At 32.0% G+C, this 144,179-nt stretch overlaps 1 long non-coding RNA gene across 1 annotated transcript; it reads right to left on the bottom strand.

Annotated features, from left to right (window-relative positions):
- Positions 1 to 43,290: 43,290 nt before the first annotated feature.
- Positions 43,291 to 120,331, bottom strand: LOC115882588. The gene is made up of 3 exons (XR_004050211.1): positions 120,196 to 120,331; positions 43,696 to 43,859; positions 43,291 to 43,469 (listed from the first exon to the last, which is right to left on the bottom strand). It is a non-coding gene; the product is annotated as an uncharacterized LOC115882588 (long non-coding RNA).
- Between the last annotated feature and the right edge of the window lie 23,848 nt (positions 120,332 to 144,179).

Raw genomic sequence — 144,179 nt, 5'->3', positions numbered from 1 at the left:
TTCCGATAGTTCCTATCTAAGATAAGTTGTACGCATCTCTCGATAGCGTAGATTTCTGCCTGTAGGATACTAGAGTAAGTGCCCATTGGTTCGGAGTAATTAGCTCTCGGCCCAAACACTCCGATCCCTGTTCCCGTATTGGTTTTGGAAGCATCAGTATACCAAGTTATGGTATGGTCTTTTAACTGCTAGGCAAGCGTTTCGCTCTTTCAATCTTTCTTATTGCTCAATACTACATTGACATGTTTGTCAAAGTTGTACGTTCTTGGCATATCGTCCACTGGGAGTTGCAGGAGTGGTATTTCCTTTTTGAGGGTGTTCCAAGCCCCTGATCTGACAATTCTCCCAGTACTAATTCCGTTGGTGACCATTCTAATCATTGTCGCATTGGCATATCTACCAATGACAATGTGCAGTGGTGTTAGATCTAGAATGACCTCCATTGCTGCTGTTGGACAGGTTCTCATGGCTCCTGTGATGCAAACACATGCTAGTCTCTGGACTTTGCATAGGTTTAGCCTTGCCGTCCGTTGCTCTAGTTTTGTGTACCAGGCAACTGCTCCATAAGTAATCATGGATCTTACTATCATGGTATACATCCAGCGCAAAATGTTAAGGGAGCAGGCCCATCTATTTCCGGCCAGTCTTCTGCATATCATGAGAGCCTTTATGGCTTTGCTGGTAGTGTTCTTAATATGCCTGTTCCACAGGAGTTTACTGTCCAGGGTTATTCCCAGGTATTTAACTTCCTGTGTTGGCAGTATTTCCTTTCCATCTAGTTGGATTCTTTTCAAGTTTTTCAGACTTCGCCTTCTGGTGAATGGCGCTACTTGGGTTAGTTTTACTTTAACCTCTACTTCTTTCCGTACTTTTTTATTTAACGATACTGTTTAATTTTCTAACTCCACAAAGCTCTTCTTCATGTCACATTTACTAACTTTATAGTCTTTCTAGCTCGTATAATCTCCAGTCTTTATTATCCAACACGGTCGCCCCCATCTTGGTCGCCTCCTAGTCGCCATCTTCTATAAGTTGTCTTAAGGAAAATACACGATCCCCCGAACTTAATATAAGATATTTGCATTTATATAGAGTTATAGAGCAGTTAGAGGCCCCATGTATACGCTTAATATTAGTTTATCTCGCAAGGTTTACTCTGGCCGTGTATATATATGGCCCGAAGTTTGTTTATTTATTGGAACTTGGGGAAAGCTTGCTTGGTCGAAGGAGATAAGAAACTTTCGGGAACGAGGACGATCTTTAGTTATGTACGGGTCGTCTCCTACCTCCGATTAATGTTTATTAATGTTCGGGAAGTTGCGGAGATCCGGTTCTGCACGTATAAACGACGCCATCGAGTTCATTTCGTTAATTGAACACTTTAGAGAGAAATGGATCTTGAAGTAAAACTCGCTTTAAGCGTTTTATTGGAATTGTCAATGACTAAAGAATACAGGAACATGTAACGCCCATATACGAGCTGTAGCAGAATTTATGAGCGTATACGTCATTTCTTTGAAAGCAACAAATGACTCATCAGCTGGTCATCAGCGACAATTTTAGCATTTTTTAATAGTTGGTTGTGTTGCCAGTTGTTGGCTGGCGCACGAGCACGGTTCTGCAATGTGATTGGGCGTATTTTTCATACGTCATCAATTGGCGCTTTAAAATTATTTCAAATTAAAGCAATTTTGAGGGCCTATAAAAAAATTATTCAATGTCATGGAACTAATTTTTTTGGATAAATATACTGAAAATAGTCTTCTATTTCAGATTTTGTCCTTGAATTAGGTATTTTATTTTTTGTGAAAGAGCCCATTGTTATAAAGATGACCTGTTATCTTCTTTCCTTTTTTTTAATTACTTCAATAACGCCAAAAATAGTCAAGTATTCTCATGAAATTTGTCTATTTTTACTAATTAAAAGGCGTAGAATACAAAAATGTATATGACTTGTAGGTGATTTGGTTGGGGATTTTTTGATTTCTTACAAAACCAAAACACTTAAGCTATTACATATTCGAAATCTACATAAAATTTCCTACAAACCCTGAAATTTTCATAATTTTACGACTATGTTTATTATGCTTCTAAGAGCCTTGAAAACCTGTAAAAAATACCCAAAAATAGACAATTATATTACTTTTTTTTTACATATAAATGCGAAAAACTTCAGGGGGTGATTCCTTGTTCAAAATAAAGGGTAGTTTGCTTCATAAACGTTGGGTCAAAAGTCAACCATTAGGGAGATATCGCGGTACAAAGATGGCGGAAAAATAATGTTCTTATTTTTTATCTTGAAAACGAAAAGAGATAGACTAATGAAATTTTATGGAAGCATTACTGTTATGAAAACACACTTTCTGGTAATTTTTTCACTTTTTTTAAAATGAGTGGAAGGGGTTGAAATAAACTATCCCTATCATTCTTGTTAACGAAATTTAAAGAAAAATCTTATCAAACACATGCAAAAAAATTAATTTGGATAGTTTAGTTTGTTTAGAAACTTTTTTTATCTCTTGTATTTTTTTATAAAACTCACCGATTTGAAATTAAAAAATAAAATGTAAAGCATTACATGTCAGGACTAAAAATATTTTTAGATTAAGAATCTAGTGATAATAATGATAATAATAATAATCTAGATAATAACGTATTGCAGTAGGGTAATGTCAAATAAAATAATATTAGAAACATCCTAAAAAGTGACAGCGGCCGACTAGATTTTTTCCTAAAAAAATTACAGCTGCCCACTAGATTCTTTATCTAAAAATGTTTTTTGTCCTGACATGTAATGCTTTACATTTTATTTTTTAATTTCAAATCGGTGAGTTTTATCAAAAAAACACAAGAGATAAAAAAGTTTCTAAATAAACTAAACTATCAAAATTATTATTTTTTTATTTTTTCATTAACAAGAATGATAGGGGTAGTTTATTTCAACCCCTTCCACTCATTTTAAAAAAGTGAAAAAATTACCAGAAAGTGTGTTTTCATAACAGTAATACTTCCGTAAAATTTCATTAGTCTATCTCTTTTCGTTTTCAAGATAAAAAATAAAAACATTATTTTTCCGCCATCTTTGTACCGCGATATCTCCCTAATGGTTGACTTTTGACCCAACGTTTATAAAGCAAACTACCCTTTATTTTGAACAAGGAATCACCCCCTGAAGTTTTTCGCATTTGTTTTGAAACACCCTGTATATATATAATATACTCATGAAATTTGTTAGTTTTGAACAAGTCACCGATTTTGATGAATCTACAGAGTAATTAAAATACCTAGGTAGACGAAAATATAGGCTATTTTAATATAAGGAGTTCCTTCCAGTACAACCTGTAAGTAACATTTTAGCTATATTAAAAAGTCGTTCAAAAACAAGGGTTCGAAAAATCCTGTTTCTTACAAAAACAAAACACTTTGAAAATAACAAAACAAACATTTACTGATCTGGATAAAATTGATAGTTAAATAGTAAAACTCACCCGGGGGTACTCCGCCCCCTTGCCAGTGACATCACTGACATTCTATTTAATATATCCCATTCTATATCTTCCATCTAATTCAAATATTATTCGGATTTATTGGTTAATAATCTTCAACAAGTAGCTAGTGTCACCTGAAATAGTATAGGGGCTTCCCCCGGACGCAAATCTGTCGCTAAACAAATTCGCATCCCAATCGAATAGGCTAATTGGGGTACCTCACTACCCCAACGCCGTATCGTGTCAATCGAGAAGACAAGGGAGACCTCAAACTCTCAAGCCCAACGTCGAAGGCAAGACGTCACAAGAGGTTTTCTTCTCATGGTCCAATGACCCGTTGCCTTACAGTACATGCAACGTTTATAGTCAAAAGACTCGCAACCCCCAAATGTCATTATTAATTATTTTAAGGTAATAACTAGAAGTATTTAGCTTCGTAAAAAATGGTTGACAGCTATTAAAAGAGATAATTTCATTCCTACTAGTAGTTCTCGCGGGTAAGAAGTGCATTAAATATGCATCAAAAAGGCCAAAGGCCAAAGCCTCTGTTACCCTAGTGAGGATGTAGTTATGGCTACTGCTTACTATAAGTAAAATATCGAAAGAAAAATCAAGCTTTTTACATCAAAAAGATCACAGAAAGATATTGAGAACATTCACATTTGAAAATATAAATGGCCTGCCTGGATCTTTTTTTAAGTCACAATTGCCCCTCACATATGTCAGAATTTATTATTGAATCCATCTTGTTCAGAATATCCAATATTTTATTGAAGAACTATGCAAAAAAAAGGAATGACGTTATAAAAAGGTATTTAGTTTTTTTTCTATATAAAACCTTGAAAGACATATTATATTTTTTAGTTATCCTCACTTATTATATTTTAAATTTATTCCCATTTGTGTAATGCTGCTAAACATAGGAAAAATATTCCATATTTTTTTACCCAAGCCAGTGTATTTTATAATTCCAAGGGCATTTACCAAGGCTTTTACTAAGACAAGTAACTTCCTATACTGTCCATAATAGTATATATTTATCAAAGGTGCAGTAAATTCTAAACTATGGTAGGTAAGTGTTTTGAAAGTCAATTGAATATTTAGTTTATATTGCTATTTTCTGTCATATATTTCTGGTTATTTCTTTTTCCGATGATTTTAAACACCTTATATATGCTACCTCAAGTTTGAATATTTTAACACTACCTATTTTCTGAGAAAGCAGACCTTTTTATAAAAAGTAACTAACTGATGTTTTCATAAAAGTAATAATACAAAAAATTCCATACTTATGTGGAGAACATTAGACTCCCTGTATATTAAAAAATTAGTGAAATATTACTTAATCTAACCCGACATTTATGTGAAAAATGTCTATTTGGAAATAAAACAGGTTTTAAAATACGCGCCAAATAAAGCACTTCTATCTCCGCCATATTGGAAAAGGTTGAATAGCCTTGTGTGGAGGTGGTGGTGGGTCAGCATGGTGGCCCGGCCGTGTTGCCGCTTTTCAACATGCCAGGTGTGACGTATTAAAAATAAAGAGCAGATTTTTATTCTGGGCTTTTTTTATTTATTTTCTTAAGAACGACTTCAACTTTTTCGAAAGTGAGATAGCAGAAAATTCTAGAATTAATTGCTTTACTCAATTATACTAATTCCAAAATATAGTGAAAGAGCCCATTCAATTAGCAATCGATACGAGAGAATTAAAAAATATTGACTCAAAACTGACAACTAAAGAGACAGCTTTATTTATTTCTTAAATTACATAGAAACCAACGCCAACCCAGCACAATATTTTTTCTACTCGTAATAAATTCCTTGAAATAATAATTTCTGAATATTTTTTATTCTAAGTTAGACCTCTAAGTTGAGATGTTTTAGATGTCTTTCAGTTCCTATTAATAAAAATATCCCAACCTTCCTAATATCATTCTGGAGACAAAAGCAACGCAAACCGACACAAGAAAAGCCTCAGTGTCAGTTCGGCGGGAAAATGGGAGGAGGAAAGAGATGAGATACGGCAGCGCCGCGCGGGAAAGTGGCAAGAAGACGTACCAACAAAGCGTCGCGCCTTAACGAGACACCGTTTCTCATTGGCTGTCGGTAATAACCTGCAAGACGACGCAAGACGCGGGTGGGGAGAGGGGGGAAGGGGGGGACGACGAAGGAAGACGTCGGAATTAATGAGTTGTGCATGTAGAAACTTAAAGCCGGCTGCTGGTATTGTAGTGTGACAGGTCGAGGGGTTGGGGGGGCCGCCAGCTATAATGGGAGGTGAAGGAGGAACCCCCAATGAGCGCCCTCTGCCTTTGTGCGCCGATAGAGCAGCCTGGAAGCCTCTTTTCCATTAATTTCTTCGGTTTCAATTAGTGAAGCTTGAGGAGGTTGCTTCTTGCTGAAATATTAAGAGCGGTTTGGAGAAAGAGGGTATTCTAGTTGAAGCAATTTTTGTTTAAGTTTCGATTAACTATAAACTGAGGGTATTTTTATATATACAAATGCTAGTTACTTAAAATAACTTTGTCTATGATCTTCCAATAATTAAATTATAGCAGAAAGTTGTAAAGTTTGAAAAGATTAAGTTAACGTAACTTAGATTTTTCATAATACTTCAGAGAATATCTTGGTGAAGAGCACAAAATTCTCGAAAACTTGACTATGTATTGGAATAGAGTTTTTTATGGAAAACAGTAAAAAATTGCCCATTTTTGGCTATAAAGCTTTCAAGGCTCTTAAAAGAATAGTAACCATTGTCGTAAAATTTCTGTATTTGTAGGAAATTTTATGTAGATTTAGAATATATAATGTTGTAATAGCATCAGTGTATTGGTTTAGTACGAATTTGAATTTTACAAACCCTTGTGTGTTTTTGAACGATTGTTCATGGTGCTAAAATGTTACCTACGGATCATACTGAACTCGAACGACCAAAACGGACTATATTTTTGTGTTTCGCGCTTAAAAAACAGTAGTTTTATCAAATCAGTGATTTGACCAAAATCGATAAATTTCATGAGTATCTATGTATGAAAAAAAGTCCAAAAATTGCTCAATTTTTGACTATTTTCGAAGCTTTCAAAAAAATAGTAAACATGGTCGTAAAATTATGACAATTTCAGTATTTATAGGAAATTTTATGTAGATTTAGAATCTATAATGATTTAATACTTTAAGAGCTTTCGTTTTGTAAGAAACTGGATTTTTCGAACCCTTGTTTTCGAACGATTTTTCCTGGTAGCTAAAATGTTACCTACAGGTCATATTGAAATCGTCACAACAAAATGGCCTAGATTTTCGTGTCCTACGCCCTTTTGTTATTAATTTTATGGAAAAAAGTCGAAAATTGTCCAATTTTTTCTATTTTTCTTACAAGTTTTCAAGTGTCTTAAAATCATTATAGTAAACATGTAAACATAGTAGTAAAATTATGAAAATTTCAGCATTTGTAGAAAATTTTATGTAGATTTAAATTACATAATGATTTAACACATTAAGTATTTTGTTTTTGTAATAAGCTGGATTTTTTAAACCCCTGTTTCAAACATTGAACGATTTTTCATGTCAATTTCAAGTCATACTGAACTAGTAATTTCAAAACTTGCAAAAAAAAATTAATAGCTAAGAAATATTCATGAAATTTAACATAAAATAAAAGTTAACAAAAGTTCCCCCAAATATTTCTGAATAAGAAAATCGTTTTTGAAAGGATTCAGTTAAAGAAATCCCACCCCTTTACAGAGGGTTGGCGATATTGATCTTTATTATTCTAAAATAAGTTTCTCCATTGCTCGATAGAGGGCACAACTATATACGTTATTATTTTTTTTTTGCTATATAGAGAAAAGTCCTGTTATAATAAAAACACAATCGAACAATCGAAAATATATGTATGAAATAAATTTTACAATATTCTGATAATTATTGTAATAACAAAGTAATATTCCCAAGTATGAAAAAATTGTTAATTTATTTAAAGTAAAGATTTTAAATCTTGTAATAATAAAAAGAAAAGATTGTTTATATATTTCTAATATTAAACAGAATATAATAGCTAAATACAGAATCCTAAAACCGTAGTGAAGAAAATATATAATATTCTTAATATGGAATGGATATATTTTTCTTTCATTAAAAATACCTTCACCATTTTATCAAGAAAACTTAAAAAATAAGACTAAAAAAAGTATTGTTTTAGATAATAGTATATTTACTATGAAATCAATTCATTAAAAACTTAATAATATACAGGGTGTATAGAAACTAGTGTAGCATATACAAATAGAATTATGTTCTTTTACCTGTAGTATCACTCAGCACCGGAGTTTAAATGTAAAGGCATTGTAAAAAGGCAATTGTAAAATAGAAATATATAATCTTCTTAATATGGAATGGATATATTTTTCTTTTATTAAAAATACCTTTACCACATACATACCTTTTATCAAGAAAACCTAAAAAATAATACTAAAAAAAGTATTGTTTTAGATAATAGTATATTTACTATGAAATCAATTCATTAAAAATTTAATAATATACAGGGTGTATGGAAACTAGTGCATTTTACATATATTAATAACGTTTATACTTACATAAATATTTTAATAGCGTTATGTTCTTTTATCTGTAGTAATTCTAGGTATATTCTAGGTTATTCCCAGAATATTTCGTTCCATTGAATTTTGGCCGATCTGCAGTTTCCTTATGATGTCCGTTTTAAGTGTCGTGTTCGCGTAGTTTTCTTCTTTAGATAGAGTTGCATTCTAAATTTGAATATGATTGAGTTTCTATGAGAAGTACTCCATGCTAATTTCTTCTATTCTTCTATTGATTTCTGCTAGTAGAGATCCCGAACTGTGTTGGTTAGTATTAGTTGGTTAGTATTAGTTGTCCCAAATAAATATATTTCCACTATTTGCAGTGTTGTAAGTTGTATATTAGGATGTCTTTTCTTTCCACTAGTTCGTTGTATATTATTTTAGTTTTTACTAAATTCATTTTGAGACCCACTTTATTGCTGTGTGTATTAAGTTCATTAATTTATGCTTGTAATTCTTCAGGACTATTGACAATTCCCAGGTAGCATTTGGACGTTATCTAACGTCGGGTATATGTCGCGTTCAATAAACCCGACGTCGGGTACCAACGTCGGTTCGACCGCCTGACGACCCTTATTTGCACCTAAATGGGGAATACAGATTCGGGTCGGTTCTGACGTCGGTATCTGACCTAATATATGGAATGTTATTCTACCAATTACCAACGTCATATTACGTTGGATTTTAGTTACTTGGGGTAAAATTCGTCGCTAAGCACTTACGTTACGTTTGGTTTCATATTCGCTACCAAGAATACATCAAAACCTAACCAAACTACCTAATTACAAATGGATTCATAATCACCTCGTATATAACTATAAGTGCCTATCTAATTTCATATTTATAATAATTCCTGAATCATTAATCCAGACATCAGTTTCGTCAACGGAAGTCACTTTCTTGATATATCTGATTAAAATACTCTGAAAACAACGAGCGCCTTCAAAATTAGGGTAGATTTATGAAATAAAATATCTATAAAAAGTAACTCGCAAAATACTTTTTTAATTTTCTAGCTGGTTTAATCATAAACTGTACTGTGGTTCCCCCTCAAACTCAACCTTATCAATATTATTCTACTAGAAATCGAAATGTGAATATAAATTTTAAAAACAAAAACGATTTTAAAATGGCTGACAATCGGATACGTGTTAAGAATAGCGGATTTCTGTGTCCGACTTAATATGAACTACCAATATACCAATTCCGACCGGGTCTCCAACATTAGTCGTCTCACACGACCGAAGTCATCAAACCGACGACCGGCAATCGTATTATGACGTATATAATTCCAACGTACGCCACGTAACCTCACTTTGCGTTTTTATGTATCAGTGATTTGTGGATTTGCAGCAACTATATTTTAGTTTTTGTTTTCTTGTTAAAAAATGGGCAGCCACTTTTTTAAGCCTTAACCTCACATATTGGAGGAGGATGGGGTCTGCTGGTATCCTAAGCTAAAAAATGAAATTAAGATGCACCAGTGTAATGCAGCATCTCTTCCGGATAAAAAAGCATTTACGGGTGGGAGGCAAGACATCACTACTACTATTATTATTATTTTGCAAAGCCTCGACCTCTTTCTGTAAAATTTAGATGAATGTCTAAATGCCTTTTAGCGTTTTTTTAGGCATAATAAAAAATTTAAGTTTGTTTACAAAAACTTTTTATTAGGTTATGTTCATGATGTTCATTAGGTCGCAAATGCTACTTAATGGGTTGTATTTACGGACATAAATAGAGATACGTAAATTAGGTTATAAAATATGGAACATAAAATACAACAAAACATAATTGGACGTTACTTTAGGATTATCAGGAGACGTATCCTATTCGGACAACGGTAGACGTCGGACTAGTCTAAGCATATGTATCAAACAAAAGCAAGCCAACGTGGGAACGACGTTGGGAAATTAATAAAATGATACGTTGTTATTTTGTACGTCGGCAGATCGTTGATTTACCGACTCGGATCCAACGACGTCGCTTTTAATAGGAAAGCGACGTCACAGGTCGTATCACGAGCAATCTGACCTAAATTTGCACAAAGTTTGACGTCGCTTCAGGTCAGATTTAGTTCGAAGTCAGATAGATGCTACTTGGGTTAAGACTATGTCATCAGCAAATCTTAGATTGTTAAGACATTCTCCATCTATTTTTAATCCTTTGTTGGTCCAGTCTAGTTGACGGAAGATTTCTTCTAATGTTGCTGTAAACAGCTTTGGGGATATCGCGTTCCCCTGTCGTACTCCTTTGCCAGTTGTGACACCCTGTATATTGTTATTTAATCATGAGACCGCATATATTAAAAAAATATAACTTAATTAATTAATTTTACCTAACGAAATAATTAATTAACTACATAATATATCAAAAACTATCACAAAAAAAAAACAAATAATTTATAACAGTAAACTAAACCGAATTCCAGGCCAACCAAATATTTTCGCAAATTGCAAAGCGCTAAATTTGCAGACACCGCTCAGTTTATATACGTATATACATCACTCTAATTAAAACGCTAATTAATTTAGTTGCAATTAAACAAATTAATCTATATTTATGTAGCGCTCGTTAGTGAGTAGGGTAATAATTTTAAGTGTCTTTAAATAATAGGATTTCAGCTCCAGGTAGCGCTGCGTCTTATTTTGACGTAGGTCTTAGCTGGTATCGTGTCGGTTTATTGCTGGTTAGTAAACGTTAATTTTAAATCGGAGTAAAGTCGAATGTCTGTCTTAAATTGTCTAGATTTTATAATAAATATGTCTTGTTAATGAGGGGTGTAAATAAAATGAAAATTTGTGTGCATATTGTGAAGTGAAACTTCTCACTAACAGCTATTAAATTGAAGGATTTGAAGGATATGTTTGAAAAAGTGTGATTTGAAATGTTGAAAAAGTAATAAATTAAAAATTAAAAAATAATTGATTCGCTTTCGCAAAATTTGCATTAAAATATCAATTTCTTTGATAAACACGTGGACTGCTCACAAATACGTGTCACTAAACTCGTCAATACGTGTTTCTAAACCGTAGGCTTTCTTTACCACTTTTCGTCTCGCTAGCTTGTGTGTCACGGCCCTGAATTTTTACTCCCAGCGCGCGTAAAGAAGTTTAACTTCAGAAATCAATAAAAATCGCTAACTAAAAGAAGAAAATGGAATAAAACCAAAAATCAGAAAATCAAGATATAAAATACCGAGTCCAGTTGGCTGAGAAATGACGATCGATGACATTTTCCATAAATTTACATATAAAATGACCGTACCATACCGTATATAAACCATATAGATTTTTTAAGAAGTAGAATTGACTTGAAGGCTTTAATTTTCAATTTGTAGAACGTACAATACTAAATAAAAACTTGTTTTAAACACTGAAATATCTTGAGGCAATCCAGTTCATATAATATCTAACCCTTTGATAGATACTTGTATGAGAGAGAGAGAGAGAGAGAGAGAGAGAGAGAGAGAGAGAGAGAGACTATACTTTTTATATAGTATTTACCTACTACACAGTTAGCCTGTGCCAAGATGTCAAGAAAAAAATATATAATTCCTTTGAGTACTTTATTTTTTAAATGCCTATACCACTGGCTTCAAAAATATAAAAATTAAAATCGCCGACGTACAATTGGGGTCTTTACACAAATTTAAAAAAACTTTTTCAACCAAAGTAAAAAAAAGTTTTGTTAATAATAAATAACGACCATCATCACCAAAAAGGTATGCATTACTTTGCTCCCCTCCCTGTTTCTAAATCCAGAGGTTGGCCCTTGGCACAAATTCTAAATAAAATAGACTTTAATCTAATAGAAAAAGCAAAAAAATATATTTTTTTTCTAATATTTTAGTGATAAAATTTTACTTTTTGTATTAGCACCGGTATTAGTAAACAAGTAAAACTACAAACTAACAATTAAGGAAGTACAATTAATAACTTTAACACACACTGAATTTAGACTAAAAAGGAAGAAAACAATTAGGTACTAGCTATAAGTAAATAACAAATATTAAACATGGTTACTGTTGCAGGAAGCAACACTCCTAAGGAGATTTTTTTGATAGTTTTTGTGATCTCGGATTTGAATTAAAGTTTTTGAGAACAACTTAAAAGAATGATGCATCTGCTCTTGAGGCTTGCTCAGAGTAAAAGCCCAATACTTTCTGTGAAATACTAACAAAATCCAGTATATAGTGAACAACAGCGTGAATTTTTGAGTAAAACTGATTTTCGTATCTCTTATTTTTTTAAACAGCTGGCTACTACATCATTGAAGGCACAAAATACCTCTATGTATTTGTTGTTCAAAAAAGCAAAGGGCTTAGTGTCCAAATAACAATAATAAAATAAAGTTTTGTTACAAAGTAAGTACTCAGGATCTAGCGCTTTAAGGACGTCAACATTTTAAGCAAGTGTCTGGCATTATTTCCATTAAATCTGCTGTAATGGTCTAATTGTATCCCAGAACTTCTAGCCAGCTTTCAGCAATTTCAATTTTTTTCAATTTTTTTGTACAACTCCCATCTAAATAAAATATATAGTTGATAATTGGAAGATTGTCATCACCAGTTATTAAAGGAATGTTGACGCAATTCTCTAAAAATTTTAATTCAAATTTGCAAAAAAAATAACTATTAAAAAGTCAATAAAGTAAACTTTTTTAAATTTCCACCTGTCTCCTCGTTCTATGATGTACTCCATTTGGGAATATCTTTTATGGATCTTAGTTCTCCCTTTGACTGTAAATTTTTTGAGTTCACATCACACCAGGCACATGGATGACATGATGATAAAGATTGAAGGCCCAATATAATCATTAACTTTAGATCTGCGGAAAATGTGTAAGAACTGACTCCACAAATAGTATGGAGTTGCAAAAATTCAAACATTGCTCTGATATTTTTGTGTAGGTTTCTATTATTTTTGGGAGCCAATCCTATTATAATGCGTTTGTTTATTCCGGTACCTTTTATGTTTTTTCTTGTTTTATTTCGATTTTCGCAACAACATAAAGACAGACAAATTTTTAAAGATCCACTTCCACTATCTATGCTCAGTTTTAAATGGAAATCATCAGTAAGTTCACGCTTTTAAACAAATGGTATTTCCACCTGGCCAGGCAGACAAATTGTCAAAAAAATCTCCTTAGGAGTGTTAAGCCTGCTACAACAGTAACCATGTTTCTTAAAATTTATTTATTTACTTATAGCTAGTACCAAATTGTTTTCTTCCTTTTAGACTAAATTCAGTGTGTGTTAAAGTATTAATTGTACTTCCTTAATTGTTAGTTTGTAGTTTTACTTGTTTAATAATACTTATGATCATAAAGTAAAATTTTATCACTAAAATCTTAGAAATTTTTTTTTTGTTTATTTTTATTTAAATTTGCGCAGAGACCCAACCTCCTGGATTTAGAAACAGGGAGGGGGCAAAAGTAAGCATACCTTTTGGTGATATGGTCGTTATTTATTATTAACAAAACTTTTTGCGCGGTTTTTACTTTGGTTGGAATTTTTTTTTTTAAATTTGTGTAGAGATTTTTTTAAATTTTTATATTTTTTTGAAGCCAGTGGTATCGGCATTTAAAAAATAAAGTACTCAAAGTTTATATATTTTTTTTCTTGACATCTTGGCCCAGGCTAACTGTGACTATACTAATTTGTATATTAACTATTATTATCTATTATATTATTACTATTTTATTATTAATTAAGAGTTTTAAGACCTTTGATAGCATTCTATGCATAATTAGTAAATTTATGAGACACATTTCTTTATCATTTTCTAATGCAGTAGTGAAATAGACCAAAAACATATAATATTATAAATATCATCATCACAATTTCTTAATTTCAGGTTATTCAAACATGGTGTAGCCTCCCTCACATGTTTAGATATTCTGTAGTTCATTGTTGGTTATACGGATACAAGTTTTTTCTGCTAATTTCCTATCATGGTCCTATCTTAGGTTTGGTCTTCTTCTTCTTCTTAAGGTGCCTATTCGTTTCGAATATTGGCAATCATCCTGGCTATTATTATTTTGTTTGCCGCTGCTCTGAATAGATTTTTCGTTGTTGTAGTGAACCAAGTTCTGAGATTTTTCAGCCATGAGATTCTTCGTCTTCCGGGTCCTCTTTTGCCAAAGACTTTCCCTTGAAGGATGGAGATTAGGAGGTGGTATTTTCCTTCATTCCTCATTATATGGCCTAGATATTCAAGCTTTCTTCTTTTTATTGTGTTCATTATTTCTTTTTGTTTCTCTATTCTTTCTAGTACCGCTCTGTTTGATACTTTATCAACCCATGGTATTTTCAAGATGCGTCGGTATAGCCACATTTCGAACGCTTCTAGTCGTTTTTCGGTCGCTTTTGTTAATGTCCACGACTCTACCCCATAGTATAGTATGGACAGAATGTAGCATCGGAGGAGTCTGATTTTTATTTCTAGGTTTAGATTGTGGCTCTTAAAGAGTTTGTCCATACTTTTGAATGCACTTCTTGCCTTTTCGATTCTAACTTTAATTTCCTGTGAGTGGTCCCACTGTTCATTGACTACTGTGCCTAGGTATGTGAATTCTGATACCCGTTGTATTGGTATGTTTCTAATGAAAAGTTGGCCTCGCGTGTTCGTATTCTTGCTTATTATCATAAATTTGGTTTTATTGATGTTTACTTTCAGCCCATATCTTTCACTCGCTTCACTTATTTTGTCTATGAGCCGCTGCATGCTGATGATGTTGTCAGCAAATACGACCGTGTCATCTGCATATCTGATATTATTCAGGCGTTCTCCGTTTACCAGGATTCCATGTTCTTCTCCTTCTAGTGCTTCATTAAAGATTTCCTCTGAATATAAGTTGAAAATGAGTGGTGACAGGATGCAACCCTGTCGTACTCCCCTCCGGATATTTACTTCGTCTGTGCATTCTTCCGAGTTCAATCTAATGGATGCTGACTGGTTCCAGTATAGGTTTCTAATTATTCTGAGATTTTTGCCATCTATTCCAGTGTCTTTCAGTATTTGCATCATTTTTTCGTGTTGAATTTTGTCGAATGCCTTCTCGTAATCTATAAAACAGGCAAATATATCACAGTTCACGTCTCGGCACCTCTGAAACAGGACTTGTATACTAAATAGCGCATCTCTCGTTCCGACTCCTTTCATGAAACCAAACTGCGTGTCTGATATCCGTTCTTCGCATATTTTGTATATTCTTTTGTGGATGATCTTTAGGAAGATTTTTAGTAGATGGCTCATGAGGCTTATGCCTCTATAGTCTTCGCATTTTTTGGCACCTTGTTTCTTTGGAAGCATGACGAACTCCGACAACAGCCATTCTCTTGGTATATTTCCAGTGTTGTATATGTTGTTGAAGATTTTACATAAGAATTTTATTGAGTCTTCGTCGAGTAGTTTGAGAAATTCCGATTGGATCCCGTCTGGTCCCGCGGCTTTTCCATCTCGTGTTTCAAATATTGCCGCTTTTACTTCTACCGGTATTATTTCTGGTCCAGTTTCTGTTTCTACGCTTGGTGGATCTACTCTTTCGTCATAGAACAGGTCTTCAATATATTTTTTCCACGTTTCTTGGATTTTCCTTCGGTCAATAATTAATTCTCCTTTATCGTTGAGAAGCTTGCCCACTACTTTTTTCTTATGTTTTCCTGTTATCTCTCGCACTTTTTTGTGTACGTTGAACTCGTCATATTTTCTTTGTAGGTCTTCGATTTCTTGGCATTTTTCTTCTAGTTCTTTTTGTTTGGCCTCCCTGATTTTCCTCTGCAGTTCTCGTTGTATCTGCTTGTATACTGGGTTATTATTTTTGTGCTTTCTTCTCTCTTCCATTAATTTTAGAATTTCATTGGTCATCCATGTTTTGTTCTTGGCGTCGCTTGGTTTCAGGAGTTCTTCTTTGATGTTTTCTACTGTCCTATTGATGGTTTGTATTGTTTCTTCAGTGTTGCTGTCCTTCTCTATCAACAGGTTGATCTGGTCGTTTATTATTTTCTTGGCTTTTTCTTTGATTTCCTTGTCTTTGAGTATTCTCAGTTTGTATCTTCTCGTGTTTTTTCTTCTGATTTTCTTTAGTTTTATTCTGTATTCTCCAACTACTGGGTTGTGATCTGAATGAATATCTGCCCCTGGGTATGTTTTCACACTAGTAAAACTGTTTCTGTATCTGTGGTTGACAAGGATGAAGTCTATTTGGTTCCTTGTGTTACTTTCTTCATCTCCTGGTGATTTCCAAGTATACAGTCGTCTAGCCGGTAGTTTGTAGAATGTGTTTAGGATCACTAGATTTTGTTCAAGAGCAAATAGGCTTAACAGGTCACCTCGTTCATTTCTGTCGCCCAGTCCATACGGTCCAATATGACTTCCTTCTTTTCCTCTTCCTATTTTAGCGTTGAAGTCTCCTAGTAGAATTAGCATCTCGTGTTTTGGTAAGTTCTTAATAACGTTGTTTATTTCAGAATAAAACTCTATTATTTCTTCGTCGCTGTGATCTGTAGTCGGCGCGTAGACCTGTACGATATTCATGTTCACTGGTGTTGCTGATATTTGTAACAGAATGATACGTTCGTTCACTGGCACAAAGTTAGTTACACTTCTGCTCACATTCTGATGCACGATTATCCCCACTCCATTTTCATATCGATTATTTGTTGATCCAGAGTAGTACACTCGATATTCATCAATGTCACAGTAGCTTGCATTAGGCCATCTCATTTCAGACACTCCCATAATCTCTATGTGCATTCTGTCCATTTCTTGTAAAGCACATTGTATTTTGCCAGCTTGGGCCATAGTTCTCACATTCCATGTGCCTATTCTTTTTATCTTTTTCGTCTTAAGTTTGAAATTGCTCATGTTTCTGTTCAACATCGCTCCTCCCGGAGATCCGAATGAGGAGCTTTTAGCTCCGGAATAATTTGATCTGAACATAGTCATGATGATCTACTAGGAATATCACTGGGATCTTTAATGTGACGGGTTTCCGTTGCCGTCCCATCCTTATGCCGTTGACTAAATTTATATTTAGTTCATCCGCCTTTTTGAGTCGATTTCCTCTACTTAAGGACAAAAAGAGTGCCCATTTTCCCCCCATATCTGGGTACTCACTTGGTTTAGCCTGTAGGTCAATACGGTTTACCGGGGTGTGGCGCTTGGAGCCAACAAGTGAGAGTTGGGGTGTCTCGTGAGGCCCAGTTGCAAGAACTCCGCCCGACTATGTCGCTTGGTCTTCTTCTAGGTCTCTAAATTTTTGCTGAATTTTTGTAGTTCATTTGTTGTCCGTCCTTCTTGTCAGGTGCCCTGCCCATTGCCACTTGAGGGATTTGATTCTGTGAACGACATCTATTACCTAAGAACCTAGAAACCCTTGACGATATATACAAAGAAGCCAAAGCAAGAATAATGATATATGAAACAAACCCAGAATATCCAACTGGCAAAAGAGTACGACAGGGACTCAGGAACACTATAACATTTTTTACAGCAACACTCGAAGAAATCTTCTGTCAATTAGACTGGACCAACAAATGTTTGTAAATAGATGGAGAATATCTTAACAGTGTAAGATTTGCTGACGGCATAGTTTTAATTGCAATTGCCACAAATGAACAAACTAAGACAGTAATAAAGTAGGTTTCAAAATGAATTTAGCAAAAACTAAAGTAATGTACAACAAACTAATAGACATAAAAGACATTTTAATAAATAAGAGAACACTGGAAACAGTAGAAGAATATATATATATTTGGAACACCTAATACACAGCTCAGGATACTACTCAAGCAGTAGGACTCCCATTCCAGGTTACGAATGGAGTCTTCCAGTTTCTTGAATTTCGCTTTAAGTTAGTTTCCACTTGGGGAGCAGAATAGTTCTGGTCCAATCAGTGGAGTATTCGCTCCTTTTCTAGCTAGATCGTTCGTTTTTCATTACCTTCTATCCCTTGGTGGGCTGGCACCCAGAGTAGACGGGTTTTGTCTTCTTTGCCTAATTTGTTCAGCTTCTCAAGGTAATATTATAAAATCTCTCTTCTCGACCGTTAACTCTCGAAAGAGTTTGGTAACATCATATCTCAATTGCTCGGATCGTTGTTCTCCATCCCTCTCTTATCTGAGCAGCTATAGAAGCCTCTTGCAGGCTGTGACCAATAATTATTTTTGGTTTGGCCCACCCAGCGTATCGGAGATCTTCCTCTTAGTCGTTTGCCATTAATCTTCCCTTCGATTATGATTTTTTCCAGTCCATCTGTTCTTCTCGAAATATGCCCGAAGTATCTAAGGTATGACTGGTTTATTTTGGTTGAAAATCTTGTATTAACTTTCAACTGCCTTAGAACTGATACATTGGTCCGATGTTCTGTGTTCTGTGTATGAAATTCGCAGCATTCTTCTGTAGGCCCACATTTCGAAAACATCTATTTTTCGTTTGTTTGTAGTTTTTAGAGCCCAGGTCTCTGATGCATAAGTAGCGATAGGAAAAATCAACGTGTTTACTAATTTTAATTTGTTGTGCTGTGATATTGCAGAGTCTTTCTATACTCGTGTTAGTCTTATAGTCAACGCGAGTTACGAGCTATTGCTAGTCTGCGTTTGACTTCCTCGTCACAGCCTCCCTTGTTTGTTATGAGGATCCGAGGTAATTGAACTTTTCAACCACCTCAAACCATCAATTTTCCTTGATGTTAGTAGGATTTCGGTCTATTATTACGACTTGCGTTTTCCTTTGTTTAGCATAAGGCCATGTTCCGCACTAATCTTACTCAACCTTTCTCATTATTTGAACAAGTTCTTTCCTCGTGAACATGCAAGAATTAAGGTGTCATCAGCATACCTAAGGTTTGTGATCTTTTTTCCACCTATCGTTAATCCGCCTCGCCAGCCCTGTAAGACTTTTCTCATTATGTACTCTTCATGGATGTTGAACAGTTGTCCCACACCACGTTTCGGACTAAAAGTCTTAGAGAGAGCTTTGTTGAGAGAGCGTTGCAGATTCATTAAAATTGTTCTTATGTATTATAAAATACATAAGAACAATTTCATTTCTTTCAGCTATTTGGATTTCTCATTCCTTAAGCTAACTTCACCCCCCGTCCGTCTAATTCCTCGCTTAATGTGATAATTAAGAAGGGTGACGTTTAAGCGATGACTGACATTAGTGCCTCGCCTTAACGCCTAAACTATTATATTTAATCTTATGTTAAAGTTTCGGCGGAGCGTTAAATGGGACGTTAAGTGAAACTCTAATTTCTAATAGATTGTAGTTTTCTTAGGCGTCATTTAGTCTTCGATTTAAATGCCCGCGTTCTGGAGAATTAAGATCCGTTTCGATCGGCAGTGGCGTAACTGGTTAATTGGAACTAAAACATATTTGTTTAAAATCCATAATTTTTTTTTGGAAAACTAGATGATATCTGCCCGCTAACAATATATTTTTTGCCATAGCAACTGTGAAAATTGCCTTATATCTATCAAAAATAGTAGAAATAGTACTAGTACAAGCACCGAGGATAGGTTAAACATTTTATTTCTTCTCGCACGTTTTTTAATTGCTTCCATTTTTGAAAATTTTTGTATTCCTTTTCATAAGTTATTCGGGATTTAGATGGAAGTAGTTTGGATATGGCGCTTGTCGCCTCGTCCTGAATATCTGTTGGTAATTTACTTATTTCGTTTTGAGCTATTTCTGGCTCCAATTCAATCAGCAATCGACACGAAAGAGAATTAAAAAATATTGACTCAAAACTGACAACTAAAGAGACAGCTTTATTTATTTGTGAAATTACATAGAAACCAACGCCAACCCAGCACAATATTTTTTCTACTCGTAATAAATTCCTTGAAATAATAATTTCTGAATATTTTTTAAAACGTAACTCGCTATAAAAAAAATATTTAGCGATTTCATCGCTCGTGAAGTAATTCCTTCGGTCGACCGACGGTAAAATACCATTTTATCGTCTTGTATAAAAAATAACTATTTGTCTCATATAAATAATTATCTTTTTAGGGTTCTGTCTTAAATAGCATTTTTAGGTACAAAATCGAAACAAAATCTCTGCTGAGAGACATTGCAAAACAGTTTTGCCACATTTTAGATACATATGTTTAGTAACATAAATTGCTTTTTGTTTCGAAACATTTTACCAAAATATGGTTTCGCTACATAAGCTATACATAGGATTATATCAAATGACTTAATCACCATTAAATCTTGGTGCGATTCGAACCTCCTCAGTCTCAACATTTCTAAAACTAAAGCTTGGTCGTATAAAAACTCGTTGCAGCTTTTTGTACTTAACAACACCAGCATTGACGTCGTAAAATCTGTAAAATTCTTAGGGCTTGTTGTGGACAATTCTCTGAAATGGGACATACATATCGAAGCTTTGTCGAAAAAATTGAGCTCTGTCTGTTTTGCATTAAGGTCTCTTTCTAAGGAGCTTAACTTTTCAGTGGCTAGAACTGTTTATTATGCACTTTTTGAGTCGCACCTCAGGTATTCCCTTCCATTCTGGGGTACGTGTTGTGCGACTCAATTTGACCGCATTTTCAAGCTCCAGAAGAGAGCTGTTCGATATTCACTGGGACTAAACAGCAGAACTCATTGCCGGGACTTTTTTAAAGAATTAAAAATATTGACTCTTCCTTCCTTATTTATATTTGAATCCGTTTGCTTAATACGTAAACATGTATCAGCTTCTCAAGGAAGGCCATCTCACACTTATCCACTCAGGAATGCGGAGCAAGATCTTTATCTACCTACCCCACGCTCAGAGTTAGTTAAAAGTTCAATATTATAAAACTCGAAAAAAATGCACACCTTGAAATCAAATCCGTAACATCATTTTTTTCATTTCGCAAAGCATTGAACTCTTATTTACTAGATAAGGCTTTCTACGCCGTAAATGAATTATATTTTGAAAATCGAATTTAATCTTGTAAACGCTGGTCTAATGTTTGCTATTGCTATATTTACTAATGACATCGAAATAAATTTATTTAGATGTCATTGATATTTTTCTATAAACTAACTATATATTTTTGAATATTATTTTAATTTTTTTGTTCTTTGACATTGTAAACATTTATAAATGTTTATTTTAAACAATAAGACTGACAATATTATTTGTATAATGTTTTGTATTATCTTTTGTTTGTTTGTTTGTGTACCTTGTTTTTTTACTTTGTTTGTTAGTTTACTTTTGTCTACAAATTGAACAATTTTTTGACAATAAAGGCATTTATTTATTTATTTATTTATTTATATAACAATAAAGATCTTAGTGTCACAAATTTTTCGAAACTTTTAAGAAACAGATGTGGCTCACAAATACAGATTTCGTACCCGTTTTGTGCCTGAAAAATTTTCATAATTTATTTGATATTCTGTCAATTTTACGGAACCCTCTGTGTCCTGTCTTAAAAATAAAAAACAGTTTATGTGTTTATTACGTGTATTGACTAACCCTAGCATTCTTTCAAACCTTAATGAAAACTTAAAACCCCCCATTACCCTGTACCCGTCCGATAAAACTATAGAGGAATTCGACTAGCTAGCTGACAGTAGCGTATTTTTGATCGATACTTGAGCCCGCTCCATATAAATAGCGTTTTAGCCCCTCAAAATGTGCTCGAATAGTTCTGGCATTCAAGAATTAATGGCAACGAAAAGTTGGCGGAACGGAGGAGGCCGTGGAACTTTTAGCGGGGTATTTCGGGCTATTAGCAGGCGTAATAGAGATTCTAAGTGAGGTAATTTCCAAGTTCAATTGGAGGAAAGTTTGGGTAAAGATTGAAAAAGTGAAAGAAAAGTGATTATAGTTTATTCAACTTATTTTAATAAATTTATAAAATCTTTTTGTTGAATTAGTAAATTCTTGGTTTCAATTGTATTTTATACTTTTTAGTTTACAATCATTTACAATGTTTAAAAAAATACAATTAAAATTAATCCTAGTAACAACTTGCAATAGTCAGTTGTATCTATAGAAAAAGCCTAAAACAGCCCCTACACTATGCGGATAATTCTTCGAAGCAGGACAAGTTAACGTTTCATCGTGCAACTTTGTCACATTTCTGTTTATTTTCAGTAGCATTGACCTACTTCGGTTTGCCTCGACCTACTTTTGATTCTTGAAAGCATCTGAAAACTACTCGTGAGGAGGGCGTGTTTTTTTTGCGTTTTCTGTTGCCTCGTTCAGTTTTGTTTCATTTTGAGCTATTTCCAAAACGTGGCGGTATCTGTACCCGAGGCAAAGGGCTTTTTTTTACAAATCTCAGTGAAATAAGTAAACCTAGACGTTTCTAAAATATTCGTTGTTACATCTCGTTTTATGTTGATATATATTCCACAAGATTAATATTTGAACACGCGTTTATAATATGTGGAGTAGATATTTACGAACAAAACTTTTCACTCAATCTGCAAGAATATAATTTCAATATGTTTGTTATTTAATTTTATTATAATGAATTAGTATATAAAATTGTATATATTCTGTTTGTTTACGCGGCCTTAATTGATTAACATAACAGTAGTATCGCTTGATGAGTAATACTGGTAACATCATCAATATTATATCGAGCTGATTGGGCAAATTATTGATTGACACGATGTCAATAAAATATAATTTTATATATAATAATAACATTGTTTGATATAAATCCATTCAAAAATAAGAAATAATTAGACGATGTTTTAAGTAGTTTAACACCGTGGATTATAATTTGTGGCGAACCGCCAGAACAGTTAGTCACTGCGTATTGCCCTGTAGTTTTACGATTTTAAGTTTTGGAAATATATTTTTTACTATATTGTAATTAATAATGTTAGACAATGATTAAAACTAAATAATCTTGTGTAACCTTAGAGGAATAGCCAATTTAATCTACCATTGATAACTGTTTTCTAAATGCATTGTTTTTGGTTTTTCATATCAGTTTAATATAGTAGCATTACATTACACTCTATTACAAATTAATGATCCTTATTCATACTCCATGTTTACTTACTTTTCTGAAGCCACCACAAAATTAGTTCCCAAAACACGGCGCGTCTCGATTTATTTCAGGAAACGTGGATACTAATTTTTATAACACGGGCTTCTATTTGAGTTTTCTTCTGAAAGTATATGCAGAAAAACAGGACACACAGTGTCCACAGAAGCACTACAAGTGCTCGCTGGGATAATGCCTCTGGACCTGCAAGCTAGATACAGGAGCGAATCTTACGAGCTAGAGAAAGTTGCTATCAAGGCAAAAAAGGAAAAACTTCTGGAGCTGTGGAACAGAAGATGGCAAAGCAGCAATCGGGGCGGCTGTACTCGGCGCTGGATACCAGACCTGAGACCATGGCTACGAAGAGACCATGGGAGACTGACCTACTGCTTGGTGCAGTTTCTGAGTGGTACGTTTGCTGCTTACAGGCATCGCATCGGAAAAGCCGCCTCTCCCCACTGCGGAGCTTGTGGCGATGTAGAGGATGCCGGGCACGTACTACTGGAATGCGACCGACATGCGGCACTGAGAACTGAGACGGAAGCCATCACAGGAAAGAAAAATTTCAAACTTTATTTTACTGAACGATATATTATAATAAATTAATTTTAGTATTCTTAAATAGATTAATAGGGGTATGTAGATAAACTAGATATTTTTAAAAAACTAATTGTTTGATTCCTAATATAGGACTCACAAAAAAACAATAATCCAAAATCATCTTTATTCATAAAAAATCAATTACAGAATTACAATAAACGTTAATAAAGTAGAATACAGAACAAAACTTAAATCTATTACAAGAATTATAAACGAAAAACCATGCATAAATATCTTAAATTCTATTTTACAAAAAAAAACTATGTTAAACAGTTGTATGTGTGAACTACAATTAAAGGGCCTAAACATTAAACGAAAAAATCTTAACACGAAATAGTTACTTACAATAAAGAGAAATAATGTACCGAACGTCCAAAATAATCAACGCCGCAGCTTAAAATCTATTATACCGGGTGTCGGTTTTATATATTTCCAAAATATTTTCGAAAACTTTTAAATAACACTTCAAAAAAACATTGATGAATTTTTTGTTGGAAATATATAGAAACAAGTGTCCCTTTTGTATTTACAAAAACTTAAAATCAAAATAAGTACATTTTAAAGAGGGTTTTAAACACAAACACAAAAATAACAAGAACAAATATTGGGGAGGATGATATTCTTGTGCATTTTTTTACAGATAAGTTTGTGAAAATATACATTACATAAAATATATAGTGTCTTTAATAAGGATATGTCAATATATAGATATAAGGCTAACACTTGTTGTTATTCAAGTAACAAAAAAAACGATTTTCAGATAACCCATGTTTCTTGTAACAAACATTAGTTGTAGTTAATATAAAATATAGAAAAGGCGTACTGCACTAATAACTTTATAAAAACATTTTTCAATCTTAATTGAATACAAAATGTTGGTTTGGGTTATATAAATGTTTATATAAAATAATTATAACTATAATATATAAAAGATCAGTCAAGGAAGGATATGATTACTTAACTTAAAATTACCTATAATTTCGTGGTATTTATTTTGTCCTTTTAATTTGCTTTTATATGTTTTTATGTACGCCTAATTTAATTTATTTTGAAAAATAATTAATAATATATTCATAATTTGAAAAGATATGATTCTCAATTCTTTTTTATTTGTCTAACTCTATAACTTATATTTAAACTTAGATTTAAAGAGATATTTATTACATAATTATAAATAAATACTTCTTAATTGTCTGTATTTTATTGGTAAATACTTGGTTAAGGTGTCGCACATCTTAACAGTTGTATATGATTAATTAATTAATTGTTGAATTAATTTTTTTTTGAAAATGTATTATACTTACCTGTGTGTCAATAAAGAAAGATATCAGTAATAGGTGAAAATACAGGTTTATATTAAAAAATAATTGTTTATATTTGATTTTTACGGTAATACGAGGTTGTTTAAGAATACAGGATATGTTTTAAGTAAGTGCAAATATTTTTAGTGACCTCAGAAAGATAGCAATAAGATTTTTATTTATTTTTCGACTTTTTTTGGTAAATTGTTAAATTTTTAGTTGAAAAATATAATATCTTGACAATATGGAACATGGAGAGTCGATTAAATTTCGAGGAACGAAAATAAAACAGAAAAAATCTAAATTTTCGAATTTTTAAAGCAAAATAATTCGGATATTTTGGATTATTTTTAAATTTTTAACTAAAAAATATAATACAAGACAATCGAGAAAAAAAACGGTGTCAAAGAGGGTTGTGGAATGACAATCGATAATAATTTTGGCGAGGTCAAGCCCTATAGATGTCATTTATTATTTTTATATTGACTAAAATGGTTTTTAAATAGTCTAGTTCAAAATTTAAGAAAAAATGTTTTTTTTTTAAATAGATTTGTGTATCTGGAAGGTCTTTCTTTTTCTGTTTAAAATTTTATGTCAAATTTTTTATTAATGACGTCTAGAGAGTGACCTCGCCAAAATTATCATTGATCGTCGTTCCCCAACCGTCTTTGATGCAGTTTTTTTCGATCATACGGTATAATATCTTGATAATATGGCAAAACAGTTAATAGATTCTATTTAGAGGAACAAAAATACAGAAATTTCAAGGTCTATAAAAAATAAAGTTTTTTTGAATTTTCAAAATAAAATGACACGGTTATTTTGCACTTATTTTCAAAAACTGCAAAGGGAAAATATTTTAATGAAATTTACCAGCCCTAAAAATACTTACACTCATTCAAGTTTTTGTACATTAATAAATTAATAATTTTAAACCAAAAAAATCTCTTCAAATAAAAAATGATTCTTTTTAACTTGTTACGACAAAATACCACAAACTTTTTAAGCTCGTAAATCCGAAAAAAAAGGAATCTGTAGAAATCTAAATTAATCTTCATAATTAACTTTTCTCTGTGGCTTTTTACAAAAATTCCCACAGCGTTCATTTAAGCGAGCTCTCTGGGCCAGATTTACCCAAACTTTTTATACGTTTTTTTGGGGGTTTCAAATGGAATTAGCCGAAAGGCAATATTCATTTATCTTTTTAGGGAGAGGGGTTTAAAAAAGCTGATGATACCTGTTGCTTTGCTAAAACGTTTTTGTATTATGGTTTTATTGTTTTTTTTTTAATTTATGTACTTAAATTCGGAGAAAAAAAGTTAGGAGTCAAAATATGTTTATAAAAAAATAAGTTTTTTTTTCAAACGTCACAAAAGTATTAATTTTTGTGACGTGATTGACAATATAAAGTTTTTAGCGCCTAAGCACAAAAATACGAAAATAAATTACTAAACTGACATAAAGTGTTAAATTCAACGAGTGTAACCATAGTTTTTCGATATATAATTACTTATAAGGTATTATTTTCTATTTTTTTAATATTATTTGCAATATTTGAAATTGTTTAAACAGTTATTTGACGTTTGAAAAAAATGCATGACCTATTCGGAGTAAAAATATTTTTTTTTGTCAAACGTACAGGGCCTCGCCACAAGAAGTATTATATAATATTACTAGCTTAGAGCATTTAATAACAGTTTTTTACAGTATTATGGAAATGAATAAGTAGAATAGGTTACAATACAGATAATGTATGGCGAAAAACACATTTTGAATTCTATCAATACAATTATTAACATTGTATTGTAATTGTTTTAACACCTATATTCCGTGGACTCTCTGTCAGTTACTGATAAGTAATAAGCCTATAATTTATGCCGTTTAAAATTGTGCCTACTGTGCCATTTTACGATTTTGATTTAGTTTGAAAAGTCAATTGCAAATTAATTTAAAACACTTTCAGTTTTTTTGAATGTTTTTCGTTACTGTAAAATTGTTACTACATTTGAAGAGCAGACATTGTCTATTTTTTTCGAATTTTGTCAAACAAAGAAAAATTGCCAAGCTTTTTGCAAGAAACATATCGAAAAAAATTGTATACTTGAAAAATGGATAAAAAATCATAAAAATAGTACACCTATGTATATGTGAAAAATCTAGTTCTAATGATATCTGAAAAAATTGAAAAAAAAACTGTTGACTGTTCTTTAGACGTAAAATTTCTCTTTATTTTTCTGCTATCACGGTCCGTATCCCAAAACTACATGATCCCCAGTCGTAGTTCCATTCTTTTTTTAAGTAGTATTATTCAAAGAATAGAGAAGTTTTAGTACAAAAAAACTCTTCGTCTGGCAATGACAAACAAACAGCAGTATATCCACAGCACACAAGGACATACTTCTGTTTGTTTGTCTACCGCTAATGGACATAGAGCACAGATATTCTAAGGTAATTTCGCCATTTAATTCGAATGGGATAAAATGTATTTAACATGTCGTTTCTGGCATCATATTGTAACCCTGTATATGTAATTTGCAATGCCATCTTTGGTTAAAAATCTTAAAAAATAGACAAAATGCATTTAGTAAGTTTGCTACTCATTTATTTGTTAATTTGCTATGTTTTAATAGATATAAAATGTTTTAATAGATATAAAAAACGAGATATAATGTCTCCTAGTACAGAAAACATGTTCATAAATTGAACATAAAATAAATAGAGGCAGAAATATTGTATTGAAATATAAATTTTTGTATTGTAATATGGATTTTGTAATGTTAAGTCAGTTTAGGTATCCTATAAATCTTTAAAATAAAGGAAAAATTCATCAAAGCAGAGACAGATGGAAAAGTTCATAGTAGAATATTGGGAAGAATTCACGGTAGACCGTGACTCATGGGAATGTAATAAGTTTTCTCAAAAACTGTCTAAAAAAGAAATGACAGGACACATTTTATGTCGGTGCGACAGCTTGGCAAATGCGCGTTTTTTTTGGACTATACAATGATACCCCATTGACAAAGAGCTATACAGAGGGTTCAGTTTCTTAGTTGTTAGGCTTTTTGAAAAGGATAGGACTGGATAATGTAACCTAATGATCAGAGGAGGACCAAGAATCTGATCTAATCTTGGTGTTCTATAAAAATATGTTTGAAATTGACGTTCTTAAAGTGTTTTAGCTCCTTAGGACAGTCGTAATCAGCAATTATTTTACATTAGATATGCTACTATGCATTAAAGTGAATTTGTATTATTACAATCTGTCGGTGTATTATTGTCATTTTATTATTTCAGATACATTTGTCAAAAATGTCTAATTTAATGACTATATTTAGTAATTTAATGATTCCGATATTTAACATCACTATCATAAAAAGCTGACTTCAAACTGTTTAAAATAAGAATTTCTGTTTAAAATAGAAATTTGCAACAAGGGAACAAATAAAAATTTAAAGGGTACAAAAAATTATCTAATATTTGAAATCCTTGTAAATAGAAGAAAAATCTAACAAAAACAAGTAAAATTAAAGGAAATCATTTTATACAAAACTAATTTAATACAAAATTAAAGGAAAATGCAATAAATTTAACTCTAACCAGACTAAAATTCTTGGTTGGTGTAGGATTATCATTTTATTATTTCAGATATATTTGTCAAAAAATGTCCAATTTAATATGTTGAAAAATTGAATGTTTTGTACAGTTAACACCACGATAAAAAGCAGACTTCCAACCTTCATAAAATTTGAAGTAAGGGAACAAACAAAAGGATACAACAAACTATCTAATATTTCGAAATTATAAAAATCATCGTAAATAGAAAAAAAATCTCTAAAAACTGCAAACATTAGATAATAAAAACAAAGAAAATACAAATTAAACAATAAATTTAACTCTAACTTGACTAAAATTCACTTAAAAAACCAGATGTAAACAAGCGATAAAATCAAGGAAACAAGCAAGCTTTAAGTTGGTATAAATCACGGCAAAAAATCTCCCCTGACAGTTCTAAACAAGCTTTACCACAACGGCAACTTTTTCAAGCTTTTTTACAGTGAAAAACGAGGAAAGTGGAATCATTTATCTTGTTTCAGTTTAAAAAACAACTTGTTGAATACGGCGGACACGAGATCGGCGAGAAAAAACGCCGGAAAATCAACAGAAGCGTGCCGTACAGAAAAATTTCCCTGTGGAAACTAGTTTTGATCTTTTGTGAAGTTCTTCCGAAGGCTTAAGAGTTCAAATACTTGGAATTGTTAGGCGTTGAGAGATATATTTATTGTATTTGAACCTGATGAATGTGAAATTTGAGAAATACAACATATCTTTATATAAAAACGATTTAAAACAAAATATATATTTTTTATAGTCTCAGAGGCAAATATTTCTTTTAAATTTCATGAAAATTGAAATTTTGAACATATTATTTTTAGATTTCTATAAAAAGGTTAAAAAATATGCTCTTTTTGAAGAAGATGAAGTATTGTCATTAACTGTATTAATGGTAGATATAGTTAGAAGCCCTATATTAAGGTTTAAAAAATAAATACCACATTGACTGAAAATTATGAAGAGACTTTGAACTCGTTTTTTTTTTGGACTATTTGATATATAGTTTACAGAAAACATATTATCCCATCCTTTGTTATAAGTAATTGTTATCTAATTTATTATCTATCAACATATTTTCTTATTTTTTTTATTTTTCTTATATTTTTTTGATGCAGTATGTCATGTAGATTGATTATAAAACCTTTTTAATAAAAAATATTTCTGTTTGTAGGTAGTTATATTAAAATATACCATCAACGAAGAACTTAACAATTTTTAAAATGAAATTAGCAATACTCAAACGCTTGAAATTTGATTATATAAATAGTTTTTCTAAGAGCAATCAAAATGTAATCGTTAACTTTAAAGACAGAAACACAGACAAAGCTGTAGTAGGTCTACTAACAAAGCATTGTAGGCTTGATAGGCACCTAAAGCTGATGGGATTTACAGAAAAAGCATTGTATATATTTTACCGATATAAAGAAGAAATGATAGAACACATTTCATGGTCAATGTGGGATTCTTTGTATTAGGCAATGATAGGTCATTGAAAAAAAAAGAGCTATAAGGATGGTTTAGTCACCAAGTTATTGCACTTTTTGAGAAGACTGAATAATGTATCCTAGAGATCAGAAGAGGATCAGAATTGATTTAATAAAGTCGCAGTGGATCAGGCCGATAATCACCTCGAAGAATCTAAGTACCACGTTTTTTTCTTCTTATTCTTAGTTAGGTACATTTTTCCTATTATAATATTTAGTTGAAAGATTTTGGTCTGTTTCTTTTGACAATATTAGGATGAGGTGATTATTTTAATTTATATTTTTTTTATACGGGTTGAGTCTTCAAAAAGTGCAAATATTTTAATCATATTTCGACCCCAGAAAGTTAAGAAACATAATATCTTCATAATATAGCAATATAGGCAGTAGATTAAATTTACAAGAAGAAAAAAATAGAAAAGATACAGTGATTCTCAGAGTTTAAGAGAAAAATCATTTTGTTTTGAAATTTTCAAACTGAAATATCTCGGTTACTTTGGACTTATTTAAAAAACGGCAAAGAGAAAATATATATATTTTACCGAGATCTACCAGCACTGAAAATATTTGCACTTATTTAAGACTCACCCTGTATTAGAGTGTTTTTTATTAAATAGTTCAAAGAGGTTTTCTTGTTTTTTTTTTTATTGAAAACACAAACCTACACACCAAACATGTTTTAAACGTTTAGGACACAAAATATTTAAAATATAACAACCCCGATGTCAATTGTTAATTTTATAATAGTTCTGTAATTTTTTTTATTGTTTTATATAAATTAATTAACTTTTAACTTGAGAAACATGAAACAAAACTCTCTAACTACATTCTGATTATAATATTCTGTCTACTCTCCAAGTTTTAGGGACTCTTAAGCCTGGTACTCAATACTTTCTTCCGCCGAATTCCCCACTGCGGCGCTTTTTTAAATTAAGCCAAGAGCGCCGAAACTGGCAATTTGCAGCCTATTTAACCCCTGTTTTTTATTTTTAGGAGGGTGTTTTTTCACGTCATTTGAGGTAATTGAGTAATCGGTGCGGTTATCCCGGAGATTCGCAGAATTTAACCCCAATTAATTCACCCGATCTGCGTTTTATTTTCGGTCTTTTTTATCGCCTTGTCGAGCACCGTCAACGTTTATTTATGAGATTTATTGTTTTTTAATTTTTGTAAATAGTATTTTTTTTTTCTGTATACTTTCAAGCATTGGTTTATTTTAAATGTTTTATCATAATTTGTTTGTCTACGATTGTTAGTTTATTATTTATTCCGTCAAAATAAAAATAAAAAATCCAAATTAATGAACTCTAGCATAATTTTGCGTTGGTTCTTTTTTATTAGTGTTAAGCACTGTCAACCCTTCTTTATGAACTTTATTGTTTTTTAATAGACTAAACAATTTGTTGGCTTACGATAATCATTTTATTATAACATATATTTTTTATTATTTTTTTTATTTGCCTACAAGTTACCTTGAGACGGTTTAAGGCTTTTGAAATGTGGATCTATACAAACCTATTAAAAATAACTTGGACAACTTACATATGCATTGAAGAGGTTCTTGAAAAGCAGGGACTTAATTACAAATATAATTAAAACGAAAGAAATCATACACTGAGAAAAAAAAACATAAAAACAATAAACTACAACATTGTACATAGATTTTTAAAAGATGTAACACATAATTATTTTTTGTATTAGCTAAGTTATTATTCTTCCCCAACTCAGATTACAATAGTGCCTAGTAACAGCAAATTGTGTCAAAAAATATAGTTAGTAGTGCCACAATTTGCAATAATGATTTTTATTTAAATTTAAACGAGTACAATCTGAATATTCTCTGAAACAAATTGTGTGAATTACCACCATACCTGTTCACTATTTTCGTATAAAATCAAGCATATTTAATTATTTTGGGGATCTACAAATTGATAGAAATAAAAGCTACAACGTGATGCCAAGTACAATTTTAGATGGAGAATGCAGTTTTATTACAATTTATTTTTTCATACGGAATAGTAGAGTAAAGTTTTTGAAATTAATTGTCGATGGGAAGATAGAAGGCAGAAGATTACTTGGGAGATGCAAGAACTTCTGTTTGAAAAGCATAAAAGATTGAACTGGTCAAGATTGAAACACAAGGTTTCTAGATGCACAGGACACATAATCTTTTGTCGAGATTGTGGAGAAATTTTATTGAAAATGGTACCATAAGAAGAAAAAGAAATTCTTTCGGTTTTTTATTGGTATCAAGCACAAACATAACTTTTTTTTAATTTTGCTTTATATACTCTTTATTTGTAAAATTTTTGGCTAATAATATTTTTTGTGGAATATATAACTGAAATTAACAGCTGTTTTCTTTTATACTTTCAAGCTAGATGTAACGTAAACGTCTTTTCATAATTTGATAGTTTATGATTACCATTTTATTATTTTATACTAATATTTTGTGGACATAGAAAATATACATATTTTTGGAATAAAAATAACTTAATTCTGTACAAAAGTGCTTCGTCTGTATGTAAGAGGGCACCATACCATACCATACCTTAAATTATAAAAAAAAACACATTTTTTAAGATATTATAATAACCATTACTCCGATTTGAATGAGACTTAGGGTAGTTATGTTTTATTAAATGCTTTAACATTTAACTTTCACAAGAATCCAGAAAGGGTCCAAGAATGGTGAAAACTAACCTCACCTCTACATAAATTCTAGTATATTTTTTTGTCATTTTAAACGACTTATTTTTTTCGTAAAAACGTTTTTCTACTCTTTAGAACTTCTAGTTTGTTGTATCTTGTAAAAAACCCCACCTCGCATAGTTTTGTACCCGGAATATTTGGACACCCCTTATATTTTAATAATAAATATTAGTAATAAAATAAACTTTGCTTAGAGCATGTTATATCAGATTTAAAAATGTATTATTAAGTTTATTACTGTTTGAAAAATCTACCTATATGCTAAAATAATTTTGTTAATTCTGAATAGTAGACAAATATTTTTGATCTCTGTATATAATGTACTATAGCAAAAAATATTCAAATGTTCGATATTTGTGGGACATATAGATTTATAACATATATTATCAAGATACTTATAGGTACGGGTTTTTAGATGTCGTACACAATTTGTGATATACATAGGTATTTTGTAAATGTATTTTTATGTACCATAAGATGGAAAAAAGGGTCACAGATAGCTGGGACAATCGATGACACTTTTAACGAGGTTTTCTTTATTTTTAGTAACGTTTAATTACAGTTAGTCTCAAGAAGGGGATTTAACTTATTTTTATGTTGAGTAAACTGACTTTTAAATGATATAGTTTAAAATACGTTCTATCCTTTTTCAATCTTTCTATAATTAGTGTTAATTTTTTGGCAAGCTTTATGTCAATTTTTAGGAAATGAAGTCTAGATCTTGACCTCGCCAAAATTATACTTAGGTAATTATACCGTTTTTTTTTCTATGATACGGCATTAATCATAAAATGAGTTTTAAACGTTTCTCCGCATTATTAAAATCAAATCATCTCAACTACTAATAACCGAACAAGTCAAAATACACAACAACTGTCCCAAAGTTACACGTATAGTTAATTTTGAACTAATATCTCCCGAACTGTACGTATATAACAGTTAGATTATATTTATATGAAATATTATACAGGCAATTCATTAATATATCACGTTAGAATTTTTGCCGTGACGTATATTGGCTAGGCTTAAAATGATAAATCACCCGAAATCGATAAAGTTATACAAAATTAAATTTGCCGAAGCTTCGCGCTGCAAATGCATTCGCGATGGTATGGCGGAAAATATTCAATAACAAGGGTATCCATTAAAATGTTTTTGTGTAAATTATTGTTTTATATTGGTTTAGTGCATATAATATTATTATTTTGAATGTTCCCTTTAAGCGATAAATTTATGTTTTTAATGAAATTATTTTCGATGCAAGGGTAAAATATGAGAAGTGTTTTTTAAATTTGTATATTTTTATATATTTTGTCGAATAATTTTATTTTTGATTTTTTGTCTACCGTCAAATTAATTTGATAAAATTATTATGCATGTTATAAAAATATATGTATATGCATGTTAGACTTTTTTGTTTTGTTAGAATGTAATTTAAAACTGCTGATAAAGTATTTTTAAAAGAACAGAGAAAATATGTGGTTCAGAGTTAGTTTTTCTGTTACAAATAAATGTACTAATCTATTTTTAAATTTATTTTTGGAAAATACAACTTACAAAAAGATACTGAAAGATTAAAAGATACCAAAACACTTTTTTTAGTGTTATAAATATTTCCAGATCTAAGGTTAGTATATCTTAAGCTATATTTTGGACTATTCTGACCTCAGCTTCAATGTTTGTTTTAGGTATACTAAATATACATTGAAAATATAGTATAAAAGTATATTAATATATTTTTTACAAATTTAAACCAGGGAATTGATGGTAAATTTGTATAACTTGCTATAATATATTTTAATTTAATTTTAGAGGTAAAAATATTAAATTTTTTATAGAATGTATATTATTATAGTTCCATGTTTTGTCTTCATTATTAGTTATTATTTTTGTGATCTTCAAACTGGTGTTATTAAGTAAACAAAAAACGTAGAACAACAAAATGTATTCCATTTGAACCTTACGAGTTCAGTATGACTTGTAGATAGATAACATTTTAGTTCGTTTGAGCAATCGTTTGAAAACAGGGGTTTGAAAAATCTAGCTTCATGCAAAACTCAAATATTTTAGCTGTTAAAGCATTATATATTCTAAATTTATATAAAATTTCCTATAAATGCTGAAAGTTTCATCATTTTAGAGCGATGAATACTATGTTTTTAAGAGCCTTGAAAACTTAGAAAAAATAGCCAAAAAATGGTCAATTTCTCGACATTTTCCATATATTTACTCATGAAATTTGTCAATTTTGGACATGGAGCTCTTGTTATTTAGTAATTAGAAGACGTAAAATACGAAAATATAGAACATTTGGCACTTACAAGTTCAGTATGACTTTTAGGTAATATTTTAGCTACCATGAAATATCGTTCGAAAACAAGGGTTCAAAAAATCTAGTTTCTTACAAAACCAAAATATTTAAACTACTAAATCATTTTATATTCTAAATCTACATAAAATTTCCTAAAATACTGCAATATTCATAATTTTACGACCATGCTTACTATTTTTCTAAGAGCTTTAAAAACTTGGTGGAAGAATGGCCAATTTTTCGACTTTTTTCCATACATATGGTCCGGTCACCAATACTGATAGAACTGCTATTATATACTAATTAAAAGGCGTAGAATATGAAAATATAGGCCATTTTGGTCTTAGAAGTTTAGCATGAACTGTAGGTAGCATGAAAGTCGTTGGAAAGCAAGAGTTCAAAAAATCCAGATTCTTAAAAAAGCAAAACACTCAAGTTCTTAAATCATTATATAATCTAAATATACATAAAATTTCTTACAAATACTGAAATTTTCATAATTTTACGACTAAGTTTACTATTTTTTTAAGAGCCTTGAAAACTTAAAAAAATATGGAGCAAAAAAAATTTTCTCGTAATTTTTATTATTAAATAAAATCTTGTCAAATTCAAAATTCAACAAAATAAAATCTAAAAAGCAATCGCTAAAGTACATAACCTCCGAATTTCGTTAATTTCGAAAACACACCGCCGAGTCTGCAATATAATACATATAATAGCTACCAGCGAGTTTCCAGCTACCCGAAACTAAGCTTTACGGGCTCGAAAATTTAAGATTCATGGAATAAAAGATGAGAGGGAATAAAATATTCATCGCGAGGTGCCGTGACTTTAGTGTAAAACGACGTGCTGTAGTGTAGAATAAACAAAAGCAAGCTAGAGAGCGAGTTTAAGTAGGCTGCGACTACGTATTTTATTCCGGCATTTTGTTGGAAAGTCAAATCCTTCAGGGGTTGCCTAGTCTTGCCAGGATGTGTATATTTTAAACCACAATTTTGCGGAGGATTTGGTTTTTAGTAGGAATTTAGTTAGTTTGTCTATAAAACTATAAATATTTAGTTCCTTTTTTTTGAAAATTTTTTGAAATTCATAGAATTTTTCGATTTTGTTCAAATCATCGATTTTGATGAAACTACACTTTTATTTACCAACTAAAAGGCATAGAACACAGAAATATAGGCCATTTTGGGTTTACAAATTCAGTATGACTTGTAGGTAATATTTGCTACCATGACAAATTGTTCGAAAACAGGGGCTAAAAAATCATCTATATTCTAAATCTACATAATATTTTCTACAAATGCTGAAATTTTTATAATTTTATGATCAAGTTTAATATGTTTTGGTTTGGTTTTTTAATATGTTTGTAATAGCCTGAAAAGTTGCCAAAAATTGTAAATTTTTCGACTTTTTTTCATACATATACTCAAGAAATTTGTGGATTTTGATCAGGTCACAGCCTTGATGAAACTACTGCTACTTTGCAACTAAAAGGCGTAGAATACAAAAATATGAACTATTTCAGTCTAACGAGTTCAGTATGACCTGTAGGTAACATTCTAGCAACGATAACATACTGATTAAAAACATAGGCTTGAAAAATGAAGTTTTTTTACAAAACCAAAAGATCTTAAGCTGACAAATTATTATATATTCCAAATCTACATAAAATTTTTATAAATTTTAGAATTTTCGTATTTTTACAACTATGTCTACTATTGTTCTAAGAGCCTTGGAAACTTGCAAAAAAACAGCTAAAAAATGGGTAAATTTTGTATTTTTTTCCATACCATTTTGACTTTTTCCGCCGATTTTGACAAAATTACTGTTATATAATAATTAAAAGGAATATAGAATACAAAAATGTAGGCTATTTTGGCCTTACGAGTTTAGTATGACCTGTAGGTATCATTTAATCTACAATGAAAAATTATTCAAAAACAAGAGTTCCAAAAATCCAGATTTTTACAAAACCAAAATATTGAAGCTATTAAAACGTTATATAATCTAAATCTACATAAACTTTCCTACAAATGCTTAAATTTTCATTATTTTACAACCAAATCTACTGTTCGTTCTCTGTATACTATCTAGTTCTGAATTTTTAATAACTGTTTCTAATATAATAACTGTTTAGAATTTTAACTGCAATATTTTGAACAAAAATTATTATTATATATTAAGATACTATCCCATTTGTTGCATACTTTTTGGCATTTTTCTGTTATAAAGGTTACTTTGGAAAGAAAAACCAGGCTTAAAAACAAGCCAAAAAAAATCGTTGGACATGGCACTTCGAATTTCAATTGATCTACACCAGCATCACCAAAATTTCAGTTCTCAGAGTTTTTTACATCAAATTTTGCTAAATACTATATAAAAGGAATTTAGCTTTCAAAATGTTGCTGGAAAGTCAAATACTACGGGTTATGACTAGTCTAGTTTATATTTTAAACTTTGGGAAGATTTTTTTGCAGTAATCAATTTTTTTTTGTTTATAAATATTTATGTCGTAGGGTTTAACAGATTCATCAACACTTGGCATACGGATACTACATACCATATAATACCTAGAATACACATAGTACACACAAATACAGAGTGTAAAACATCAGACAGATAAACTCTCATGACAAAAAAAAACCAACAAATATTAAAAAATAATTTCTTCTGAACACATGAGCAGCCTTTTAGTAATTAGATTTGGATGTCTATGTTTCTCAACCAGTCTACTGCGTTTCCTTTTAGCCGATGAATATATTGGATGATATTTAGTATTACAGGTTACTATTTACTGGTACTGCTAATTCAAAGTTCGTTGTTTTGATTTCATTAATTTTTGACTCTGCATAACTAATATTTTAACACAATTTTATTCTTCTTTGGCCAATGAATCCGGAATTTTACAAGTATTTAGGCAATTTATAACACTAAAGTATGTTTGTCATTGTTAGATTTGAGTTTTTTGAATAGAATTTTGGTAGTATGATTTTATTCTAACTCAATATTATTACTTCTTCGGTTAGTGGTTTGCTGCTAAAGGACACTTGCCATCCAGTTCTAAAGTTCCAAATATTCAACTAATTATTTTACTAAATTGTATTTTTTCTGGTTAGACTAGAGTATTGCAAATAAGTTTTTGGTAGTATAATTTTATTCTAACTTAATAACATACTTCTTCGGTTAATAATTTGCTGCTAATGGACACATGCCGTCAAGTTCTAAATTTCTAAGTATTTTGCTAATTATTCTACTAAATTGTGTTTTCCATAGTTAGATTGGTGTATTGTAAATATATTTTTGGTAGTATAGTTTTATTATCGTATTACTTAGACTAAATATTGCCTGAATTGAATTTGGATACTTTCTCTAGATGTGTTTAAATTCAATTATTTACCGTACTGTAAAAGTTTACAGCCGTATTTCTTGTCAACTTCAATAAAGATTTCTTGTTTTTACTTAAAAGCGAACAAGAGAATGATTTAAATCCTGCTCCTTAAATAACACGTAATCAAAACCCGAAACACACCCTTTCAAACTGACATTCCGACCCTATCTATCCCTTTTTTTGTAATCCCCCCCGGTCCCCCTTGCCTCCAATCCTGTATTTTCTCTCGCTTTCCTTGTTCTCCACCTCGTACAATTATTTTCTGCATTTAAAACGGCAAAACTTCCCCCCTCTCCCCCCCTGAAGCGGTCCCTTAACGAACGAGACGGCCCAGAAGGGCACAGATTTCTCCTACGAAATGTCGGGGATAAAAAGCCCACGTCCAGTGGCGTAGAAAGGAAAAATTAAAGTAAATTTATATGAATAAATGTCTTTGTGGAAGTTACGAGTATTTTTAAGCTACAAAATTTGTTTGTGAAATTTTTGTTTTCTAATTAATTTTTTTGTAACGTATGTTCCTATTATTATATTAATAAAACTTATTTTCGATAGTTATGCATGAATATAGTAACTTAATATTATTATAAATATCTTTGTACTTAAGAGACTATTTTTTAAAAAGCCTGGATAATGACTCAGGGAATATATTGACAGAAGATGACAGAAAAAGCCAAATAACGGCCAAACAAATTCATATTTTTCACTAAAAAGTGTTTTTTTTTAAGTTAATTATAGATGGGTTTATATAATACATGTTTTTTTGACAGTTTTATTGGTTTCTCTCAAAAATGACAGATCATACTTAATTATGATTGGAGTGACGGAACGATGGACGTATGAATTCGACTTAAGATTTTTGAAAATTGTCAAATTATGTCAAATATCTAGCGTTTTGTAAAGTTAGAAATATTTGCTATATTGCTTTTGAATTTTGGTTTGTGTTATTACGTGTGTTTTATGTGTTTTTTAAGGTTAAATGTTTAGGTGGTTAGTGTTTCCGTTTTTTTATATATTTTTATTGTTATATAGATACTAGTTAAATTTCTTTTAATGTAATGTAGTATTCTTAGATTGAAGATAATCAACTTTTAAAGTAGAGAATTTAGGAATTGTAAATTATTAAATGTTTTGTTTTATTTCACTTATTCCTGTGCGTGGTAAAACATTTGTTTTTGTACAAAAATTTGATTAATAAATATAATATTAAATGCAGGAAGTTTCTTGAAGTTCGAAAGTATAAAAAAGTTCTTTTTATTAACCTTATATTTTTTGTTTGTGGTCTTTATGAATATACACGATTTTTTTAAACAGATTAAAAACAACTCTACCCGATTTATTTTTTGATTTTAAAATCAATTTTTTTGTAAGAGTACCTTAATCATTTTTTCGTCACTGAAATTTGAAATATATTAATTGGAATAAAATACTTTAGAATTAAATGATAGACGTATTTATCACTTTCAATAATTATCTCGTTGGAGGGACTATACTTTTTTTGTATAATATTTTTGTTATTGTTGTTTAGTGTTAGTGTTATTTTAATTTATTTTTGTTTTATTTTTTTTAATTAAATTTTATTGAACTCCTGTTTTCCATTTCATTTTCTTGAAAAAGAATGCTCATTTTTTTGTTTTTTTTAAGCGACTAATAACGAATTACTTATTACATCCCTAGTTGTAAAAAGAAAAATATTTTGCAAGTAGTTGCGAAATGAAACATCCTTCGAAACGTCAAAGGATTGTGAAAAGTGACACTTTAGAAAATGTCAAAATTAGAAAAAAAAAGGAATTTTAGTTAGTCTAAATTTTTTTATAATAAATTATATATAGGTATTTTTGGTTCGTTATTTAGTGATTTGTCTATATTTAACACCATAAATTTAATATGCTACAACTTCACAGTTAAAAAAATATCAAAATTTTTTTAAAATATTTTGTTACCCAATAAATATACTTTTAACACTTTTTTAAAAAAATTCTACGCCAATGTACTCCACAGTCTCTCTCCCAAGAGCACACACAGTCATTGATTTCTTACTTCGTACCGCGCGGTAGGCCACACCCTCTTTTCCTTCTCCCTTCCTTATTCTTACCCCTCGTTCGTATTTCACCCCCGCGCACCCCTACGTATCCCCCCGGTTCCCCCTTTCCTACCCCCCACGACGGTCTCTTACCGGCGCTATTTTCAATTCTTACAGGAAACGGTTATCCCCACCAACGCGACGCTGCTTGAAGCTGGATGGTATTCCCCTCTAGAAAGAGGGGGTGGGGGGAGTTGTTTTAAGTCAAGAAAAAGTTGCCTAGCTTGCTTGGGGTGAGTAAGAATTATTAGAGTTTTGTGTGATTAATTTTATTTTTTTAAATTTTTAATTAGAAGTTTTGTGTAGGATATATGGTTATTGTTTTGAATTTTTATTTTATTTTATGTATTTTTTGCAATAGTAATAATTGTAGGTCTTAATAGGTTATTATTTCCAAATTATGATTGTAAAATGTGTAAAATTATTTAAAAAATAAGTAAGTAGTTTTGATTTTTTTACTATAATTTTATTTAGGATTTTTTCAAGTCGATTGTTGTTTATTACAGTGTTATTAAGTTAATTTCTTTTAAATTTTAAATAGATTTTATCTTTTCAATTCGATTTTTTTATATTTTTTGGTTATTTAATTTATCAGAAAATATGTAATTTTGATCTGTATTTAGTTTTTAATTTTTATTTATCCTTTTATTCTTTGTTATTGTTATATTTTATTGTAGCCCTTACTCTAGCAAGGAAGACCATTTCAAAAGGAAAAAAAAACAAAAGGAAGAAGACTATTTCAAAACTCAAATTGTAAAATTATTAAAAAATATGTAGTTTTGTTCTTTTCAAGTTGTTATTTTCTACAATTTTGTTAAAATAATTTTATTTAATTTTTTTTAGGTCCATGCTTTATATTTTAATGCATTAATTCTTAAGTTATTAGAAAAAATGGTATTTTGATCTTTATTTTCTCAATTCTTTTTTTAGTTATATTAGTTTTTAATTGTATTTTTTTAAATTTTGTTGTTCTAGTTTATTGGAGATTATTCTAATCATTTAACCATTTTAGAAACAACACATTTTTACTTACTATGGTTGTCGATAAGATTATAACTAAAATTTTAATAATTTTACTTTTAATTGCATTTTAAAGATATTTATTTTCATTTTTATATCTTCTATGCTATGTTTTTTTTAATCTTCCTTATTTAATATTAAGATAAATTATTCGGTTAATAAAAATTATTCGTTTTATTTTAGTTTTTTGCATTCTTTTATCATACGACCCAATTTTATTATTCTATTTTTTTAACGCGTTGTTTTTCTGAATGATTCTTTATTATTTCTATTTCTAAATCAGTTTTAAGTTATTTATCTCTATTTTTCTTGTAATTTGTGTTAACAAACATATACTAAGTTATGAAATTTTAAATATAAATTCTTATACAAGTATTTTTAAAGTTTAGAGGAGTCTGCTTTTCAGTGATTTTTGTTGTATCATTTTTTATTCTTATTTTTTGGTAATTTAATAATATTTTTCTTCGGCGCTACATTCATAATATTATAATTTATATGCTTTAATTAGAAGCTTTTTTTATTTTATTTATATTATATTTTTTTCTATTTTTGTTCTTATATACTTATCTATATCTTGACCTATTTTTTATATCTTTATTTAATTTTTTTGATTTCTTTAATTATTATAAAAACTTAAATGCATCATCAATATGTCAGCTATTTTTTAATAATAAGTTTCTATATTTAGTATGTTATTATATCATAGTTTAACTTAAAAATTATCAATTTTTAAAAAGTCCAGAATATTTGGTTTGCTGTCTAAATCTTTTTCTCTTAAAAAAACCTTAGATACTAAAACTTTCTAATATTTTTTTTAACTGTATAAAAATCATTTTTTATTCAACTAAACTTCAAGGTATCTTTCTATCATTTATTTACCTTCCAACCACTTTTTAATTTTTTTACACCATGCAATAATTTTTGTTATCACAAAAGGGATACTTTTGATATATTTGAAACGTTTAATTTATTAAAATATCTATCTTTGTTGGAATTTGAGGTAGTATACTATAATAATATGTATAACAAGCTCTATACAAGGGGTTCAAAAATATTGCTTTCATGTTGGTTTATTTTTAATTTTAAATGAAATAATAATTTAACTTAAAAAAACCTTTTTGCCATCAGGATATCTTCTAAAATACCCGAAACAAATCATCATATTTAAACAACAATTTTTGTTATTATAAAAATAATATTTTTGATTATTCTGAAATATCTATTTCATTAAAAAAATGTTTGTTGTATTTGAGGTAGTATACTATAATAATATGTGTTCAAACTTTATACAGGGGGTTCAAGAAGATTGCTTTCATATTGGTTTGTTTTTAATTTCATATCATATACGAATTTAACCCTTTACCATGAAGAAATCTTGTAAAATACCTGAACTAAATCAACATATACCTGTAGAACCGAAAAAACAAACAGATATAAAAACGTTACACCTTTTTCTATCCTATTTAATATGAACCATTGTTTGCTAAACTATACAGGTGTCGTGAAGGTACTCAAAGAATCTAATTTACATGCTATCCTCGCTGTGGTCTTCTTTGTTTAGTCATTCAAATTGGAGGGTATTTTTTGAAACCTTTTTTTTATTTTTTATTCACACGACAAAATGCTGAACCTTTGTCAAACCTATTTATTACCGATTGTCTTGTCTTCCTGCAGTCTTTGATGTTCTTGAACGGTGTTTAATTTGATTCATTCGACTATTTTAAACTCTGTTGATATCTTCCTTTATTTTTATTTTGGTTGTCTCCTTTTTGTCGTCATTTTGGGTCATTTTGTTCTCTATTCTGTTCAGTTTTAGAGATATAGAGCGTCAGTTTTATGAGGTTGAAATAAATTAAAAAAGGCTGAAAATAGAAGAAAAAAATATTAATTAGGGTTTGTAGAAAAAAAAATATTAAAAAATCAGAAAAAAGCAAGAAAATACACCTACAGATTTTTTTTTCTATAAAGCATAGTCTACACATAACGTTTTAGCTGTTCAGTCAAGACAGACATTTCTAAGGTTATGGTTATTGACAAAATTTGTTAAAAAATTTTATTTCTAGATTCAAATATCGTATTTTTACTTACTTATTTTTTTGAGTAAAGCTACATAACAGTAATTTTGTCCATACTAGTGTGTTTCCAGCTTAAATGTTTAATTTTGTTTGTTTTTCGTCTCGATGAGGGCCAAAATTGTGAGCCCGGCTTGATAAATAGAATGGTACTTGACTTGTCCAAAAGATGTAGAAAATCTGAAACAAAATAGTTGTTAAATTATTGGATAAATTTATAATAAAAGGATGTTCTCTATAAGTCAGTGTTTTTTATGAGAGTTCTATTAGGTGAACTATATTACATTTTTCTTTCTGTTTTTAGTATTTTGTGTATTATCATAATTTAGTCATCATCAGCAGATGATTAAACTAGTTTTAAATTAAGAAAAATGTACGGGAAGGACCAAATTACCCCTACACCTACATAAATTTTAGTAGAAATAGTTGCCAGCTTCACTGGCCACTGATTTTTTTTTCCTAAAATGGTCCTCCTAGTATTTACTACTAATATGTTTCTTATAAAAAAAACGGCACAGTCATACTTTTTCAGAGAATAAAAATAATTAAGTTAATAAATACAATATATATATACCTATTTATAATAATGAATAGGTATGCCTACAAATAATGAATAGGTACATAAGATAAGGGGTAAAATGTAAAATATATTTAAAATTTTGGGGTTTGAAAATCGATCTAATTTAACAAAAAACATTCAATATCTACAAATAGTGATGTATTATTATTTGAATTCACAAAATTTATCCTAAGAAAATCAAAAATTTTAGAATAATTTTACATATAAAATAACAGCGATCTTTATTTCATGGCCATCACTGACGCCTTTTTTTCTATGAGATTGTATTTGCAAATATAATTTTTCGAACATTGATACATGCAAAATATACATATAAATTTTGTGAATGCAAATAATAATACATCACTGTTAGTAGATATTGAATGTTTTTTGTTAGATTAGATCGACAACCCCAAAATTTAAAATATATTTTACATTTTACCCATTATCTTATGTACCTATTCATTATTTGTATATTGTAAAACATTTGCTGCATTTGTGTGGTTCATAGTTTATTTGCCAAAGTATTTATTACTATAAATAGGTATATATATATGGTATTTATTAACTGTATATTACGTATATTTCATGTAAACTATATCATTTTAAAGATACAAACCAAAAATACGAGGAATAATTATGTTTTCTATGTATTCTACAACATATTTATTAATCCGTACTATCTAACTAGCGTGACGTCATAAATCTCGCTCCGAGGCTGTTCTATTAGAGACGGCATTGGTCTGATATTTACAAATGTCAAAAGCTGATGACATTTTACCTTTAAAATTATGACATTTTGTGTTGATTTTTGCAAGAAGAGGAAGAACTATCACTTGTTTTATTCTTTTCCTTTTCTATTTCACGAAAGTAAAAAGAGTTACCTATCTGATTTGTTCAGGCACTCAATTTAAAGAATATCAGTAACTTTTTTGACAGAGGGATTTTATATTTGCCATGTTGGTAAAAAATAACGGTCAAAATTCAAAGTTATTCATTTTATAGACTATAGAAGTAAATTGTGTGCAATTAACTTATTTCGATTCAAAAAATACTTAGCTGTATTATGTTCACGGAATATTGAAACTCACTGTATATTTTGTAGGTCTGATTTGTAAAAAAAAATCGGAAAAAAATGTTCCCCAAAAATATGCAATGATTTTCAACCTTCCCGTACTTTCTCTTGATTTTCGTGAAAGTCATATGTCAAAGTGCTTAGCAAAACGTAGGCAACCCAAATCTCATTTTAATCGGAATAACGTTTCTTAAGATATCTTAAAAAAAATGTGTTTATTTTTTTTAATTTGACGCTCTTTAACGAACAAAGCACTTTTGTATAGAGGTAAATTGTGTCCAAAAATATGTAGTAGTTCTATGCATGGGCGCCGGACAGGGGGGGCAAGAGGGGGCATTTGCCCCCCCCCCTGGATCACTGAAACAATAAAAATAAAAACTATCTTCTTACATCCATCTGTAAAAAAAATAATCATTATTATGAAATTGTTAGGTGTTACCTGTAAAATAATAAAAAATGTGGTAATTATTGGGAAAACTGGAAATCGTCCGATTTTCACCAAAATTGGTATACACACTATTTTGAAGTCGTAGATTACGAATCTATTTTTTTCTTGGTTTGGTTTGGTTTGGTTTGTCTTACCGTTTTTCAGAAAAACGGAAAATTATTTCAACATTGAATTTTTCTTTATTTCGGCCCTATAAAGTAATAATTTCACTATATTTTCATTATATTATAGTCTATCTAAAAGCCACACTTGATTGGGGATAGAAAAGTGTCCAACATTTTACTGAAAAACACTTTTCTTAACAAAATAGCAAAGAAAATTGAGACCAGATGGAAGTTTGACATTTGATATATCCTTCTTTCTCTCTCCTATGTAATAAGAGAGACAAATATATTCTAGACCTAATCTAGAAATTTGAAAATTTACAACGTTGCCATATCTTCTATTTTTTCGGGTGATTAGGGATTTTAAATAAATTACCTATTATGAGATCGACAATAATTAAATATACACCTATATCCACAAAATTACGCGGAAGAGTTTTGATTGCATTGGTTTTAACTTCTTTGCGGAGGGGGTTAATCTTTTTTTAGTTAATCTAATAATATAACAACAAAAGATTAACACCCTCTGCATGGAAGTTGTAACCAATGCAATCAAAACTCTTTCGTGCAACTTCGTGGGTATAAATAGTCAGATCTCGTTGGTAAAATAGCAGTTATGGGAAGGAGCCGTTCTTCTGGCGACCGCCTTTCGTAATTCCAGAATGAGCGAAAAAAACACGCTAAATTTAGGTTTAGCATTGGCAACGTTGCTTTAAATGCCAGAAACACATAAACTTACTTCGGGTTTCTCTTATTACCGATTCTGAACCGTCCTAGAACTGTGATGCGTATGCGCAGAAGGAAATATGAAGACATTATTTCATTTGCGCATGCGCTGCAGAGTTCTTGGACGGTTCAGAATCGGTAATAACAAGAACCCGAACAAAGCTATAACCTAACATTTTCAGATTGTTTACAAATTTATTTTAGCAAATTTTCCTCTATTAGGCATAGAATTGGTTAAAAAAGTAACAGAAAATAGAAAAAACATTATTGATTATTGAATACCTAACAAAATATGTGCTAGAAAACCTTAAAAATATGAGAAATTAAGAAAAATTCGATATTGAAATTATTTTGAGAGACCGCCAAGAAAAAAGTTCAGATTCGTAATCTACGACTTCAAAATAGGGTGTATACCAATTTTGGTGAAAATCGGATGATTTCCAGTTTTCCCAATAATTACCAAAAATGTCAATTTTTTATTCATTTTTACCTTGCCCCCCCCTAAATTTCATTCTTCCGGCGCCCATGGGTCTATGTCCACGGAATATTGGGACACACTATACTGGCTGTCCCAGAAATAAGTGCAAACATTTTAACTGGCCCCAGAAAGAAGCCTATCAGTTTTTTTGCGAAAAAAAATTGTTAAAAATTTTATATTTTTCTTGACATTTTTCGGAAAATTTTAAAAACTTTTTAGTGCCACTAGTTTATTCACTTGTGGGTATCGCCAGCGGCTCTCAAAATGTTGCCGTTATTTTTTAAAATTTTCAAATTTAAATAACTCGACTATTTTTAATTTATTTTAAAAATAGATCTACCACCATCTTAAAATATCTGCCTTATTTCTGAGACACCCTGTATAGCTCTTTCGTTTACAACATATAATTAGTACTAAAAATTCCATTATTATGATTAAAAATGCCAACACCTGCCGTCCAAAATCACCTCCAGATTCCTTCAAATCCCTTTAATCGACCCTTAATGCCGCCAAACCGCTAAAAAAACACCCTTTTAAAGGTCCCTTTCGCCGGGATAAACAAATTGGTCCCCGCCTGACGTCTAAATAATGTAAAACAATCTGCTCCAACTTAAATTCACTTGGTCGAAAGTGTGCCGGCCATTTTTCACCGGGAAAAAACGACGCAGGAGACCCGGGGAAAAGCGGAAAAGTTAACGGAGGTTTTCCCGCATTTTCCGCACTCTTTCGCCTCGTTTTTCTTCGTTTTAAAAGGGCTCGGTGATTAATTTAGATCGATGCAGTAAATTTTTGTATAACAGTGTCGCAGATAAAGTTATCTTATATTTATGGCACTAATTTTTACTTATTAGCAACAATTATTACCAACAAAAGTTTACTCTCATTAGTTGTAAATGTCAAGGGATTGAATTATTCAGTTTCATACAAAATCATAAAGCCTTAAGCTATTATGTCATGATATATTCTAAATCTACATAAAATTTCCTACAAATACTCAAATTTTCATAATTTTACGATAATGTTTACTATTTTTCTACGAGCTTTAAAAATTTGTAAAAAATAGCCAAAAATGGTCAATTTTTCAACCGATTTTGATGAAAATACTGTTATTTACTAATTAAAATGCGTAGAACACGAAAATCTAGACTATTTTAGCCTTATAAGTTCAGTATGAACTGTAGGTAATATTTTAGCTACAATGAAAAATCGTTCGAAAATATGGATTCGAAAAATCAAGATTCTTACAAAACCGAAGCACTTTAGCTTTTATATCATTATATATTCTAAATCTACATAAAATTTCCTATTCACTCTTGAAATTGTCATAATTTTTCGTTAATGTTTACTATTTTTCTAAGAGCTTTGAAAACTTCCAAAAAATAACTAAAAATGGCAAAATTTTCGACCATTTTTCATGTCACAGATTTTGATAAAACTACGGTAATTTACTAATTAAAACGTGCAGAAAATGAAAACACAGCCCTTTCTAACATTAGACCATCAGGGAAATCTCTAGAGAGTAAATTTTAAGTAATACAGTATTTATCCAAAACAAAGCTCCAAAGAATTAAGTTTTTAGAAATACTAATAATCCCTTCCAAAAAACTATTAATATATTTGAAAACTACATAAAATTTAGTACTAAAACTGTAAAATTCATAATTCTATTTCAATGTTTAGCATTTTTTGAGAGCAGTGAAAGAAAAAACACCAAAAAAATCGTCGTTTTTTTCAACAATTTTTCACAAAAAAATTCCAAAGAGTTCGTGATGGTTAATCCACATTTTCCTCACTCTTTTCCACCGTTTTTCTTGATTTTCCGGCTCCATTTTTCATCCGGTTGGGTCTGGAGTCCGGCTAATTGGCCACTTAGAAGGAAAAGCTCGGAAAATTGATATTAAAAAAGTCTTTTATAATTTACGATGCAGGCAACGGCATCGGCAGCAGGTTGCTCAAATTTGTATCTTTTTTCCGTCTGTTGTATTTTTAATTAAACACATTTTTAATTAATATAATATAAGGAAAACATTAAAAACAAATAAAAAATAATCATATACAGAAAGGTTGAGGCTTTTTGGTTTTACCTCATTAAGGGTGTATTCCGTTGCTTATCTTGGTTATGGTTTTATGTTCCGTTTCTATCGGTTTCCAAACCAAACTAACCAGCGCGAGAAGGCTGCTTTTTCTGGTTTTATTTGTCAACCAATGTCATTTATGTGACAGAAATCAAGCAAATATTGGATGTTCGACTGAAAGTTTGACTTCATTTAATTTCTAAAATTTGTAATATTTTGTATTTACATCCAAAAGCAATGGAGGTAGGCAGTAAAAGTAAATAAATTTCATTAACTAAAGAGAATGACTTTTTAGGATCATTTAAACTTATCATGCAGCCATTGTTTGTTAAAGTCAGGAACATTTAAAGAAAACATGAAAAACAAGACAACAAGTAATCGTGAATGTTTTTAAGCTATAAAAATATAAATATTGATTAGATTTGTTTATTTACTATTTATCTGTTTTAATATTGGACCTGCAAATCCTCACTTGAGCTGTTTAACGAGTTTAACAGTTTACTAATAAAGTACTTTTCAATATTAAACTTCATTGAAAAGCATTTTGAGTTGAAAACATTTCTCATAGGCTGTTTGATATAATGAAAACTATAAAATTTGACCACCCATGTGAGAAATTTCGTCTTATTTACATCATTAAATGATTATTAGGTTGAAAATATTTGATGTATTAAAATTTACAAATAAAGATTTATATAGTCGAAAAAAGTCCGATAGAACCAATAGAAAGGTAACTATTTTGTCACATTTTTAATTAAATTTTGTTAAATAAATTAATTTTTTATACTATAAATATCTTTTTTTTCCTTATAAATAAACACATCTGCATCCCATTTTAAATAAGATATACAAATTACCAAAACTTAGAAATAACAGTTCAAAAGTTCAACAAAAATCCTACACGCGTTTTTAAAAAGAAACATATAACCACGCACTATGTCATTCCAGCAAGCGAATACGACACAGCATAGGTTTCCGGACTAAACGACTGGTGTATTTACACCACTCAATAGGCGTGTCGGGTTTGCCGAGCGGTTTCCGATGCAGTCGCTTTCTTTCGCATCTCTTATAGGTAATTTGTGACCATGCTGTAATTTTTGTGGTCCATCTGTTGTCCGTTCTTCTTTCCAGGTGTCCTACCAATTCCCATTTGGGGGATTTGACTCTGTGGATGTCATCTATTACCTGGGTCTTTTGTCGTATCCACTCTACTATTTTACGGTCTCTCTTGGTTCTTTCCAGCATAATATTTCGTTCCATTGAGTGTTGTGCGACCTGCCGTTTCCTTATGATGTCCGTTTTACGTGTTCAGGTTTCGCATGCATAGGTCATGACTGGTAGTACACATTGGTCGAAAAACAAATAAAGTGTGAGTTAAATTATACTTGTGTTTATTCTGATTATATTATCCAAATGCCAGATAAAACCTGTTATTTTAAGAAGACAATATCCAACAGAAATTACCCAAAATTCCAGTCTATCCCTCTTTTACGTCCTCTAACCCTTATACTTCCCCTCACCCATATATTTCCCTTAAATAAATTCGTTCCCCGTTTACTTTAACCACCGCTCTTCTCTCTTCTGTGTCTTCAAAGTATAATAATAATAATAATATTACCAGTAACTGCGTCTCAGCTAGACGTCTTCTTCCCTTCCAAAGGCAAAGAGACGGTAGAGACTTCTCCTTTATCTTTATTTTGCCGAACTCGAAACTATACGTTGATATAAACGAGTTCGGGCTTTGAATAAGACCGATGAAAGTGCCTGTGCCTTTGTTTCTAAGATTAATTTGGTAAATGGGATACATTTATCTTTGTTTCGGTCCTTTCCCGTCGTTTGCTACCTCCTCACTTTGCCTCGCACCACTCACAGGCCCGGGAGGTGCCTCTTTCTAGACTTTAGTGATTGCTATTCGATTAATTTACCATTATTAGAGGAAAAAAGTTGTTTGTTTTTTAACTTTGTGAGAGAAATGAAAGCTTCATAAAAGTTTTTGACGGTTCTAAAATGGTTAATTATATTTTAGTGCAGTACCCTGAGACTTTTACCTCGGAATTCAATTACTTTGAATGTATTAGTGTGAAACCTTCTGTATTGTGTTTTATAGATAAAATACTAAAAAATGTTTACCCATTTTTCTTCGTTGTTTTTCTTTTTTTTATTTCAGTAATTTTAGTAAATTCTTAGTTATTTCTTTCCTAATATTTTTATTTTTTAATTTGTATATAAATTTATTGAAATAAATGAATCTAATGCATAAGCTATACCCATTCTGCTTATATTCTAATCATTGAAATTTTGATTGAAATCGAATTATACAGGGTGGCGCTTCATATACGACGCGGTTTCTGCAAGGAGAACAAAAAAGTTTGTATTGAAGTGAAATTTTGTGAACTTATGTAAGTCAATTTAAAGCATTTTCTACAGGGTGTCCCCAAAAAAGTTACACATCAAAGTTGTGTTTTTTGTAATGGAACACCTTATACCTATATTAATTGAGTAGCGTGTACCAACGACTTCGTTCGCGTCGAATTAATCATTTGTAATGGTGATGATAAAGCAAACAAAGAATTTCCATTAACATACAAACTGGATCACATTTTCTCATATTTATGTTAGCATGAGAAAAAACAATATGGCGATATTATTATATAACTTGGTAATATTTGAGGGGTAGTTTCATCTCGTTGGGATTTGACTTTCGAAAAATCCGTTTGCTAAAAATAAGCTTTTTACGTCAAGCAGTTTAAGCACAATCGTGGTTAAGAAATTACCCAGCTTTTTGGAACACCCTGTATGATTTTTTAAAAAATTTTTTGTCCAAGCGTTTTCCCGAAAGACTGACCGTTTTTTAAATAACAAATATTGTAATATTTGAGGGGCGTTTTCACCCCCTTGGAATTTGAGATTCGAGAAACCCCTCCTTATCGAATCTCTACACCCCACAGTCAATCCGTTTGCCAAAAATCAGCTTTAAACGTCAAGCAGTTTAAGCAGAATCGTGATTACTCAATGGTCATATTTTATGAAACACCCTGTATAAGTTTATAAAAAATCTTAAAATATGTAAAACAACAAAACAAAATATACGTGTTTAAGAGTTTTTCCGAAAAACTCACCGGTTTTTAAATAAAAAATATTTTAATATTTGAGGGATAGTTTCACCCCCTTAGAATTCGAGTTTCGAAAAATCCCTTCTTATCGAACCTCTACACCCTAAAATCAATCTGTTTTCGAAAAATCAGCTTTTCACGTCAAGCGCTTTAAGCAGGATCGTGATTAATCAATAACCAGATTATTCGAAACACCCTGTATACATTTTTAAAAAATCTTAAAACATGTAAAAAAGTAAAATAAAATATACGTGTTTAAGCGTTTTTTCGGAAACTTGACCGTTTTTTAAATAAAAAATATTGTAATATTTGAGGGGTGGTTTCACCCTCTTGGAAGTGGAATTTCGAAAAATCCCTTCTTATCGAACCTCTACACCCTAGAATCAACCTGTATGCCAAAATTGAGCTTCTTACGTTGAGTGGTTTGAGCAGGATCGTGATTAATCAGTATGTCAGTCACTTAAGGATTTTATATATTAGAATAGATTTTCGGATTTTAGTAAAAAGATAAAAGTATATGACTAAAATGTATAGTTTTTGAAATACATTGACCGGCACGAAAAATGGGCACCTTAAAACTTTGGAGCATTTTAAAGATTAATATATTTTGTTCTAGTAGGCCGATTTTGATAAAATCTTTTAAGCAGTATGTAGCCAACAATAACCAAAATTGGTTTATCAGCTTAAAATATTTCGAGCTTCAAAGTATATGGAAACTTTACGTTGTCCTTTTTTCTTCTTCTTCTTCTTCTTCCTTCTTCACACTAGGCGAATCGCCTGTTTGGTTTCGTCGTCTCTACCGGTCAGACTGACAAGTTGTCGCTCCATCGTATTCGTGGACGTCCTAAGCTTCTGCGACCTAGCGGTGATTTGTCGCGTGCAACTCTCACTATCCTTCTGTTGTCCATTCTGCTGATATGCTCGTTCCATTCTTCCTTTCTGTTGAGTACCCACTCATTTACATTTTCCACCTTGCACGCTCTTCTTATGCTTTCATTTCTCTCCCTGTCCAGAAGCGTCTTTCCAGCTATTCTGCGTAGTACTCTCATTTCGATTGTTTCTAGTAGTTGTTTAGTTTTCGCTGTATCAGGTCGAGTTTCTGCAGTGTATTTCATTATTGGTCGTACCGTTGCCTTGTAAATTCTCGCTTTAGTCTCCACCTCAATGTTTTTATTTCGCCATATTGTATCATTCAGGCATCCTGCTATTCTGGTTGCCTTCGTTGTCCGTTCTCGCACCTCCGCTTCTACATCACGATATCCTGAGATTTCTATGCCTAGATACTTAAACTTCATCTCTCGCTGAATAACATTGCCCTCGACTTCCAGTTTGCATCTTAGTGGTACTTTTGATGTCGTCATGCATTTAGTTTTCTGGGTCGATATTATCATATTAAGTGATATGGCAGTGCAATTAAATCGATGTAATAAGCGCTGTAGATCGTTCTCATTTTCAGCTACCAATACGGCGTCATCGGCATAGCATAGAATAGTAATTTCCTGGTCGCCCATACTGTATCCCTTCAGTAAACTTCTTTTAATAATTAGGTTTTTTAAGTTAGTAGCATTAAAACTGACTAAAAGACAATGATTTACAGAATAAGCGGCGCAAAATATAGCCAATAAATCGTCTTATCTGCCCTCGAGCTGCAGCGCCTTAGAAATTTCAGTTTGCGCTAACTATGCGAAACCTTAAACTAGGAATTTCCATTCTCCAAGTATTTCAGGTAATAATATATTTTATTCGCTCATATTCCTGCAAATTTTGCAGGAGTTGGAACCAGTGGCGCGACGCGTGAAATAGTTTCCAAATTTTTAAACGGTACAAAATAAATCAAACACTTTTGAAAGCTTCTAAAAGTCATTTATTGTCATTTTCAGCTTATTCAGCCATTTTCAATGATGATGTAGCCTTCCTCACATATAGTCTGTCCAACGACAAGATCCTTGACAGTGATAGATGTGTCTGTCATTTTAATTCCAAAGTAGTTTATTTTATTTTACAAAGAAATAAGTTGGTACAATTGGAACGCATAGCAGGAAATAAATATATTTAAAATTTGACTGACAAGTGATTACTTCAAAATATTGTGAAAAAACTGTATAAAACTGAAAAAATGTAATCAAGTTATTTTATTTAACAAAAAACGGTATGTGATAATACAAAACAAACAAGAACACTACTACATACCAATAAAATATAAAAAGAACTATTCCTTACTTTCAAGCTTCATGAAACTTCCCGCATTTATGATTATATTTATCAATATAACTTTACAAAAATATAGCATATACAAATTTGTAATACTCGACAGGAATAAATAAAACAACATAAATAAAACAAACTATTTTATTAATAACACTTACCAAATTTTATATTTTAAAGGTTGATTAATTAACTTTAATCTTAATTTTTTTAAACCAGTACCTTTCGACATTATTTTTCTGCAGTACTAAAATCCATTATTTACCAATCGTGTAATGTCGATATTTTACAGCTACTCCAGTTTTTAGTATGTGTTTAGTATGATCCTTCTACCATATACGAGATGCACTTATCTACGACGAGATGTTATACAAATTTTATCGATGGTAACTTCATTAGTGTATAATACTTTCTGGCTGGACAGCGAGTATTAACCATAAACTGTGCTCGGGGTCTACAGTTAATTTTCACTCGATTTTTCCTCCACTTGACTTCAAAAGACACAAAACACTCGTAATAATACGAATCAAAATGCATCATCTTCCAAAACGCAGGGTATTTGACAAAAGTTGACACAAAATTATAACCTACAATTTGGCAAGACTTTGACAAGCGTCAAAAATATTCATCGGCGTCCGTTTGTCGTTCATCGTTCCGTCAAACCAATAAAATTGAAATACGATCTGTCATTTTTTAAATAAACCAATAAAACTGGTTAAAAACAACAAGACATGACGCATGACGGATTTATATTTAAACCCATCCATAGTTAACTTAAAAATTATTAGAAACTTTTTTCAGTAAAATAAATAGATTGGTATGGGACGTCATCTGCTTTTCTTCTGTCATCGTCTGTCGAAATCTTACCTGAGAAAAAAAACAGAGTATATTTAGATAATCTCTTTGTAGTTGGGCATTGGAGTGCAAAAGAGGTGTCACTTAGTGCAGCTTAAGGACATAACCCAAGCAGCATTTGGACGTCGGGACAACGTTGTGTCACGCGACCAAACGTCGGGACGCAACGTCGGCACAACCTCGTGCCAACCCTAGTCTGCACTAGTTTGGAGAATAATTTTTGGGTCGAAACGACGTTGGATACCGACGTTGGCTAGAAGCCTAATTTAGTAAAACTGCAACGTTGTTTAAAATCCTAATTCACAGAAATACAAAACTAATATGACGTCTAAGTCGCGTTTTATCCTAAATTGGGATAATTATAGTAAAAATATTATTTTTATGATTTAGTTAGAGACATATGTCAGATGGCAGTGAAGGAAAACAAAACAAAAGTATTTAAGTGTGGAGGATGTTTGAAGATCATAATTATTGAAACACTTTAACCGACTCTGTAACTCGTTACCCAAGGCAAAAAAGTTAAACGCAAACAACTTTATTGATAAATGTATTGTTTCTACTTTGAAAAATACTAATGGGCCTTAAAATTAAAGAAGTTTTAAAAATTTTCTTGAATTTTTTTTTTAGTAGAATGAGAATAATTTATTCGCAGTCGAAAAATTGTTTCCGCATGTTTTTAGGGTCAAATATTTCAAGTTAATGTATTCAAAAAGCAGGAATTGCTATTTTAGGAACGAAACATTTTCTTATTTAACAACATGGCGGCTTTCACTTTGTTGTTTTGGAGATTAAGATGGAGTAGTTCGAGTAGTCGCATACTGGACTAATAAAGTCGCAGTTCGGCCTTAACAGGTAGTATACTAGTCGCAAGATTGCCTAATTTAGTCATCCTAGAGTCTAGCTTGTGCCGCCCTCTATAATCTAAATAAACGAGGGAGTGGATAAACTATCGGTAATATACGTCGAGGTATATTTAAATTTAGTTTTATATGTACCTTTCTTATGTCCCATTTTAATTAAGTTTTTTTTTATAAAAACAAAAACAGCACTGAACTGTCTGACTGAACAGAACAATGAAGTGAAAATTTAAGATTTAAAGTTATGATTCAATACAGTTGCAAAAAGGTAGTGACTCGACGTCCTACCAACGTAAGAATAAGGAAATATAAACAACGTTGGAATTAGTAAAACAGACGACGTTTGCATAACGTTGGAATAGGTCCTGAAACTGACGTCGGAAAACTCTATATTGTCCAACGTTGTAACTACGTTGTCCGAATCACCTAAAGATCACTTAAGCAAAAAAGGTTACAAGACAACATTTATTCGACGTCGCAGAAGCTTCCTACTTTGCTGTAATACTAGTCCAACGTCGGCACAACGTTATAAAAACGTTTAAATTTATTTTAATACCTAAGGTAGGGAGCTAACTATTTTTTGTAACTAATCCAACGTTGTGTTTAGTAAACATGTGGTCGCAAGTCGTGAAAATGCTACTTGGGAAATATGTGGCCGTCGGGAACCATAATAGATTCATCCTCAACATCCTTAAACCAAACGTCGTTAACTTCTTCGTCTGAACCTGCTCAAAATCTCAAAATAAACATCATTGAGAACCGCAAGCTACCTCACCTACTTGACCCACCACTGGCAACTTTGCCAAGGGAGGTAAGAACTATTAAGATTGGTTCTGACAGGGAGGCTATAGCTGCTTGCAAGTCCCTGGCGATGGAAAATCGAGAAATAATTGTGCAGGGAAGTACGAAGAGAGATTGTTTGGTAGTTATGGACCCTTTGTATTTTTTTACTTTGTTAGATAGAAAAAGTCACTTTGAATAGAATGACATATAATATGTCCACTTTTGATATTTTTGCGTAAAATAAAATTGTATTTTAAATTTCAATCAAGACTGTGTAAAAACACAAATTTTTGATCAAGGAGCCTTGGAAAAACAGATTTGATTGTCTAATGTTTTTAGTGTCTTGTTCTCGCCTGTTAAAAGATGCCCGAAAATCAATGTTTTCAAATGGAACGAGGATGGCTCATTAGGAAATTTGGAAAAAGCATTTTTTTACGAATAATTTGGTACTACATACTTGGTATTTCGAGTCAATTGTAGTTATGTATCAATGGTGGAAATTTCAAATGAACCATATTCGAGAATGTCAAAAGTTATACATAGTCATTCTATTCACAATGTTAATTTCTATGGAATAAAGTAATAAAATACGAGGGTGCCATTTAAAAATCAAAAGCTGTTATTTCCGGTGGAACAGGAAGTGACCAAAAACAATTGAATACGTCAATCTATCCTAATTTATGTCACATACTAACATATCAAATCTCGATTTTTTGTCTGGAAAAAAGTTATAGGGGTGGGACACTTTTGAGACGCACCCGGTATAAGCTCAGAAGTTTTTGGATTTCTATGAGTTTACACTTCATAAGACACAAATAAAAACAGTGGAAGTCCAAAATTCATTTAGTATCATAGTTAATGTTATACAATAATTAATAAAAAAAATAGATATTTCAATGTTTCTCCCTAGAGCTACGGCTATGGCTGGACGAGAATCAGCTTCTCTTATCGGGGTAAAATTCTCAGGGGTATTTAAATAGCGCTACGTGTTTGGCGAAGGCTACGCCAGCCACAGCTACCAACCACCCGTAGCTGATAACGTCAAATGTTACCGTTGGTCTCTTAGGGATTCTAGTTAAGACGATCTAGCACCGCCAAATGCAACCGGAATATTACCAAAATTATTAACGGCCACGTAATATTTTAGTTTTTCTCTTAGATTAATAAGTTTTTTACGACCTTTAATTTTAATTAGGTAGTTTTTATTCTTAATTGCTTTATTTTTTGTTGGTCATAATTTTATATATTTTATAATAATTTGGTATGTTTTTTTCTTTTTTCTAATAAAGTCCTAGAATGCTGAGTTTCGGAGATACAGGATGTAGAAGTTTCATTTTTACTACGATTTTTTCCAAATAATTACTAAAGTAACGTCAATATTTTAATAAAAATTGGTGTTTGGGAGTTTTTTGACATGAGAAATTTGATTTTAATGTCAATATAACTCCTAATTGTAGGGAGCGCCACCTACATGTGTTTTAACTGTTATGAAGAGTAATAACTTTTCTCGTCCGTACCTGTATAAAACTACTGAGTGAAAAAAATAGATTTTTGTGATTTTTTACGTAAAAAATGGGTCTTGGTAAAAATCCTTACAAAGAATCGTTCTCAAGATATTTAGATTGGAAATATGTTAAGTAGATAGTTATTTGACTTGATAAATTTGAAAACTTTTTTTCAAATTCATAGATTCATAGATTTTTTCGAAAAAATGATGATAACAACACAGTTTCTATTGAACTTTTGGCAACTTTGACTCAAAAACATTTCAAATTTATGATTTCAAACTAATAACTATTTAGTCAACATGATTAACCAAAAATGATTTTTTGGTTAAGTTTTGAGAACCACTGGATCTTTTCTGGATTTTCTTTCTTGTAAATTTAAACTACTACCTATGTTGCAATATTATCAAGAAGTTGTGATTTTAAACTAAAACTAGAAAAATTTCAAATTTTTTCAAAAAATTTCAAATTTTCAAGACATTTTTTTTTCATAGTCGTGTTTCTGGGGTCGAAATATACTACCCCTAAAAGTATTTGCACTTATTTAAGAATCATCCTGTATATTCTTCTACTATTTCCAGTGTTGTTTTAATTATTGTAATTTCTTATCTGTCTACTATTACTTTAGGTTTTGCTAAATTCATTCTGAAACCTACTTTATTGTTGGCTGTATTTAGCTCGTTAATTTGGCAGTTCGACTACCAGCGAATCTTAGAAACTTATCAGATATTCTGCATCTATTTTTATTCCTTTGTTGGTTCAGACTAGTTGACGGAACATTTATTTTAGTGTCTTCTAGTGTTACATTCACAACACAATCAACCTCTCTATTATATGATATTTAATTTAAAGATTAATAGTTATTTTTTATACAAGACGATAAAATATCATTTTATTTATTTCGGGAGATGATAATGCAATTTTATCGTCGTGTATAAAACAATATTTTTTTCCATAGCGATTTACGTTTTAAAAAATATTCAGAAATTACACTGGGGAACAATTTGAAAAATAATTTCTGTTGAGTTCGATATTTAAGCTGTTTTATAAGTAAATTGACATGCTAATTCCAAAACTGTATTTAGTTTTTTCCTATCACGTCAAGTTTTTTCCCTACAGTTGTTGTGCATGCCACTACCCTTCGCAGGATTGAATGCGAATCACAGAAGTCACTTCTGCTCTTCTACCGGCGATTAACTTGGGGCGTGAGTGACGTTGCGTCATCCAAAACTAGTTCAGAAGTCTCTAGCCCCAGCAAGGAACTATTAAGCTTGACCAATCAGGTTGGTTAGCGTGGTTATTTGGAGGGTGTTAATTCATTTGTGGTTGTCAAAAACTCTAACGTGATTAGAGTTATTAGAGGCTAGACACAAGTAACTAGTTCGGTCAGTTACGCACTGGTTACGCAGGAGATGCTAAAGTACGCGGATGTATGTCGCTGTTACATAGTGAAGGAAAAGTCGAGTCTATGTTTTTCTCTTTACATAAGATAAACCGTGTTTAGATTTTATTTGTACACAAACTACAGATTTTCGTTATGTCTGCCTCTGGTAGTTCTCGTCGTAAGTGTCTAAGCAGCCCTGTCAAATTGTTGAACAACTCTTGGAGAGCTTTAAGAAGCTTGCTTGCAACATGAGCATCAAAGTGCATTTTTTTACATAGCCATCTTGCTAACTTCCCAGAAAATCTTGGTGCTGTTAGTGATGAACAAGACGAGCGATTTCACCCAGATGTGAAGGTTATGGCGGCGCGATATCAAGGCAAATGGGATGTCAGTATGATGGCTGACTACTGTTGGGGCATCAAGCGGGAATGCCCACAAATTGAACACTCCAAGAAAAGCTATAAGAGAAAATTTTTGCCATAATATCCTTTTTTATTATTTTTTGTATACACACAATTTAACTTTTAATATATTAACCTCTGTATGAATAAAATATTCTAATCTATTTGGTCAGATCTTACCTTATTTCCCTTTGTATGTGCACTTTTAAGGTAAAAGGAGGCGTATGCTGTAGCTTAAAAACTTGACGAAATAGAGGAAAACTGTGAATATTTTTGAATTCAGAGACCAAAAATGAGACAAAAACAGGTCACAGATCCAAGTCAACAAAATTGCTGTTCCCCAGTGTTATTATTTCAAGGAATTTATTACGAGTAGAAAAAATATTGTGCTGGGTTGGCGTTGGTTTCTATGTAATTTGACAAATAAATAAAGCTGTCTCTTTAGTTGTCAGTTTTGAGTCAATATTTTTTAATTCCCTGTCGTGTCGATTGCTGATTGGATTGGAGCCAGAAATGACTCAAAACGAAATAAGTAGTAGTGGGAACTATCGAATGAATACTATCGAAACATTCGATAGTTGCAATTCATTCGAATAATTCGATAGCTAGTAAAAAAACATTCGTTGAAAACTATTCGAATAAAAATTATCGAATAGATGCGTCATCTGCCTTGAAATATTGTATTCTAGTAATTCGGCAGCAAAAACCATTCATTTATAAAAAATTCATCCATTTATAAAATTCATTCATTTATGAAATTCATTTATTCGTCAGGATCCATTATAATAAAATATTAACTGGATTTTAGTTGTCGCCCGGCGACGTAGGTTTCTTTCCGAGAAACCCGACAGGCGGTCGGTGGCAATGCTATGAAAGAAGCCGGCATCTTTGATTTTTTGCGGAGTCATATAAAGATAAGGACACATTATTTTTTTTATTGAGGTGCTAGTATTTACATAGAAAATACATTACGAAGGGCGCTGTTGCCATGTATTGGTATTAGTTGATATTAGCAAAGAATATTATTGTTTGGCTTTAGTTAGTTAGGGATAGTATGTCTATATATTTTGCATTTTTTTATTAATATTCTGTTGTTACACTGCAATAATATTTGTTATTTTGGATGTAGGAAAATGATTTTTAATGTTTTTAAGTCAAGACTGGTTTAATAAAAATAATAATAACAGTAATAATTTGTTATACCTATTAAGAACAAAATTTAAAATAATTTAAAATAACCATTTTTTTTACGTAGTAGCAAAATATAAACAACAAATTAGATGTCAAAATGATTTATATTAGATCCTATTTAAAAATAATATAGTCTTTAAATTGTTTGTGGCAACGTTGGTGTATTAAATAATAATAATTACAGAACTAATTTGTTATATTAACAACAACCTTTAAAATCATGAAATATAAACATTTATTAATTTTCTAAGCATGCAGTGTAATGGAAGGAAAATATAAATAAACAATTAGAAATCAAAATTATTTATATTAGGTACTTTATATTACTATTTAAAAATAATATTTACTTTTACTGGCATTTACTTTAAAAAATAAATGAAATATTTCTTTGCAAAAAACTACATGTAAGAGAATTAGCATAAAACAAAATACAAACATCGTTAACTTTTTTTAAATTGGCACGTGTAAAACTTTCAATTTAATTTTCACACCCCATAGTTTGAGTTCGATAACCACATTTACTTAACCACATTACTTAAATATATATGATTATTAAGTTCAACTAATTCATATTATTAAAACATCTAAAACACAAATATGTATTTTTAAAATTAATTCTAAGTTCATCTCATCTCTCTTAAAAATTGCTACTTCTCAAAATTTCCCATTAAAAAATAGACCATATATACCATATAAAATAAAATAATTGAAAGATCGGGCTACGGAAAATCACACAAATTATCGGAAAAATTTTGACACCTGCACACGCACACATACGTCAATTAAAAAAAAATACTATTTTAGTATTTTAAATATTTTAATAAACGCAAAAATAGCACAGTATTTATAAGGTGAAGTTATAAAAATTTGGAAGAACTAATAATGCACTGACGCACACAAAAGTCAAACGAATACTAAATTTCATTTATCAAAAGCATTCGATAGTCGTAGCTCAACGATAACCATTTAGTTGCACGGCGAGGTTGTCACATATGCTTTAGTATACAAATGAATGAATGATTTATTCGAATAAAACCATTCAATAGTTGAAATCATTCATTCAGTAACCATTCGATAGTCTAATTCATTCGATAGTTCCCATCGCTAGAAATAAGTAAATTACCAACAGATATTCAGGCTGAGGCGACAAACGCCGTATCCAAACTACTTCCGTTTAAATCCCGAATAACTTATGTAAAGTAATACAACAAATTTCAAAAATGGAAGCAATTAAAAAACGTGCGTAAAGAAATAAAGTTTTTAACCTATCCTCGCTGTTAAAGTATAATTTAATCTACCCCTTGCGGTTAAAGTACTATTTTATCTACTATTTTTGATAGATATAAGGCAATTTTAACAGTTGCTATGGAAAAAAGAAACGAATCCTGGCTAAATCCCCTCGTTTCGCCTTCTAATCTTTTCTTGGCGAGAGACCCGGCAAAGCATACAAAGTACGCGAAATAAAGGTCGGGGCGGCTCCGGGGCTGAAATAGGATTAGAGTTAGTTAACTGTACCATTAAAAAGTTTCCTTAAAGCACCGCATAAACGGGCAAGCGAGCCGAATATGGCGTCGGAGAGCAGCCCCAGCCACGGCGCTCCGGCGTAGAGGGTTGTTATTTTCTTATCTTTTAATTTCCGCCAGTAATATTAGCAAAGTTTCATCCAGCCATCGTCGACTACGACTCAAAACTAATTAAAATTTGAGTATCGCGGAGTTGGGAAGTTTTACGGCAGTTTTACTTATTCATATCGTAGTTGAGGGTGATGGATGTTTGCTAAAACCTTGCAAGAGACGACTTCTATCGTCTTTCTCTCTTATTTCTCTAGCGTTATCTTCCGTTCCTTTATTAGTGAAAAGTAACTAAATATGTTTAATGTATTCAATGTGGGCTTACAGAAGAATGCTGCAAATTTCATACACAGAACATCGGACCAACGTATCAATTCTAAGCCCACGGCCACACAGAAAGCGTTTTTAGCGTTTTGCGTTTTTTTGCGTCTCAAGTAGCGATGGGAACTATCGAATGAATTAGACTATCGAATGGTTAATGAATGAATGATTTCAACTATCGAATGGTTTTTTTCGAATAAAATCATTAATTCATTTGTATACTAAAGCATATGTGACAACCTCGCCGTGCGACTAAATGGTTATCGTTGAGCCACGACTATCGAATGCTTTTGATAAATGAAATTTAATATTCGTTTGATTTTTGTATGCGTCGGTGCATTATTAGTTCTTCCAAATTTTTATAACTTCGCCGTATAAATACTGTGCTATTTTTGCGTTTATTAAAATAGTTAAAATACTAAAATAGTAGTTATTTTCTAATTTTATTTATTGACGATTGTGTGCATGTGCAGGTGGTCAGAATTTTTCTGAAAATTTGTGTGGTTTTCCGTAGTCCGATCTTTCAATTATTTAATTTTATATATGGTATATGGTCTATTTTTTAATGGGAAATTTTGAGAAGTAGCAATTTTTAAGAGAGATGAGATGAACTTACAATTAATTTTAAAAATACATATTTGTATTTTAGATGTTTTAATAATATGAATTAGTTGAACTTAATAATCATATTTAAGTAATGCGGTTGTATAATCATATTTAAGTAAATGGTTATCGAACTCAAACTATGGGGTGAGAAAATTAAAATGAAAGTTTTACACGTGCCAATTTAAAAAAAAAAGTTAACAATGTTTATATTTTGTTTATGCTAATTCTTTTACATGTAGTTTTTTGCGAAGAAAAAATATTTCATTTATTTTTTAAAGTAAATGCCAGTAAAAGTAAATATAATTTTTAAATAGTAATATAAAGCACCTAATATAAATAATTTTGATTTCTAATTTTTTATTTATATTTTCCTTACATTACACTGCATGCTTAGAAAATTAATAAATGTTTATATTTCATGATTTTAAAATTTGTTGTTAATATAACAAATTAGTTCTGTAATTATTATTATTTAATAAACCACCGTTGCCAAAAAATTTAGAGACTATATTATTTTTAAATAGGATCTAATATAAATAATTTTGACATCTAATTTGTTGTTTATATTTTGCTACTACTTAAAAGAAAATATTTATATTAAATGATTTTAAATTTTGTTGTTAATAGGTATAACAAATTATTATTGTTATTATTATTTATTAAACCAGTCTTTGCTAAAAAACATTAAAAATAATTTTCCTACATCCAAAATAACAAGTATTATTGCAGTGTAACAACAGAATATTAATAAAAAAAATGCAGAATAGATAGTATGTCTTTATATTCCCTAATTAACTAAAGCCAAACAATAATATTCTTTGCTAATATCAACTAATACCAAAATATGGCAACAGCGCCTTTCATAATGTATTTTCTGTGTAAATACTAGCACCTCAATAAAAAAATAATGTGTCCTTATCTATATCTGACTCCGCAAAAAATCAAAGATGCCGCCTTCTTTCATAACATTGCCACCGACCGCTGTCGGGTTTCGAAAGAAACCTACGTCGCCGGGCGACAACTAAAATTCAGTTAATATTTTATTATAATCGATCCTGACGAATGAATGAATTTCATAAATGAATGAATTTTATAAATGAATGGTTTTTGCTGCCGAATTACTAGAATACAATATTTCAAGGCAAATGACGGATCTATTCGATAATTTTTATTCGAATAGTTTTCAACGAATGTTTTCTTACTAACTATCGAATTATTCGAATGAATTGCAACTATCGAATGTTTCGATAGTATTCATTCGATAGTTCCCACTACTATTTAAAACATTAATTTATTCAACAAGATTCACCCCTTCAAGTGTTTCGTTAATTCAATTAGTATTTTTGATCTTCCGCCTTCAGTATCTATTTCCACCCTCACTACACCCTCGAACAACCCCAAAACCATCAAAAGTATTCCTTATTTCAGCCTGCCAAATTCCCGGAATTTTGCCGAGTTCTTCAAACAACCCCCAACTCTTTATTTATCTCCTTGAAAGTTACAACCCTTCTACGGCTTTACTTCCTCCCTCCTCTCCCGCCCCGTACGCTTATTCCCTTACTTCGCCCCTTCTTTAAACCTTATTTCAATTCGGCATCTCGTTCGAATTTCGCCCTTAAAGTAACTAGGCCCTTAGAGCGAGTATCGCGCACGGCGTATATATATATACGTCTGAACAAAGTTCAGATGTAGTAGAAAACCCACCCTTTATTTTATATCTTCTTAAAAGAGGCTGCCTTATGTAGGGGGTGTATTAGGGTGAGTTTCGTGCGATCGGGGGATGAAAATGGCGCTCTGTTCTATTAAATGTAGGGAAAATAATACCAATTTGAATTTCTGTGCAGATTTTAGCTGGGTCGCTGTTTAAGTTTAAGGAATAAGGATTTTAAGGGAGATAATTGGGTAAAGAGGGAAGGGTTTGGGATATACGAGGACATATTAAGAAGTTTAACGCAGTAAACATTAATATTGATTTAAAGTGTTATTAAATGTTTAATTTATGATAATATACAGGGTGGTCCGTACTATATTCCGGAAACTTTGGCAGCATAATCTGCAGATTTAGAATGAATTTTTAGAATTTAGAATGAGTGGGAGGGGGGTTAATCACTTCGACCTTACAGATCCATTGTGTCCCCCTTTCTTGAATCATAACTCATCATACAGTCCCAGGGCTTTGACAAAAGCCAGTATCTGGGACGGTTTTATAGAGGGTAGTTCTCCATCTCCAATATCAGACGTACCAAAATTCATGGCACGAATGGTTGTCGTCTCGGCGCACTCAGTGATGAGGTGTACTGGTGTTTCCCCATCTTCCCCACAGAATCTGCATTCGCCGTTTCTTCTTAGTTTCAATCTACTGAGGTGTTCATTGAGGAGACAGTGTCCTGTTAAAAACCCCGTGACAATCCGAAGATTGTTCTTACTCAGACCCAGGAAGATCTGTGATTTTTCTTGATCATAAGCCCTCAGAAACTTCTTAGTTAGAGTGTCTTAGACCATTGCAAGATTTCCATTCCAGGTTGCGGATGGAATCATCCAAGTTCTTGAGTTCCGCCTTGAGTTGGTTACCACTTGGAAAGCAGAACGGTTCTGGTCCAGTTAGTGGAGTGTTCGCTCCTTTCCTAGCTAGATTATTTGCTTTTTCATTGCCTTCTATCTCTTGGTGAGCAGGCACCCAGTGTAGGAGGACTTTGTTTTCTTTTGCCTAATTTATTCAGCTTCTCTATGCATTCTTTGACCAATTTCGAATTGATTGATACTGAGTTGATCGCCTTTAACGCTGCTTGACTATCAGACAAGATGGTTATTTCTTTTTTCCGATAGTTCCTATCTAAGATAAGTTGTACGCATCTCCCGATAGCGTAGATTTCTGCCTGTAGGATACTAGGGTAAGTGCCCATTGGTTCAGAGTAATTAGCTCTCGGCCCAAACACTCCGATCCCTGTTCCCGTATTGGTTTTGGAAGCATCAGTATACCAAGTTATGGTATGGTCTTTTAACTGCTGGGCAAGCGTTTCGCTCTTCCAATCCTTCTTATTGCTCAATACTACATTGACATGTTTGTCAAAGTTGTACGTTCTTGGCATATCGTCCACTGGGAGTTGCAGGAGTGGTATTTCCTTTTTGAGGGTGTTCCAAGCCCCTGATCTGACGATTCTCCCAGTACTAATTCCGTTAGTGACCATTCTAATCATTGTCGCATTGGCATATCTACCAATGACAATGTGCAGTGGTGTTAGGTCTAGAATGACCTCCATTGCTGCTGTTGGACAGGTTCTCATGGCTCCTGTGATGCAAACACATGCTAGTCTCTGGACTTTGCATAGGTTTAGCCTTGCCGTCCGTTGCTCTAGTTTTGTGTACCAGGCAACTGCTCCATAAGTAATCATGGGTCTTACTATCATGGTATACATCCAGCGCAAAATGTTAGGGGAGCAGCCCCATCTATTTCCGGCGAGTCTTCTGCATATCATGAGAGCCTTTATGGCTTTGCTGGTAGTGTTCTTAATATGCTTGTTCCACAGGAGTTTACTGTCCAGGGTTATTCCCAGGTATTTAACTTCCTGTGTTGGCAGTATTTCCTTTCCATCTAGTTGGATTCTTTTCAAGTTTTTCAGACTTCGCCTTCTGGTGAATGGCACTATCGCGGTTTTGTCTGAGTTGATACTCAGCCCGACAGTCCTACACCATCTCTCAGTGATACGGAGTCCTCTTTGGATAATATCACACAAGGTGCCTTCATGTTTCCCCCGAGCGATCATGACTATGTCATCTGCATACCCAATGCAGTGTATTCCCGCTAGAGTTAATTCATCTAGTAGTTCATCCACCACCAAGCTCCACAGCAAAGGGGAGGTTACTCCACTTACTTAAGACTTATTTAAGACTCACCCTGTATACAGGGTGGTCGGAACTGTAATCCGGAAACTTCGGCATATTATTCTGCAGATAAAAATAAGTAAAAAAGTTCGTATAAATGTAGGTCCTAAAATGCTTAGTTTCGGAGATACAGGGTGTAGAATTTTTATTTTTATTTAGATTTTTTCCAAATAATTTTTTCAAGTAACGTTAATATTTGGATGAAAGTCTGGGGTTTTTTGATATGAGAAATTTGATTTTGATGTGTCAATATGACTCCTACTTGTAGAGGGCGCCACCTACATATTTTTTAACTGGTTTGAACTATTGAGTAAAGAAATATAAAATTACGGCTGTGGTGAGCAAGAAAAAGTCATCAGGAGATAAATCGGGTGAATACGGGTAATAAGACATTAATTCCATGTTTTTCTCCTTCAAATATTCGGATGTTTGACGTGCTTTATGGGAGCTGGCACTGTCGTGATGAAGAATGATGCGATGTTTTTTGTTCTTTTTTCTCATGTCATTGAAGACCGTTGGCTAACAAATTGTTCCATTCTGGATTAACAGTTCTTCGATCTTCTAATGGAATGGTTGTGACGCGACCAGTAGAATGTTGAAAAGAAGTTGAAAAAGTCAAGACAACCAGAATCCAATATAAATACCTATTTTTTAAATGTTAATATTAATTTTATTGTATTACCCATTACCGATTTTTTTATTATCTATATTAATTTATTGTAAATACAGATTAGAATAAAATATTATAATAGACAACTATAATAAACAATAAAAAAAAACGCATCAAGGTCATAAAACGCACTTATAAAAACATCAACAACTTAAAAATAAAATTAAATTTTGAGGTACTTTGTACAGGTTGTCCCATTTTTGTGTGTTTTTACGAGTTTCTCGTTTATGAGCAGCGGTACAAAGATACAGTTGCTACTTTTTTATGAAGCTAAAGATGGTAAACACATATTTGCTGCCGCTATTAAAAATATACGATAAAAATATATGAAAAAAAAGACTTAAATCTTTTAAAAAGATTTAAATTTTTTTTAATGACTTAATTTATAAGTCCTAAGTCAGCTTTCGAAATATGACTTAAAATCAAATGATTTAAGTCATTAAAATGATTCAAGTCATAAAAAGGCTTAAATTTTCTATGAGCTTGCAGCTCTGCAACCAACATACCCAAATCAAAGATCCAAAATCTCCAGTGACATTTTCATATTTAAATAATCAAATTAGCAAACTAAATATATTACGATAGCGCTGTGTATTTCATAAATTCGAAACATTTTAACTGAATTTTATATAAACGGGCCATAAATAATTCAAAAACAATAACTGAATTATTTTGTCGTGTTGCTTTCCTATATATCGAACGAATACAAAATTATAATTGCAAAGCGAAAATAATTTGACAGAAAAAGTGTCACGTGGATTGAAATCCCCATCCCCCAACGGCACTCTCCCCAAAAAAACTTCTTTAATATTAATGGGGAAAATTATGACACGATATATATATATAGGGAAATAACATGTTTTAAGTTAAAACTGTATATAGCTACATTTTAAACATTTTAGCTGGAATTAATAAAACATTTCGATTTTTAACAGTTGTCACTTTTGTCCTGAAGGGCACATATAAAATAGTCAGAGGCGTCACATATATCATACGAGCGAAAAAAAACGGCGTCAAAGAAGAGACATTTTTTACGTAAAAAAATACGAAAATGTATATTTTTTCACTCAGCAGTTCTATACAGGTACGGACAAAAAGTTATTACTTTACAAAACAGTTAAAACACATGTAGGTGGCGCCCTCTACAAATAGGAGTTATAATGACATCAAAATCAAATTTATCATGTCAAAAAACTAACAGACACCAATTTTCATCCAAATATTGACGTTACTTCAGAAATTATTTGGAAAAAATCGAAATAAAAATGAAATTTCTACACCCTGTATCTTTGAATTAAGCATTTTAGGATATACATTTATAAGAAGTTGTTTACTTCTTTTTATCTGCAGAATATGCTTCCGAAGTTTCCGGAATATAATTCGGTCCACCCTATATATAGGTTACCAGACTTCTCTAGACGGAAAAGAGGACAAAAACATAATTAATTTTCTTACGCATTTATCATAGTACGGATTTTTTATTTTAATTATATCTTAGGGTATTTTGCTAAAAAAATTATAATAAAGTTATATAGAAGCATACCTAAGTTCTTCATTCAACAAAAATATAAAATAGGGTATAAAAAATAACAAAGTAAAACTAAAGTTGTGTCATATAGCATTATGCTATAAATCATAACACTAGATAACAGAAAGAAAAAACACTTCTTAAAAGTACTAACACTAACACCACAAAACTATTCTAAACATACAAAAATATTTTTAATTACATGAGGTAAACAAAATATATCAAGCAAAAAAAAAATAGAAGGTGCACTTGCTTCAATTTCAACCATATCATGTTTTACCGATCCACTTAATGAAAAAATTGTTCAGAATTAGTGGTATGTGATGTGATAGTATTGCGAAAAAAAAACATAATTTGAGAAACTCGCTATGGACTTCCTCATTGGAAACGGTAGAAAAGTATTTCAACCATCCCATTCTTGATAGTAGTTTATAGAAAGATCATTGAATTCATTTGGTAAAGCCAATATTACTACTGCCGTGAAACCGTCCTATTGCACACTGAAGATGTTTTCTAGATAATCTACATCTATTCTTATAGTACTTAGCAAAGTACTATATAATATATAGTACTGAACCAAAAAATATGTTTTTCTTGGCTTGTTCGTGTATATCAGTCACACTGACTAATTCATTTCAGGAAAAACTGTTATCTCTACCATTTATAATTATTTCAACAAATTAAACTAAAATTCAAATTTTGTTCTTAACTTGCTTAACAGATATGAAATTTTGATAATGATTACTTTTTGTCATGGTAACTATGATGTTATAGCGTAATTGTATTAAAAATAGGTATATGACCTAATAAAAGTTGAAGAGTTTTGTAAAATCTATCAGAAAGTATGATAATATATAGGATCTACCGTTTAATCAATTTGAAATTTGTTAATTTTAAGTAGTTGAAATTGATAAATACACACACCGGAAAAGTCTAGGGATATTATAAATTTATCCAGCCATCATCAGTAATTTTATTATTTGCATTTCTGATATAATAAAATTAAAATAAACAAATAGTTTACAGGACGTATTGGAAATAAAAATGCGAAATTTACCGAATTTTTCAAATTTACCTTGATTTTTATTGAATTCAAAAAAATATACACATTTTATTTTTATTCTAAACTGTGAATTAAAAAAAAAGATAAAACCATTTTTACTTAATAAAGGGTATGGCCTCCTCTACTGTTCATTATAGCCCTACATCGTCTCTCCATGCTCCTGATCAGGTTGTCGATCTCTTCTTGAGGTACAGCCTGCCACGCTGCATTCACGGCCCGAACCAGATCCCTACGAGTTTCACGAGGCATACCCATTCTCAAAATTCTTCTTTGGACCGCGTCCCATACGTGCTCGATGGGGTTGAGGTCATGAGATTGTGCCGGCCAGGGTAAGATGTTTAATTGATGAGCATTGATAAACTCACTTCCCACTCGGGCTGTATGAGGCCGTGCATTGTCATGCATGAGAATGAAGTTTCTCCCAAAATCATTGGCATATGGTAACACGACAGGCTCAAGAATTAAATCACGATATGTGATTCCTGTTAGAAACCTTTCAAGAAAAACGAGATCGGTTTTTCGGCCTAACAGGACTCCTCCCCAGACCATAACTGTTCCACCTTGATAAGGGTGCACTTCCTGAACATGATCCAACCAATTCCAAAGCGTAACTCATCCGTGAAGAGAACATTGGCCCATTGTTCATTCGACCACTGAACATGATCTTGAGCCCACAAATATCGTACCTCTCGATTTCCTCTCGTTAAGGGTTGAGCTCTCCAGGGGCTCTCTCTTAAGTTGACCTCTCTGAATCTATTGCGAACAGTGTCAGGACTAACGGTTACATTATGTGTTTCCTGGAGAACTAAACTAAGCTCTGGTGCTGTAAGAGTCGGTCGGAGTCGAGCATTTAATTGTAAAAAATGATCTTGCTGAGCGGTAGTAATGCGATGTCGCCCTGTGTGCCTTTCAGCAACATCACTACTTTCACGGTAGCGTGCACTTAATCGCGATATTACACTTTGCGTTGTACTTAATGCTCTAGCTACGTCGATTTGACGCATTCCAGCTTCGAGCATACCCATGGCCCTTAGCATTTCGTCTCTGTTAAGATGTCTACGCTCCATAATATCGTTTAATACTAAACAGAGTTATTTAAATGAATTCTGGCCAGTTCATCATAAAAACATAGCCAGTACAGGTTAAATTCGAACAATTGATGCTAGGTGCTTTTTATACATTTGACAAAAAATGCACAAACACTTCTGCAAATATTCCAAATTTAGAAATAACTAGTGTGACTACTTCGTTTCAATCGAAGTAGAAAGAATCGCCTACAAATATGTGGTTGTTTATTCAAAACATTTATTTTTAAATTTAATAAAATGATATCCTTAGATTTTTCCGGTGTGTGTATATTTTGAACACCTTGTATCATCTAACTAAAATATCTTTACATATAAGTCTTTTTCTATATCTCTATAAAATTCTCCTACCAAATTTTACTTGTCCAGATTCAGAAACAATGCCATCACTAACAACTTTTTAACACACTGCAATCGAACATTCGTTTAAACAAATTTAAATAGTACAGATACTATTAATTTTAGGTATATTTTACCCAGAATATAAAAATAAAATAAAAATAGGGTGTTGCATTTAAAAAAAACAAATTTTATATTCGCCACACTTTTTTGAAGCACCCTGTATACTCTATAATAATTTTAAAATGTGTATCTTAACCGTCCCTATAACTTTTATATTTAATATTTTTTTGTAAACCTCGAAACAAATGTTTTATAATTACGATGCACCTATCCTACTAAAAAATTAGTCTTGTAGAATTCAGTGCACGCCACTGACTCTTCACCGCAAAATATATAATTTTAGAGTAAAATTAACTTGTTCTAATGTGAATGACAAAACAGATCTAACTCATATTCCGTGTCGGCGCCTGGGCCAGATATATTCATTGTACTTGGCAATTTTCAGCGATTTTAAATTATTTAAACTATTAATAAACTCACTCTGCTGCATAATAAATCTTGTTCGGGGACAATGTAGAAAATAAAATTAACGAAATAGCCGAGAATATCATTATCACATTTTTGATAATTCGCTAACATTATTTTCCTATTAGATGCTATTCAAATATGCATATGTTAGGGTAATTTTGTATTTTATGATGATAATTTTGTTCGGATGTCAACGGTAATACAGTTTTTAACAACAGTTTATAAATAGCAGGGTTGGCATGATTTAAATCATTTGATTTTTTATTACACCAGTATTTACAAGATCAAATTCGATTATCAAAATATAAGTCATTTACGGCGTAGAAAGCCTTGTCTAGTAAATAAGATTTCAATGCTGTGCGAAATGAAGAAAATTATGTTATGGATTTGATTTCAAATGGCAGGTGATTGTGCATTTTTTTCGAGTTGTATAATATTGAACTTTTAACTAACTCTGAGCGTGGGGTAGGTAGAGAAAGATCTTGCTCCGCGTTCCTGAGTGGATAAGTGTGAGATTTTCTCTTGTGAAGCTGATTAGTTAAGTCATTGGGGATTTTTGCTTGGAAAAAAGTCCGGAAGTTTTGCAACTTTGCAGGTTTATAGGTTTTGGGGTCCCTAACTAAAATCCATAAAATGCACATTTCCAGACTTGCCGCCGGCGCCGCCATCTTGCCAAGATGGCGCCCAAAATCGGTATTTTGCAAAGACATTATAAAGATAGACCGAACATCTCATTCATAAATGCTCGTTGGTAGTGTATCAAACATTCCAATGTGTCAAACAAGGACAGAAGAGACAGACAAGTCTAAAATTTCCGACCCCGGCAACTAATGGCCAGTGGCGTATCGTTTTTTGGAACGAATTTAATTAGTAAAGTAAAAGTAAAGTAATTAGTAAAATTTTTACTCCATACTAATATACTACATTAACACTTTTTCGTTAGATGAGTTTTGTTATAAGGTCTAATATAATAATATAATTAATATCCCACATATACTTATGTTGAAACGTTAGTAGATAGTTTTCGAAAATCGCTCCAACGTCGATATTCAATTTAAACTTTCAGTTACTTCTATATAAACACTCAGTTACTTTTGAATACTTACAGGGTGACTCAGGCTTCCGAAACAGTTCTATGTTAGGTTTGTGGTTAGTGACTTTTCTTTCAATTTTTTTTTAGAATATGGAGGCAATGGTAAAACACGTTTTAGACATTTTTGTAATCATAGGTGGCCGGAACATATTTTCAAACTAAAGTTGTAGATTTGCTATTAAATTTCCATTCCAGAAATACCTAGGGTTGCCACCGGTCCTTTTTTGAAAAGGACAGTCCTTTTTTGGAATAACTTGTCCTTTTGACTTTTTTTGACTTAAAAAGTCATTTTTATTTACGTATTTTCCCTGAGAGAAGAAGATAACTTAGAACTTCCCGTTTAATCTCTGAGAAAATTACCTACAGCAAACAGAAATATTCTTTTCGTCCAAATTTAATTAGAGATGTTATAAAACTTATAAATAAATTTTTCTTGTTTAGAATAGGCAACATTATTTGAATATGATTAGAATTTCCCGTTTAATCGCAAATGATAGTTTAGGTTTTAGTTTTACCTTTTTTGATCTTAAAAAGAACTTTTCAAAATTAGTAATTAGTAACGATTTAGTTAGTTCGCAATCGATAGCTTCCTGTGAAGTACTGTGTAATAGTTGTTTAATCTTGTATTATTAATAACTTCCTATACCTAAAATCAATATTTATTTTAATCCTTTTAGTCTCTCAATAGAGGACATTTATCATTAAAAGTATCAAATCTGTGTGCTACAGTATGGGATTTCTGTCGCATAATAATGAATATTACGTTTATTTACAAATCCATTACTTAGGTAGCTTAATCAGACAATCAAATTTTAGTTAAACGTCCCAATCTTCATGAACTGTATTAAGCATATGTATTGAATCACCCTGTATGTTGACAAAAATATTTTGAAAATGTGCGTTACAATGGCCCCCGATCTTATGTAAAGATTGAAATAAAAATCACAAACCAAAAAACGTAATAGGTAAAAAGCTTTTTTTGGAGACCTGGGTCACTCTGTATATAGGTATGTATAAAACTAGTAGCCTAAAAATAAAAAGGTAAACACACCGTACAAATAACTCTAGGAAGAGGTATTTGTATTGTACGGTGATAAAAACTTGTCTAAACAAGACCGAAGGGGCAGATACAAGATATAATTAAGCAATAAAATGTAAAAAAGGTCGGGTAAATACCTTTGTTTATTTGTTGAGCAAAATTCCTTTAGAATATCGTATATAATGACCAAAATATGAAGCAATTTAAAAAAATGTCACTTTCTGGCATATAATAAAGTTTCAAATGCAACGTTTATATTCAAATTTGTTATGATCTACAACAGTTAGGTAGTAATTGAGACGAATTATAATTCAATTATCGGCTACTACGTTCTTGTTTTAATAGATCAAAATTCAACAAATATAATTAGAAATTATTTTAATTTTGAGGGGCTCCCTTGTAGGACGCCTATGTACGATTACGGCGGAAACAATACCTATGTACCTGTGAAAAGACAAATTCGGGTAATCTGAGCTTATTTTTCCACACATTTGACACTGTTCTACCATATTGAAAATTCGCTGATTCAAAAGTACGTTAAGCAAAAACAAAAACTACTGTAAACCACTGAAAAGTTCACTTCGGCCTTGATTCCGACTTCAAACACACCGTAAGCTAAACGTAGTACGCTATAACGGACCAAAGGCCGTCGCGAGGGGTGGTGAGACGGACGGCTCATTTCATTCTGGAAGACTAGCAGCGACGTTGCCAATAGTTCTAGACGTTTCAGCACATTAAACAGTAGACATGTCCTTTAATAGTAACGCATAGATCCTCTTGTTAATTTATTAATATATTTTATTTATTTTAGTTTATCTTTAAAGAAGCATGCGTAATAATATTATTTAATAAATAATATTATTACGCATGCTTCTTTAAAGATAAACTATTAATTTAATTAAGAAATTGAGATTTATTGATATCCGGTGAAGGTTTTAAAGTCACCATTTCTGCAAATCAAACTAAGTAGATAGGCGCAAATTTGAGATGTGGCAATGTCGCCTTCTCTATCTCAGTTGATTTTTACAGTACGTAGTCAACCTCCGGTTGTTTGATCGGGTTAAAATGCACAATGTGATATCTGTTCTTACTAAATCTATGGTATTTTGTGAATATCTCGAAAACTATGCGTTTTTCGCGAAAATTTGTAGAGAGCAAAATTAAAGAGAATAAAATTTCCTATAAAAAAGGTTTTATGAAAATTTTCGCTAAAGTCAACCGTTTAGGCACAAAATCCCTGGAAATTTTACAATTTTGCATAAAATAAGATATAAAATATGTGAGGGGTGTAGTAACAAAACGTACAATCTCCACTTTTTATAAAAAATGCGGTAAAATGTGATTCGGATACTACATTTCGAGCTGCATTAGAATAAGATGCTATTTAGCATCAAAATGGGCAATATCCAATTGTATTTTACGTTCAAATGTTGGCTTTAGTTTCAAAGCGTGCAATCTCCACTGACAAGTGAATATCAAAGCGTGCAATCTCCAAACAACCAATAGGAGAAACCATAACAAGACCACGTGATTTGGTTAGTTATATTAATCTAATAATATTAGCGAATAATAATTATCAAAGGATTGAGGAACGGAATCCAGGTACGTGGAGAAGTTACCTATATAGGGACCCCAAAACCTATAAACCTATAAGACTTTTTTCCAAGCAGACCCCTTTTTTGATCCCCAATGACTGAACTAGATACATGCTTACGTATTAGGCAACCGGATTCAAATATAAATAAAGAAGGAAGAGTAAATATTTTTAGTTTTTTAAAAAAGTCCTGGTAATGAGGTCTGCTGCAAATTATTTTGAAGAAATTAAATTTATTAAAAACGTATAATATATATTGTCTTCGCCCTCTGTTGTCAACTACGCGGCGTCTCGCGCTTAATTTTCTCCGAGTTTTCCAAAGTCGAGGCATAATTTTCCTTTGAAGAACACACGGCATGTTGGCCCAAACTTATACCTCCCGCACCTAACAAGCCCCCACTTTCAAAACTCGTCTGGGCCAACGCCTCGTTACAATGAAATGCAAGGCGGCAAAATACTGCCTGGAAGTAAAATGGCGGGGGCAGGTTTCGGGGGCACATCTATCTTATTCTCCCCCCTCGTTTCTTAATCTTGGTTCTTGACAGGGGGTGAGAAATAATATGTCAGACTGGAGGGGTGGTTCTTTTAATAAATCGATTTAAAAGAGGATGAATGCGTGGAGGGTTAGACGTAAGGGTGGAGGCGTCAAGATCTTGCAAGGGAATAAAGGGTGAGATAAGAAATAAATTGTATATACAGGGTGAGTCTTAAATAAGTGCAAATATTTTTAGGGGTAGTATATTTTGACTCCAGAAATACGACTATAAGGTTTTTTTCGCGAAAAAAAAATGTTGAAATTTTTTTTTAGTTTTTAGTTAAAAAACATAATTTCTTGATAATATGGCAACATAGGGAATAGATTAAAATTAGAAGAAAGAAAATCCAGAAAAGATCCAGTGATTTTCAAAATTTAAGCAATTTTTTTTCGGTTATTCTGGATATATTTGAAAAACGGTAATGAGGAAAATGTTTCTTTTATCGAGATCTACCAGCCTTGAAAATATTTGCACTTATTTAAAACTCAACCTGTATACAGGGTGGTCCAAACGTATTCCAGAAACTTCGGCAGCATATTCTGCAGATAAAAATAAGTAAAAAAGTTTGTACAAATGTATGTCCTAAAATGCTTAGTTTCGGAGATACAGGGTGTAGAACTTTCATTTTTATTTCGATATTTTCCAAATAATTTCTGAAATAACATCAATATTTGGTTGTGATGGATGTTTTTTGATGTGAGAAATTTGATTTTGATATCAATATGACTGTTATTTGTAGGGGGCGCCACCTATACAGGATGTCCCAGAAATAAGTGCAAGTATTTTAAATCTCGATAAAAGAAACATATTTTCTTTACCGTTTTTCAAATAAGTCCAAAATTTAATATATTAAATATATAATTATTTAATATATATAGTTAATATATATAATTATAAAAAAAATTAATTTAAAAAAATTTAAATTTTAATAGGTTAAATTGTATAGGTTAAATTGTATTTTATATAATACGTGTTTTATTTTATGTACGCCACTCCTTGGATGGTATTGACATCAATAAATTTTTATGTTATTATGTTATACAGGTATAACAATAACAGGAAAAAACAGTAAAACAGAAAAATAAACAGTAAAACTGTGTTTTTTCAGCTTTTACTCTTTTTGATGTCTGTCAAAAAAGAGTGACAGCAAAAACAGAAAAAAAAACAGTAAAAAACAGTAAAACAGACATCAAAAATAATAAAACAGAAAAAGCAATAGTAAAAGATAAAACAGCGTTTTTTTCTGTTTTTACTCTTTTTGATGTCTGCCAAAAAAGAGTGACCACAAAAACAAAAAAAAGATAATAAAAACAGTAAAACAGATATCAAAAAGCCAAAGAAAAAAAGAAGCAGTAAAAGAAACAGTAAAACAGTGTTTTTCAGATTTTACTCTTTTTGATGTCTGTCAAAAAGAATGAGAGCAAAACAAAAAAAACAATAAAAAACAATAAAACAGACATCAAAAACAGTAAAACAGAAAAAAACAGTGTTTTTTCAGTTTTTACTCTTTTTGATGTCTGTCAAAAAGAATGAGAGCAAAAACAAAAAAGACAATAAAAACAGTAAAACAGACATCAAAAACAGTAAAACAGAAAAAAACAGTGTTTTTTAAGTTTTTACTCTTTTTGATGTCTGTCAAAAAGGAGTGACCACAAAAACAAAAAAAAAAGATAATAAAAACAGTAAAACAGACATCAAGAAAAAAAGAAGCAGTAAAAGAAACAGTAAAACAGTGTTTTTTCAGATTTTACTCTTTTTGATGTCTGTCAAAAAGAATGAGAGCAAAAACAAAAAAGGCAATAAAGAACAGTAAAACAGACATCAAAATCAGTAAAACAGAAAAAAAAAACAATAGTAAAAGAAACAATAAAACAGTGTTTTTTCAGTTTTTACTCTTTTTGATGTCTGTCAAAAAAGAGTGACAGTTAAAACAGAAAAAAAGACAATAAAAACAGTAAAACAGACATCAAAAACAGTAAAACAGAAAAAAAACAGTGTTTTTTTAAGTTTTTACTCTTTTTGATGTCTGTCAAAAAAGAGTGACAGTTAAAACAGAAAAAAAGACATTAAAAATAGTAAAACAGACACCAAAAAAACAGTTAAAGAAAGAAAAAAACCAGAAAAACAGTGTTTTTTCAGATTTTACTTTTTTTGATGCCTGTCAAAAAGAAGGACAGCAAAGACAGAAAAAGACAGTAAAAACAGTAAAATAAAAAATAGTAAAAAAAACAATAAAACAGGTTTTTTTCTGTTTTTACTTCTTTTGATGTCTGTTTTACTGTTTTTTGCTGTGTTTGTTCTGTTTTTGCTCTCACTCTTTTTTGACTGACATTAAAAAGAGTATAAACTAAAAAAAACACTATTTAACTGTTTCTTTGACTGTTTTTTTTTGTTTCACTGTTTTTGATGTTTGTTTTACTGTTTTTTATTGTCTTTTTTTAGTTTTTATTGTCACTCTTTTTAACAGACATCAAAAGGAATAAAAATTGAAATTATAAATTTAAAGTTTTAGTATATCGGAGTAGTTTACTCCTTATCTCATTAAACTGAATATTTAGTCAACCGGCTAATTAGACACTAATAAGTAGGAATTATTCTTAATTAAACATCAAGACTCTTCTTGGAAAACAGTTATTTTGACTGTAACCGACTGGAAAATCGTTCTCCGCGCCGAGCCGAAGGTGGAGGCAACCAAGATGGCGGGGAAAATTTATATTCCGTTCCGCCTCGATAAATTTGCCGCCAGGAAAAGCCCGCCTTTAAACTTATAATATATTTCAAGAAAATGAGACTTTCCTTTGACATTATGAACTAGAAAGGTGCCTCGCGCTCCAATATAAATTATCTGCCGCGCGTATAAAACAAATTAACACTTGTCGCCTCTGTCTCTGTCGCGCAGAGAAGAACGCCCTCTATAGGGGCGGTTTTGGCATCGCGAGCTCTTCTTTAATAGAGCCTCCGTACACTGAAGTGACAAAAAAATGATAGAGTGCTTTTAGTCGGGTTAAAAGCGTCCTATTTTAGCTGTACTGTAAAAGAAAGTAGATAAATAAGCTATTTAAATGGAATTCCCCAAACCCTATTTTAGTTATACTATTTTTGTTGTTAGTATTTCTGTTTTTACTCTTTTTGTTGTTTGTTCTTCTGCCACTCTTTTTTTTGGCTCTCGATTTATACTACTACAAGTGGAAACTAGGAACTTTTACCCTATGTTTATGTTACAAAGTAGAATTTAAAATAATTGTCATTGTGTACCCATCTAATATGGTAATTTTAATTTCATGTCTTTTGTGTTAATTTTTAGGTTAAATTATATTTTATATATGTGTTTTATTTCGTGTTCTGACATATGTACGCCACTCCTTGTATGATATTGACATCAATAAATTATTATGTTATTATGTTATACAGGTATTACAATAACAAGAAAAAACAGTAAAACAGAAGCATAAACAGTAAAACTGTGTTTTTTTCAGTTTTTACTCTTTTTGATGTATGTCAAAAAAGAGTGACAACAAAAACAGGAGAAAAAACAGTAAAACAGACATCAAAATCAGTAAAACAGAACAACAATGGTAAAAGAAACAATAAAACAGTGTTTGTTTTTCTGTTTTTACTCTTTTTGATGTCTGTCAAAAAAGAGTGACAACAAAAACAAAAAAAATGATAATAATAACAGTAAAACAGATATTAAAAATAGCCAAAGAAAAAAACAGTAAAAGAAACATTAAAACAGTTTTTTTCTGTTTTTACTCTTTTTGATGTTTGTCAAAAAAGAGTGACAGCAACAACAGAAGAAAAAAAACAGTAAAACAGAAAAAAAACTATAGTAAAAGAAACAATAAAATAGTTTTTACTCTTTTTGATGTCTTTCAAAAAAGAGTGACAACAAAATAAAAGACAATAAAAACAGTAAAACAGACATCAAAATCAGTCAAAGACAAAAAAACAGTAAAAGAAGCAGTAAAACAGTGTTTTTTCAGTTTTTAGTCTTTTTGAAGTCTGTCAAAAAGAATGACTGCAAAAACAAAAAAGACAATAAAAAACAGTAAAACAGACATCAAAAACAGTAAAACAGAAAAAAAACATACATGTAAAAAGGAACAGTAAAGCAGTGTTTTTATAGTTTTTACTCTTTTTGACGTCAGTCAAAAAAGAGTGACAACAAAGACAGAAAAAACAGTAAAATACAGTAAAACAGTCATCAAAAACAGTAAAATAGAAAAAAATGGTAAAAAATAATAAAATTTTTTTTTTGTTTTTACACCTTTTGATGTCTGTTTTACTGTTTTTTTTTCTGTCTTTGTTCTGTCTTTGCTGTCACTCTGTTTTGACTGACATCAAAAAGAGCATAAACTAAAAAAAACACTGTTTAACTGTTTCTTTTTTCTGTTTTACTGCTTTTGATGTCTGTTTTACGGTTTTTGATATTTGTTTTACTGTATTTTATTGTCTTCTTTTTGTTTTTGCTGTCACTCTTTTTGACAAACATCAAAAAGAATAAATATTGAAAATACACTGTTTTACTGTTTCTTTTTCTATTTTACTGCTTTTTCCGAGGTTTTTGCATAATAAGTCCGTGATAAAATCCGAAAATTGTTCTTACTGAAATTAAGGAAAATCTTCGATTTTTCTCGATCGTAGGTTCTGAGAAATTATTTCGAGTGTCTTAGACAGTTGGATGATTCCCATTCCAGGTTCTTGAGTTCTGCTTTATGCTGGTTTAGAACCGTTCTGCTTGAGAAGCAGAACGGTTCTCGTCCAGTTAGTGGAGTAGCTAGACTACTAACATAGTGTATTAATTCAGTCCAACCTTGTTCTTTTGACTGAAACGCCACTAGTTTTAGATTTCTCTTGTTCGCGAGTCAAATACGAATCCGTTACGCCACTGTCCCGAATTATTTCCAACTCAAAACTAAGAAAATTAAACTCTAGAACGCCGAGAGCGAATATTTCGTCGTGTCTGTATTAAATTTCTGAAAATCACCAAAGTTTTTGCCTTTAGAAATATGAAGGCGCGGCCCCCTCGCCCCCCCGTGCCCCTTTCAGCCCCATGTGAAGTATGTGCGCTCCTTGAGCCTTCGAAATTTAATTAGGAACGATTCTAACGAAGCCAACTTTACTGCCGACGTACCTTACTTCCAGTCTGCTCGTTTGTTTGTTCGCTTTCGCGCCAAACTTTTCATAAGTTTAATAAGGATTTTATTTCATGGAGGCGGATGGAACGCCGCCAACCAGCGTAGGTATGTTCGAGAATCACATCACCATATACGGGGTGTTTCAAACAACATGTGCCATCTCTAGTGGAGTGATTCCCCACGTAAAAGTAAGATTTATTTTTCATATCAATATAGGTCCGATTCTGCTTTGTTTGGTAACTCTTTATTTGGTAATTTGTTTTTTTTTCTCAGGTAAGATTTCGACAGACGATGACAGAAGAAAAGCAGATGACGTCCCATACCAGACTATTTATTTTACTAAAAAAAAGTTTCTAATATTTTTTAAGTTGACTATGGATGGGTTTAAAAATAAATCCGTCATGCGGCGTCTCTTGTTGTTTTCAACCAGTTTTAATGGTTTATTACAACAATGACAAATCATATTACAATTTTATTGGTTTGACGGAACGATGAACGACAAACGGACGCCGATGCGTATATGAACTCGCCTTTAGATTTTTGAGGCTTGTCAAAGTCTTGCCAAATTATAGGTCATAATGTTAGGTCAACTTATGTCAAATACCCTGCGTTTTGGAAGATGATGCATTTTGATTCGTGTTATTACGTGTGTTTTATGTCTTTTGAAGTAAAGTGTAGAAAAAATAGGGGAGGAAATTAACTGTAGACTCAGAACACAGTTTATAGTTAATACTCGGTGCCCAGGCAGAAATTCTTATACACCAATAAAATTACCATCAATACAATTTGTATACCATTTCTTCATAGATAAGTGGATCCGTATATGGTACAAGGATCGTACTAAACATATACTAAAAACGGAAATAGCTGTAAAATAACGACATCACAACATAGGTAAATAATGGATTTTAGTACTGCAGAAAAATAATGTCACAAGGTGCTGTTTAAAAAAAATAAGATTAAAGTTAATTAATACAACAACAACCTAACCAGCGGTAGGTATGTATGTTCGAGAATTACATCGCCTTATACAGGGTGTCTCAGGCTGAGCGTGCATTAGAAGATTCTAGAGAACTACAATATCTAGATCGGAGATTTTTTGCACATCATTGTTTCACAACGAGATCTATCGATTAAAAATATTTTTAATATGGCGGCACTTCCGGAAATACCGGAAGTTGACAGCAATTTTCTTATTTTAAATGGGTACGCCTATTTTTTATATATACATAGGTACTTAAAATTTTTCTGCAAAATTTTATGAATTTTAATATTAAACACTCTATATTTACATTAACCGTTTTTGAGGAAAAAAAATTAATTCTACGTAAAAAGGAGCTTTGGAAATGTTTTCATAGAAATACAAAATTTTCCATAGCAATAAAGTTACAGCAATTTTTTAAAAATGCACATTCTTGAAAAACACCCCGTAACTCCGAAACCGTAACAGATATTGATGTGCGGTTTTCACCATCATGTTTCTGATGAAAATTGAGCTCCAGACACCGATATTAGTTTTCGTCTATCTCCTATAGAAAAGGGTGTTTCCATTTAAAAGCGTCGAATTTGACCCACCCTGTACAAGTACCTAAAAATTTATTTTGTGCTATTATTTCGTTATAGAAGTACCTAAAGATTTTTTTCATCTAAATCGATCGACGCGACGCGCGACGGGTAAACAATTGTACCGCGACGAGTCAAAAATTTTACGAGTACCTAAAATTTTATTTCGGTGCTATGATTTCGTTATAGAAGTATCGAAAAATATTTTCGTCGGAATCGATCATCGTGTCAAAAAATTGTACGAGTACCTAAAATTTATTTCGATGCTATTATTTCGTTATAGAAGTACCTAAAGTTTTTTTCATCTAAATCGATCGACGCGACGGGTCAAAAATTGTACGAGTAGCTAAATATTTATTTCGATGCTATGATTTCGTTGCAGAAGTACCTAAAGATTTTTTTCATCTAAATCGATCGACGCGACGGGTCAAAAATTGCACGAGCACCTAAAATTTTATTTCGGTGCTATGATTTCGTTGTAGAAGTACCTAAAAATGTTTCCGTTTAAATCGATCGTCGTGTCAAAGAATTGTTCAAGTACCTATAAATTTATTTTGTGCTATTATTTCGTTATAGAAGTACCTAAAGATTTTTTTCATTTAAATTGATCGACGGGTCAAAAAATTGTACGAGTACCTTACATCGCCTTATACAGGGTGTCTCAGGCTGAGCGTGCATTAGAAGATTCTAGAGAACTACAATATCTAGATCTCTATATTTACATTAACCGTTTTCGAGAAAAAAAAAATATGAAAAATTTTTGGACGAAAAAAACTGCCTGTGAAAAAATGTGTATAGCCTAAACGTAAAATTTAGTGATTACCACAACCACTGCGAAATAAAGAGAAGACATGTGGCTATCTATTTCAAAAATTAAATTTCTCGAATGTCATAGAATAATGGCCACAGCTGTCATTGAATTGAGCGATTAAAAAATGATCATAATTTTTTTTTTCAAATGGAAACCAACTTTATTATTTAACCAGTCAAAATGTTTTTCAATTCCTTACTTTTTGCCTATACATGTTCCTATACCTAAAATTAATCGTTTTTAAGTTATTTAAGATTTAGTTTGAAAGGGTATATTTTTCTTGATTTTAAGCAGTAACCTATGACTTTAAACGTGATGTAAAACAATAGATCTAGCCATGTTATATTGTGACACTTTGTTCAAAAAGCAGTCAAAAAGAAATGTCATTTTGGTCTTTGATTATAATCGATCATCATTTCCAAGCCAACTTTGCGCCTTTTTTTCGATCATACAGCATATTGTTAATAATATCAATTATTAGATATCACTAAAGAACGAAAATACGAAAAAAATAGCAAAAAAAAAATAAATAAAATAGCAGCAGTATTTATAATATAGGAAATTCATATAATTAATTTTCTGACAGATGGAAATAAATTGTCTGATGGTTTGACACTTAATGTCAAAGAAAGCTAGATAAAATCAAGAAAAATATACGTTTTATTTGTCTTTTAGGCTATACAATTTCTTTTTTCGTCCAAAAATTTTAAATATTTTTTTTTCTCAAAAATGGTTAATGTTAGGTATATAGAGTGTTTAACATCAATATTCATACAATTTTACAGAGAATTTAAGTATGTAATAAAACATTGAGGCACCCATTTGTCAACTTCCGTTATTTCCGGAAATGCCGTCATATTGAATATATTTGTAATCGATAGATCTCGTTGTAAAACAATGATGTGCAAAAAATCTCCGATCTAGATATTGTAGTTCTATAGAAACTTCTAATGCACGCTAAGCCTGGAACACCCTGTATATCTAATGTATCTCCTTTTTTTTTCAGTTATAACTCATCATACAGTAGGGACTGTATGATTAATTATAACTCATCATTTTCTTTGGCTAATTTGTTCATCTTCTCTAAACATTCTTTGGCCAACTTTGAATTGACTTTGCTTTTATTTTTTTTTAATAATATCTTCATCTTTAATAATTTTTGCTTAAAATTGAGCTCTGCCTGTTTTGCATTAGGGTCTGTTTCTAAGGAGGCTAACTTGCCAGTGGCTAGAACTGTTTATTGTGCACTTTTTGAGTGGCACCTCAGGTATGCCCTTCCATTCTGGGGTACGTGTTGTGCGACTCAATTTGACCGCATTTTCAGGCTCCAGAAGAGAGCTGTTCGATATTCACTGGGACTAAACAGCAGAACTCATTGCCGGGACTTTTTTAAAAAATTAAAAATATTGACTCTTCCTTCCTTATTTATATTTGAATCCGTTTGCCTAATACGTAAACATGTATCAGCTTCTCAAGAAAGGCCATCTCACACTTATCCACTCAGGAACGCGGAGCAAGATCTTTATCTACCTACCCCACGCTCAGAGTTAGTTAAAAGTTCAATATTATACAACTCGAAAAAAATGCACAATCACCTGCCATTTGAAATCAAATCCATAACATAATTTTTTTCATTTCGCAAAGCATTTAACTCTTATTTACTAGACAAGGCTTTCTACGCCGTAAATGAATTATATTTTGAAAATCAAATTTGATCTTGTAAACACTGGTCTAATGTTTGCTATTGCTATATTTACTAATGACATCGAAATTAATTTATTTAGAGGTCATTGATATTTTACTATAAACTATAGCTAAATATTTTTGAATATTATTTTTATTATTTTGCTCTTTGACATTATAAACATTTATAAATGTTTATTTTAACAATAAGACTGACAATATTATTTGTATAATGTTTTGTATTATCTTTTGTTTGTTTGTTTGTGTACTTTGTTTTTTTACTTTGTCGATAGTTTACCTTTGTCTACAAATTGAAAAATTTTTTGACAATAAAGGTATTTATTTATTTAGTATTTGCAACAAAATTTGTAATAACATCAAAATCAGTCAAAGTCGCAGTTTTTGAGATATTCCGTGTTTTGGTAGTCCGTTTTTGAGAAAATCTGTGTAGAGAACTCCAAACTCTCATCGGACGCGACCTCAGGTGGCGGATAGGGGAAATAACCGCCCACCAAAATTGGAAAAATTCCTTTACTTTGAAACTAAAAGAACTGCCTACCAACTTTTTATTAACATATTTTAGTATGGGCGGCTATACGTGCCCCCCGGCGCCAATTTTTTTTTTATTAAAAAGATTAAAATTTCTCCAATAAAAAAATTCACGCCAGAATTATATGAAAAAATTAATCTCCTTCTGTGTAGCCTGTCTCAAAAAGGTGACACACAGTAAAAAGATATTCGATATAAAAGATACGTATCGTGTTTTCGAACCCCGGACTGGACAAACAACTGCCCGGACAAGTTATCGGCAATTGTTTCTGACCATGGCCCATGCGATTCCACGCACCGAGCGAGGACATCCATATGTCTGACCGCTCGCACTGACCTTTCCTCCAATTCTCACGGCCTGCTTAGTGTCCACTTGAAGGGTGGCCCAAAGAAAACAGGTTTTCTTAGACTGGAGGTCACCAGTGGGAATATAAGGGTGACTAATTTTATATTTTCAGTTACGGTATATGTACGTTGGATTAAAGAGTGATGTAAAGTATAGTTTTGTGAACATATAATTGTTTTATACAGGGTGTTTCAAAAATCATGTGCCATTTCTCGTGGGGAAGTTCCTCTCGTAAAAATAAGATTTATTTTTCATATCAACATAGATCCGATTCTGCTTTGTTTCCTAGCTACAGGGGGTTAATTTTTTTTTGTTTTTTTAATTTTTTTCATAGTGATTGGAATTAAATTTTTAGAGTAAGAGTTACTATAAGTTTGACATATTTTAATGCTAAAAAAGTCTCGACATATTCACCAGGGACGTGCATATGGGTTATCACTGGAATATTTTTCTAAAAAAACATTACGCCACTGACTTGTTTTCTCTTGTTAGCGAAATAGTGTAGGCAGTTTAATGCCGATTAAAAGTTGTCTCTTGATATTTTGTCGATTTCGGCCTCCTTGATGAGACAAACGCAATTTTATTAATTTGTCTTGATCCGAGTCTAATAGGAACCTTTAAAAAAAATTAATATCATTGATTTTGATGTTATTACAAATTTTGTTGCAAATATTATTCCTAATCCTAAATTGAAAACCGCGTTTCGCTAGCTACTGTAATTTTGGAGTTACGATTTTTTAAAATTTTATCCGCCTCCCATACCCCCTTACCAACGACCTACTTTCAAAAAAAAATAATGGCCAGATTCTCGGATGCCACAGTAGTTTTGTTCCAAATTTGGTTAAAATCGGTTTAGCGGTTTTTGAGTTATCGTGTTACAGACGGACGGACAGACGGACAGACGGACAGACGGACAGACGGACAGACGGACAGACGGACAGACGGACAGACGGACAGACGGACAGACGGACAGACGGACAGACGGACAGACCGACAGACGGACAGACGGACAGACGGACAGACCGACAGACCGACAGACAGACGGACAGACGGACAGACGGACAGACGGACAGACGGACAGACGGACAGACGGACAGACGGACAGACGGACAGACGGACAGACGGACAGACGGACAGACGGACAGACGGACAGACGGACAGACGGACAGACGGACAGACGGACAGACGGACAGACGGACAGACGGACAGACGGACAGACGGACAGACGGACAGACGGACAGACGGACAGACGGACAGACGGACAGACAGACGGACAGACGGACAGACGGACAGACGGACAGACGGACAGACGGACAGACGGACAGACGGACAGACGGACAGACGGACAGACGGACAGACGGACAGACGGACAGACGGACAGACGGACAGACGGACAGACGGACAGACGGACAGACGGACAGACGGACAGACGGACAGACGGACAGACGGACAGACGGACAGACGGACAGACGGACAGACGGACAGACCGACAGACGGACAGACGGACAGACGGACAGACGGACAGACGGACAGACGGACAGACGGACAGACGGACAGACGGACAGACGGACAGACGGACAAACGGACAGACGGACACCATTAAAATATTTTGTATTAAGATCGGTAAAAACTTTTTTTTACCGATCTTAATAGCCTACCATACCTATTGGTATGGTCGGCTAAAAACATGAAAAAAAAGTTCCTATAAATACGGGTATGGAAATGCAGTTTTGGAGTTACAGTATGTTAACTTTTTATAAGTAGGTTTTTTCTAATTATCTTAAATACCATTATTTTTTTATTTGAAATTGCTGAAAAGGTTGGACTAATAATAACTAACAGTAATAATATTTAATAATAAATTAGGTAAAACATATAATATCTTAATTTTATTTTTATTTTAAATTTATTTACTGTGATTAATAAAATTGCGTTTATCTCATCAAGGAGGCCGAATTCGACAAAATATCAAAACATCACTTTTAATTAGCATTAAATGGCCTACACAATTTTGATATCAAAAGAAAAAAGTCAGTGGATCACTGTAATTATCGTATATTTTGAAGGAGGTATACACATAATTGTGTCTATTCTGTACTTGTCTAAAACTTATTGATCACTGTAAATTTTTGCTGTATGACCATTAATCCCCGGAAGGCAAACAAAATTCAATAATTTTTTGTATGTCAAAGTAGGAAATATCTTCCAAAGAAAAATACTGAAAATCATTCATTCACGCATTTTTTATTTACGGCTTCATTCACAACCTCAAAATTAGTACAATAAATTAGTACTTCAATTAGCGGAACAGTTTATTCCGCTAATTTAATTTAAACTTTTAGAACGTCAAAATAAGTGGTAGTAAATTTTAATTAGTAAAAAAAGACAAGAGATTTAACTTTTGCCACTAATTTATACTTCAAAATTTGCGAGTAATGATTGATTATCATCCGTCAAGAGAACTACTACTAATTTCACCTAATTGTATTTTTTTAGACACTGATGTGAATATGATGTAAATATTTTAAGTGCAAAATATAATTGAAAGCACTAATTTATTTTACTAGTTTCGAGGTTCTTGATTATAAAAGATGCAACAATAACAAAACCGAATTTTATCTCTCAAAACCATCGTATTTATCCAAATCTTCCGCTTTAATGTATTCTAAAAGTTGTACAGCGGCGGTCGCTGGGTCCCAGGCCACGTTCCCCGTCTTAAATTCCCAATTTGAATTTGGGAATTCCCCCCAAAGTCTCAATTTACCGTAGTAAAACATTTCGCTTGCCGTGCGGAATACAAACGACGCTAAATACAATTCCAGATATAGAGGGCGCGCACGGGGTAAAGAAATAAGAAACTTGGGAGCAAGGGGGATGGTTGGGGATAAAGCCTACGTGGGAGTAAAATATTAATAAGGGTGAATATGCTTTTTTTAATTAATAGTTATTTATTATACAGGGTGGGTCTTAAATAAGTGCAGATATTGTTAGGCGTGGTATATTTTAACCTCAGAAACACGTCAGAGGTTTTTAAATGAGATTTTTTTTATATTTTTAGTGAAAATACATAATATCTTGATAATATGGTATAACACTGATTCAAGAAAAACATCTTTTTTTTATTTTCAAAGTAAAATAATTTATTTTGGACTTATTTGAAAAATGGTGAAGAGGATAATATTCTTTAAAATACCAGCCCTCTACCATCACTGAGAGTATTAAAAATTTTGAAATACTTTAAATACAAAAAAATGTTCATTTTTTAACTCTCATATTTTTAAATTCAAAAACAAGTATTCCAAGTTTTTTATTAATAATAATATAATACCGTATGATCGAAAAAAAAAACGGCGTCCAGTTGGCTGGGAAATGACGATCGATGACATTTCCCATATAAATTTACATATAAAATGACAGCGATCTTCATTTCATAGCCATCGCTGACGCCGTTTTTTCTCGATCATACGGTATTTCTAATGTTAAATACAATTTACAAAATTTTATGAGTAATTAAAAAATGTAAAGGATTACACCATTTACGATTCATCCCCTAGAAGAAGGGATAATATACGTAAGTTTGTAGGGGTGATGTATATGTGGGTGGGGTAAAATTTTAGTAAGGGTGAGTATTGAATAAAAGAGTACATCCGCCATTATTTTTAGTAAAGTAATCGATATACACCAAACATGGCTGCCGATGTATGATTAGTAATGGTGTTTTTACTTAATAATAATTACTTAAGATTGTTTTTACCGAAATCACGAAAAATCTTTGATTTTTCTTGGTCGTAAGTCCTGGGAAATTTCTCCGAGTGTCTTAGACCGTTTGAGGATTTCTATTCCAGTGTAATATGACGGTAGACCATCCTGTATATAATATTAATTGTTGGTTTGTTACATATTTAGCAATAGGAAATATGTTGGCACTATTACATACCCAGCAGAATCTATAACCTAATCATCGGTCAGTGCCTGTAGTTAACGACAAACGACATTAATAAAGATACTTTTGTCATGAACTAATGTGTTTCATTCCATCTCAGACAATACGTCATAAAAGTACACTTATACACAACAATTATCTCATATTTGAATAAAAGTAATTATTATTACATATTTCTCAATGAAGCATGCGTTTTTCTGCCTTTCTCTTGTGAGTTTTTTAAGGATAATTAGGGTACTAAAAATTACACTGACATGTAATTTTTAGTCGGCCGACTATTTAGTTGCAAAAGTGAAAACAATACATTCTTATGGAGCCGATCCACAGTAGGCAATATGTCCAAACCACAGTTAGCATTTGTGGCAATAACATTATATTGGAAACATATTAGTTAAGAGGAAACCACATAAAACTAACAAAAAAACATATTCGGAGTCTCTTTCGAGAGGCTGTAAAACGAACTTTGGGCAAAACCTATATTTTCAGTTAATTTGTGTCCAATAACTGCCTTTTTTCTACAATTTTTTAAATAGTAGGCGTTGCATTCAAGTGACACAATATTATATTGTCCTCCTCATGATCCACTTTCTTATCTCTCTAATGATAATGTAAACTTACACAGTTTCTTTTTTTCGCCCGTAGTTCTTGAAGAGCTTCGCAGTACAATTAATACCATCAAAAATAAATCCTCTTCTGGGACCGACGGGCTAACTTTAAAAATCTTTTCGAATCTGCCAGAAAGCACTCTGAATCACCTAACAACTTTAATAAACGTGTCGTTCCAAAATGGTATTTTTCCAAAATGTCTTAAGACGGCAATAATCATTCCACTGCACAAAGGAGGAGACAAAGATGAAGCTTCTAACTATCGCCCAATTGCACTCCTTCCAACGCTATCTAAGATCATAGAAAGGTTGGTTAAAAGCAGGCTGGTATCTTTTCTGTTTAAGTACAAAATACTTACTGAATATCAATTTGGATTTCTAAGCAACAAGTCCACAAATGACGCTATGTTTTCCCTCCTTAATAAAGTTTACTCCAGCCTAAACAACCATCATTCTACAGCAACAATTTTCTGTGATTTTTCTAAGGCGTTCGATTGTGTAAATCATAAGATCCTAATTAATAAACTGCAGCACTATGGGTTCAGGGGATCATCTCTCGAATGGTTTAAGTCGTATCTGAGCAACAGAATCAACTTGTGAGGGTGGATACCACGTTGTCTTCTAGCAAGCCAATAGAATGTGGAGTACCACAAGGCTCAGTACTAGGCCCTATTTTGTTTCTTCTTTTTATTAACGACATTGCTAACATAAACATCAGTGGCAAAATATGTCTTTTTGCGGACGACACTAGCTTCACTTGGAGCAACAAGGACATCGCGGCACTTCATAGGATTATATCAAATGACTTAATCACCATTAAATCTTGGTGCGATTCGAACCTCCTGAGTCTCAACATTTCTAAAACTAAGGCTTTGTCGTATAAAAACTCGTTGCAGCCTTTTGTACTTGACAACACCACCATTGACGTCGTAAAATCCGTAAAATTCTTAGGGCTTGTTGTGGACAATTCTCTGAAATGGGACATACATATCGAAGCTTTGTCGAAAAAATTGAGCTCTGCCTGTTTTGCATTAAGGTCTGTTTCTAAGGAGCTTAACTTGTCAGTGGCTAGAACTGTTTATTATGCACTTTTTGAGTCGCACCTCAGGTATGCCCTTCCATTCTGGGGTACGTGTTGTGCGGCTCAATTTGACCGCATTTTCAAGCTCCAGAAGAGAGCTGTTCGATATTCACTGGGACTAAACAGCAGAACTCATTGCCGGGGCTTTTTTAGAGAATTAAAAATATTGACTCTTCCTTCCTTATTTATATTTGAATCCGTTTGCCTAATACGTAAACATGTATCAGCTTCTCAAGAAAGGCCATCTCACACTTATCCACTCAGGAACGCGGAGCAAGATCTTTATCTACCTACCCCACGCTCAGAGTTAGTTAAAAGTTCAATATTATACAACTCGAAAAAAATGCACAATCACCTGCCATTTGAAATCAAATCCATAACATCATTTTTTTCATTTCGCAAAGCATTGAACTCTTATTTACTAGACAAGGCTTTCTACGCCGTAAATGAATTATATTTGAATTGAAAATCGAATTTGATCTTGAAAACACTGGTCTAATGTTTGCTATTGCTATATTTACTAATGACTCGAAATTAATTTATTTAGAGGTCATTGATATTTTGCTATAAACTGGCTAAATATTTTTGAATATTATTTTAATTTTTTTTGTTCTTTGACATTGTAAACATTTATATATGTTGATTTTAACAATAAGACTGACAATATTATTTGTATAATGTTTTGTATTATCTTTTGTTTGTTTGTTTGTTTGTGTACCTTGTTTTTTTTACTTTGTTTGTTAGTTTACCTTTGTCCACAAATTGAAAATTTTTTTGACAATAAAGGCATTTATTTGTTTATTTATTTATTTAGAACAATTGAATCGGACGACCTTAGCTTACTGTCAATAATTATTGTAAAATTGTCATAACGTGTTTTACGTAGATTCCCGGTTGCGGTAAATTTAATGTGAAGGTAAGTAAAAAAGTATCTTTATTTTGATTTTTTGGATAAAAAAACTAGGTAAAGGTCAAAGTAGAACATAATCATTTAAGGTTTTTTTGATAGTGGCATATATTCTATCTTAGAAAAGTTAAGTCAAAAAAATCGCAAAAAATCGCAACATTAAATTTATTGGAAGCGTAAGCCTCCATGCGTATGTGAATAGTAACATCCTTTATGTGGATACTTCTCATAAATTAATTGTTATAGTAGCTAGAGCTAGAGAAGAACTTGAAATATAAAGTTACGTAACTTTTCTCAAGATTTCCGAAGAGGTATGTCATAAATGCCAAATGACATTTTTTGACAAATTGACAAATTTTGACAGTACCTAATTTTTTAAATTAAATGAAATTGATTTTTCTTTCAGACTTAAAAATGTTCACTTCATGACCATTGCTTCCAGCTGTTATAAAACAAAATATCAGTAAATAGTAGGTGGTAAAATAAAATTTAGATATTTTTAATAGGTATAAGTTCTGTTATTTTCTAAATCGTCATTGTTTAATTCTCAGAATATTATTACTTATTTAAAATATAGTAATAAAATATTGTTCACATATTGTCTGGTATTATTAGAGACCCAACTTATTCAAATGACAAACAATCTTGAATAAAAGTTCGAATGGATTAGTATACTAGGGTTTTCTTTTATACATTGACACCCCCTTTTTTTTATTTAACGTTTCCGAAAACTGTCTCAAGTGAAAGTGGTTTTGAATAAATTTGCTAAAAACGTCTATTTCGCATATACAAAGTGCTTCAAAAAGTCTGGGCGTGGTTCAACTATCTTATTTCAAATTAGGTATAGGCTATGCTACAAAAAAGTAGTTAGGATTTTTAAGAGAGAAAATAAAAATCAAATAAAAAATTGGGTACTAATTTGAAATAAGAAAGTTGGGCCACACACAGGATTGGGAGGATGTCAATATATAAAACAAACCCTGTATATGGCGGAGGAGTAATAATTGCTCAATATTTGTCTGTTTCATCTTGGCTCTGCCAAAAATCGTAAAATTTGGTGAAATGTAAAATATTCTTACCGCATTTTGGTAGCTGTATTAGTCAAAAGATGATTTTTCCATTTTATGAATCCCCTCCACCACCCCCAACCACTCTCAAGTCAGCCAAAACTAACAGGGTTCACGGCCTACCGGCATAGAATGTTTTTACCAAATTTGAATAAAATCGTACAAAAAAGGAATTTTTGCAACATACTTCTGGATTTTTGCCCATTGTGCGATCGGTCCAGTCAATTTTTAATCGGTCGACTATTTAGTTGCATATTTGTAACCAATATATCCTTATGGAGCCGCGCTCACATGCAATCAAATAGTCGCCTGATCGACTTCATAAGTATTTATTGTTTTCACTTTTGCAACTAAATAGTCAGCCGACTAAAAATTACAGGTAAGCGCATAGACTTATTGTAACGAATTTCCCGTCACAGTATCCATACTATTTAAAATCGTAAGTCAGGCAATTCAAAGTGTCTTGTTTTACAAATTAATATTTTTTTAGAAAATATTCGATAATTGTTTTGAGTAGTTTATTACATGGCAATCCTGCCGAAAAAAAAAACAGAAAAAAGAAGCAAAAAGGGGCAGAATATTATAAAGAAATTATGAAGAATATATAAATATGGGCAATGCATATGAAAAGCAAAGAAACAGAACAAAAAAAAATATTCGCAGAGAAATTAATAGGCACGAGTTGAAAAAGTCCAGAGAAACTCTACAACGTCCAGAAGACACAGTTTAATTTATTTTCAGCTTTATAGGTGGCAAACAAAAATAAAGACAATGGAATAAACCAAGGAAAAACAGATAATAAGTAGGAAATAAAAATAATAACTAAAAATGTAAAATATAAAAATAATTAGTGGATAGGTACTAAAAATGGTAAATGGATCCATCACATGTTAGGGATGGAGTCTTCCAGATTCTTCAGTTCCGCTTTAAGTTGGTTTCCACTTGGTAAGCAGAACGGTTCTGGTTCAGTTAGTAGAGCGTTCCCTCCTTTTCTAGCTAGATCGTTTGCTTTTTCCTTACCCTCAATCCCTAGGACTTTATTTTGTTTGCCTAATTTCCACCCCTTCCTTGCTTGCCCTGTTCCTCCATTCTCTTTTGCCGGTCCCAAAAGGCCCCGAAATAAGACGAATTGAATTCAATTAGCCGAACTAGAAAGTTTCCACGAACAAAGCAATTGAATAGCGCGGGGCGCGGCGCGCAAGAGAGTCCCAAAACGCATCAAAGTCGCTGCCAAGTCTTAAATTTAATTTGCAGACACATTCGACGACAACGAAGACGACGAAGGCTTTGGAAACAGAAGACGGAGGCCTCCCTTGATTTAATTAAACAATTTGTAAAAGCGTGCCTCGAATATATCGGCGATTGACGAACGGGCGAGATGGCACAAAGACAAAAGAAAATGAAAGAACCACAGATAAACGCTAAGAAACACAGTTGGATCAAGTCATATATAATCAGTGGTGCTTTCTATCTATAATGACAGCCACGGGGGTGTCACTTGTATGGGAAAATAGGCAACAGTCAAATTTAAACGTGCCAGGATAAACGACAAAGAAAGCAACATTTGCCAGGCATTGGCTTTCTTTGTCACTCACATTGCTTAAATCATGATACCGCGGCCATTTTGTCAACAAAGAAGCTGGCCGGCTGTCCTGGCAAGTGATTTAAAACAATTTTGCTTTTACAATATTAAATTACCATTTGGATGTATTTAATGCGATTATTCAATTAACTGGTAAGTCAGAAATTACACACAAATACTTTATTCGTAAATACAACTAAGATGTAAACGTAGTTTTGTATTTTTAGATTTCAACTTTTGCAAAGACCCGCCGATAGAACTTGCCTGGCAGCGTACCTGTTTAACTAAACGTATTATTTCCTGATAATAATATCAAAACACGTAAGTACCTCTATAATTTATGATGACAAATGATTTTGATTATGTTTTATGTTATTTAAATACTTTCTAACCTCAAATAATAGTAAGATCCTTGTTTATATCGCACAGCCCGTTCAAAACTGTATTGTCTTCAAAAAATGTTTACAAAACAAACAATTATTACAAAAACAATGTCCTTTTAATCTGATTTATACCTCAGAAGGATGCCAGTAAAATTTTATTAAATCAACATTATATTATTTGGCCATTAATATCCAAAAAGGAGCATATTGCCTTAACTTAAATTTTCTTTTACTTCTCTTGACAATGTTCTCTATATTCTCTATTTTGAGTTAGTAAACTTTTGAACGGGATGTGCGATATATAAAATACATAATATATCCAAGGGTATGATCTGATAAAAGTATTTTTTGATGCATTTTTTGGTTTTTTATGCACGTTGGCTTGGTTTATGTTTTATTCAGCTTATATTTATTTGGTATAATAGTTTTTTTGCCTTTGGAATGGCATGTATTGAGGCTATAGATAGTGTTTCATTAGATCATTAAAGGAATTTAAATTAGCACATATTTTTTGTGATATTAGTGTGTTATTTTGATACAACTACTAGGTAGTTGTATCATAGTGCCTTATGCATGTTATTATATACTTATGTATTATCAGTAAATAGATGATAACATACTACTAAAATGTATTTTTAATAGTATGTTTATCTTTCCTATTCCCTAGTTATTTGCAAAATGTATTTTGAACTAATTTAAGTCATTAATTGATCATCTTTATTTTTCAGGTTCCGGGATATTCTTTTTCATTATTAAAAAATATATATATTTCAATATTATTGTAATATAAATCGCAGCTCTAAAAAATAAATGATATTGTTTACTAAATGTGTAATTTATTTACTATGAATTTTCTCTGAAAATAATAAGTCTTTAATAATATCATTGATTTGCTGTGTAAAGTTAATAGACATATTTTTTAATATTTTAAATTATATTAAAGTAATAAAAAATATGTTTATTAACTTTAAACAGTAAATCAGTGATACTTATAAAAATATTTTTTAAAAAATTTCCCCTCTTTTAAGCCCCGCCCCTCCAATTCCCCTCAATTTAGCTAGTACTGCCAGGCTGCACCAGGTGGCGTCTGTTTCCATTTTTTAACATGAAGTTAGCATTTCTTTAATGTACCTATTTTCTGATGACAGCAAAGAGTAGATAAGACAAGAGACGACAGTGAACAAAGAAGTCGAATTTCGCGAGAGAGATTTAAAAAAATAAACAAGATTTTCTGAAAATAAATTAATAATATAAGAAGAATATAAGTAACGTATGTTAATACGGAAATGTAAATTTTTAGTTTAGGTTGGTTTAGGTTCTTTTTTCGTAATGTACTGATAATATCAAAGAAACAGAATGACTAAGTTGATCGATTTCAAAGATAAACGATAAAATCTGACAACGGCGTATTTTATTTATTCTAACCTATGATTTTAGGACGCTAATTAGCTGTGCTAATCAGGCTTAAACATAAACAAATCTGATTAGTTGTTTCTTGCATTTTGCCTTTAAAGTGTGTGTTTCAGAGTTTTTCGATATATTATCGTTTTGAGAGTTTTTAAGGTTTAATTTTAGTATCGTTTTTGTTGCTTACTAATTTGTAATTATTGTTAAATATGAATACTGAACAGGACACGAGTAGCAGGAAAAGACGAGATGGTGGCAATGTGTGTGCTTATAAAGACTGCAAAAATAGGTCTTATTCTTCGACAAACATAATATTTCACTCGTTTCCAAAGGATCCTGAAAAGTATTTTTATAGAAATATACTATATAATTATGTTATTAAACTAAATGTAATCCATAGATCGAAGACATGGTTAGAAGCTTGTAATATATTTTTACAAAAAAAATTGAGCAACTCTATTTTTTTGTACATAAACTCCACATTGTGATATTGTAGAATGGAGGGGAGTTAATCACCGCGACCTTATAGATCTATTGTGTGTTCATTGTAATAGTCCATATGTAAAAAAAATACACGTAAATAAAACACTTCTTACAAATCGACTTGGTCACTTTATCTTGTTTACCAACGATATACAAAATATTGCTTTTATTATCTTTATTCCCTGACAAATATGTTTCTAATTATAATTTATTTTATATAATATTTAGAAAACTCATTTTTTTTCGTTTCTATTTATTTCTTTACCCATACAGTAACTATTTATAAGCTATACAGGCAAGTTTTAATAATAGTCTATTTTAAATTTCCCGCGAAAAAATTACGAAAATTTAAAGGGACAAGCGAGACGAGGTCACTCTCCCCACCACTCAAACATGAAAGGTACCGCGCGAACTGTCGTCTCTTGTCTTATCTACTCTTTGAAGACAGATAAATATTTTTTTTTCTTTTTGAACAGGGAAATCATTATAAATGTCTCACTCAATTTGTAATTTTTCTGTTTCGTATTTAAAGATAGTAAAACGTCAATTTCGACAGATACGACACCATCTTGATTTTTTTTAAAAAATAGTAAAATGAAATGGTTATTTTATTACTGTATGAAAATTAGAATATACAGGGTGGTCCGAATTGTATTCTGGAAACTTCGGCAGCGTATTCTACAGGTAAAAAAGATAAGTAAAAAAGTTCGTATGAATGTACGTTTTAAAATGCTTAGTTTCGGCCATGTTTCGGCGATACAGGGTGTAGAATTTTCATTTTTATTTCGATTTTTGCCAAATAATTTCTGAAGTAACGTCAATATTTGGATGAAAATAGGTGTCTGGGAGTTCTTTGACTTGATAAATTTGATTTTGATGTCAATATGATTCCTACTTGTAGGCGGCGCCACCTACATATTTTTTAACTGGTTTGAAGGGTAGTAAATTTTCGTCCGTACCTGTATAAAACTACTGAGTAAAACATATACATATACGACGTTTTTTACGCAAAAAAGGTTCTTGAGATATTTAGACTTTAAATTATCAATACCTGGTCATCATTGACATAAATAAAACAAGTTGACTAAGTGGTTATTTGTATGAAATAATACATTTGAAAAGTTGTTTTCAAATTTTGTTGTTTCAGGAACTGTTTTATAACCATTTTTTTGAAGAAAAGTTATGATTAATTTAAAAAAATAAAAAGTTTCCTTTATCATTCAAATAACTATCTATTCAACATGTTTATTTTTTGTCAATAATGAATTGTACTGACTATTTACATTCTTAATATCTTGAAGAACGGTTACCCGTAGCGAGTTTTACCAAGAGACATTTTTTACGTAAAAAATCACAGAAATGTACATTTTTTCACTCAGAAAACAGCTAAAACACATGTAGGTGGCGCCCTCTATAAATAGAAGTCATATGGACATTATAACCAAATTTCTCATGTCAAAAAACTCCCAGACACCAATTTTCATCCAAATAGTGACGTTACTTCAGAAATTATTTGGAAAAAATCGAAATAAAATTGAAACTTCTACACCCTGTATCTCCGAAACTAAGCATTTTAGGAGATATATTTATATGAACTTTTTTACTTATTTTTATTCGCAGAATATGCAGGCGAAGTTTCCGGAATACAGTTCGGAACACCCTGTATTTATACAGGGTGGTATAAACCACCGGACCACCCTGTATTTATATAGGGTGGTATACAAGTATTTTAACTGCTAGTATAGTTCAACCCCAAAAACACTCCTATTAGGTTTTTTTCGCAAAAAAAATTAGAAAATTCGAAATTTTTTTATTACAGTTGAGGGTAAAGCACTAAATCACCACAATACACCAAAACACTTTTACTTTTACACTGGACGCGCGTTTCGCTAACCATGTTAGCATCATCAGCAGATGATTATAAACTTAGTTGCTGATGATGCTAACATGGTTAGCGAAACGCGCGTCCAGTGTAAAAGTAAAAGTGTTTTGGTGTATTGTGGTGATTTAGTGTTTTATTTTGATTTTTTTTTAGTTTTTAGTTAAAAAACTTAATTTCATGATAATATGGCAACATAGGTATTACATTAAATTTATAAGAAAAAAAATCCAGAAAAGATCCAGTGGTTTTCAAAATTTTAGCAAAAAATAATTTTTTTGGAATTTTTTAAAATAAAATAACTCAAAACGTTATTACTAACAAACGTTATTTTGTTTTGAAAAACGATAAAAAGAAGATATGTTTCTTTTATCGAGATCACTTATTTCTAGGACACCCCATATAAAAAAATGTAACTATAACGAGCAATACCAGACTTGTTCATTAAAAGCATATATTTTTAAAACTAGTAAATCTCTTAGAAATAGATTTTTCTATCATATATATTCTATCAAAAATAATGTCTTAAGTAGAGAAAAATATTTTTGATGAAAGCATATATTTTCAAGAATTTTCATATTCTTGGTTTGTTTAAAAATATTGTTTTTTTTTCTGTAATAAAAGTTCCGTTTATTTTCTAGAATTCTCTTTCAATGGCCAAAAGTCCAGAGATACTTCAAGACACCATTTAGCTAAAAAAACATTACTCCAAACCCCCTATTTACCCTCGCACCTTAATTCCTTCATAATGCCCGTCGCTCCTCCACTCCGAAAACAAACCCTCACACCCCACCCCCTCATTTTCTCCCCCCTTCGCACCTCCCCCGGTTCACTCCACCTCCTTCTCCCGGTGATAACTCAAAGGGAGAGGAAACAAAAGCAACGTAAGATGCAATTAAAATCCTCAGATTTCCATTGGCCCGGGTGGTTCGCAGAGTCGGCGGCGACGATTACGGTCCCCCCCTCGGCCCCCCAGCAGCGCAAATCTCCGAGAATAAGTTCGAATTTTCAGCAGAAACCTTTATAATTTCGGCGGTGCTTGGGATGCGAGGGGTGGTGGAGGTTTAAGGGTTCTTACCCTTGAAGGGAATAACTAACTTACTTTTAAAAAGATTTTTTGAAAAAAAATAGCAATAGTTAGTTGTAACTCATTGTACAGTCTCAGGGTTTTGATAAAACCCAGTATCTGAGACCGTTTTACAGAGGTTAAGTCTCCATCTGCCGATATCAGTTTCGTATCTCGGTCGTAAGTCCTGAGCGTTTTGATGTGTTTTATTTATTTATATTTAACCCACAACAGACACATTCCAATAACAGGGTACATTATAAACTTAATTATAACAATAACACAAATTTAATTAAATTAAACAAAACCAAAAATCAAACCTAACCTAAATAGTCTATAAAGTTAAATATAACAAAAAATTACAAAATAGTGTAACAAACAACAATAAGTACATAGACCGAACAAAGATGAAGAAATGTATCTAACTCTTTCATAATCCCCAATTCTCTTTGCATAACAGACAAAGGTGAACAGAAAATATCCAACAAAAAATCACAAAAAAATGTTTTATTAAATCTAGCACCTACACATCAAAGGCAATGAAAAATTCGACAAACTAGCCATGCAAGAGTTATGGGAATGCTATCTTGACCCAGAGCCAATATTGGGAATACCCAAAATGTATGACCCATAGTGCAGTAAACTGTACAGGGTGGCCCATCGAAAACGTTCCTCAAGGTATAACGGCCAGGGTAATTTTTTTTTCAGAAAATTAAAAAAAAACGTCAATTTTGTTTGTGAGGGGGACAACTTTCGCCCCAAAAATGATTGCAAAATCTTCAACCCTCTAAGCGGGGGTGTCATTCCCCAACTTTTTTCAAATGGGAAGGGGGGTCAAGTGGCACCGCAATGAAAAGAGCTTTCTATTCTCTATATTTCCCCGCTTTGTTTTTTGAAAATCGGTCGAGTCATTGAGAAAATATGAAGGATTGAAATTTGAAAAGTTTATTTAAACATTTATCAGAGTAAATGATAAGGATAAATTCCTCCGACCAATTTGCTGTTTTTTCTTATTATTTTTAGATGTTTACGCTGGGAATGACCCTGGACAGTAAACTCCTGTGGAACAGGCATATTAAGAACACTACCAGCAAAGCCATAAAGGCTCTCATGATATGCAGAAGACTGGCCGGAAATAGATGGGGCTGCTCCCCTAACATTTTGCGCTGGATGTATACCATGATAGTAAGACCCATGATTACTTATGGAGCAGTTGCCTGGTACACAAAACTAGAGCAACGGACGGCAAGGCTAAACCTATGCAAAGTCCAGAGACTAGCATGTGTTTGCATCACAGGAGCCATGAGAACCTGTCCAATAGCAGCAATGGAGGTCATTCTAGATCTAACACCACTGCACATTGTCATTGGTAGATATGCCAATGCGACAATGATTAGAATGGTCACTAACGGAATTAGTACTGGGAGAATTGTCAGATCAGGGGCTTGGAACACCCTCAAAAAGGAAATACAACTCATGCAACTCCCAGTGGACGATATGCCAAGAACGTACAACTTTGACAAACATGTCAATGTAGTATTGAGCAATAAGAAGGATTGGAAGAGCGAAACGCTTGCCCAGCAGTTAAAAGATCATACCATAACTTGGTATACTGATGCTTCCAAAACCAATACGGGAACAGGGATCGGAGTGATTGGGCCGAGAGCTAATTACTCCGAACCAATGGGCACTTACCCTAGTATCCTACAGGCAGAAATCTACGCTATCGAGAGATGCGTACAACTTATCTTAGATAGGAACTATCGGAAACAAGAAATAGCCATCTTATCTGATAGTCAAGCAGCGTTAAAGGCGATCAACTCAGTCTCAATCAATTCGAAATTGGTCAAAGAATACATAGAGAAGCTGAATAAATTAGGCAAAGAAAACAAAGTCCTCCTACACTGGGTGCCTGCTCACCAAGGGATAAAAGGCAATGAAAAAGCAAATAATCTAGGTAGAAAAGGAGCGAACACTCCACTAACTGGACCAGAACCGTTCTGCTTTCCAAGTGGTAACCAACTCAAGGAGGAACTCAAGAACTTGGAAGATTCCATCCGCAACCTGGAATGGAAATCTTGCAATGGTCTAGGACACTCGAAGAAGTTTCTGAGGGCTTATGATCAATAAAAATCACAGATCTTCCTAGGTCTGAGTAAGAACAATCTTCGGATTGTCACGGGGTTTTAACAGGACACTGTCTCCTCAATGAACACCTCAGTAGATTGAAACTAAGAAGAAACGGCGAATGCAGATTCTGTGGGGAAGATGGTGAAACACCAGTACACCTCATCACTGAGTGCGCCGAGACGACAACCATTCGTGCCATGAATTTTGGTACGACTGATATTGGAGATGGAGAACTACCCTCTATAAAACCGTCCCAGATACTGGCTTTTGTCAAAGCCCTGGGACTGTATGATGAGTTATGATTCAAGAAAGGGGGACACAATGGATCTGTAAGCTCGAAGTGATTAACCCCCCTCCCACTCATTCTAAATCCTAAAAATTCTAGATGTTTACGCATTTTTTCACTTTCCACAAGGTTGGACGATCAGGTGCGGTAGTTGCTAGATAGCTGTCCTGTGACTTGTGCGTTGAAGTTCTTCTCAATATCGTTAAACTGACCTAAAATAGAATATCCAAAAATACCAGCCCACACGTTCAATTTCTGAGGGTTTTGTGTGTGCACCTCGTGAAAAACCCCGGGGTTGTCCTCACCCCAGTACCGACAGTTGTGCCGATTAACTACACCGTTCAAAAAGAAAGTACACTCATCCGAAAAACACACATTAAATAGGAAATTATTATCATTCGCCACTCGTTCACTCATAGTTTCACAAAATTGCAAGCGACGATCAAAATCGTCTTCGTTGAGTTCTTGTACCAACTGAATTTTGTACGGGTGGAACTGAATTTTGTACGGGTATTTGCAGACACATTCGACGACAACGAAGACGACGATGGCTTTGGAAACAGAAGACGGAGGCCTCCCTTGATTTAATTAAACAATTTGTAAAAGCGTGCCTCGAATATATCGGCGATTGACAAACGGGAGAGTTGGCACAAAGACAAAAGAAAATGAAAGAACCACAGAAAAATGCTAAGAAATACCTACAGTTGGATCAAGTCCTATAATCAATGCTGCTTTTTATGTACAATTATGATAGCTAAATAGTTTTTTTGTACATTTTAAGTGTCTCACTAAATTTATAATTTTTCTGTTTCGTATTTGAAGATAGTAAATCGTCAATTTCGACAGTTACGACGCCATCTTGTTTTTTTTTTCTAAAAAAAAGTAAGAAGTTTAGAAGTAAAATGATTATTATTTATTAAAATTATTTTATTACTGTACGAAAATTTGAATATACAGGGTGGTCCAAATTGTATTCTGGAAACTTCGGTAGCATATTCTGCAGATAAAAATATGTTAAAAAGTTTGTATAAAAATGTATGGTACCTAAAATGCTTAGTTTCGGAGATACAGGGTGTAGAAATTTCATTTTTTGAACTTGTTTTTTTTTAATATCCTTTGGACACTTGTACGATTCACGCCGGTCTTATTGGCTAATTTTCTTGTACTCAGCGTACTATCCATGGCAACTTGGCCCAATACGAATACCTCCATAGCTTCATTTACTACAGGATTTTCCCTCTGCCTTTTTTTTATTCATAACGGAACTAGTTTCGCGAAATTTTGCTACTAACTCGCGAACAATTTTGCCATAAAGGTGTTTGTCAGGATAGCGTTCATTGAATATGTGCGCAACCCGATACATTCATTATTTTTAAAATAAATTTCCATTATTTCTACTTTTTCTGCAAGTGAGTACACCATAATTGTTAAAAAGGTTAACGACATTGAGAAAAACTTAAACGCACAAGTCACAGAACAGTTATCTAGTAACTACCGCACCTCACCGTTCAGCCTTGTGGCAAGTGAAAAAATGCGTAAACATCTAGAAATAATAAGAAAAAACAGCAAATTGAAGGAAGGAATGTATCCTTTTGAGGCAAAAGTTGTCCCCATCACAAACAAAATTGACGTGTTTTTGAATTTTCTGAAAAAAAAATGTCCAAAAGAAACCAAACCAAACCAAACCCTGTATATATAACTGTGGATCAGCGAAAATTAAAAAATGTAGACCTTACGAGAAATGCTGGGAGTGTCCTGGGTGGAGAGCTGGTCTAGAAGAAAGTGAACTCTTCGAAATCAAGCCAAGAAGGGAAAATATCCTATTTGAGACATATATTATGTGGAGAACACTATCTCTTTCAGAGGCAATAGACCCAAGAAAACTATCCTTGTTTCCAAGTATTCCCCGTGGCTGCAACTAACATCCGATGACAAAGCAAACGATGAACATCTACGCAGGAATCTAAACCAAAAAAAGGTAAAAAAAATTGCGTGTGCACAATGTGAGCATATTCGAAATGAAACTTCTTACTAATAGCTATTAAATTAAAAAAAGTTTTATTTCAAAAACCTATAAAATAGCATTCTATGCTTGAGTAACTTTGTAATTTTTTTTTATTTCTCTATACAAGCAAGTGATGATATGGAAAATTATTAAATTAAAAAAAAATACAAAAAACGGTGTATCTGTATATACACATTAATCACTTCTTTCCTCTCTGGAAAGGTATAGACCTCTTAATACTCTCGTTTATAACTCCTAGAAAATTGTCGTTCTGTTTGAGAAAAGGAAGCTACGCCATTTTCCGGCTTCGGCTACGGAACGAAACGAGATGGAGCTACGTAGCTTTCGCCTTTCGTCTATTTCTCATATTCGTAATCTGGGAATAAATGAAAGACGAAAGTCAGGAGCGTAGTTCTTTTGGACCAGGTCTTGATAAACAAAAATTGACGATTTTTTTGATGTTTTGTCTTTCACCGTTTTCAAAAAATACTGAACTTGGAAATAAAATTATGAATTTTACAGTATTAGTAGGAAATTTTAAGTAGTTTTCAAATACAGGGCGGTCCGAACTATATTTCGGAAACTTCGACAGCATATTCTGCAAATAAAAATAAGTAAAACAGTTCGTATAAATATATGTTCTAAAATGCTTAGTTTCGATGATAGAGGGTGCAGAAGTTTCATTTTTATTTCGATTTTTTCCAAATAATTACCGAAGTAACGTCAATATTTGGATGAAAATTGGTTTTTTGACATAGTAAATTTTATTTTGATGCCAGTATGACTCCTATTTGTAGGGGGCGCCACCTATATGTGTTTTAACCATAGACTTAAAATAAAATATAGACTACACTATTTACATCTCAACGCGGACAAACAACCTTTTTTGTACACATGTTTACTTCTGGGTACAGTCGACCGAGCCTTCCTCATCCAGCCTATGTTGTCACGTCTTTAATATTATCAATATTTTTTTTCTTGTTATACACATATATTGAGATATTAATACTACAGTTTAATAAAGTAGGTTTTAATATTCCATAGATGTATTAAATAGTCCTTATACTACTAAATTATAAGTCGGATACTGTTTAATAAGGATAAGTTCTTGACAATATGACAACACCGATTAGAGGCGAGGGAGCCTATTCATTCATTTAATACCTTGTAGTACGTGTCGCACGTGTGCGGTAAAGCTTTGTTTCCGCTATCTCCCCGTGTGTATTATCGCATTTTCTTAGCTTGTAGTCCTTAAGTGTTTATTTTATTGACTTTTTCTGTTCAAAAACTATAAAATATGGTTCGCAAACCAAATTTGCCAGAAATTTGACTTAAATAATCCATTTAAGTCTTGAAACGACTTTTGACCGGTAGGCAACTCTCAATTTACCCATTGGCAGTCAGTGGCGTTGTTGTAGAAAGGCGCTTATTTAGATAATATTTTAGTAAAATGTAAAATCTGAATTTTTTCTTTTACATTACATTATTTACTTACTTACATTGTAACAAAATCATAATTATAACCCTGTTAATAATTAATAATGTTTTTATTAAAAATATATTCCGGTTTATTCTAAAATTATCTTCAGAATCTAAAATAACATACAAGAATTTTAAAATGATATTACATTATGAAACAATATTTTTTAAAATACCGGGTCGTCTCAAAAGTGGCTTACCCCTATAACTTTTTAATTTTTTCAGATAAGAAAACAGATTTGTATCAGTTTTTGTATATGACATAAATTAGGATTTATTGACGTATTCAATTGTTTTTGGTCTCTTCCTGTTTTACCGAAATGATTACATCTTTTTATTTTTAAAGGCACCCTCGGTATATTGCTACTTTATTCGATAAAAAATGACACTCTGAATAGAATGACATATCATAGTCATTTCCGGTGAAACAGGAAGTGACCAAAAACAATTGAATGCGTCAATCAATCCTAATTTATTTCATATACTAACATACTAAATCTTGTTTTTTTATTTGAAAATATAAAAAAATTATGGGGATGAGCCACTTTTGAGACGCACCCGGTATAATAAAGACAGTACCGAGTTAAATAAATGTAGTTTTTATTTTATTCACTTCCTATCACCTTCCTTGCTTTAATGGAACAGATTTATGTTTTCTCTAATTTACATAATAAGACATCACTTAACCAGAAAAAAAAATTACAACAATCATATTTTTTTTCTCTCCCTGTCGCCGATTCTATTATATCTGTGGAATAGATCCTGTTTTGATTAATATTAGGGGTTGTAAATGTTTGACTAAAATTAATAATTTATTATTAATTTCAAAAATTACCTAATTTCGATTATAACATTTCTTCTATAACGTGTATTTTATTATTTTTATCCTTTTTGGACTCTAAATTGTTTTTCTAAACTTTTATTTAAAAACCTGTCCTAAATCTTAATAAAATATAAAAAAGTTTAAATACGATATATTTTTAATTTAATTATAGCTTCATTAAAATAAAAAATTACCCGGCTTTGATACGGAGAGTTCAGGTGTACTTGAGAAACGAAAGACAGTGTTGTGTTTCTCGGCAGAGTCGTCAGGGAACGACCGTTACGACAGAGACAACCTATCTATCGCTCGTGTCGCACTCGTTATAACCTAAAACAATAACACAACAATAACAAGACAGTGTCTGACCGCATGTTCCAGCTATTTATGAATGAGATGCTCAGTCTATATTTTATTTTAAGTCTATGGTTTTAACTGTTTTGAAGAGTAATAACATTTTGACCGTACCTGTATAAAACTACTAAGTGAAAAAATATGCATTCCCGTGATTTTTTACGTCTCAAAAAACTTGATTTTTTACGTCTCTTTAAAAATGTCTGTTGATAAAAATCATCACGAGCAACCGAACTCGAGAACCATTACTAGTAGAGATTACCGAGATACCTTTTTTATATATGTATATTTTTTACTCAGTAGTTTTACACAGGAACGGACAAAAAAATTGGACCACCCTGTATAGAAATAGATTTTGGGAAAAAAATATTAGTTCTTCTAAAAACTTAATTCTTTGGAGTGTTGTTTTTGCTAATTACTGTATGATTTAAAATTGCTAGCGGTTCTTCTGTTAGTTTAACCGTTGAGTGAAGAAATAAGAAGATGCGCAACCTTATGGACGATTTCGTGGCACAAAACCTGTCCAAGATTTAGTTGAGCTCTGCGCCGCTGCGCGCTTTGTCGTTTACAGCGCAGCGAATAAAAAATACTGTACCATAGTTCTGCTTTCAATCGACAGAGTGAGTGGTTGCCGGAGACAGTGTTGCCAGAACTACGGATTAATCTGTAGATTTAGGGATTTTGTACGTTAATAATGAGGATTTTCTACTATCAAACAATTTAATATAATATTATATGATTAAACAAAGAACAGTGTCAGAGTTGGCTTGGTAATTAAGATCGCTGTTGTTTTATATGTAAAATATTATGGTAAATGTCAATATTTCGTCATTTCCAAGCCAACCAAACGACTTTTTTTCGATCATACAAAATATTCAGTACTTATAAAATAATTTTTATTTTTATTGTTTATTCTTTCTTTAATACGAAATAATTTTCAATACATAAAGGCGCATTTTTCGTCAAACCTATTACAGATACTACACTTTTTAATATGGCAACACTGTACTTTAGTGTTCCACACCGTCTTCAATATTCTTTCGCTGGCCGAATTAGAGAAAATGAGTGTTTTATGCGTTGGCCGCAGAACGATTGGTGTCATCACCGTACAGCACTTGAGACGTAAAGAGAAATCAAATCATGCCTTATCACGAATTTGCTCATTCGGTTACGTATCTTCCCACTCTACCTCCACTGGTCTAAGACACTTGAAGAAATTTTACAGGATTTCAAGAATAAAAAAAAAATCATTGATTAAAGTAAGAACAATCTTTGCATTACCACGGGGTTCTTAACAGTAGGACACTGTCTCTACATCTATATCTCTGACTACTAGTAACTGCTATTAACCAATAATTTGTTTGTGTGGTCTGTTTTTATTTAAATGTTTTTGTTCATTATCTATATCGGGGATTTATTTTTAAAGTAATGTTAATCGTTAGGAAACCACTACCCTCATAGAATATGTGTTTCTTTTGCATAATTAAAATAGTCAATCTAAATTTTACATAACCAAGTTGTCACTCTAAATCGCTATTTTTCTTTAGACAGATGTCACTTGTCTTGTCATTATTCAATTCATTATTCGAATTCTCAGAATGTTGCTCAAAAGTTTCATATTAAAATAAAATTGTAATCAATCACAATTGTTTATCTCCGTGATTTACCGGATTAATAATAAAGAAATTAAAGCTCAATTACAAAGAAATTGGCGCCGGGTGGCACGTATAGCCGCCCATACTAAAATATATTAATAAAAAGTTGGTAGGCCGTTCTTTTTGTTTCAAAGTAAAAGTAATCTCAAAAACTGCGACTTTGACTGATATTGATGTTATTACAAATTTTGTTGCAAATATTATTCCTAACCTTAAATTGAAAACCGCGTTTCGCTAGCTACTGTAATTTTGGAGTTACGATTTTTTAAAATTTTTAACCCCTTCCCATACCCCCTTATCAACCCCCAACACCCACAAAAAACTAATGCAAACTAATTAAAATCGTTTTTTGTTTTTAAAATTTATATTAACATTTCGATTTCTAGTAGAATAATATTGATAAACTTGAGTTTGGGGGGAACCATAGTACAGTTTTATGATTAAACCAGCTAGAAAATAAAAAAAAAATATTTTGTGAGTTACTTTTTTATAGATATTTTTATTTCATAAATCTACCTAATTTTGACGGCGCTCGTTGTTTTCAGGAGTATTTTAATCAAATATATCAAGAAAGTGACTTCCGTTGACAAAACCGATGTCTGGATTAATGATTCAGAATTATTATAATATGGAATTAGATAGGCACTTATAGTTATATTCGAGGAGTGATTATGAATCCATTTGTAATTAGGTAGTTTGGTTAGGTTTTTATGTATTCTTGGTAGCGAATATGAAAATCAAACGTAAGGTAAGTGCTTAGCGACGAATTTTAAGTAACTAAAATCCAACGTAATATGACGTTGGTAATTGGTAGAATTCCATTCCCTATTAGGTCAGATACCGACGTCGAGGCGACCCGAATCTGTATTCCCCATTTAGGTGCAAATAAGGGTCGTCAGGCGGTCGAACCGACGTTGGTACCCGACGTAAAAATATTTTGTGAGTTACTTTTTTATAGATATTTTTATTTCATAAATCTACCTAATTTTGAAGGCGCTCGTTGTTTTCCGGAGTATTTTAATCAAATATATCAAGAAAGTGACTTCCGTTGACAAAACTGATGTCTGGATTAATGATTCAGAATTATTATAATATGAAATTAGATAGGCACTTATAGTTATATTCGAGGAGTGATTATGAATCCATTTGTAATTAGGTAGTTTGGTTAGGTTTTTATGTATTCTTGGTAGCGAATATGAAAACCAAACGTAACGTAAGTGCTTAGCGACGAATTTTAAGTAACTAAAATCCAACGTAATATGACGTTGGTAATTGGTAGAATTACATTCCCTATTAGGTCAGATACCGACGTCGAGGCGACCCGAATCTGTATTCCCTATTTATTTGCAAATAAGGGTCGTCAGGCGGTCGAACCGACGTTGGTACCCGACGTCGGGTTTATTGAACGCGACGTTTACCCGACGTTAGATAACGTCCAAATGCTAGTTGGGTCATTGAGCACAATTTAGTCTAACGTTAGAATGGACTCTATTTTCATTGCCCAAGTAATTTTTACGAATTTCTGTCGAGATTTCGGATACTACGCAGTGCCGCCAATGGAAATAAGAAAAGTAATTCCGTACTTTCGTGAGTTTGCCAGGCAACGCATAGTAATTTTATGTATTCCCAGCAAGGAAAATGGTTCCTTTCCGCAAATAAGGCTGGTAATTTGGTAAGGAAATTACTGTTTATTTTGGGGAAGTTTGTTTCTCTTAGGTTGGATAGCCCGGCTGGCAGACGCTAAACCGGCACAACTTTGGCGAAAAGTACACAAAAAGTTACGTTTTGAGGTGTTTGCTTTGGAGTTTTGTTAATTGGCAACATCTTGTTCGTGTACCGGCTTAGTTCGAAGCAGGAAAACATGGTACAGAGCGCCATCTTTAAGATGCAGGAAAATGTCTGGAAGTGTCTTTTGCAAATTAAACCTGTTTACACCAAAAAAATATTATTTATTATGTTCAAATCGAAATTATGTTCAAAGCCTCTATGTTTTAACTTGATTTAGGGCCATAATAATAAACTGCCCAGTACAGGGGCTGCAACGACGCACGGTGGAGTATTAGCATGAAAAAGATTGATTGATCGAAATTCGAAAAAGCAAATGTGTTTAAGATTTCCCAAAAAAAGATAAATAATAAGTTAAATCATCTCTGTCATGAATGACATTGCTATGGGTGTGTTTAGTTGCATTCATTTGTTTCAACGAAACGTCAAAGTTGTTACTTCTCACAGATAAGAGGTAAATGGCCAAATTTTATGTTTAAAATTATAAATTGTTGTTGTTCTTGTGCTCTTTTTACGTTTATATTATTGTTTTGATTGAAAATGGCTCAGCAAGCTGCAGGTATGTATTCTACAAAAACGTATTATTTATTTTGATATTCTCTATACTAACGATTTTTTTTTAACTAAAAGTTAGGTGTTCAGAAAATTTGATTAAATTTGTTACATTTTTATTATACTTAGAGATTTAGTTGCGCATTTTGAAGAATTCAGCATATTGTCTATATACCCGAAGTGGAGTATGCTATAAAAACATCAAAGAGCAGAAAAGCGACCGGACCTGATAATATACCAATAGAATTCTTGAAGGCCTTAGACGATAGAAACTTAACTCAACTCACAATAATGCTCAATAAAATTTACGAAACAGGAGAAATCCCAAAAGACTGGCTTAAATCGGTCTTCATCCCTCTGCCTAAAAAGAACAACCCCAAGTCCTGTGATGAGTATCGGCTAATCAGTTTGATGAGGCATACTCTGAAGGTACTCTTGAGGATAATCCAACAGAGAATATATCGAAAATGCGAGGAACAACTGGATGAGACGCAGTTTGGCTTTAGAGAAGGTCTGGGAACTAGAGAGGCTTTATTTGCCATCACAGTAATGCTACAGAAATGTAGAGAATACAATAAAGATGTGTATGTCTGTTTCATTGATTTTCAAAAGGCCTTTGATAAAGTCCAACACGACAAACTTATAGAGAACTTAAAGAGCATCAAATTGGACCCAAGTGATATACAATTAATAAAAATATCTACTACAATCAAACGGCAGTGGTTCGAGTTGGGGACATCGAGACTGATGAAGTCGAGATTCAAAAGGAGTTCGCCAGGGCTGCGTTCTATCACCACAACTGTTCAATCTATACTCTCAGTTTGTATTTCAAAAGCACTTTACGAGAGACCTGAGGGAGTAAACATTGGAGGGACATTGATTAACAACCTAAGATTCGCCGATGATACTGCCATAATGGCGGAGAGTGCAGAAGATCTTCAAACCCTGTTGGAAAGAGTCAGTCGAGAGTGTGAAGAAGTGGGACTTGCTATAAACACGCAGAAAACTAAAATGATGGTCATAAACAAAAACCCAAATATTAACCCTATTCTGACAGTAAATGGGAACCGAATAGAGCAGGTCCAAAAATACAAATATCTCGGCTCTACCATAAATTCTGAAATGGACCCTGATCAGGAAATTAAGATCAGAATTGAAATGGCTCGAAATGCATTTATGAAATATTCCACATTGCTCACAAACAGAAATTTAAACCTTGTCATCAGGTTGAGATTCGTGGAGTGTTATGTGTGGTCGGTGTTAATGTACGGAGTAGAAACTTGGACGCTGAAGACTCAAATGATTAAAAAGCTCGAAGCATTTGAGATGTGGCTCTATGGGCGCATTCTGAAGATACCTTGGACTGATAGAATAAGCAACGACGAAGTGTTGAGACGCATAGGCCGAAAACGAAAACTTCTCACAATCATTAAGATAAGAAAAAAACATCTTACGTGGGACACATATTACGCAGTGACAAATATCTACTGTTACAAAATATTATGCAGGGCAGAATTGAGGGGAGGAAGGGTATCGGCAGAAAGAAAAAATCCTGGCTCCGAAACATTAGAGAGTGGACAAATCTTGGCGTTGGAGAATTGTTCCATGTTGCAAAAGACAGAGAAGAATTTAGAAAAGTGGTCGCCAACTTTCTATGAGAAGACGGCATGGAAAGAAGAAGAAGAAGTCTATATACGTTTTACTTAGAAAACATTGGGCTTTCGTACAGTAAAATAAAATACTGCGACTTTTTGCGACTTTGCTGATAAAATGAGAAAAACATTCTTGGTTTCCTCTAATTTGCCAATCAGTGATATACTAATGCGAGGTGTAAACCGTGATGGCATTGTTGTGTACAAAGCGATCGCATTAGTGCCATTAGCAGTTTAGCACAATTTGGCATTAGTAGCGACTTTAGTGGTATATGGGCATTGCTCGCGGATCAGTCATTAGTAGTATTAGTTGCGATATTACTACTGGTATTAGTGGCATTGACCGTGGAAACACTGGAACAGTGATTTTTCTTTCTTTTTTTAAAATCGACGAATTATCCTTTATTTTGTTCATATTATTTCCTCTTTAATTGAAAATAGCAATAATTTATCTAAGGTCTACATAAGAATTGTTCGATTAACTATCTGTGTCAAATACCCCACTGTGCGACGTCCCGTAATCCGGTTAGTTTTGTTTTAACAGCAGGATTACGGGACGTCGTTGCAGCCACCCTAGTAGGCTGTATTTGTAATATAGGAAAATCAAATAATTTATTTTCTGACAGATGGAAATAAATTGTGTGGCTGTTTGACACCATGATACAAAGAATACAAGGTATGATATTGCGCAGGTTGGTCACTACGTCACAGGTGATAAACGGCACCATTGGTCAGCAAGTTCCGCGCGCCAATTTCAAATTGTCAAAAAATTGTCAAACAGATGACACAATAAATGTGAAAATAATTTTTCAAATGTCAAGCTCGATGATTGACATAACTTTTGGGGTTATGTCCTAATTCTTCCCTATTTTAGGTCTTTTTTTATTAGTGGCAATTGAACAATATGGATATTTTTTTGTATGGTGTATGACGTCACAGGTGGTATGCGCAAACTTAACGAAATTGGAGCCGCTATCGATCATACCTTGTTTTATTTGTACCATGGTTTGACACTTAATGTCAAAGGAAGCTAGATAAAATCAAGAAAAATATACGTTTTCAAACTAAATTTTAAATAACTTAAAAACGATTTATTTTAGATATAGGAACATGTATACTCAAAAAGTAACGAATTGGAAAACCTTTTCATTAGTGAAATAAAAAAAGTGGGTTCCATTTGGAAAAAAAATGATTTATGATAATTTTATAATCCCTCAATTCCATGACAGCTACCGTCATTATTATATGACATTTGAACAATTTAATTTTTGAAACAGATAGCTACATGCCTTCTCTTTGTACCACAGTGGCTGTGGTAATCACTAAATTTGACTTTTGGGCTATACAAATTTTTTTGACAAAAATATAAAATATTTTTTTTCCTCAAAAACGGATAATGTTAGGTATAAAGTGTTTAACATCAATATTCATAGAATTTTACAGAGAATTTAAGAATGTAATAAAAAAATGTGGGCACCCATTTAAAATAAGAAAGTTGCTGTCAACTTCCGGTATTTCCGGAAGTGCCACCATATTGAAAATATTTTTAATCGATAGATCTCGTTGTAAAACGTGCAAATAATGTACAGGGTGGGTCAAATTCGACGCTTTTAAATGGAAACACCCTTTTCTATAGGAGATAGACAAAAACTAATATCGGTGTCTGGGGCTCAATTTTTGTCAAAAACATGATGGTGAAAACCGTATATCAATATCTGTTACCGTTTCGGAGTTACGGGGTGTTTTTCAAAAATATGCATTTTTAACAAATCGCTGTAACTTTTTTGCTATGGAAAATTTTGTATTTTTATGAAAACATTTCTAAAGCGCCTTTTTACGTAGAATTTAATGGTTTAAGTATATTTTTTTTAAAATTAACAATTTAAGAATTATCAACAGAAAATTTGTTTTTTTATATGGAACACCCTGTATAATTTTAATTTATTGAAAAGAATTTGAAATTGACTTTCCAAAAATATAACACACTTGATATTTTGCTCGATTCTTCTTCGAGATATAGAGTATATAAAAAATCGGCCGCTTTAAATAAGTAGGCTTTGAACGGCACCGGCTGTAATGCAAAAAAATTCTAGCTGTGAGCATCAATTAAAACGAAAATAATATTTGCTATGAGAGATGGAGAATTTTATAATAATTTAAAATATATTTAACCAACATCAACACATTTAAACTATATCTAATAACAATAAAAATAAATAGCAAACCAAGACATGAAATTTTGCTACAGGTGTTCGACATATCGACCGTCTTCTGTTATGGACAGACGAAGCAGTTTTTGACATTTCTCTAGGAATTCATTAACTCATTGGGGGTGAAAGATACTCTCTCATGACTGCTAAGTATTTCTAATTCTTGTCTAGATTATACGGAAGAATAAGGAACCTTTATTCTTCCGCAAATATATCCATAGGATAAGATCCATGGGCACTAAGTCAGGCGGCCCCGACGGCCAACGCCTGGGATCTAGGTTAGCTATTCAATTATTCTTGAAATTGGCTGCAAAAATTTGCTGATAACTTCAGCGTTCAGAGGCGGTGCGTCGTCTTGCTGGAAAAATATGTTTTCGAGTTCCATTAAGGGCATATCATCAATAAGGGGTCCAAAGCCAACTAGTTAAAAGTGGTGAACTTTTAAAAATTCCGGTATTTCGAAGGGGATTATAACAAAATATCAAGTGTGCTATATTTTTGGAAAGGTAATTTTAAATTCTTTTCAGTTAATTAAAAATATAGAGGATGTCCCAAATAAAAAATCAATTTTTCTGTTGATAACTCTTAAATTATTAATTTTAAAAAAATTATACCTAAACCATTAAATTCTACGTAAAAAGGTGCTTTGGAAATGTTTTAATAGAAATACAAAATTTTCCATAGCAAAAAAGTTACAGAGATTTGTTAAAAATGCACATTTTTGAAAAACACCCCGTAACTCCGAAACGGTAACAGATATTGATTTGCGGTTTTCACCATCATGTTTTTGATGAAAATTGAGCTCCAGACACCGATATTAGTTTTCGTCTATCTCCTATAGAAAAGGGTGTTTCCATTTAAAAGCGCCGAATTTGACCCCACCCTGTACATGAAGTGCAAAAAATCTCCGATCTAGATATTGTGGTTCTAGAAACTTCTAAGGCACGCTCATCCTGGGACACCCTGTATACAAGTGAATGAGATTTCCTGTACCAAACGTTACCTGTTCCTTCTACCCCCCCCCCCTCCCACTATCAAGCTTTCCAACCGAAATTTCATCGCCATTGAGAGAAAATCGTACAATAATGAGTGTCTTTCCAGAACTGAACCCCTCGCACAAAATTCGGCGGTTGATATTAAATTAAAATTAATTTCTAACGTGATTAGGCTGCGAAGGGGTTACAGGGAAATTTAATCAATTTGCGTTAGATCCTTATAGGAAATCGCTGATTCCCGGTTAAATGTTATTAAAATTTCCCGCCAGGCGTCAAGAGAAAACACTTAAGATTGTGTGGAATTTTGCTAAAGGATTTTCAAAGATATACAGGGTGAGTCTTAACCCTCAACGGCTACACAGAGTAGTCTGGTAGAAAATTAAATGTTTTTGTATCTCAGTTTACATGATTGAGTTAAAATATATGTATATGTTGAAGGCAGATGCCGAATTCGGACTATGTCCGAAATAATTAGACATACGGCGATTTGTCCATACTAAACCTGCCAGATGCGTGCAACTTCGTAGTTATGAATAGTCTTTATATAACTTCTTTGCGGAGGGGGTTAATCTTTTTTTGGTATAATATAACAACAAAAAATAACACCTTCCGCATAGAAGTTGAAACCAATGCAATCAAAACTCTTCCGCGTAACTTTGTGGATATAGGTAGGTATATTTAATTATAATCGCCATATGTCTAATTATTTCGTTCATAGGCCGAATTCGGCATCGGCCTCCAACATATACACAATATAGAAACTATTATGAATCTGTAATCAAACGTTATTTAAAAAAATACATATAGTAAATATAAAAAAGTGACATTTTCATATATTTTTGTACTCGCAGCAGTTTAAACGTACTTTTTCTTAAACACTGTAGACCAATTGTTGTTTTTACAAACTGTACAGAGATACTAGGTGTTTCTTTTTATTTTGTACGAGCACCTAGACCAAAGACTTCCTCTTCAGCTGTTGTGCATACTATAGTGCCTTTCAATATTGGTCCAAAGTCTTAGTTTTCTTGGTATTTTTTCATTAAGTAACCTTTTTTTGATAATTGGATTTGCAATAGCTTTGGCTAGATATTTAAGAAAATCCCTATATCCTATTTTGAAGGCGTTTGAATACCTTTGGTGTATAAAACATGTATTTATGGTGGTAATGTCAGTCATTTGGAAAAAATTGTCATTGGAAATCGTTTAAAAAAAATTAGCATTAAAGTTAATAAACCAACTTTTAAGGTAACATTCAAAAAGTGTTATAAATTTGTCTGTAAATTTTTGAAATTACTATTAATAAAAAAAAATTGTTTTATTTGTGTTATACAATATTAAAACTTTTTTATTTGTCTATTTACCGGGTGCATCTCAAAAGTGGCTCATCCCCTATAACTTTTTTATTTTTTCATATAAAAAAACGAGATTTGGTATGTTAACATATGACATAAATTAGGATTCATTGATGTATTCAATTATTTTTGGTCACTTCCTGTTTCAGCGAACTACAACATTGACTACAACATGACTACAACTTCTGATTTTTAAATGGCACTCTCGGTATTTTTTCGCTTTATTCGATAGAAAATGACACTCTGACAATATATTGACATATCATATGTCAACTTTTCTAATGTCAACAATCTATAGAGTGTCATGGCTGTGTTAAAAACGATAATGTTTAATCAAGGAACTTTGGAAAAATAGATTTGGTTATCCAATGTTTTTAGTGCCTTCTTCTGGCTGGTTAAAATATGCCCAAATCGTATTTTTAATCATATCTCAATTTTTTCAAATGGAACGAGGCTGGCTCATTAGCATATTTGGAAAAAGCATTTTTTTACGAATAATTTGGTACCACACACTTGGTATTTCGAGTCAAATTGTCGACGTTATGAACCGCATGTTACAATTTCAAATAAACTATATTCGGAAATGTCAAAAGTTGACACATGATATGTCATTTTATTCATTGTGTTATTTTCTATCGAATAAAGTAACAAAATACTGAGGGTGCCATTTAAAAATCAAAAGTGGTAGTCATTTCCGGTGAAACAGGAAGTGACCAAAAACAATATAATACGTCAATCAATCCTAATAAATGTCAAAAATTAGCATACCAAATTTCGATTTATCTGGAAAATAAAAAAGTTATAGGGGTGAGCCACTTTTGAAACACATCCAGTCTCAGTATGGTGTTTTTATTAACACACACCTTAACATATATTTTTTTTGAAATAAAATAACTTGATTATATTTTTTTTTTCATAATATTTTGAAGAAATCATGTTTCACAAAAATTATAAAAATATATTAATTTCAAATTGTACCAATTTATTCATTTGTAAAATAAAATAAAATACTTCGAAATTAAAGAATTAAATGACAGAAAATGACAATCACTTTCAAGGGTTTTGTCATTGGAGAGATTACGAGTATAGTGTGAAGAGTTGGATAACTCTAATACAATAACTAATGCTTACCCATATTTTATGCTAATGAAGATATCGCCAAACTCGTATAAAAACGTAACAAATCACATTTTGATTGAACTACTTGAATTTCGACTGTCCCGTCCTGTTTCGATGATGTTCTCGATTCTAAATTCAAAGCCGGACTAAAGACAGATTTTCAAACTGGCTGCCGATCGAAAAATTACCATATATCGCCAGAGAAACTAGAAAAACAAGTTGAGGGTTGCGATTTATTGTTGCTTGACCGCTGTATGTGGACAATCGAGGGCAGGTTTGCACCCCTTTTCGCTCCTTCGACTGTTTCTCACGATGGAAGAACTACCGGACATCAGGATGGACGTTGGACAAGGACGGAACAGGAACAGGTTTGGGTTTCAGACAAAAGTGACCAGTGCGATTTTTATTCCTGTATGTACAGGGTGAGTCAACGATAGAGTAAAGTTCAATATCTCATTTGTTTCGAGGTTTACAAGAAAAATGTCAATATAAAAGTTATAGAAATGGTTAAGATGCACATTTAAAATGATTACAGTGTATACAGAATGTTTCAAAAAAGTGCGGCGGATATAACATATGTTTTTTTTTAAATGCAACACCCTATTTTTATTTTATTTTTAGATTCTGCGTAAAAAAACTTTTCTATATACAGGGTGTTTCAAAACAAATGCGAAAAACTTCAGGGAGTGATTTCTTGTTCAAAATAAAGGGTAGTTTGCTTCATAAACGTTGGGTCAAAAGTCAACCATTAGGGAGATATCGCGGTACAAAGATGGCGGAAAAATAATGTTCTTTATTTTTTATCTTGAAAACGAAAAGAGATAGACTAATGAAATTTTATGGAAGCATTACTGTTATGAAAACACACTTTCTGGTAATTTTTTCACTTTTTTAAAATGAATGGAAGGGGTTGAAATAAACTACCCCTATCATTCTTGTTAACGAAATTTAAAGAAAAATCTTATCAAACACATACAAAAAAATTAATTTGGATAGTTTAGTTTGTTTAGAAACTTTTTTATCTCTTGTATTTTTTTTATAAAACTCACCGATTTGAAATTAAAAAATAAAATGTAAAGCATTACATGTCAGGATTAAAAATATTTTTAGATTAAGAATCTAGTGATAATAATGATAATAATAATAATCTAGATAATAACGTATTGCAGTAGGGTAATGTCAAATAAAACAATATTAGAAACATCCTAAAAGTGACAGCGGCCGACTAGATTTTTTCCTAAAAAATTACAACTGCCCACTAGATTCTTTATCTAAAAATGTTTTTTGTCCTGACATGTAATGCTTTACATTTTATTTTTAATTTCAAATCAGTGAGTTTTACCAAAAAAACACAAGAGATAAAAAAGTTTCTAAATAAACTAAACTATCAAAATTAATTTTTTTTTGCATGTGTTTGATAAGATTTTTCTTTAAATTTCATTAACAAGAATGATAGGGGTAGTTTATTTCAACCCCTTCCACTCATTTTAAAAAAGTGAAAAAATTACCAGAAAGTGTGTTTTCATAACACTAATGCTTCCGTAAAATTTCATTAGTCTATCTCTTTTCGTTTTCAAGATAAAAAATAAAAACATTATTTTTCCGCCATCTTTGTACCGCGATATCTCCCTAATGGTTGACTTTTGACCCAACGTTTATAAAGCAAACTACCCTTTATTTTGAACAAGGAATCACCCCCTGACGTTTTTCGCATTTGTTTTGAAACACCCTGTATAATTGTATATATCTAAAATTAATAGTTTTTGTAATATTTGAATGTGTTTAAACAAAATGTTAGATCTCTCTCTCTCTCTCTCTCTCTCTCTCAGTGTGGTAAAAAATTGTCAGTGATGCCATTGTTTATGAAGTTAGACTACCAAAATTTAGTATGGGAGTTTCATAGAGATGAAGAAAAATATATATTATGTAAAGATATTTTAAATAGATGCTACAGGGTGCCAAAATATATTTATAGATTTCAACTACCTATAATTAAAAAATCTCAATTTTTTTAAATGGTACATTCTATACATGGTTCGGCAATAATGCGTCGTGCACATGTAGCTCCTAGAATAAAAAACTTGGGAATTTTCTTTAAGAGCAAACTTAAAGTATGTACTAGGATTAGTGTTGCACAAGAGTCTTGAAAAAGTCTTGCAAGACCAAGCCTTTTGCAAGAAATTTAAGACAAGACTTTCAAAATTTCTTGTCTTGAATTTCAAGACAAGACAATACTTTAATATTGTTGCGGGCCGGTGTGGACTCGACCTAACCTCACAATATGGCCCGCCCTCGGATGACCTTAACATCGCATAGACACCGCAATGATTCATTCGTTCGAGAAGAATCGAGTCCCACTGGAATGGACTAGTACATACGAGAACATTCGAAAACCTTCTCTACGCACCTAACGATCTATGGACAATTCTAGAGTTCTTTACCTGTCGGTATAAAAGCCGGCGGCAGTGGCCTACAGGGGGCAGTTATAAATATACAAGTGCAGTTGACGCGCTAAAATTCAAAATAAATTCTTAGTTATAAATCGTTTGTAAATAGTTCTATAAGTCTTTTATCGTTATTGTTTTTGTTAATTAGTGTTAAATAAATAGTGTTTAAATAAATTGTGACTTTCTATCCACACGGAACCGACGAAAAACGTAACAATATGCAAGAAATTTCAAAAGTCTTGCAAGATTTCTTGAATTCAAGATTTCTTGAAATTTAAAAATGATACATTTTTTTAAAGTGATAATTAGGTCTTTGCGCAAGTTATGCCGGGTTTATACAACGTTTACATAGTCGTAATCACAATCATAGTCATAATCATGAAAGTTAAACTATCCACTTCTTATAAATCTGTTGACATCTACCATGAACTTAGCCTTTAATTATGTTACCCAACTTCACTGATATAAAAATTATTATCTATAAACGTACATTATTATGTTCATCACAATTATGTTCTATAAACGCACATTAAAATTGCGTTGAGATTATGACGATGATTAAGACTGTGATTATGATTACGACTTATGCAAATGTTGTATAAACCCGGCATTAATATTGACCAGTGTTCATTTTTTTTTCTATCATGTGTTTTAGAGTTGAAAATGAAATAAAATAAAGTCGAGGCAAAAAACCGCATATTGGTAATTGGTATTATACACAAACTTATATTGATATAATGGTATTATAAAAAAACTAACGGTAGTTGAAACTAATGGTTCGTGAAGCACGCTATTTGCGCTATTTGGTACTACTTTTCATCTACGAAATTGCTCCGCGAACAAAAAGTTGTATCAAATAGCGCAAATTGTACACTCTAGCATGACCTTTCCGTACACCCTGTGTCCAAACTTATTAACTGTTATTAACCTTACTTATTCTTATTCAGCTTTTATTTGGTAATGACTCCTAGTTCGGTCCGTTTGTCGTTAGCGGTCCGTTAAGACCATAGACTTAAAATAAAATATAGACTACACTATTAACATCTCAACGCGGACAAACAACCTTTTTTGTACACATGTTTACTTCTGGGTACAGTCGACCGAGCCTTCCTCATCCAGCCTATGTTGTCACGTCTTTAATATTATCAATATTTTTTTTCTTGCTATACACATATATTGAGATATTAATACTAGATTTTAATAAAGTAGGTTTTAATATTCCATAGATGTATTAAATAGTCCTTATACTACTAAATTATAAGTCGGATACTGTTTAAATAGGATAAGTTCTTTACAATATGACAACACCGATTAGAGGCGAGGGAGCCTATTCATTCTTTTATTACCTTGTAGTACGTGTCGCACGTGTGCGGTAAAGCTTTGTTGCCGCTATCTCCCCGGCTGTATTAACGCATTTTCTTAGTTTGTAGTCCTTAAGTTTTTATTTTATTGACTTTTTCTGTTCAAGAACTATAAAATATGGTTCGGCAGTGCCAAATTTGCAAGAAATTTGACTTAAATAATCCATTTAAGTCTTGAAACGACTTTTGACCGGTAGGCAACTCTCAATTTACCCATTGGGAGTCAGTGGCGTTGTTGTAGAAAGGCGCTTATTTAGATAATATTTTAGTAAAATGTAAAATCTGAATTTTTTCTCTTACATTACATTATTTACTTACTTACATTGTAACAAAATCATAATTATAACCCTGTTAATAATTAATAATGTTTTTATTAAAAATATATTCCGGTTTATTCTAAAATTATCTTCAGAATCTAAAATAACATACAAGAATTTTAAAATGATATTATATTATGAAACAATATTTTTTAATATACCGGGTCGTTTCAAAAGTGGCTCACCCCCTATAACTTTTTTATTTTTTCAGATTAAAAAAAAAACAGATTTGTATGTTAGTAGGTATATGACATAAATTAGGATTTATTGACGTATTCAATTGTTTTTGGTCTCTTCCTGTTTCACCGAAATGATTACATCTTTTGATTTTTAAAGGCACCCTCGGTATATTGCTACTTTATTCGATAAAAAATGATACTCTGAATAGAATGACATATCATATGTCAACTTTTGACATTGTCGCTTAAAAACAAATCCTATTTTAAATTTCAATCCAGGGTGCCATGGTGTTGTTAAAAACACTAAGTTTTAATCAAGGAGATTTGTAAAAATAGTTTTGATCGTCTAATGGGTTTCGTGTCTTGTCTAGGCCGGTTAAAAGATGTACAAATCGTATTTTTAATCATACATATGTCAATTTTTTCAAATAGAACAAGGGTAACTCATTAGCATATTTGGAAAAAGCATTTTTTTATGAATATATTGATACCACACACTTGGTATTTCGAGTCAAATTGTCGTTATGAACCGCGTGTTACAATTACAATTAAACCATAGGCGAAAATGTCAAAAGTTGACATATGATATTTCATGCTATTCAGAGTGTCATTTTCTATCGAATAAAGTAGAAATATACCAAGGGTGCCGTTTAAAAATTAAAAGTTATATTCATTTCCGGTGAAACAGGAAGTGACCAAAAACAATTGAATGCGTCAATCAATCCTAATCTATGTCATGTACTAACATACTAAATCTTGTTTTTTTTATTTGAAAATATAAAAAAATTATGGGGATGAGCCACTTTTGGGACGCACCCGGTATAATAAAGACAGTACCGAGTTAAATAAATGTAGTTTTCATTTTATCCACTTCCTATCACCTTCCTTGCTTTAATGGAACTGATTTATGTTTTCTCTAATTTACATAAGACATCACATAACCAGAAAAAAAATTACAACAATCATATTTTTTTTCTCTCCCTGTCGCCGATTCTATTATATCTGTGGAATAGATCCTGTTTTGATTAATATTAGGGGTTGTAAATGTTTGACTAAAATTAATAATTTATTATTAATTTCAAAAATTACGTAATTTCGATTATAAAATTTCTTCTATAACGTGTATTTTATTATTTTTATCCTTTTTGGACTCTAAGACGTTTTTTCTAAACTTTTATTTAAAAAGCCTGTCCTAAATCTTAATAAAATATAAAAAAGTTTAAATACGATATATTTTTAATTTAATTATAGCTCCATTAAAATAAAAAAATTACCCGGCTATGATACGGAGAGTGCATGTGTACTTGAGAAACGGAAGACAGTGTTGTGTTTCTCGGCAGAGTCGTCAGGGAAAGACCGTTACGACAGAGACAACCTATCTATCGCTCGTGTCGCACTCGTTATAACCTAAAACAATAACACAACAATAACAAGACATTGTCTGACTGTATGTTCCAACTATTTATGAATGAGATGCTCAGTCTATATTTTATTTTAAGTCTATGGTTAAGACTTTTTTTTTTGCTAAAATTAGCATCGTTGTTGTTCACTTTTCCGTATTACATTTTGTATACGACGCTTTCTTTGAAATAAAATATAGAAATATTATTACCTTTTTGTTAGAATGTAAAATTTTTCAAGACAAGAAATTTCAAGAGTCTTGCAAGACAAGACAAGACTTTGCCATTCAAGAAATCTGCAAGACAAGACTTTGAAAATTTCTTGTCTTGAATTTCCAGACAAGACAAGAAATTGATTTTCAAGACAAGAATTCTTGTCTTGTGCAACACTAACTAAAATGTATTTAAGGATAATATTTTAACTTCTATAAGGTGGCTCAAAAAAGTGTGTGAATGGATCGGGATAATCCTTTAAAATAGAACACCCTGTATATTATTGCCTTTTTGGCTTTCTTTCAGATCAGCCAGATATATGAGTAAATACATTTCGATACTTTCAGAGCTATTAGTAAATAAATAAAACATATATATTTTTTAAAAAAATTATTAAAAATACAAGAAATGTCCTGAAATCAAAACTATATTAGGTTTTTAGTTTAGATCGTCTGTACATACTTTGATGTATCGTAATCTTAAATCATACAGGGTGTTGAAAATTCTACGCCAAACTTTCTAAAATATAAAAAAAAATTTTTTTTGTTTTTTTAAATGAAACACCCTGTATAATTTTTAATAGATGGAGAATTAAAAAATACACATTTTTTGTTTTCAGAGTATTTAAAATTTTTTAACGATTATGTTGTTGTAAATATTTATCAAAGCCACCCAATGATTTTTCTCTCGTATTTTACCGTTGAAAGAGCCATATGAAATAATACCGCGAGTACAAAAAATGTTCATTTTTTAATTCTCTAAGTGTTTCATTTAAAAAAAACGAAGAAAAATTATTTTATATTTTAGAAAGTTTGGCGTAGAATTTTGAACACTCTGTATGATTTAAGTTTACGATATTTATAGCAAAGTAAGTACATACCATCTTAAGCAAACACCTAATATAGTTTTGATTTCAGGACAGTTCTTGTATTTTTAATAATTTTTTTAAAAAAGGCTGAAAAAATATATTTTTTAATTATTTATTTATATCTCTGAAACTATCAAAACATATTTAAAACTATCTTAGGACTATGTAAAGTGATCAGAAAGAAAGCCAGAAATGCAATAAGATACAGGGTGTTCCATTTAAAAACAATCATCATGATCCACTCACACTTTTTTGAGCCACCCTATAAAAGGTAAAATATTTTCCTGAAATACACCCTAGTACATATTTTAGGTTTGCACTTTGCACAAAAAAATCCTTAGTTTTTTTTATGTTAGGAGCTACAGATGCCCGACGTACTATTGCCGGACCGTGTATACGAATTTTTTCATATTTTTTTCATAAATAATCATCTCGTGAAACTTTGCCCTGTATATCAATTCAGAATTCATAAATAATTTAAAATAAATTAAAATTTAAAATCATATAGCAACCGGAAAAAGCCTATGGCTACAAACGACCAAAACTCAGAACATCCAAACTCTTTGAATGAAAACTTGTTTAAACTGGACTAAACAACAATTTGCTCGTTAGAGAACTGTCCAGCTGCGTATTTGAATAAAAACCTGTTATGATTTCCAAGCCAGACTGACCAGTGTCCACTGTCCAATATACGTTGCCTTTTGGTTCAGCCCTACATAAATGCGTCGACTATAAATAACTACCAACGCGTTTGTTACTTTCAAATAGCTTGTTAAAAATCCTAAACGAAATGTTATTGTGCGTTTGAATAGAGTAAAAAAAATTAAGACGCCTAATTGTATCTTGAGGGTTTGTAAGAAGTATTTTATGTAGTGGATGTTTTTGAAATCATAATTATATTATTTTATTAAAAAAATATATAAAAACCTAAACGTTATGTTCTTTAAAATCAAAGAAGCGATTGCTGTACATTACTAACATCTACAGATACATGAGCAATACATTTATTTTGTATTAAAAAAGCCTATTTTCTTTTTCTTTTAGAGGCTATCGTTTCTTTCATTATAATTTTGGCGTTATTAAAATTTATTTTGTACCCTGTGTCCCACGAATGCTGACAAATCTTAGATTTGTGAAAATCTCCCTTTCTTAAATAATCTTTATGTTCTTTAATTCGAACATTTATGGGTCTAGATGTTTCACCAATGTAAAATTTATCGCATTCACATGGCATTTTGTATATTATTACATTTTTTGTTTGTTGTTCTGTATATATTCATTGGTTTAGTGTGTGATAAAATGGATCTAAGTGTATTTTGTGTTTTGAAAGATGTTCGTGTGTTATATTGTTTTCCTATCCTTGTTATTTTTTCCGAAACGCCTCGAATGTATGGAATTGTAAGTTTTATATATTGTGTATTGTTATCATTGTATATATTGTATAATTTGGGGTTTGTATTTCGTTTAATGTTTTGTCAATAAAATCTGGTGGACAGTCGTTTTTTATTAATGTATTTTTTATGGGGTTTATATCTCTGTTTTTAGTGAAATGTCAGAACATATTATTTTTGCCATATCATGTAAACTTTTTATAACACCTTTTTTACACTTATACTGTGATTAGATGTGAAATTTAAGTATACGTTGCCTTTTGGATATAAATATTGCAGTGGCAAAATACCTATATACAGGATTTTTTGGAGAGATGAATCCGCCAGATAGATTGGTGGTGTTTCAAAACAAATGCGAAAAACTTCAGGGGGTGATTCCTTGTTCAAAATAAAGGGTAGTTTGCTTTATAAACGTTGGGTCAAAAGTCAACCATTAGGGAGATATCGCGGTACAAAGATGGCGGAAAAATAATGTTTTTATTTTTTATCTTGAAAACGAAAAGAGATAGACTTTCAAAAACACACTTTCTGGTAATTTTTTCACTTTTTTAAAATGAGTGGAAGGGGTTGAAATAAACTACCCCTATCATTCTTGTTAATGAAATTTAAAGAAAAATCTTATCAAACACATGCAAAAAAATTATTTTTGATAGTTTAGTTTATTTAGAAACTTTTTTATCTCTTGTGTTTTTTTGATAAAACTCACCGATTTGAAATTAAAAAATAAAATGTAAAGCATTACATGTCAGGACAAAAAACATTTTTAGATAAAGAATCTAGTGGGCAGCTGTAATTTTTTTAGGAAAAAATCTAGTCGGCCGCTGTCACTTTTTAGGATGTTTCTAATATTGTTTTATTTGACATTACCCTACTGCAATACGTTATTATCTAAATTTTTTTTTTTGTCACGTTATACGGTAAGTAAATCTATTGTCGGCCCCAAGGGGCAAGACAATAGTTTTTAGCTATCTTCTCAAGTTTAATACTTTTCTCATTATGTTGCATGTTGCGAGCATAACTGACTTCTGAAGTTGTATGTAAAGATTTTGGTTAAGTTCCAGTTTTTTCAGATTGTGAAGGAGCTGCTTGGGGATTTCTCCAGTTGATCCAATCACTATAGGCACCACTGACACCCTATCCACTCCCCAGACCTCTTTCATATCCTGTGCTAGTAAGGTATATTTGTCGATCTTTTCTTGATGTTTTCGGTTGACATTTGTAGGGGCAGGGACAGCGATATCAATAAGATAGATTTCTTTTTTGAGTTTGTCCAGTAGACATATGTCTGGTCTGTTGTGTTGCACTGTCCGATCTGTTAATATTTCTCTATCTAGATTATTATTATTATCATTATTATTATCATTATTATCACTAGATTCTTAATCTAAAAATATTTTTAGTCCTGACATGTAATGCTTTACATTTTATTTTTTAATTTCAAATCGGTGAGTTTTATCAAAAAAATACAAGAGATAAAAAAGTTTCTAAACAAACTAAACTATCCAAATTAATTTTTTTGCATGTTTTTGCAATTTCGTTAACAAGAATGATAGGGGTAGTTTATTTCAACCCCTTCCACTAATTTTAAAAAAGTGAAAAAATTACCAGAAAGTGTGTTTTCATAACAGTAATGCTTCCATAAAATTTCATTAGAGTTATATAGTTATATTATATTTAGTTTTCAAGATAAAAAATAAGAACATTATTTTTCCGCCATCTTTGTACCGCGATATCTCCCTAATGGTTGACTTTTGACCCAACGTTTATGAAGAACCTTCCCTTTATTTTGAACAAGGAATCACCCCCTGAAGTTTTTCGCATTTGTTTTGAAACACCCTGTATATAGACATTTTTTATTCTCATAATCTCCAAAATTTTACCTTTCCGACAATGATGACAACTACGACAGAAGACAAAAGTTGTTCTACCCAAGACGTACCTACCTAAAATCGCATTAACCCTCCCTCCACCTCACGACGCACCTACACACATACGTAGAAAGAAAGGGGGAGAGGAGTGTGGGGAGAAGGGGAAGTTGGTTTCGTCGTTGCCGGCGAAGTAAATTTGTCAAAGCGACGTGCACGGCATCGCAAAGTAAGTATAAACGACGTTAAGAAGTTGGCAATTAGCCGAGTATGTAGCCTGGAGCGGCCCTCATTTGCATATCTAATGTGGCCCCGTTATGTAATATAGATGAGGACTATAAAGGGTAAGGTGGAGGAAATAAAATACGTAGAGGAGCAAGGAATCGAGGTAAACAATAGAAAAATAAAATATTATTGAAATCATTAAGATTTGGAGCATCATCCAGTTTTAATCCTATATCTATATCGGTGCGGACGACACTAGCTTCACTTGGAGCAACAAGGACGTCACGGCACTTCATAGGATTATATCAAATGACTTAATCACCATTAAATCTTGGTGCGATTCGAACCTCCTGAGTCTCAACATTTCTAAAATTAAAGCTGTGTCGTATAAAAACTCGCTGCAGCCTTTTGTTCTTAACAACACCACCATTGACGTCGTAAAATCAGTAAAATCCTTAGGGCTCGTTGTAGACGATTCTCTAAAATGGGACATGCATATCGACGCTTTGTCGAAAAAATTGAACTCTGCCTGTTTTGCATTAAGATTTGTTTCTAAGGAGCTTAACTTGTCATTGGCAGAACTATTTATTATGCACTCTTTGAGTCGCACCTCAGGTATGCCCTTCCGTTCTGGGGTACGTGTTGTGCGACTCAATTTGGCCGCATTTTCAAGCTCCAGAAGAGAGCTGTTCGATATTCACTGGGATTAAACAGCAGAACTCATCGCCAGGACTTTTTTAAAATATTAAAAATATTAACTCTTCCTTCCTTTTTTATATTTGAATCCATTTGCCTAATACGTAAAGACGTATCAGCTTCTCAAGAAAGGTCATCTCACACTTATCCACTCAGGAACGCGGAGCAAGATCTTTATCTACCTACCCCACGCTCAGAGTTAGTTAAAAGTTCAATATTATACAACTAGAAAAAATGCACAATCACCTGCCATTTGAAATCAAATCCATAACATCATTTTCATCATTTCGCAAAGCATGGAAATCTTATTTGCTAGACAAGGCTTTCTACGCCGTAAATGACTTATATTTTGATAATCGAACTTGATCTTGTAAACACTGGTCTAATATTTGCTATTACTATATTTACTATAAACTTACTAAATATTTTTAATTTCCTATTTTTATTTCTTTATACTTTGACATTGTAAACATTTATAAATGTTTATTTTAAACAATAAGACTGACAATGTAATTTGTATACTTGTTTTGTATTTTCTTTTCTTTGTTTACTTGTTTTGTTACTTTGTTTGTATTTTATGCTGTGGTAATCACTAAACTTGACGTTTAGGCTATACACATATTTTTGACAGGCTTTTTTTTCGTCCAAAAATTTTAAATATTTTTTTCTCAAAAACGATAATGTTAGTTATAATAACGATATAATGTTAGTTCTAAAGTGTTTAATATCAAAATTCATAAAACTTTACAGAGAATTTAAGCATATAATAAAAAAAATGGGGGCACCCATTTAAAATAAGAAAGTTGCTGTCAACTTCCGGTATTTCCGATCTCGGTTGTGAAACAATGATGTACAAAAAATCTCAGATCTAGATATTGTAGTTCTATAGAAACTTCTAATGCACGCTCAGTCTGGGACACCCTGTATACACCAGAAAAAGCTTTTACTCCCCTCAATATCATAAAAAGCCATTTACCCTCTAACTTATGGTTACTTTTGTTCTGAATACCTATTTGTGCTAATTTTTTTCTGTTCTAAATGTTCTCAAAATTCTCATTTTTCTCGAGAATAGTCGAAAAAAACCTAGAAAATTCGGAATAAAATATCAAAAAGCAACTGATTGATTTTCCAGGCTATTTTCTTTGTGAAAATTAGACATTCTTGACGTCTGTTTGCTCTCGTTTTTGTGATAAAATCTTTTTTAGATAAATTCACGACCTTTTTACAACACTACTCTCGTTCCAGGGAACGATGAAGATTTGCAAAAGGACTCCACGTCTTTCATCCTTTTAAAACTATACATACGGCTAATTGTGTATTCGTATAATGACAAAAGTTTCCCTAAAATGTATACAGCTCGAGAAGGAACTATATAGGGAGGAACAAAGACAGACAGAAAGGGAATAAAGTTTGATTCGTTACCAACTTTCTAATTTGAATTGTAACGCAGACACCTCCTCCAGTTTACAGAAATAAACTCGCCCTATCCAGAGACTCAGCGCTTTTGGCACTTTAATTATGAACTATCCAGCTGGATATCTTTATTTTTCCAGGTTTAAAACAAACCGATGCGTTTAGTTATTAAATCTAAAGACAAATTAAACTGTTCCAAGTTATACAGGGTGGCACCTCTCATACGCCGCGGAAGCTCCAAGGAGAGCCGTAATTTATATCGAAATGAAATGTTGGCAGTATATAATATGTAGATTAACTGAAAGCATTTTATAAAAATATATAGAATTATACAGGGTGCCCCCCAAAAAGCTACAAATCAAAGTTGATTTACGGAATTATGTGCGCATACAACAAGGTTCATGAACTGCGTTAGTTTGAGGTACTTATTTAATTTTATTTTGCGTAATTTAATATTAATATGTCAATGATTTTTAATCAACAAAACAAGTGATACTATTTTTTTATGTCATACACTTAAATTTTGATTACTTATTATTCTTAAGTATTAATTCATTTTAAAAACCTAACTTCATCCATCAATTACTGTCCTTGTCTAATATTTTTTTTTTAATTATAAATAAATTTAAGTTGGGGTAAAAAGATCTATTATTTCTGAGTGAATGTCCTGGCGCCCAATAATTATTGTTTTATTGATTAATTATAACATCTAATAAAAAAAAATAAAAAAACGAACCTACGACTGCTCGCAAAGACGAAAAGCTGCCGTTTGCATTGTGTCAAGAAAACTTATTACAACTAGTTGTTAAAGTTAGACTAATTAGACAGCTACGTTGAAGTAACATCAGACATAACACACAGCCACCCTAGATTTTATCAAATACTAAAGATCTCCACAGATCAAATCATGTATGACAATATCTAGGAAAATCTTTGTTTGAAGAGTATTTTGATGAGACATGAATTTTCCATTGAATCTGTGATTAAATATCGGAATAATATACTGAGTGTTCCCTTGAAAATTGAAGAGTAACATACTTTTAAAGATGACCAATAGTTCTTTAGAAACTTTTAATGCACGCTCAGCCTGGGACACGCTGTATATTATAATCCAGAAAAAAAATGCTTAGGAATATAGAGAAAATAAAATAATCCCAATAATCTCTCTTGATTCAGCTTGATATCTTTAAAACGATCTGATCTGATCAGATCTGTTTTTTTTTCATCGAATACGCGTTGGTGTAATCCAAAGAAGCAAAACAAAACAACAAGGATCGAAAATGGTAGAGCGGGGGTATCCCCCCAAGATCCCAGACGCTCCCATTACTCATTGTAAACCGCCAAAAGGGTTACGGATAAGATTTAGGAGAATCAAGGCGTTTTAAGCAGTTAAAGTGCTAACTCTAGTAAATTAAAGCTGCAATTCCGAACACCTGCTTTCCAAAATTTGTCGACTACGAGAAATGTAAAGAAATAGCACGGAGGAAGTAAGACATCGAAGAGAAATAGGAACTTTCTTAGTACAGAGTTCTGAGAATACTTGAACAACAAGGCCACATGGTGTGGAATTGTTCTGAACTGAAAAACAATCGACGCTAAGGAAGGAGAGGGTTGAGAAACCAAGAAAAGCAATAGAGAATTCGATAAATATATTGTAGTACAGGACAGTGATTTAAATCAAGCATTTCTTTTAATTTTTAACACGTGATTTAAGTAAAAAATCAACTTTTTTAAAACTTTACAATATATCGAAAAATAACTGTAAAAATGTGTTTTAGAGAACTATATAAAAAATCCTTCTATAACAGATATTATAGCCTGCTTCATATCAATTCATCAATTAAAATGTTGGACAGATTTTTGAAGTAATTCCGTATGAATCCATTAGAGGAATCCACCCCAAGTAGCGTTTTCACGACTTGCGACCACATGTTTACTAAACACAACGTTGGATTAGTTACAAAAAATAGTTAGCTCCCTACCTTGGGTATTAAAATAAATTTAAACGTTTTTATAACGTTGTGCCGACGTTGGACTAGTACTACAGCAAAGTAGAAGTTTCTGCGACGTCGAATAAACGTTGTCTTTTAACCTTTTGTCGTAACCTTTTTTGCTTATGTGATCTTTAGGTGATTCGGACAACGTAGTTACAACGTTGGACAATATAGAGTTTTCCGACGTCAGTTTCAGGACCTATTCCAACGTTATGCAAACGTCGTATGTTTTACTAATTCCAACGTTGTTTAGATTTCCTTATTCTTACGTTGGTAGGACGTCGAGTCACTACGTTTTTGCAACTGTATTGAACCATAACCTTAAATCTTAAATTTTCACTTCATTGTTCTGTTCAGTCAGACAGTTCAGTGCTGTTTTTGTTTTTATAAAAAAAACTTAATTAAAATGGGACATAAGAAAGGTACATAAAAAACTAAATTTAAATATATATCGACATATATTACCGATAGTTTATCCACTCCCTCGTTTATTTAGATTATAGAGGGCGGCACAAGCTAGATTCTAGGATGACTAAATTAGGCAATCTTGCGACTAGTATACTACCTGTTAAGGCCGAACTGCGACTTTATTAGTCCAGTATGCGACTACTCGAACTACTCCATCTTAATCTCCAAAACAACAAAGTGAAAACCGCCATGTTGTTAAATAAGAAAATATTTCGTTCCTAAAATAGCAATTCCTGCTTTTTGAATCCATTAACTTGAAATATTTGACCCTAAAAAACACGCGGAAACAATTTTTTCGACTGCGAATAAATTATTTTCATTTTACTAAAAAAAAATTCAAGAAAATTTTTAAAACTTCTTTAATTTTAAGGCCCATTAGTATTTTTCAAAGTAGAAACAATACATTTATCAATAAAGTTGTTGGCGTTTAACTTTTTTGCCTTGGGTATCGAGTTACAGAGTCGGTTAAAGCGTTTCACTAATTATGATCTTCAAACATCCTCCACACTTAAATACTTTTCTTTTGTTTTCCTTCACTGCCATCTGACATATGTCTCTAACTAAATCGTAAAAATAATATTTTTACTATAATTATCCCAATTTAATATAAAACGCGACTTAGACGCCATATTAGTTTTGTATTTCTGTGAATTAGGATTTTAAACAACGTTGCAGTTTGTACTAAATTAGGCTTCTAGCCAACGTCGGTATCCAACGTCGTTTCGACCCAAAAATTATTCTCCAAACTAGTGCAGACTAGGGTTGGCACGAGGTTGTGCCGACGTTGCGCTCCGACGTTTGGTCGCGTGACACAACGTTGTCCCGACGTCCAAATGCTGCTTGGGATGCACAAGTGATAAAAATCCGCTGTTCGAATACATTTCATTCGCCTACATACTGTTACGTTTTTCGTCGGTTCCGTGTGGATAGAAAGTCACAATTTATTTAAACACTATTTATTTAACACTAATTAACAAAAACAATAACGATAAAAGACTTATAGAACTATTTACAAACGATTTATAACTAAGAATTTATTTTGAATTTTTAGCGTCAACTGCACTCGTCTATTTATAACTGCCCTCTCTAGGCCACAGCCGCCGGCTTTTATACCTACAGCTAAAGATTTCTGGAATAGTCCATAGATCGTTAGGTGCATAGAGAAGGTTTCGAATGTTCTCGTATGTACTACTCCATTCCAGTGGAACTCGATTCTTCTCGAAACTTCGAATGAATCATTACGGTGTCTATTCTCTAATGCGATGTTAAGGTCATCTTAGGGCGGGACATATAGTTAGGTTAGGTCCAGTCCACACGGGTCCGCAACAATACTCTAGTGCAGAACCTAGGTGTTCGTATGATCGAAAAAAAAATGGCGTCCAGTTGGCTGGGAAATGACGATCGATGACATTTCCCATATAAATTTACATATAAAATGACAGCGATCTTCATTACATCATTCCATCGCTCTTCTTCCATTTCCATCTTCCATCATCACTCCATCGCTGACGCCGTTTTTTTTTTGATCATACGGTATCTTCATTCCCGAGAATCTAGAATCGTTGTCAGAAAATATGCTGTTTTATAACATTTTTGAAACAGCTGTATGTTGATCAAGATAACTTCTACCTTCTCCAAGTTATCTTTCTAGTTCTTTCCAAATTTCCAATTTATCTCCTAGTTCTTTCCAAATTTCTATACAGGGTGGTCCGAACTGTATTCCGGAATTACTCTATTAAAATAAAAAAAAAACGATTTAAAAATAAAAAAATCTGATTTAAATAAAAAAACTGACTTAAATAAAAAGAAATCTCATTTAAATAAAAAAAATTCTGATTTAAATATTAAAAAATCCAATTCAAACAAAAAACTTTTTGATTTTCTTCCTAACCCCGATAGAAACCTAAAAAGACCCTGTAAAACGGCACTTTTAGGAGTCCCCTCTCTCAGTTCAACTACTTCTTGAAGCCAGCAACGAAATCCTTCAGAGAAACATGTTCGTTGAGTGTGCGCAGGTCAAAAATAAACGATTTTCCCGTGAAAATTCCCTTATTATTTTCACGAGGCGTTTCTTATTTTCCTCCCAAGGCGGGGCGAGAGAAAACGGCAAAGATGGCTGAAAGGCCGGTGCCGCCGACGCCGAGCAGCGTCGCGGCGCTTCCCCTAGGGGGCGAGTTTTGATCCGGCAGGGGGGTAGCAAGAGGTAGAAAAGAGGAATGACGAAAATGGGGAAGAGTCTGAGAGGCGCGGGGAGATTGGTAAGTTTGAGGAAGAAAAAGTGGATAGAAATTTTATAGTTGTAAGTCTTTTAAAGAATTTTGTTATGTCATTTTTAAAGGAAGTTTTCATTAATTATTGTATAACACTGTTTAATATACAGGGTGAGTCAACGATTGAGTAAAGTCCATTATCTCATTTGTTTTAAGATTTACAAAAAAATGTTAAACAGAAAAGTTATGCGAACGTTAAGATGCACATTTTAAAATTATTATAGCGTATAAGGGTGCTGCAAAAAACTGTGGTGGATATAAATAATAAAGTAGATATAATATAATATAATAAAAGTAAATAAGTAAAAAAAACTATTTTTTTAGCGTTTAAAAAAAAATACAAGAAATGCCCTGAAACAAAAACTATGTTAGGTATTTACTGTAATAGATCTGTACTTGGTGTGTACTAGCTACAATTTTTTTTAAATTGAACATCCTGTATATTATTTTCTTCTAGATGGGGAATTAAAAAACGTATACAGGGTGTCTCAAAAATAAGTGCCAGTATTTTGAGGGGTGGTAGATCTGGTCAAACGCAACATTTTTTCTCTTTACCGTTTTTCAAATAAGTCCAAAATAACCGAGTTATTTTTTTCCAAAAAAAAATGATTTTTTGCTAAAATTTTGAGAACCACTGGATCTTTTCTGGATTTTCTTTTATGTAAATTTAAGCTACTACCTATGTTGCCATATTACCAAGAAATTATGTTTTTTAACTTACAACTAAAAAAAACTCCAAATTTTCAAATTTTTTTTTTTGCAAAAAATACCTCATAAGCGTGTTTCTGATGCCGAAATATACTACCAGTTAAAATACTTGCACTTATTTCTGGGACACCCTGTATATATTCTGAATTTATATAACATTTTCTACAAATGCTGTTATTTTCATAATTTTGTGACGATGTTTACTATTTTTCTAAGACCTTTTAAAATGTGTAAAAAAATATTCGAAAATTGGGTATTTAATAAATAGCTCAAAAACAAGGGTCCAAAAAATTAATTTTCTCACAAAACCAAGGTACCTAAGCCTCTAACGGTGTATATATTCTCAATATACATAATATTTCGTACAAATGCTGCTATTTTCATAATTTTATGACGATGTTTAATACTTTTCTAAGGCCTATAAAAATGTGTAAAAAATATTCGAAATTTGGGCATTTAATAAACAGTTCAAAAACAAGGGCCCAAAAAATTGATTTTCTTACAAAACCAAGGTAACTAAGCTTTTAAAGGTGTATATATTCTGAATCTACATAAAATTTCCAACAAATGCTGTTATTTCCATAATTTTATGACGATGTTTACTATTTTTTTAAGGCCTTTGAAAATGTGTAAAAAAATATTCGAAAGTTGGGAATTTAATAAATAACTCAAAAACAAAGATCCAAAATAAATAATTTTCTTACAAAATCAAGGTACCTAATCCTTTAAAGGTGTATATATTCTGAATCTACATAAAATTTCCTACAAATGCTGTCATTTTCATAATTTTACGACGATGTTTACTATTTTTCTAAGGCCTTTGAAAATGTGTAAAAAAATATTCGAAAATTGGGCATTTAATAAACAGCTCAAAAACAAGGGTCCAAAAAAATAATTTTCTCACTAAACCAAGGTACCTAAGCCTTCAAAGGTATTTGTATTCTGAATTTATATAAAATTTCCTACAAATGCTGTCATTTTCATAATTTTATGACGATGTTTACTATTTTTTTAAGGCCTTTGAAAATGTATAAAAAAATGTTCGACAATTGGGTATTTAATAAATAGCTTAAAAACAAGGATCCAAAAAAATTAATTTTCTTACAAAACCAAGGTACCTGAGCATTAATGGTGTATATATTCTGAATTTACATAAAATTTCCTGCAAACGCCGAGTTTTTACTAATTTTAAAACTATATTTAATATTTTTTTAAGACCTCTAAAATGAATGAATTTTTTTCTTCAGAATTAAAAAAAAGGTTTTTTTTCAACCCTCTAATTAATTCAATTATATAATACACACAGTATGTTATTAAAATTAATCATCACTTCCAGGTAATATATTCAAATTTAAACCAAGCTCACACCATTTCTATCACTTTATTTCCTTCCAACCTCTTTTTTAAACCTGTGCCTAAAAAAACAGTAAAAAAATAAACCGTAAAAAAACAATTAACACCCTGTAATGGACCCTAGCACACACCGAAACGTGCCGTAACTACATAAAAAAGGGCCCTTTAAAAAACCAGCCCTCCACGACAATTTTACCCTTGAAAAAATCACCCTTCCTTTGGCCGTATTAAAAAAAGATATGTGTGTAGGCATTGACGGCACGCGCCTGGCGTTGATGAATTTAGTCCGAGAGTATATGGTAGGAAAATAAGGTTAAATAAGGCTAATCGACTCGATATATCCTAAGGTGTTAATAGAAGCCCTAACAAAACAAAAAATAGAATAATATAGAAACACTTGCTAATATACAGGGTGGTCCGAATTGTATTCCGGAAACTTCGGCAGCATATTTTTCAGATAAAAATAAGTAAAAAAGCTCGTGTAAATGTATGTCTAAAATGCTTCGTTTCGGAGATACAGGGTGTAGAAGTTTTATTTTTATTTCGATTTATTCCAAATAATTTCTGAAGAAACGTCAATATTTGAATAAAAATTGGTGTCTGGGAGTTTTTTGGCATGAGAAATTTGATTTTGATGTCAATATAACTTCTGTTTTTAGGGGGCGCCACCTATATGTGTTTTAACTGTTTTGAAGAGTGATAACTTTTCGTCCGTACCTGTATAAATCTACCGAGTAAAAAAATAAACATTTCCGTGACTTTTTGCGTAAAGAATGTCTCTTAATCAAAATCACTACCCGTTGCCTGTTCTCAAGATATTTAGTATGAAAATAGTCAATACATGTCTTTATTGTCAAAAAATAAACATTTTGAGTAGATAGTTTTTTGACTAAAATTATAAATTTGGGAAGTTTTTATTTTATTAAATTAATAACAAATTTTTCTTGGAAAAAATGATGATAAAACAGTTTTTGTTAAACTTTTGACAGAAAAAACATTTTAAATTTATGATTATGAACTTCTACACCCTGTATTGAGACTAGCGATGGGAACTATCGAATGAATTAGACTATCGAATGGTTACTGAATGAATGATTTCAACTATCGAATGGTTTTATTCGAATAAAATCATTCATTCATTTGTATACTAGAGCATACGTGACAACCTCGCCGTGCCACTGAATGGTTATCGTTGAGCCACGACTATCGAATGCTTTTGATAAATGAAATTTAGTATCCGTTTGATTTTTGTGTGCGTCAGTGCATTATTAGTTCTTCCAAATTTTTATAACTTCGCCGTATAAATACTGCGCTATTTTTGCGTTTATTAAAATATTTAAAATACTAAAATAGTAGTTTTTTTTAATTGACGATTGTGTGCGTGTGCAGGTGGTCAACATTTTTCCGAAAATTTTGTGATTTTCCGTAGCCCGATCTTTCAATTATTTAATTTTATATGATATATGGTCTATTTTTTAATGGAAAATTTTGAGAAGTAGCAATTTTTAAGAGAGATGAGATGAACTTACAATTAATTTTAAAAATAGATATTTGTATTTTAAATGTTTTAATAATATGAATTAGCTGAACTTAATAATCATATTTAAGTAATGTGGTTAAATAAATGGTTATCGAACTCAAACTATGGGGTGAGAAAATTAAATTGAAAGTTTTACACGTGCCAATTTTAAAAAAAAGTTAACGATGTTTGTATTTTGTTTATGCTAATTCTCTTACATGTAGTTTTTTGCGAAGAAATATTTCATTTATTTTTTAAAGTAAATGCCAGTAAAAGTAAATAATATTATTTTTAAATAGTAATATAAAGCACCTAATATAAATAATTTTGATTTCTAATTTTTTATTTATATTTTTTTCCATTACACTGCATGCTTAGAAAATTAATAACTGTTGATATTTCATGATTTTAAAATTTGTTGTTAATATAACAAATTAGTTCTGTAATTATTATTATTTAAAAAACAACCGTTGCCAAAAAATTTAGAGTCTATATTATTTTTAAATAGGATCTAATATAAATAATTTTGACATTTAATTTGTTGTTTATATTTTACCACTACTTAAAAAAAATGTTCATATTAAATGATTTTAAATTTTGTCGTTAATAGGTATAACAAATTATTACTGTTATTATTAATTATTAAATCAGTCTTTGCTTAAAAGCATTAAAAATCATTCTCCTATATCCAAAATAACAAGTATTATTGCAGTGTATCAACAGAATATTAATAAAAAAATGCAAAATATATAGACATACTATCCCTAACTAACTAAAGCCAGACAATAATATTCTTTGCTAATATCAACTAATACCAATATATGGCAACAGCGCCTTTCATAATGTAGTTTTTGTGTAAATACTAGCACCTCAATAAAAAAAAATAATGTGTCCTTATTTTTATCTACTCCGCAAAAAATCAAAGATGCCGCCTTCTTTCATAGCATTGCCACCGACCGCTGTCGGGTTTCTGGGAAACAAACCTACGTCGCCGGGCTACAACTAAAATCCAGTTAATATTTTATTATAATTGATCCTGACGAATAAATGAATTTCATAAATGAATGAATTTTATAAATGAATGGTTTTTGCTGCCGAATTACTAGAATACAATATTTCAAGGCAGATGACGCGTCTATTCGATAATTTTTATTCGAATAGTTTTCAACGAATGTTTTCTTACTAGCTATCGAATTATTCGAATGAATCGCAACTATCGAATGTTTCGATAGTATTCATTCGATAGTTCCCCTACTAATTGAGACTAAGCATTTTAGGACATACATTTATACGAATTTTTTTACTTATTTTTATCTGCAGAACATGCTGCCAAAGTTTCCGGAATACAGTTCGGACCACTCTGTATACAAAGAAGCCAAAATAAGAGTGATGATATAGAAAAAAAACAGAATTTCAAAGGCGTACGACAGCGAGACAAAATAGTTACCTATGGTCTTGGACTATTAATAGCGACCCAGTTCGTTTAATTAGCATCTAAAAAAGGCTCGGGGTACAGAAAGGGGTGGATTCTTTAGGGGTGGAAGAAAGATAGGGTTTCAAATCGAAATAAAGGAAGCTTATTATTGATTTTTAAAACAGCTCACGTTCAGACAGTGTGCACTAGGTGGCAGTGTATAATATTGGATATTTAGTATGGAGATTCCAGTGTAGATGGCATATGCATATAGGTGTTAAAATTAAGAAATTCTTGGTGGATGTTCTTGTTAAAGAAACTAAAATATTTAACAATATGCACAAATGTGTTTAAATAGGTTTTAGGTATTTTTTCCTTGTAGTATGATGTTAAAAAATGGATTAAAAGAGCTCAGTTTAAGCCTCAAAGATTCAATCGCAAAATGCCTATTTTTAAACTAAATTCAACAATAAGTTTTTCGTATAACTTTTCAATAACACTGAATCAGTTAGATTAATTCATTTTTTAATTAAATTTCATTTACTTTATTTTATTTATTAATTTAAAGAAGTTTCCCATATAACACAACACAATCCTATAGATATCTTGAGGATATCCACCAAGGATATAGTAAATATCTTAGGGATGTCCAAAAACCAGAGGAGGATATATATGGGATATCTAGATAGGACAAAAAAAGTCATCTTCAAGACATCCCAAGGCAAGCCTTTTACGATTATTTGGGATATTTATAGGATAATACAAGGATGATGTTGGGAGCATTATAGAATATTTTTAGGACATTATGTGAGGACTGTTATTTGACAATACTTACTTCATGCTTAGTTTATAGTAAAAACGTTCGCGATTTAGTTTTATTTAGCCACATTTTGACGTTATTCATTGGATATGTTTATTAACTGCTCTAAAATATACCTACATATTATGTCAATGAAATGAATTTTGCGTCAAAATTTAGAAGTTTATTTGTATGAGTTAAGAGCTTTCAATTTATACTGTACCATCGAAAAAAACGGCGTTCAATTGGCTTGAAAATTACGATCGATGACACTCCCCATATAATTTTACATACAAAATAACAGCAATCTTCATTTCCAAGCCACCTCTGGTGCCGTTTTTTTTGATCGTATGGTATTATACCAGATTATACTACACTTGATGGAGTCTAGCAGTTTATGTCTAGCAGCAACAGTTTACATCAAAGTTAGCACACAGGATACAGGTATAATTTCTAACACCACACATTCCAGAACGTCACAATTTAAACACAAAAATAGGATTTCTGTTTGAATAGATCAAACACGAAAATGGGTTTAGGGATAAAGAACAAGCGCTTTTCAACAAATTTTCACCTATAATTTTGTCACTAATTTTTCATTGTGAGACCCTGAGTCGTTCGTCGTTTTTCGACATTAGTTGAGGTTAGGATAGAATATCTGCTAGAACAAGGCTGGAACTATGAGTATAAGAAAAAACTAAGTTAAACTCAACCAGTTTTGTTAGTTTCAGTCATTTTTAAGCCCATTCAGGGTTGCCACAAGAAAATTTTTGATTGTGCAGACCTTGACCTTAAAAATGTGTAGCATTGTGTAGCAATCCATGACCAATAATTGTAAACTATCCAATAAGACCAAGAATAACACGTAAAATCGCCAAATTTTAAAGCATAATTACGAGTCTCGATAAGAGTCTCACTTCCACTCGTTTGTATACGTCAATATATTCATTTTCCATTTCATTTCTTCTCATGCCAGCAAATATTGCAATGACGTCAAAATTGATGTCGCGAAACTAACGATTTTATGGAAAAATTAGACAGGGTAAAAAGTCTGTTTAAAAACTGTAAACAATTCAGGACTGTTTAATCGGCCAAA

This window comes from Sitophilus oryzae, unplaced genomic scaffold, assembly GCF_002938485.1.
Source record: "Sitophilus oryzae breed Bouriz unplaced genomic scaffold, Soryzae_2.0 scaffold_1789_pilon_pilon, whole genome shotgun sequence".
NCBI lineage: Eukaryota > Metazoa > Arthropoda > Insecta > Coleoptera > Curculionidae > Sitophilus > Sitophilus oryzae.
The sequence above is the reverse complement of the archived record's forward strand: the minus strand, read 5'-3'. Positions and strand labels throughout refer to the sequence as shown.